Source organism: Elgaria multicarinata, chromosome 3, assembly GCF_023053635.1.
Source record: "Elgaria multicarinata webbii isolate HBS135686 ecotype San Diego chromosome 3, rElgMul1.1.pri, whole genome shotgun sequence".
NCBI classification, from domain to species: Eukaryota; Metazoa; Chordata; class Lepidosauria; order Squamata; family Anguidae; genus Elgaria; species Elgaria multicarinata.
Window position 1 is genome coordinate 424,243 of NC_086173.1, and position 121,896 is coordinate 546,138.

Consider the following 121,896-nt stretch of genomic DNA (forward strand, 5'->3'; position numbering starts at 1 on the left):
ACATGCTCTCTCGACCTTTGCCTGTCTTGTCTTGTTCAAGCTAGCCATGGGGGGCTGACTGACTGGATCACTGAATGCATCTCTGCATGATGGGGCGGTCCTTGCTGCTTTGAAGGAGGCAGTGGTGTGGCCACTCCTGAAAAAACCCTCCCTTGACACAGAGAGTTATGCCAAATACTGTCCGGTCGCAAATACCCCATTTTTGAGCAAGGTGGAGGCGCTCCACCAACTTCTCAACTAGAGGCGCTCTTGGATGAAGCTGATTATCTGGATCCATTCCAGTCTGGATTCAGGCTTGGCTTTGGGACAGAATAGCATTGAGTGACTGTACTTCAGCTGCATGACAGCTGAAATGTGGCATGCCACAGGACACTATCTTGTCCCCAATGTTATTCAATATCTATATGAAGCTGTTGGGAGCAGTCATCAGGAGATTTGGGGCAAGGTATCACCAGTACGCTGATGACACCCACCTCTATTTCTCTGAAACGTCTGAATCGGGAGAGGCCATGCGTGTTCTGAACTGGTGCCTGGATACAGTTATGGTTTGGATGAGGGCCAATAAACGGAAGCTGAATCCTGATAAGACAGAGATCTTGTTCCCAGGTCCAGGAATTGGGGTGTTTGCCTGTTCTGGATGGGGTTGCACTTCCTCTAAAGGAGCAGGTCCATAGTCTTTGTTACTGGAGACCCTGGTGGCCTCCAGCTACACCTATTCCTAGATAGGGATAGCCTAGCCACGGACATTCATGCACTGGTAAGCTCACAATTAGACTACTGTAATGCGCTCTATGTGGGGCTACCCATGTATGTGGTTCAGAAGCTGCAGCTTGTGCAGAACATAGCAGCAAAGATGCTCACTAGCTCTGCCCACATAAAACCATTGTTAAAAGAACTGCATTGGCTGCTTGTTAGCTACCAAGCCATATACAAGGTCATGCTATTATCTTACAAAGCCCTAAACAACTTGGGACCAGAATAGCTAGCAGACCGCCTCCCCTTATATACACCCAGGCAACATTTACAATCTCCAGAGGAGGCTCTTCTCGTCATTCCGAGACAAAGAGAATGTTGTCGTGAAGAACCTCGACAGTGGGCCTTCTCTGTAGTGCAACCACCCTCTGGAAAACCTTCCCTCATGCAGTTTGGGAGGTGGAAAATGTAATATCTTTTAATGCCTCCTAAAAACATATCTCTTTAGTCCAGCCTTTCCTGGACTGTAACTTACTGGTTTTATGTGATTTTAAAGTTTTAAATTGGATTGTCACATCATGGTTTTATTTGTAAACTCCCCAGAGAGCGTAGGCTGTTGGGCAGTATAAATATGTAACAAATAAATACGTAAGTATAAATAAGTAACAAATAAATACAAGTCTTCCCTTGTCTCATATTACTCCTCTCCCTTCTATCCAAAAGACTGCTGCCAAAATAATTTACCTCTCTCAGCATCCCCTTTCACATCTGGCGCAAAGTCCTTCAACTTTCCTTTTAAGCTTTTTCTACAGCATTAAACCCATTAGGTGTCTTGCCTATTCTCTTTGCTCTTCCACCTTTCTACCCCCCAAATTCTCCAGTTCCCTTAATTGGCTCCGCCCATCCTCCCTCTGAATTGAACCCCCAACCTCACCCCAGAACAACGATCAGGTGTCATCTCTTTCTTCTTTCAACTTCCTCCTTCCTTCAAGTCTCAATTCTTCCATGAAGCTTTGGAATTAACCTTTTGAATCAACCCACAACCAAAATAAAGTAAGCCTATATGACTGTATTGGGTATATTCTTCATTACTCTTGCCTTTTCCTTTCATCTCCTCCATTTGTGATCTCTCCTGCTGATGACATTTAGATTGTAAGCTCCTGGCAAGGGGCAGAGATCTGTCTTTTTGTCACGCCCTTTTCTGTGAAGTGCCATGTTCGTTGAGGATATTGGTATAAATAACAATGATAATTCAACAATCCACAATCCAGCTGAGCAGGATAAATTAAATTTAAATTAAATTTAAGTTGATTTCACTTTATTGACCTCAACAGGATTTACACATACCTTGTTTAGAGATTGGATTTTCCATTTATTATATGTTTATTATATTTATTATGGTCCCCTTCCAACTCTGCTATTCTATGATTCTATGATTCTATGTATGCCCTACCTGATACAAATGGCCCATCTCTTTCTTTCCTGCTCTTCTGCTTTATGTGTGTTGAGAGGAAGGAAAGGAATGATATGTTCCTGGGGTCTGATGCATCTCTTTTACATTTAATTTTTAAAAATATGCTTATAGAGAGGTTGTTCTGTCTCTTGCCTGAATAAAAGCAGCCACACAGCATGAAAGGGTTGCATGTGCTGAAATGTAGCCCAAGGATATGTGTTATTATCGCTCCCCTCTTGACCAGCAGGGTCTCAGCTCTCTCTCCCTTTCAGCCTTTTGTTTGAACAGATGGGATTGGGGAACAGAAGGAAAGAATAGCAGTCTCTTCTCATTAACTCTCCCAGTACACAAACAGAGGAATGAGCGCTTGGGACCCAGAAAACAGCCCTGCTTTCACCCCCCCACACACACACACACCAATTGAGGCCATATGTACTAGTGTACAAAAGAAAGGCACATGATGCACAAAACATAGACATTACCTAAGAGGGCTTCTCTATTTTTATATCAAAAAATAACCATTAATTTCTTTCATTTTATTCAGCCATCTAGCTCTAAAAAAACAAAACAAGCCCTGTGCAGAAGGACCACCCAGCTGATTTGCCTGGGCAGGATGACAACAGTTTATCATCTCCAAGGGCTCCAAGGGCTCCAAGGATTTATTTTGGGGCATTTTAAATATTCAGTCATTTTAAATTTTTCTTTTGGGGCATTTTAAATATTCAGAGCTGTATCAGATGGCTGTGCCCATAAAAATAAAGAGTATCAGAAATTATTGGATGGGCCACCCATCTAGACCACAGTTCCTCTCCTTAAGAATGACCAATTCCATCACCTTGGAAAAGAGGAGGCTAAGGGGAGACATCATAGAGGTGTACAAAATTATGCATGGTATGGAGAATGTGGATAGGAAGACATTTTTCTCCCTCTCAAAATACTAGAACCCGGGGTCATCCCGTGAAGCTGATTGGTGGGAGATCCAGGACAAATTAGAGGAAGTACTTCTTCACACAGCACATAGTTAAATTACGGAACTCACTACCACAAGATGTAGTGATGGCCACCAATCTGGATGGCTTTAAAAGTGGGTTGGATAAATCCCTGGAGGCTAGGGCTATCAATGGCTACTAGCCCTGAAGGTTGTGTGCTATCTCCAGTATTCAAGGCAATAAGCCTGTATGCACCAGTTGCTGGGGAACATGGGTGAGAGAGTACTGTTGCACTGTGTCCTGCCTTGTTAGTCCCTGGCCGATGGCTGGTTGGCCACTGTGTGAACAGAGTGCTGGACTAGATGGACCCTTGGTCTGATCCAGCATCAGGGCCCTTCTTATGTTCTTATGTTCCCATATACACGCTAAGCACACAAAATCATTAGGGCTGTGCATCCCCTACCTGAACCTTCAGGTCAATCTGGACCTCCCCTGATCCACTCCGGAACCAGATCTGGAGTGAGATCCGGAGGTCTGGATCGATATTTGGACCCCATATTCGGACCCTGGAGGATGGTGGAGGCAGGTAAGTGGGGAAGGGGGGACAAAATGGGGCTGAATAAGCCCCCTCCCCTTACCTGGTTCCGCCTACTGCCAGCACATGGATTGCGGTGGCCCTTCCCCTCCCCTGGCCCCATCGCCGCCACGGTCCATGCGGCGGCTTCAACTGCCTGGACCGCAGCGGACCCAGGTAAGCCCCCCTCCCCCACTTACCTGGCTCTGGCCTGTTTCTGGCCTTAGTCCTGGGCCACAGTTGAAGCTGCCACCCAGACCGCAGCGGACCCAGGTAAGCCCCCCTCCCCCTCCTCCTTACCTGGCTCCGCTGCCGTCACCGCACAGACTGTGGCGGCGGAGCCAGGTAAGCCCCCCCCCTTACCTGGCTCTGCCGCCGTCACCGCACAGACTGCAGCAGCAGTAGACAGGGGAGCCAGGTAAACTCCCTTCGCTTCGTACCATTCCTAACCTCCCCGATCCGCTCCAGAACTGGGCTTTGGAGGTCCGGATTGGCCTGCTCTGCTTCGGATCTGGGGCTCCATAACGGAGTGAAGCACTCCTCTAGAAATCATGGGAATTTTTCTAACTTCCCACTACCACTATCAGCTGCATAACTGTATTCTGTTACATACTCAAGAAGTATTGCTGCGAGTATTATAGTTTTCAAGAAAATGTACTTTAATGTACTTCAATTTTTTCCTAACAACATCAGAGACTGAAAATGCCTTCCATCAACTGAAAGGATTATGGCATCACCACTCTATTCCCCCAGCTATTGAGGATACACTTGCAGCTATTGGGATGCGCCGGGGTCTCCTACTTACCTGGGGGCCTTTGTTTGTGCCATGGCTTTGGTGCCTTGGAGGAAAAGGAGGTTGGAGCTGGGCATGGCCACAGGTGGCTGGGAGGGGAGTCTTCCCTCCAATCTGCTCCTATGCGATAAGAGCTCATGGCCTGGCTCCCCTCCTGTGCACACACATTGCGGTCGTAGGCTTGCCCTCCCTGTAAACAAGTTTGGTTATTGCTGTGGACTTCAGTCAGCTGCTGGTTGACGAGGCTGGGAAGGAATGTTACCTGTGGGAAGAACTGGTGTGTCTCACAGGGTTTTCACCTTCCTCATAGCAATACAAGTTGGTTGTAAAGTTCCTGCTGTTTGTAAAGTTAGTGTTTGTAAAGTTACTGTGCTAAACAGCACTGTCACAACTTTTCAGTGTAGGGCGGATGGTTTTGGGCTGGATCCAAATCAAGGGGGAAGAGGGTACACATCCTCTCCGCCAGCAGGAAAGGGGGTCCTGGGGGTGGGGCCATGGGGCTGCAGCCCAGGTTGGGAGCTGATGTGCCGGAACCACTCCCAAGGGAGCAGGGAAGGAGACATGTGAACGGCACACACTGTAGCATGGTCAACCCCCACCCCCGCTCCAGCGTAAGCCCCCTGCGGAGCCTCACAGCAGGCTGGTGGTGGTGTGAATCAGCCAGCAGCCGGGCTGACCAATTGAGGGATCCAGCCCTCATACCATGTCAAACTCTAAGCTGCAACCAATAAAGTTGTGTCCAATTTATAACCCAACACTGTTTCTGTGTGAATTATTGCTCGCCTTTCCCGTGAGGGCCGCTCAATGAGCGCTCCAGGTAGCTTTGCTGTCACCTGTCAGGTCCCAAAATTCTATCTTGCCCTTAAGTTTTTCAAATTGAAGTCTTGTAGATGGGAGGAAGATGGGGACTCTTCCTCCAGCTATGGTTAATGGGTTGGACTTCCACTGCCTCTCTCCCCCTGACCTTTTCTGCTCAATCTGCTGCTGCTTCTTGTAGGCTTCAAATACATTGCCTTGACAAAACAGTCATTTTCAGGATGAGGATGTTGAAGCCAGAAGAACTCTTTCTTTCTTTCCGCCCGAGAGGGGGCTTTCTCATCCCCTCAACTCACTGTACGCCAAACCACCCACTACTCTCAGTATCCAGGATGGATGTCTGTTACTAGGATCTCAGATAGTGGTACCATCAGGGAGTTGGTGTGCTGTGCTAAAGTTGCTGCATGAAGGGGCTAGCATGTAATCATGCATAGTGGCCAGAGATAGACCATCAGATTGAGACAGCAGTGCAGCAGTGTAGTGTTTGCCAATCTAATCATGATGCTCCTCCAAAAGACCATATAACACCAGTCTTAAAAGAATTGCACTGACTGCCTATATGCTTCCGGTCGGAATTCAAGGTGTTGGTAATGATGTTTAAAGCCCTAAATGGCTTGGGACCTCGATACTTGTGGAAGCGCCTCTTCCTATATATGCCTGCCCGAGACTTGAGATCTATTGGAGGAGCCCTCCTCTGCATCCCACCAACGAAAGACATATGGTATGGTGGGACATGAGAGAGAGCTTTCTCTGTGGTGGCCCCCCAACTGCAGAATGTCCTCCCCTTGGAGGCCCAACTGGTGCCAACGCTGGCTTTATTCCTGAACCAAGTAAAGTCATGGCTTTTTAACAAAGCCTTTGATGGCTAAATTCACCAAGCTTGCACATTGTTTTAACTGTTTTAATTGGTTTTACTGCTTTTAAATTCTATACTGGTTTTAGCTTGATTAATGGTTTAATTTGTTTTTAGTTGTGTATATTTATTGTTTTATATTGTTTTATAATTTTATCTGTATCCTGCCCTGAGATCCTAGTGATATAGGGTAGGATGCAAATGTTTAAATAAATAAATAAATAAATAAATAAATAAATGCAACCTTACACCCTTGGAAGTGAACACAAGGACCCTGGGCAAATTATCATGTAGATTATGCTTGTCCATTTATGCGGGAAATGTTCTTAATAATAACAGCTGCAAACTCTAAATGGTTTGAAGTTCACGTAATGCCATCCACTACCGCTGAAGCTACTATTCTACTTTTGGATTGCCAGAGTTGGTGGTAAGTGATAATGGGCCTCAGTTTACAGATGCAATTTCCCAAGAATTCTTGGAGAAAAATCACATCAAGCATGTAACAATTGCACCACATCACCCAGCTTCAAATGGTCTAACAGAAAGAACTGTACAGACCTTGAAAGAGGGACTTTTAAAAAATGACACGTGGTAGCTAAGAGACATTGCATTCTTTCATCAAAAGCAGCCATGCCTCCCCCTGATTTGGATCAAGGGGATAATGCTGGGATTTTTTTTAAAAAAATCCTTGCCCTCTCTGTTTCCTGAATTTAAATCAACCCTCACCTTCAAAGTGCTGGTAGTCATGGAAGAAAAAAGGAAAGGTACAATGAATACCTGTACTTGTTTCCTTCTGTGGCTTATAGCTACAGGGTGTGGGGGAGAGATTGTAAATCAACCTCTCCCCCTACAGCTTTGAAAGGGTCGATACCCCTCCTTGCCTTGCTACAGTCCCAATCCAAGTGTCCCTCCCACCCACTGGCTGCTTTTAATAAAAGAAAATGATACTGGGAGACAAAATTACAAATCTTCCACATCCTTATAGGTTAGCCCATGGAGTCAATACAAATTTTCCATTGTAGTGATACCTTTACTGACACCGTCACATCCCTAGCAATACTGGAAAAAAGCTAGCTGGTGATCTGGGGGTGACATATGATATAGACATGTGAAGGCCCAGGAAAAGAATCAGAAAAATTTGGAGCAGGAGTTGTAATTGTTCTCCCCCCACCCCCAAATTGGACAGTTTGAATTATGAAGTATTTTCTTTTAGAATGATGAAGATAGGGTGTTTATATTTTATTATTATTATTATTATTATTATTTATTTATATAGCACCATCAATGTACATGGTGCTGTACAGATAACACAGTACATAGCAAGACCCTGCCGCATAGGCTTACAATCTAATAAGTTGTAGTTAACAATAAAGAGGGAAGGAGAATGCAAACAGGCACAGGGAAGTGTAAACAGGCACCGGGTAGGGTAAAGCTAATAGTATAGAGTCAGAACAAACTCAATATTTGAAGGCTATAGGGAAAAGAAAAGTTTTTAGCTGAGTTTTAAAAGCAGTGATTGAGTTTGTAGTTCTCAAGTGTTCTGGAAGAGCGTTCCAGGCGTAAGGGGCAGCAGAAGAAAAAGGACGAAGCCGAGTAAGGGAAGTGGAGGTCCTTGGGCAGGCGAGAAGCATGGCATCAGAGGAGCGGAGAGCCCGGGCGGGGCGATAGTGTGAGATGAGAGAGGAGAGATAGGGAGGAGCTAGACCGTGAAGAGCCTTGAAGGTCAGCAGGAGAAGTTTATATTGGATTCTGGAGTGAATTGGAAGCCAATGAAGAGATTTCAGAAGTGGAGTGACATGGTCAGAGCGGCGGGCCAGGAAGATGATCTTAGCGGCAGAGTGGTGGACAGAGACCAGCGGACTGATGTGAGACGAAGGAAGGCCAGAGAGAAGAAGGTTGCAGTAGTCCAGCCGAGAGATAACCAGAGCGTGAACGAGAGTCTTGGCAGAAGAGACAGACAAAAATGGTCGAATCCTGGCAATATTATATAGGAAGAAACGACAGGATTTAGCTGCAGCCTCGATGTGAGGAGTAAAGGAGAGCGAGGAGTCAAATATAAAGCCAAGACTACGAGCTTCCTTGACCGGAGTAAGCGTGACATCGTTGACAGTAAGAGAGAATGAGAGGTGAGGAGAAGGTTTAGGAGGAAAAACAAGCAATTCAGTCTTTGCCATGTTAAGTTTCAAACGACGATGAAGCAGCCAGACTTTACTAACCTAAAATGATTTCTATAAACTACGTACTAACAAGACTTTTATAGAAAGACTAGAGATGTAAAATTTCTGGAAATAATGATGCCATAGGAAGACATTTATTTTAAGCCACTGAAGATTCACAGCATAATTATTTATTGTATTCTTCTATTGACCTGATGCATATTTTACTGATAGACATTTAGGGATGCTTCAAGTCATGCTCAGTTTCCCAACATGTGGGTAGAGTCACCAAATTGTAATGTGGAAGAAAATGTGCATTCTTGACAGCTTGAGTTTTGTTCTGTTCTGGCTAGATGCCTTCGCTAATGTAGTTCTAATCTAAAACCTACAAGTGAAAGAAACACCACAGTTTATCCCTGTCTCCAGATGTGAGAGAACAGCATGTGGGCTATCCCATATATATATATATATATATATATATATATATATATATATATATATAATAGCTTTGAGGCTTGGGTCTATATAACTCAATGCCACAGTTCTAATAAAGTTCTCATTTAGACCCCACCACTAGGGAATGCTGATTCAGCTATAAAACCTTTTAACTACTGCCACTAGGATACTACTACTACTACTACTAATAATAATAATAATAATAATAATTTATTTCTTACCCGCCTCTCCTATTGGATCGAGGGGTGGGAACAACAATAATCATAAAATAAACCCTCTCTACCTAAAATTCATCTATGAAAGTTGTTTTGATGTTTTTGTGGTTTGAGTGTTATCACTCTTATTATACTGTTGTTGTTTCTAAACCACAGCCTTCTCGTTTTTCTTCATAGGCATGGGACTGACATCACCACTATAGAGAACCTTTGAAAATGAACAAAAAATAAGATGTTCAATAACAGAAATTATTAACAAAAGTAAATAACATGTCACTCATCAATTAACAGGTAGTGATTGCTTAAATGTTCTTAAATTAACCCTGGCTGCTTATCTAATAGATGAGGAACTGTTTCCAGCTAAATAAAATCTCAGTAGATCAGATTTCCCTAAACTCTATCCCATAAAAAGGAATTGGTTTAGTGATTCCCTTAAACCTCCTTACAGATGCTGTACCCCAGTCTTCCTCTGCCTCCCCAGTTCTTCCTGCTTCTTCAGGCGTCTAGGCTGATTCAGCTGTTTCAGGGACTACTTGCTGAAGTCCCCTCTGATTGGACATAAAATAGGAACCTTAGGGCTTTATGTTTATACAGGAAAAAGTCCTACAACTCCCAGCTAGCAAAGGATTGCATAGGATCATAGAATCATAGAATAGTAGAATTGGAAGGGACCTATAAGGCCATCGAGTCCAACCCCCTGCTTAATGCAGGAATCCACCCTAAAGCATACCTGACAGATAGTTGTCCAGCTGCCTCTTGAACGACTCTAGTGTGGGAGAGCCCACAACCTCCCTAGGGAACTGATTCCATTGTCGTACTGCTCTAACAGTCAGAAAGTTTTTTCCTGATGTCCAGCCGGAATCTCGCTTCCTGTAACTTAAGCCTGTTATTCCGTGTCCTGCACTCTGGGAGGGTCAAGAAGATATCCTGGCCCCCCTCTGTGTGACAACCTTTTAAGTATTTGAAGAGTGCTATCAGTCTCCCTCAATCTTCTGTTCTCCAGGCTAAACATGCCCAGTCTCTCTTCATAGGGCTTTGTTTCCAGACCCCTGATCATCCTGGTTGCCCTCCTCTGAACACGCTCCAGCTTGTCTGCGGCCTTTTTGAATTGTGGAGGCCAGAACTGGACAAAATACTCTAGATGAGGCCTAACCAGGGCCGAATAGAGAGGAACCAGTACCTCATGCGATTTGGAAGCTATACTTCTATTAATGCAGCCCAAAATAGCATTTGCCTTTTGTACAGCCATATCACACTGTTGGCTAATATTCAGCTTGTGATCTACAACAATTGTTCTTTTTGAACAAGTTATATCCTTCAGTTGCTATGTTCCAATCATGGGAGTCATCCCACCGAGTTACAGTTATACCTATGAAGTCGTATTTGCCTTCATGTAATAAAAGTTCAAGTTCGTTCTGTTTGTTTCCCATATTCTGGACATTAGTATATAGACATCGAAGACTATGTGCTTTATAGTCCGGCTTTGTTCCTATATTGTTGTGGACACAATTTTGGGGCAGTATTGGAGCTGTTCCCTGTACTGTGGTGCATGGACCTTCATCCATTGTTGCCTCGAAGTTTATGTCTCCCGCCCCGTAAGGTTCAGTTTAAAGCCACTCCTGATCAAGTTCTTCATGCTGTTGCTGAACACATTCTTTCCAGCCCTTGTGAGGTGCAACCCATCTCTTGCCAGCATTCCATCTTCCAAGTACATAGCCCATGGTCCCAGAATCCAAAACTCTCATGTCAGCACCACCTTTGTAGCCAGTCGTTCACCCGGAGTATTTTTCTTTCTCTTTCTAATCCTCTTCCAAGAACCGGGAGGATGGATGAGAAAACTACCTGGCCCCCAAAGTTCTTCAGTTTTCTCCCCAGAGCTTCAAAATCTGATATGATTTTCTTCATAGCTCCACTTGGCGACATCATTTGTTCTCACATGGATAAGAAGATAAGGGTATGTGTCTGTGAGCTTTATGAGCTTCGGTAATCCTTCAGTCACATTTCTAATCTGTGCCCCAGGGAGACAGCATACCTGGAGAGTCCATGGATCTTCACAACATACTTGGGTTTCAATCCCACACAGCAGAGAGTCTCCCACAATGACTACTCTTCTCTTCTTCTTGGTCGACAAACCTTCTGCCTCTTGGTCTCTGTTGCATGGTGTCTCCTGTAATTCTTCCACTGCAAACTGTCCTCCAGTCTCCTCTTCCATTAGCTAAAAGCAGTTGCTTAACTCTAATGGTTCCACTGGTGCAGAATGCCTTCTGGTTTTTCTGCTCCTAACTGTCACTCTTTTCCAGGGAGTTTACTCTTCATTGGCTTTCCTCACCTCAGCATACTCCACTTCTGCTTCAGCTGGCTGTTGCTCTTCAATCTCTTGTGCTTCTTGGGGGGATCTACACTATTGCTTTTAAAGCACTTTAAAGCACTTTGAAAATGTTTTGAAACCTGTATATGCAGTGTGTCCTGGGCCCCAACAGTTGTCAAAACTGTTATAAAGCGCTTTAAAGCACTTTAAAGCAGTAGTGTAGATCCCCCCCAGGTTGCTGTTGCAGTTCCACCATTCTGTCTACGAACTCATCTTCTCTTATTCCTTGGACTGTGGTCACTTGCCGCTCAAGTCCTCTCACTTTTTCTTCCAAAAGTGCCACCAGCTTGCACTTGTTGCAGGTGTACGTCATGTTGACCTCAGGCAGAACATGTACATTGCACACACTTTGCAGGTCACCACCTCTAGGGACTCCTTTCTGTCCATATTGTCTATTTCTGTTTTGTTTTTTCCTTTCTCATTATAGTGGAGTTGCCTGTGCTTTGTCCTGTCCTCTCTGAAGTGCACAACTATATGAGTATGTCTTAAGAGAAGAAAGAGAATATTTTTTGTTTTTGTTTTGGGGTTGTTGTTTTTTTTTGGTATTTTTTGTGTGTGTTTTGGTTTTCCTTTCTTCTTCTTCTTTTCCTTAGAGACCTCCCCCTGTCAAACTCCTGTTTGCTCTTCCTGTTCGCTCTCTCTCTCTCTCTGGGAGCTGGCTTTCTTTTCTAGCTTCTAGTTCAGCTGGGCCAGCTGCTCTTCCCTGCTTCTGCTCAGCTCTGAGTCAGGAAGCAGAATGCTATGTTATGCATATCTTGATTTCTCATAAAAGTATCATGTTTTGTATATTAATTCAGAAGTATAGTTTACTCAGACAACTGAGTTTATTTTATTAACTGAGTTTATTTTAAAAGTTTTTAATTTTAATTATAATTTTATGAGAAAACCATGTTATGAATAATATAATTTACGTTCCTAAAGCAGCATTCCACCAATCTGGTACCCTTCACAGGTTTTTGACCACCATATCCAGCATTCCTGCCTGTTGACATGCTGTCTGGAGCTAATGGGAGCTGAAGTCCAAAACATTTGGAGGGCCCCAAGTTGGGGAACACTGCCCTAAAGTGACTTTCGATCTGTAAAGGGTGCTTTAAAAAAAATAAAAGTATTGCACCACTTTTTTATCTTCCCCCAAATTTTCTTCTCCCCCCGAAACCCCCTGAGAAAAACTATTTCTTCCATTTCTTCAAAATTTCTAGAAATTTTACATCTCTACATAGGTTTATAAAAATTATGCATGGTGTAGTGGAACTGAATAGAGAGGCCTTTTGTACCTCTCATAAAATTAGGATTAAGGGTCATCCAAATACATTTATTGGCAAAAGAAAGTGAAGTGGAGAAAAGAAAGTGGTTCATTGAACAATACATAATTAATTTACGGAATGGACTGCAACAAGATGGAGTGATGAGTACAAGCTTTACGGCTTTAAAAGGCTATTAGACAGTGAAGGGGGGGGGGCAAACAGAGGCTATTATTACCTTCATGTTCACAGGCACTATGGCCACCAAATAGTAGTAGCTGTGCCACAGTACGGTGATTGCCTTCATGCCTTGATGGTTGAGCTTCCTGGAGGCATCTGGTTGATTACTATGTGAAACAGGATGCAGAGCTACATGGGTTTTACTTTTAAGTCTGAGCCAGTGGTTCTATGTTCTTTACTCATTATACGTCATCTCCTCCTGCTAGATCTATGCCCAACTATTCCACATGAAACTGAACAGCAATGTCCTTCTAGACCATGGTTGGACGAGGGGGTGAAAAGGCGACAATCTCGTGATTTTATGATTGCGAGATCGTCGCCCTCATTTACACGCAGCGTGTGACATTGCGGCCAAAATTTTGGTTTTTTCTTTTAAAGGAGACGGAGTGCACCAGCATTAAAAAAATAATTTCCCCTCTCCCGACCCCCCACCCCCGTGGCAGCTGGCTCCTTGCGGTTACTCGTGAGGAGCCGGGACAAACCATGACGGCGGGCCACACTTTCTGCAGTTTCATCTCGTACCATAATCGTAATTATGAAAATTCAATCTGCATTGCACCTGTCCACGTGGCAAAGCTGAACAGCAACTGTGGTACCTGAAAGACAAGTCAAGAGGCTGCTTTATCACGTAGGCAGCTGCAACATGGAATAAATTCTCCTTAGCTTATGGATTTTAGGTCATGGAAAACTTCCCAACCCTAGTTAACTGAAGAAAATTTCTTTATTAAAAATAACTTGTGCACCTGCTTGAGGGTGGTCCACTCAACATCTTCTGTGCAACATCTCTATCTAGTGACAGACAGAAGCAATTGCAACTTTTCTCACCCCCAACCTTTTTCTGGCGTTTACCTGCTAGTAACTTAAATCATCCTGACCCTACAGCAAAGTAGGAACCTGTGACCTTTTGGCTGTTTGTTGTTGGAATGCAAGTCCCATCAGCTCTGGCCACTATGGCCAATGGTCAGAGTTGATAAGAGTTGCAGTGCAACAACACTGGAGGAGCACAGTCCCACAGCCCTGCCCTGCAGGACGAAGCAGCAAAGTGTGTGAAAGTCAAAAAAATATCCACAACCTTTTGCCCTGAACTGCTATGAGGCTGATAATAAAAAGGGTAAATTGCATTTCTTGGTGAAATGAGAAGCGGCAATGTTAAGCATGTCCACCAGGTGGAGGCATCATTTCTCAAAGCGAAAAATAAATAAAATAAAAATGGAGATCTGTGTCAAGAAAGAAAGCTTGTAAATGAAGAAGAAACATCTTCTATAATAATAAAAGAGGATTCTGTCTGTTTGTCTGTCTGTCTGTCTGTCTGTCCATCAGTCACCACCATGACGCCAAGACCATGAATTCCAGACACCTGAAACCTGGAAACAAATCTGCATGTTTTTAAAATGCATTCGCTAATTTAAATATGTCTGTGTCGTTGAAGCCTACATTTTTAGTCACAATTTATTTATTTATTTATTTATTTATTGCATTTTTATTTATTTATTGCATTTTTAGCTTCAGCTATTGCAATAGCCGAAGCTCCCTGGGCGGTTCGCAAAAATTAAAAACATTCAAAGTATAAAACTAACAGTATAAAAATATGATATAAAATACAATATAAGCACAGCCAGGATAAAATCAGCAGCAGTGCATAGTTAACTGACTCGCAACCTGTTTTCTATCATCCAAGACTACAGGACATGAAATAAAAGGCTTAAGTTGCAAGATGGCAGATTTTGGTTGAATATCAAGAAAAACTTCATAATGGAGCAGTCAGATAATAGTACTACCTGCCTAGGGTATGCTGACCATATGGAAAGGAGGACAGGATTCCTGTATCTTTAACAGTTGTACTGAAAATGGAATTTCGGCAAGTGTTATTCGTATACATGCAGCACCTGGTGAAATTCCCTCTTCATCACAGCAGTTGAAGCTGTAGAAGCCCTGCCTAGCTTGAATAGATCTTACTGTCAGGAGGTTTTTCCATATGTTTAATTGCAATCTAGGTAGCTGTAACTTATACCTATTATTTCCAGTCCTAATTTCTGTTGCAATTCAAAATAGTTCTTGACTATCTTCCCTGTGGCATCCTTTTATGTACCTGAACACTGCTAACATGTCTCCAATCAGTCTTCTTTTCTCCAGACTGATCATCCCAAGTTTATTTTTTCCAAAGCAAGTCAATGGGAATGATTCGGACATCCGAATCTCACTTTGGATTCAGTTCCGAAGTGAATCGGGGAGGTCTGAATTGACCCGAAGCAAATCAGGCCCCATTCAGAAGGTCCAAATCAGGCTCTGAAGTGAATCGGGGGGGGGGTGTCCATGCACAGCCCTAGTTTGGACTCACCTAGTTTGGTCTTGCAGAAGTTGCAGATGCCCCTGTCCACCCATGGAGAAGTCTGGGAAAGGCCACCCTTCTTCTCCTATATGAACTCCACTACAACCTTTGAGAAGTTGAGGTAATCCTCAAAGTAGTGGCCCCTTGCCATTGCAGGAGAATGAGGTGGCATGTGGCATAAGGTCTGGAGAACATACTTGCAACGGTGAGCTGTGCTGCAGGCACAATTCTTTTACTTGATGTGGATGCAGTTTAGACACAACGTTGCTATTGGGGGAGGTGGAGTCTGCCATTTGAAGGACCAAGGATGCTCTTGATTCAAAGCAAGAAATACACAAACTGGCCCTGCCAGGTGGGCACAGTGGAGCAGGTCAGGCAACAACAGCTTGGAGGAGGATGAGAGGATCCTTCCTTATACCCAGGGTCCATCCTTCTGCACTGAAAGCACAGCCAGCTAGCCAATGCTAACAATAGTAGTAATAGGAGAAACAACAACAACAACAACAACAACAACAACAACAACAAAATAAAGAACCTGCCTGACTCTAATGAAATGCACAAAATGACCCTGCCAGGCGGGCTGGTCAACACATGCATGCAGTGTTTTGGACGGTGCCATGCTAATGCATGGCCATGACAAGATTACGGCACTAGGAGGAAGCGAAGCAAGCAGTGACATAAATTACCCAAGGATGGTTTGAAACATAGACAGTGAGAGACGCTTTGGCATCCCCTTAATAGGAGGCTAGGAGGAGGGTCCTTTCAGAGCCCTTCACACGGTTAACTGACTGCAGTGTGTAAGCACAGCTCAGCTTATTATTAATTTTTTTTTAAAGCGCCTGCTCGGCTGACTGTAAAGACAGATTGAAAAGTTGTAGAAGAGGAGTTAATGGGAATTAACAAAAACCATGCTGACATTTCCATCATTTTTAAGATAAAGAGATGAAACGTGGAATCAGATCCATTCAGATTTTTAGGAGTTTTTTTAAAAAAAAGTTTGAGGTTTTAAAAATTCTTTTTTAAACCCACTGGAGCCATACCCTTCAAACTCAGGTTGTCAAACCTCCTCTTTGGAGTCAGTTTCAACAAAGGGATCTCCAATTTTTAGCTAAGAAGTGCTGGGCAGGCATGGCAACTTTCTTGTCGCAATCTTGACGGGGAGGCGCGGGAACCTGGAGCTCAGCAGAGGCAAAGCATCTGCAGATCAAAATGTGGGAAAGGAGAGGTCAGAAAAAGCAACCCACAGGGCAAAACAGAATGGGCCAGAGGCCTTTTTCTCAGAGTTCTACATCATGGGCGATGAAGGTCATCCTTAGAGGAAAACTCTCACGACCAACAGCGGATGTCCTGTGGCTGTGGATGTTGTAACCTGACATGCCATTGCTTTGTTTTGCTACCCCTTCCCTTCCACTTCACTTTGTTCACTTGCAAGCTAGGCCCTGTCTGCACTGCTGGCATGCAATGCAGTACGTTTGAAGTGCGAGTCAGAGAAAAACAGGTAGATTTGCAGCTTTGGCTGGCTGGCATATCTCTTGGAGGTGGAGGTGGCTGGCGGCGGCAGTTTTTGAAAAGAGCAGTCACAGGACGCAACCAAGCTATAGGCTGGCACCCTTCCCCCGGCCACAGAGAACAGATGCCCAGCCCAGCTGGACCATTGGGAGACTGACACAGAAAGAGAGAGATTCTTTGAGGCTGGAGGCATTGGCTGGCTGGCTGGCATGAGGCAGAGAGAGGCTGCAGGCGACCCAGACACCCCTATGGCTTGGCCCCAAGAAGCTGGCATGCCACCCAGAGACTTTTAAGAGGGCGTCAGAAGAGAAGACAGGTGGAGGCAGCTGGCAGCAGAGGTTTTTTAAAAGAGCAGTCACACGACATGACCAAGCTATAGGCTGGCACCCTTCCCCCGGCCACAGGGAACAGATGCCCAGCTCAGCTGGCACACAGAGAGAGGGAGATTCTTTGAGGCTGGAGACATTGGCTGGCTGGCTGGCTGGAGAGAGGCAGAAGGCAACTCAGACACCCTTGTGCCTTGGCTCCAAGAGGCTAGCTTGCCACCCAGAGCCTTTTGAGAGGGCAACAGAGTTGAGGAGAGGAGATGGAGGCTGGCTGTGGAGGTTTTTGAAGTAAGAGTCATCTGGACACAACCAAGCTACAAGCTGGCATCCTTCCCCTGGCCATAGGGAACAGATGTGCAGCCCAGCTGGACCATCAGGAGACTGGCACAGAGAGAGAGAGAGAGAGAGGCTGGCATGTGGCGGAGAGAGTCGGAAGGAGACTCAGGTGCACCTGGCTTGGGCCCGAGATGCTGGCTTGCCACCCGGACCATTTTAAGAGGATGCTGGGCACTCACTCCATCTATGGAGCCAGCCACAGGAAACCCGAGAGGGGGACGTTTACTCTAAGGAACACCAGCTGCTCCACCAATGCAGTTTCCAGCGTGGTGAGGTGAGGTGTGACATTGACAGCCATGCTGAACACACGCTCACTCGGAGTGCTGGTTGGAGGGCATGGCAGGCATTCCCAGGCAACCATCACCAGATTCTCCTACATCTGGCTGCTGTCTACCACGGGGTTGCAGGATGGATCCTCCCAGGGCCCCCAGGGCTCAGGTGCACTGAGGTCTCCATCAAATCTGTACTGCGCAGTCTCGCCTCCTCCCCTGGCAGAGCTGACAGCGATTCCAGCCACAACACCTCTGTCTTCTCCCACTGCCGGCCTGCCCAACTGCCCGTGGCCACCGTCTGGCTGGCAGTGCTGCTTGGTGTCCCCTGTGTGGTGCAGGAGGGGGAGGTCGAAGGTTTGGCTGCTGCCACTCCAGCACCTTCTGGCTCCCCACCCAGCCTGCATCTCTGGGCCTCCCTCACTTGTCCCACCCACTCCTCCTTCCACTGGGCCCAGGCAGGCACCCCTCTTCGTTCTAGGGTCACACCTCCCTGCAAAGATGGAGGGATCCATCTGCTTCTTGAGGACCTCCAAGAGCCGTGTTAGCAGCGCCCGCACTTCTGGTGACAACGATGAAGCCACAGCTGCCAGTGTGGGCCCCGCCCCCATCCTCCCAATTATTTCTTTGAGGGTCTGCATGAGGGGGAGCACCCAGCTGATGAGAGCAATTGAAGAGCTCACAATGTCTGTGGTGCAGAGGAAGGGTTCCAGCGCACGGTCTAGCTGGGAAATGAGCTCCCAGTTGCAGCTGGTGAGGGAGGGGCTGACACCTATTTCCACCGCCTTGAGTATGGAGTGGGTCGCGTCCTGTTGCTCAGCCAGCTGTTTGAGTATCAGGTACGTCGAGTTCCACCACGTGGGGACATTCTGCAGGAGGCTGAGCGCCACCTGCTTCTTCCTAAGCAGCTGCCCTCCCTTGACACTGTAGTGGAAATAACCAGCGATCTTCCTACATTGCTCTATCAGGTGGGCGATAGAGCAAATGTCACTGGGAACAGGTTCCTTCCCAGTAGCCCCCAGCCCCAGGGCATTCTGGATGATCAGATGGAACCTGTGTGCCATGCAGTGGAGGCCCTCAAACCCGGCATCCTTCGCTGCCTTGACCATGTTTGCACCACTGTCAGTTACCATGAAACCACGGATGAGCTGCTTCCTGCCACACAGCAACCCTGCCACCATGTGGTCTATGGCTCACTGAACCTCTACCGATGTGTGTAAACACTCAACGAATTCCAGCGATGCCCTGTCTCCGTGATCCTCTTCCTCTCCCACCAATGGCCAGTGAGGGAGAGGTACACGTGGCCTCCACCACGGCTGGACTAAATGTCCATGGCAAACTGGACTGATGTGCACCCAGCAGCCTGTCGTGTCTTATGTGTAGACAGGGGCGATGGCCTGTGCTACTTTTAGCATGGGCTGGCCCCTCCTCCGAACTGGATTCAAAGGTAGGTCTAGCAAGGCTCCAAGATGAAGAGAAGAGTAGTCATTGTGGGAGACTCCCTGCTGCGTGGGATTGAAACCCAAGTATGTTGTGAAGACCCATGGACTCGCCAGGTATGCTATGTCACTGGAGCACAGATTAGAGATGTGACTGAAGGGTTGCCAAAGCTCACGAAGCCCACGGACACATACCCCTTTCTTCTCAGCCATGCGGGAACAAATGATGTCGCCAAGGAGCTACGAAGAAATCATGTCAGACTTTGAAGCACTGGGAAGGAAACTGAAGAACTTTGGGGCCCAGGTACTTTTCTCATCCATCCTCCCAGTTCTTGGAAGAGGATTAGAAAGGGAAAGAAAAATACTCAAGGTGAATGACTGGCTATGAAGGTGGTGCCGACGTGAGAGTTTTGGATTCTGGGACCACGGGCTACGCTACTTGGAAGATGGAATGCTGGCATGTTGACGTCCTGGATTAGGACTGGTTTTTGTACTTTCCATATTTCTGTACAATTCTGCAAAACCTGGAAGAACTGAAGACTCAGCATCAGTCAATCAGCTTAAAGGTCAAGTTTGCAGGTGGACTTTATTGAATTATTGGGATGATGCAAAGGTGTAATTGTCTCATGATTGCCAATTAGTGGTTTCATCATTTGTTCAGGGAAGTGTATATATAGGGAGATTTTGGAGCATTGTAACCAGATTAAAAATATTCTCTCTGCTGCTGTGAGCCCTGCTGTGACGTGTATATATGACCAAGTGTGTGAGTATGTTAGTGTAAATTTGTATTGCCATAAACTGTGTTATTTCTATCAGTAAAATACTTTATTTTTGTACCAAACAAAACAGACTCTGTCTTGAAGTTAATTTGGTCTTTGCTGACTTTCATAGTTAAGAACCGCTGTTACTCTGCTAATTCACTGGTATAGTGAATAAAGGGTTTAAAAATAATACCCCTCAAGATGGCAAGGGATGGGTTGCACCTCACAAGCGCTGGAAAGAATGTGTTTGGCCACAGCATGAAGAACTTGATCAGGAGGGCTTTAAACTGAATCTTACGGGGGTGGGAGACGAAACTTCAAGGCAACAATGGATTGTTGCCCATGCACCACAATACAGACAACAGCTCCAATAGTGTCCACAACAATGTAGGAACAAAGCCAGTATATAGACACATGGTCTTTGATGTCTACATACTAATGCCCAGAGTATGGGAAACAAACAGAAAGAACTTGAAGTCTTATTACATGAAGGTATTTATTTATTTATTTATTTATTAAATTTCTATACTGTCCCATAGCCAAAGCTCTCTGGGCGGTTTACAAAAGTTAAAAACAGTGAACATTAAAAAAGTATACAAAATTTAAAATCATCAAAAATATAAAAACAACAGTATAAAACAGTATCCATTTTAAACAACAACAGTTCTGGGTTCCATTCAAAAAAACAACTTAGCATATGATGTTAAATGCTGTTAAATGCCTGGGAGAAGAGAAAGGTCTTGACCTAGCACCAAGAAGAAAACAATGTTGGTGCCAGGCGAGCCTCATTGGGGAGATCATTCTATAATTGGGGGGAGGCACCACTGAAAAGGCCCTCTCCCTTGTCGCCATCCTCCAAGCTTCCCTCGGAGTAGGCACTCAGAGGAGGACCTTAGATGTTGAGCGCAGTGTAGGGGTAGGTTCATGTCAGGAGAGGCATTCCATCAGGTATTGCTGTCCCAACCCATGTAAGGCTTTATAGGTTAAAATCAGCACCTTGAATTGGGCTCGGAAACATATAGGCAGCCAATGCAAGCGGGCCAGAATTGGTGTTATATGTTTGAACCTTCTGGTTCCAGTTATCAATCTGGCCGCTGCATTTTGCACAAGTTGCAGCTTCTGGACTGTCTTCAAAGGCTGCCCCACGTAGAGGGCATTGCAGTAATCTAATTTGGAGTTACCAGAGCATGGACGAGAGAAGCTAGGTTATCCCTGTCCAGATAACCTAGCTTCAGGGGCATAGCTTGGCCACCAAATGGAGTTGGTAGAAGACACTCCGTGCCACTGAGGCTACCTGAGCCTCAAGTGACAGTGATGGTTCTAGGAGAACCCCCAAGCTATGAATCTGCTTCTTCAGGGGGAGTGCAACCCCATCCAGATATATAACTATAACTTGGTGGGATGACACTCATGACTGGAATGTAGCAATTGAAGGATATAGAATCATAGAATAATAGAATAGTAGAGTTGGAAGGTGCCTATAAGGCCATGGAGTCCAACCCCCTGCTCAATGCAGGAATCCATCCTAAAGCATACCTGACAGATGGTTGTCCAGCTGCCTCTTGGATGCCTCTAGTGTGGGAGAGCCCACAACCTTGTTCAAAAAGAACAGAAGAAATAGAAAGGGAGGCAGAGTTGCACTATATGTTAAAAATACCTATCCCTGCACAGAAATACAGGCAGATGAGACTGGGAGCCCCATCGAGAGCATCTGGATTAAAATAAATGGGGCAAGGAATAAAAATAATATGATAATCGGAGTCTACTAATGACCACCCAATCAAGGAGAAGACGAGGATGAAACTTTTGAGAAACAAATTGCCAGTGTTTCAAGGAAGTCTGATGTAGTAATGATGGGGGACTTCAATTACTCTGATATCTGTTGGGAGACAAATACTGCCAAAAGCGGCCCTTCCATGAAATTCCTGACATGTGCGGGTGATAACTTCTCCTAGAGGAGAACTAGAGGATCAGCAATCCTTGACTTGTTATTGACCAATAGGGATGACTTAATGGAAAAAGTGGCAGTTATGGGAACTCTGTGGGAAAGTGACCACGTCATAATTGAATTCTTGATTATAAAGGAAGCAAAAGCGGAGTGTAGTCATATACGTACTCTGGATTTTACGAAAGCTGATTTTAAGAAACTCAGAACTATCATAAGTAAGGTCCCCTGGCAAGTGACCCTAATGAGAAAAGGAGTGCAAGATAGGTGACAGTATTTAAAAAAGGAAATTTTAAGGCACAATTACAAACAATTCCAACAAGGAAAAAATATAGAAGACAACAGAAGAAACCAATGTGGCTCCACAAAAAGCTTAGAGATGACCTGAAAACAAAAAAAGGATACATATAGGAAGTGGAAGGAAGGCCAGGCTACAAAAGAAGAGTACAGACAGGTAGCACAGAAGTGGTGAAATGGCGTCAAGAAGGCGAAAGCTGAGAATGAGCCAAGAATAGCGAGGGATGCTAAAAGCAATAAAAAGGCCTTCTTCATATACGTGAGTAGTAAAAGACAGAGGAAAGAAATGGTGGTTCAGCTGCTTAATGAGTATGGCAAATTAATAACAGATGACAAAGAAAAGGTTGAAGTTCTCAATTCCTACATTGGCTCAGTCTTCTCCCAAAAGAGGGTCTATGACACACACACCATTAAAAAAGTGAAGAAGTTGAGGGGACAGGATTGCAGTTTGAGATTGATAAACGAATGGTCAAGGAACACCTAATTTCTTTGAATGAGTTCAAATCTCCAGGGCCCGATGAACTGCATTCTAGAGTAATGAAGGAGCTTTTAACCTGTTGGTTGTTTTATTGTGGTTTTAATTTTTGTGAACCGCCCAGAGAGCTTCGGCTATTGGTTGGTATAAAAATGTAATAAATAAATAAATAAATAGTGGAAGAACTTTCAGAACCGCTCTGTTATCTTTGCAAAATCATGGAAGACAGGTGAGGTGTTGGACGACTGGAGGAAGGCTAACATTGTCCCTATCTTCAAAAAGGAGGAACCTGGGAACTGCAGACCAGTCAGTCTGACATCCATCCCTGGGAAAATTTTGGAGCAGATTATAAAGAATTCAGTCTGTAAGCACTTTGAAAACAATGCAGTGATTACTAGAAGCCAACATGGATTTGTAAGGAACGAATTCTGCCAGACTAATTCAGGCCATAACTAGATCTAAGGTTTATCCCTGGATCGTCCAGGGGTCAAACCTGTTCATCTAGATGACACACAGGGGATCCAGTGCTCAGGCAGGGCGAACCCTGGATGATCCCAGGATAAACCTTAGGTCTAGCTGTGGCCTTTGATAGGTAACCTGCCTTGTGGATTGTGGGAATGCTTTGGACATAATATATCTTGACTTCAGCAAAGCTTTTGACAAAGCACCCCATGACATTCTGATTAACAAACTAGCTAAAAGTGGGCTAGATGGAACAACTATTAGGTGGATTCACAGTTGCCTACAGAATCAGATTCAAAGAGTGCTTATCAACGGAACCTTCTCAAACCGAGGGGAGGTAACGAGTGGGGTACCACAGGGCTCAGACAACATTTTTATTAACGATTTTGACAAGGAGGTGCAGGGAATGCTTATCAAATTTGCAGATGACGCAAAATTGGGTGGGATAGCTAATACCCTGGAAGACAGAAACAAACTTCAAAGCGATCTTGATAGGCTGGAGTGCTGGGCTGAAAATAACAGAATGAAATTTAACAGGGATAAATGTCAAGTTCTACATCTAGGAAATAGAAACCAAATGCACAGTTACAAGATGGGGGATACTTGGCTCAGCAATACTACAAATGAGAAGGATCTTGGAATTGTTGTAGATCATAAGCTGAATATGACCCAACAGTGTGATGTGGCTGCAAAAAAAGCAAATGCTATTTTGGGCTACATTAATAGAAGTATTTCTTTCAAATCGCATGAGGTACTGGTTCCTCTCTATTCGGCCCTGGTTAGGCCTCATCTAGAGTATTGCATCCAGTTCTGGGCTCCACAATTTAAGAAGGACGCAGACAAGCTGGAGCGTGTTCAGGGGAGGTCAACCAGGATGATCAGGGGTCTGGAAACAAAGCCCTATGAAGAGAGACTGAAAGAACTGGGCATGTTTAGCTTGGAGAAGAGAAGATGGAGGGGAGACATGATAGCACTCTTCAAATACTTGAAAGGTTGTCACACAGAGGAGGGCCAGGATCTCTTCTCGATCCTCCCAGAGTGCAGGACACGGAATAACAGGCTCAAGTTACAGGAAGCCAGATTCTGGCTGGACATCAGGAAAAACTTCCTGACTGTTAGAGCCGTACGACAATGGAACCAGTTACCTATGGAGGTCGCGGGTGGATTCCTGCACTGATCGGGGCATTGGACTTGATGGCCTTATAGGCCCCTTCCAACTCTACCATTCTATGATTCTATGACTCCCACTATCATGTTCCTTGTATTTCTTGCCCCGTTTATTTTTATCCATGGTGCTACCAGGCTCATCCTCCTATATTTCTGTGCAGGGATAAATATGTCTAACATATCGTGCTACTCTGCGTCCCTTTCTATTTCTTCTGTTCTTTTTGAACAAGTTATATCCTTCAATTGCTGTATTTCACTCACTGGAGTCATCCCACCAAGTTTCAAGACATTATTGAAAATTATAGAAAATCCCCCCTGACACCATGGAAAGAACAAAAACCAGGACAAATCCGGGGAAATCCTGACAGTTGGTCACCCTAAGCTAGGAGTCAGGAATCAGAGTGAAACTCCCTGCCCACTCAGCTGCTGAGAACAATCAGGCCACTCCCCTTCAGGCCCAGCAACAGCTCTCAGGACATGCCCCTTCAATCACAAATGTCGGCCTATCCATATTCTAGGGATGAGCATATTACCCCAACATTAAAATCACTCCACTGGTTGCTAATTAGTTTCCAGCCCTACATGGTTTGAGGCCAGGTTAAGCATATTTATTTAAGCATTTTTATCCCGCCATTCAGCCAAAAAAGGCTCTCATGGTGTCTTACAAAAATATTTCTAACTATATAACCCTAACCCTGAAGCTAGGTTATCTGGACAGGGATAACCTAGCTTCACTCGTCCATGCTCTGGTAACTCCAAATTAGATTACTGCAATGCCCTCTACGTGGGGCAGCCTTTGAAGACAGTCCAGAAGCTGCAACTTGTGCAAAATGCAGCGGCCAGATTAATAACTGGAACCAGAAGGTTCAAACATATAACACCAATTCTGGCCCGCTTGCATTGGCTGCCTATATGTTTCCGAGCCCAATTCAAGGTGCTGATTTTAACCTATAAAGCCTTACATGGCTTGGGACAGCAATACCTGATGGAATGCCTCTCCTGACATGAACCTACCCCTACACTGCCGGATTACCTTCTCCCGTACAATCTGCCCTGCACACTCAGGTCCTCTGGGGAGAACTTACTTCAGTCAGCCGCAACTAGGCTGACAACTGTTACCCAGAGGACCTTTTCTTCGGTCACCCCCAGACTGTGGAATGGCCTGCTGGAAGAGATTCGTCAACTTAACTCTCTCTCCGAATTTAAGACAGCTATAAAGACTAGCCTCTTCCGGCAGGCCTACCCAGATGAATTTTAAACCAAGAATTTTAAGACGTCTTGACTGTTATTTTGATATTGTATTGGTTTTATACGCTTTTTTCATTTTATGTGTTTGATTTATATTGTATTGTTGTACTAATGTTGTTCCCCACCTTGATCCAAAGGGAGAGGCGGGTAATAAATAAATAAAATTATTATTATTATTATTATTATTATTATTATTATTATCCACACCATGCGTAATTTTGTACACATCTGTCATGTCTCCCTTCAAGTTTAACAATTCCTTCCTTCATACAGGAGAGTTTTTTTAAATAATTTTTTATTTTAATGTAACCAACAAGTGATCACTCCCCTAACAACTGATGTCTAAACAGCAGTTCTATAGAATTAATTAATGCAATTTTAGGGGGGAAATAATACAAAGAAGGAAAGAAAAGAAGAAGAAAAAAGGAGGATAAAATAATAATTAAATAAATAAACAAAATAGTAAGTGTGCTGTATGATCTTCACGTGTGTGTGTGTGTGTGTGTGTGTGTGTGTGTGTGAGGAGATGTGCCAATCACTTGATCATTTCAGTTGCCATTCTCTGCAGTTTTTTTAGCGCAACAGTATCTTTTTTAAAATGTGGTGACCAAAACTGTATGCAGTATTCTAAGGGTGGTTACACCATATATTTATATAAAGGCAGTATGACACTGGCAATTTTATTCTCTATTCCTTTTCTCATAATGCCTAACATAGAGTTTGCTTTCTTCACAGGAGCTGCACACTGGATGGACATTTTCATCGAACTTCTCCACCACAACCCCAAGATCTCTTTCTTGTTCAGTCATCACCAGCTCAGATCCTGTTAAGTTATACTTGAAATATTTTTTTTTGTCCCAACGCACATCACTTTACACTTGCTTACTCTGGACCACGTCTGCCATTTGAATGCCCACTTTTCCAGCTGGGAGAGACCCTTTTGGAGCTCCTCACAATCCCTTTTTGTTTTAACCACCTTAAATAATTTGGTGTCATTGGTGAACTTGGCCACTTCACTGCTTACTCCTAATTCCGGAAATATTGTGGCTTAGAAATAAATACATATTTGTTATGTGTCCCACTGAAACTTAGACAAGTGCCTGACACTTTAATAAACCTTTTACTAATAATATTATTGCAGAAGACTCCTCGGTTCCGCCCTTGCCTTTGGCTTATTTTTTACTCCCCTACAGGGTTTTCCTTCTTTTCGCGCTTGCTATACTGCTCCATAGCCAGAACTCTCTGTGAGGTTTACTTTGAGATTTTACTTTTCCTTTATGGGGAGGGTGAATGAGAATGAAGACAATGAAACTACACTGCAAACTTAGCAAATCCCTAATTGCTGCAGAATCCATAATGAAGTAAACAAATTTAAGGAAAGTTACCTGTGAAGTCCAACTATGTACCCTTCTGAAACCCTAACAGATGCCTGCCAGTTTCCTGTATAATGGAGCTGTTGGCTCTGTGCATGCCGTGTCTCCCTACCCACTGCTGCTTCCGCTCTCTCTCAGGCAGAGCAGAGTGCCAGCAAAGTCCCTCAATCATGTCATATCTGTCCTTTTTATTCAATGCAGGGTCTATTAATAGACCGAAACAACTGCTTCCTAAAAATGGAGTTCTTAATAGCTCTGGGCTGAGCTATGTAAGGTATTCAGGGTTTGGTCTCGCAGCTTCTCCTGTCTATCTCTTTGCCTTTGTCTTCAAACAAGGGCTGCTAGTTTGCTGGGCTGTTTCCCAGTGACCTCAATTTATCTAGATGGATTCATAGGAAAGCTGGCACCCAGAGAGTTCAGTCCCTGCAGGCTCTTCCGTTGGAAGTCCTTTTCCTTTTTTTCCAGAGAAAGAAGGAAAGACATGAGGACAGTTTGCTGGATCCTGGCAGGCTTTTACGTCCTGGCCTGCTGCAGGGCAGAAGAAGGACTCGACTTCCCTACCTACGATGGGAAAGATCGTGTGATTGACCTGAGTGAGAAGAACTACAAGCAGGCCTTGAAGAAGTATGATCTGTTTGGTGTGCTGCTCCATGAGCCTGTGGCTTCCGACAAAACCTCTCAGAGACGTTTTCAAATGTCTGAGATGGTGCTGGAGGTAAGTGCAGCTGGAGGTTGCCTGTGTATGTTCAACCGTCAGCTCTTTACAGATGTAGAACAGCTGGAGGGACTACCTGGACCTAGCTAGGGTGTATGGGGTACAGACCTCGAAATGGGAATTTGAAAGAAGTATTAGCATAGAACTTTTGGAAGCTGGATGTTTCATGCCATTCCGCTTCCTAAAGCCTATGAATGCTTTTTGGAGCAAGCCTAGGGTGACCAACTGTCAGGATTTCCCCGGATTTGTCCTGGTTTTTGTTCTTTCCATGGTGTCAGGGGGGATTTTCTATAGTTTTCAATAATGTCCTGGAATGACACACCTTCCCCTTTAAGGCTGCCATTAGCATGGCAGGAGGGAGTGACATGCTTTCTTGAGGCACATCATTCCCCCACCCCAAGCTCCAATTGAGGTCTTAAAGGGGAAAGTGGGTCATTCATGGACATTATAGAAAAGGCCCCAATTGGAGTGGATGGTGGTGGTGCAGAATGAAATCCTTTCCCCTCCTCCACTCCAATCGGGTTCTTTAAGGTGGCGGGGGAATCACGTACTTTCTGCAGGACTCAGAAAGCTGCTTCCCCACACACACACACGGTGTCCTCTTTTTTGGTTTCCCAAATATGGTCACCCTAAGCAAGCCCTCTCCCTCTGGACAGGACTGCCATATTTACTGTTTAACCATTGGGGGCCATTGGAGAGATTCAGCAGATTAGGAATCCAAGCTTGATCAGCTTTCCTGAGTCTCCGTAGACCATCAGTTTCAAATGGAACCCTGAACTAATTTTCCAATCACTGCCTTTTAAGCAAAGCATTTCCTTCATCCATACTTTGAATTCGAAGTCACTCTTCTGTCCCAGCGGGAACCAAACAAGGAAACATTTACAAAAACAACCTGAATAAACCTTTAATTACTTAAAAGACTCAGTCCACGCCAGAGTCAGATTCCTGGTCCTCTGTTGGAAGAGACCTCCAATGCTTTGTCTTTCATGTTTTGATTGTAAACATTTACTTCTGAGCCAAGAAAGTGTTTAATGCTCCAGTGATGAGAGAGTTCCAATAGCAGAGAGCTAATCACTGGCAGATACTGTAGTTGCCAGAGGAATTCTAGAAGTAAGTGAAAACCTATAAAGGACCATAGCCATAATGGAGGGGGAAGGATTTTTGATGACTCGACTACTTTAAACAACCACAAGGCCAGCTGTCCAGCTCCCAACTTCTCTGTGTCCCAGCTAAAACTCACAGCTTGGCCTCTTTCTAGGGCTCAGCCTTGTGGATCTTGGATGGCACACGGTTAGAGCCTTGTGCAGATGTCTAAAAAAAAACAACAAGTGAAGGTCACTGCTTCCTGTCATTGCCATTCAGATGGACCATACTGTACCTAAACTTAACAATGAAGTTATTATTAGTGCTTTCAGAATATAAGACAGGAGCTAGCCAGAGCTCCAGTTTCTCTGTTTAACCATAACCACGACCTGAGAAATGGTTGTAATGTGTAGGAGAAGTAACATATGAACTAGGGTCTCTATTCCAATGCCTACCTCTCCAGATGCTCCACTTACGCAATTACTGGGTTTGGACATCACAATAACCCATGATAGGTTAAATAAGTCATGTCTTCTGTTGGGAGTTGTTGTTTTTAACCTATGATGGCTTATTTGGCCAAAATGACCCACTCTGATAACCCACGGGCTGCAGAATGGGTTATCGTGTTGTGTGGTGGTCACAGTGGTTTGTTTCGTTGCTTACCAATCTTGCCTCACTTGGCAAGAGCAGTCAAAACTGCTGCCGCTGTTCTCCAGCTGGCAGATCTCTGTTCCCATGCTCTACCTAGCAACTGATTGCGTTCGCAGCCTGACCCCACCCTAGCCTTCCCCCGGCAGTGCACTCTGCAACCTCCCCAAGAGTCAAACACCATCTTGGTCAAGCGGCAGCAGGTGTGCAGGGCTGCCATTTTGCCTTGTGTGCATTCTTGCTAAGGGATGCTGCATGTGGAGTTTTGTCCTGCTCCTGTAAACGTCCATGGAGTTATAGCCATCACCACCATTTTGGTGGAAAAACTGCTTTAACTTGAGTGGCTTTCTCAGTTCACAGGGTTTATTTGCAGAAATCCTTTTTTGGTGCACCCAGGTTTTTTTTGGGGGGGGGGGTTGTTGTTTTGTTTTTTGTTTTGGCATGTTTGAGCTTTCTAAAGCTTCCCTTGGATTAATTCAAGAATAACTGGAGGTCCTCTGTGGGAGGGGGACAGAAGGACTGCATAAAAGTGCAAGCAAATGGAGCCTTGCTGTACTAGATTGAATATGGGCTGGAGGAGAAGCCCTCCAGGGACAAAGTCCGAGGACCAGGGTAGGGGGAGTCCCACTGTAGGTGATTTGAAAGGGTGGGCTTCCCCCCCCACACACACCCCCTCAGGTTTTACTCCAGCAACCTCTTAATTCTGCCCCTGTGCAATTTAATGAAATGCAATCCATTGTGGCCTAATCTACACCAAGCAGGATATTGCACTATAAAAGCAGTATGAAAGCGGTATAGAAAAGGCAGGAGCCACACCAAGCACTATGGAAGTGATATGAAAGTGCCATATGTTATGTGTCAATGGGCCCCAACAGTTGTCAGTGCACTTCAGTACTGCTATAAACAATGCTAAGGCCTGTGGATGATGCAAATAAAGGAATCTCTACCACTATAAAGCAGTAGTGTGGCTCCTGCCTTTTATGTACTGCTTTCATACTGCTTTCATAGTGCAAGGGCTTGTCTATATGGCTTGTTTCCCTGACCTAAATTCACATATTCGCGTTTCAGGACACATGACACAGCCGTCCACCCATAGCGCCAGGTTTTTAACGTGATAATGCACATATTCGTAGTAGCGATTTACCATGACTTTTGGATCACGTCTGAGTTTGCATTGCATTATGGTTATGTGTCTTAAATTGCATTTTGACATGTGGGTGGAGCTTTGAGGGTAGGACAAGTGATTGGCCGATTTCCCACCTATCGGCTGCCTCGTTCCTTCACGCCATTTTTAGTTTGAATTCTCTGATTCTGTGGAGCTCTGCAGAGAGAGCTTATTAAAGCAAAGAGGGGGGAATGGGCATCCTCCTCTGCTCCCTCATTCCTTCCCCCACTCCCAGTTTATCTGTTATATGAATCTGCAGAGCTCCGCATACAAAATTTATAGTTTCCATCGTCTCCGTAGCATCTAATCTGTGAATATGCGCATGTGCACATTTATAACTGCACTATAAAAAATTTCAGGTAATAAATCACTGTTGCTGCAGCAGTGTGATCAAATCAACAAAAACTCAGGTTTATATTTAATGAGGAGCAATCCCGTTGTCGTATTGAGGGGGGCCTGTATGGGCAAAACTATGGGTGAGGGAAAGCCCATCTCTTGCAGAGGACAAGGGGGAGCATGTCCTTCTCCCAACTTTGGTGATTTCCTCCACCACCTCTTAATTTTTATTTATTTATTACATTTCTATACCGCCCAATAGCCGAAGCTCTCTGGGCAGTTCACAAAAAATTAAATCATACTAAGACAATCAACAGGTTAAAAGCACAAATACACAATACAGTATAAAAAGCACAACCAGCATAAAAACCATGCAGCAAAATTGATATATAATTAAAATAGAGTTAGAACAGTAAAATTTAAATTTAAGTTAAAATTAAGTGTTAAAATATTGGGAGAATAAAAAGGTCTTCAGCTGGCGACGAAAGGAGTACAGTGTAGGCGCCAGGCGGACCTCTCTGGGGAGCTCATTCCACAGCCGGGGTGCCACAGCGGAGAAAGAATTTTCCCCCCAGGGTGAGCAACCTGTGGACAATGGGCCATATACAGTCTAAGGTTCAAATGGAGTTATACATGCTGAAATAAAACAACTAATCCATAAGAAGTATTAATATAAATAATGTAAATGTAATGTAATGTAAATATTTAATACTATAACAAATACATAAAATTAAAATCCGAACTAAATGGTCCACAAACATGAAACATACAGCTATCCCAAACGCGTTATGACCCACCGGGTCTTCGTCAGTGGGATTTTTTTTTATAGCATTCTAGCCTCAAATACAAAAGATTTTAATTATTTCAGTGATTCCATTTGGCTCCTGTGACTCTTATCTGTGTCTGTCTGCTTGAGGATGCATCAGGAAAAAAACAGGGGACTTAACATTCCCTCCTGTCTCTAAGATATGTGGGGAATGAAAAACATACCTTATTGATTTTTTCAAGGTAGCATAGTATTATAGGACAAAGCTCCCTTGGGATACTCACAATGGAGAATTGATCTTACCATAACTTCCAAAGTGTAACTGAAGCATCCATAGATTGAATCCTTAGTCAGTGCAAACGTCCAAAGAGGCACAGCCTCCAAAAACGTATGTGTGACAGGCTTGGAAGCCATGTTGCCAATCATGTTCTTTTTTTTTTACATACTAGGTATTAATCATGGCCCAAGTTGGCAATTCTTCACCTCTGATTTCAGTATCAGTTCCTCATCAATGCAGGGTTCCTCATCAAACAGTAGAGTCTTCTTCTTTCTCCTCCTCTATCTCCATCTCTTGCTGCCATTTACCTTGTACAAAAAAATAGATGGTGTGATCTCTCTCCATAGGGTTTATAGTGTCAATTCAGAAAACATCTCACTCTCTGTATTCCAACAGTTGTGGTTGCCAGTGATTGTGCCTATTTGAATAAAGACAAACATTTAGTTGTCAGGCACATTTGTGCGCGCGCGCGCACACACACACACACACACACACACACACACACACACACACACAGAGTCTTCATAAAAGCAGTGCTTCTTCTTTAATTTCAGGTTCTTTCCAGGCTCCAATTGAATGGTGAAGAACTCCAAAGCCCACCAAGCACACCATTAAAGAGTCCACACCTGTCAAGGTTACTGTGCATCAGAAAGGTTGACTTTGGGACTACCATCACCCATGACTTGATTCTTTTTTTTTAAGTAGGATCACTATTCTGTGACATGGTCCTTAAGAAATCCATGCAAAAATGAGGGATTAGTTGACTGAGGGCCTCCAAGTCACTCAGAGACCAGTTCACAATCCAGCATGGCTTAGGCAAACCAACAGGCTGTACCAATTTTTAATAAAACAACCAAAGCAAGACAAAATACATTCGCTATATTAGACCATTACAGTAAAATTCACAACTCAGTAAAATAATACTATTAGTTGGAAGTATTCCATATGTAAGCTTTAAGTGGCCCAGAGTTCTTTCTCAAGCTGGATGTCAAACAATGTTTTTTTTAAAAAAATATATAAAAAAATGTGGTTGAACATATTTTTAAAGGGTGAAGCTTCACAAAAATCTTCACTAGTCTGCACAAACTGTTTAAATCCTTGCTGATTTGATTGGGCTAGAGCTTCACCGAATTTGACATGGCATCAGGAGATCTCTGGTGTTGGGGGAAGGTAGGTTTAACCCTTTCCCCATGTTGTTTTCCCAATGGAAATGGCCTCCTGACCGCTCTTTCCCAGCAGGAGTCCATTCTGGATGAAGAATCTATGATGGAACACCACCCTTTGAAACGTAACAGACAAATCGATGTAAGCCATGTCTGCCTCTAATGCAGCTTCAGGCTCATGAGTCCTTTGTAAGGCAAGGAACAGATGGTGGGGAAGGGGAGTAATATTTATTTTGGCAGAACGGCAGATTAATTTTAGAAAGCACACTAAATAAAAAGTCAATAGAAGCCAAATGAAGTGATATTTCCGCTCAGCAGGAGAGCTGAATCTTGTGTGCCCCCTTAGGAAAATTCCCAGAGTCCCCCAAATACACTGGTGTGGAGATATGCTAGCCAGGAAAAATCTCATTCTGTGGCCTACACTTAAAGCCCTACTGTAAACTGAATCCTGTGGGGGAGGGAGATATAAGCGTTCAACCGGTTCTGGATGGGGTTGCACTCCCCCTGAAGGAGCAGGTTCGTAGCTCGGGGGTTCTCCTAGAACCATCACTGTCACTTGAGGCTCAGGTGGCCTCGGTGGCACGGAGTGCTTTCTACCAACTCCAGTTGGTGGCCCAGCTATGCCCCTATATGGACAGGGATAACCTAGCTTCAGTTGTCCATACTTTGGTAACTTCCAAATTTGATTACTGCAATGCCCTCTACATGGGGCAGCCTTTGAAGATGGTTTGGAAGCTGCAGCTTGTGCAAAATGCGGCGGCCAGATTGATAGCTGGAACAGGGAGGTTTGAGCATATAACACTGATTCTGGCCCGCTTGCATTGGCTGCCTATATGTTTCCGAGCCCAATTCAAGGTGCTGGTTTTAACCTATAAAGCCCTACATGGCTTGGGACCACAATACCTGATGGAACGCCTCTCCCGACATGAACCTACCAGTACACTGCGCTCAACATCTAAGGTCCTCCTCCGAGTGCCTACTCCGAGGGAAGCTCGGAGGATGGCAACAAGGGAGTGGGCCTTTTCAGTGGTTGCCCCCCGACTGTGGAATGATCTCCCCAATGAGGCTCGCCTGGCGCCAACATTGTTATATTTTCGGCACCAGGTCAAGACTTTTCTTTTCTCCCAGGCATTTTAACAGCATTTAACAACGTTAAGTTTGTTTTTAATGGACCCCAGAATTGTTGTTTTTAAATTGATACTGTTGTTTTTATACTGTTCTTTTTATGTTTTTGATGGTTTTTAAATTTTGTATACTTTTAATGTTTACCATTTTTAATTGTTGAAGCCGCCCAGAGAGCTTCGGCTGTGGGGCGGTATATAAATGTAATAAAATAAATAAATAAACTTGGAGGCAACAATGGATGAAGACTTATGCACCATAACACAGAGAACAGCTCTAATGGCTCCCCAAAATTAGTCTTCACAATAATGTAGGAATGAAGCCAGACCATAAAGCACATGGTCATCGATGAGTATATACTAATGCCCAGAAAATGGGAAACAAACAGAATAAACTAAAACTCTTAATACCTGAAGGCAAATATATCATCCCTGCCTGCTCCCGGGATCCCCTGTGCATCAATTGGATGCACAGGGATGATCCCAGGATGATCCTGGGGGTAAAGGCATGTGTAGAAAGGGCCTTAATGACACTATCCACACAGTGATCAAAGAGTGCTGGGTCTTTGTAAGAATGAAGAAAAGAAAATGGTGATTTTCTTCCCTCAAATAGGTTCCATTGTATTTGTTATTATCAAAGCCATGTGGTTTTTTAAGCCACCCAGTTACCATCTAAAGATCTATGCATCTTTCAGGAATGATCACCTTTAAAAGAGATCTCTGACAAATCTAACCACTTGGTCTCCACTTCTGACATTGCAACAGAAGTCTGGACTCTGGCCAGTGAGGGCCTTAGATAGATTCAGTGGTGGACACCCAAGAGAGAAATGAGGTTTGCAGCTGGTATTTGTTATCTCTTTCAACGTCCTGGTGCTTCCCCAGCGTACTTGGGTTCAGGCTATTTTTAGCAAAGATTTAGAACATGCTGTACTTCTACAGGAGCAATGCTATTGTATGACATTTCACTAATCCTGTAAAGAGGGATCTGGTTGAGCGAGGGGCACAATACAAGGTTGGACAGCTCTCATTATCGTTTTAGGATCTTTCTGAGGCATGGCTCCCTCCTTTCCCCATCAAGAGATAGTGAAGGAAGTTGTGTGTCTGCAAATTCCTTTCCCACCCCCAGGGATCTTTGTTCCTCCCCCTTTTCTGGAAGTGGAAAACTGGGCTCAGGTTTTTCTCATGGCATGCTACAACTACACTTTAGTTGAGGAGTTGGGAAAACCCAGTGATGCCTGGACAAACTGCTAGCAGAAGCCATTTTTGCTTGTAACTGATGAAGAGTCAGAGTTATTGTCAGAGTTCTGATGTTGGAGAAAGGGAAAGGGTTGAGGAGGCCGCATTGAATATTGAATATTGAAGCCCAGAAAGGCTGTTAGCCAAGTAATGCCTACTTTTAAAAAAGAAAGAAAGAACTAGAAAAAGAGCCTGCTACAGTTCCTGCAAATGTAAGAAGAAAAGATGTGCTGCTACAACTCCAAAAACAACAAGTTACCATTGCAGTTTTCATACAGCTACTGTGCTTTATGGGGACCGAAAAAAGAGGGTTCCCACTAAAGTGTTTTATATTATACAAGTTTACCTGTAATCTGGTCCATCACCCTGGACACACTTAAAATCTTGTTACCCTTTAAAAAATGCTCTTTTTTTTAGCCTCAATCCCCATTTTGAGATGTAAAAGACAAAGAGATTAAGCAAGGGATTCCACAGAACATCAGGATCCAACCACTAGGTTCCCCTTTGTTAATTCGCATTAGCCTTGTTTAGCAGCTTCATTTTTTTATATATCTTTTTATAAAACTAGTAGCTATGTGAGAACTGCACATCTTCTCTGCCGCTGCAGCATCTTTCCTTCTTACATTTGCAGGAACTGTAGCAGGGTCTCTCTCTCTCTTTCAAGTTTTTTTTTTTTTTAAGTAGGGCATTACTCAGCTTACAACCTTTCTGGGATTCAATATTCAAGGGTGGTTGGTGTCTCCATGGGCTTTGCTAGACCTACCTGCAAATTCGGCGGTGAGGAGGGGCCAACCAGTGCTAGAAGTAGCGCAGGCTGTTGCTCCTTTCCACACATCAGATGCGACGGGGTAAAGGAAAGCCCCATTGCGTTGGCCATTTTATCTTCATCTTAAAGGGGACGGATGTGCACAAGCGCTGGTGCGCTTAGGTGTTTTATTTAAAAAAAATTGTTCTCCCCGCTCCCCCTGCCCAGATCTTCCCCCTGGCTCCGTTTCCCCCCATCCCCCCGGTTCCATTTCCCCCCATCCCCCTGGTTCCATTTTCCCCCATCCCCCCTGGCTCTGTTTCCACCCATCCCCCATTGCTCCATTTCCCCCCTCATCCCCCATGGTTCCAATTCCCCCCATCCCCCATGGCTCCATTTCCCCCCATCCCCTCTGGCTCCATTCCCCCCCATCCCCCATGGCTCCATTTCCCCCCATCCCCCATGGCTCCAATTCCCCCCATCTTCCCACCCTGCCCTGATGGCTGCAGAGCCCCATCCACTGCTTTCCCCGGCTACTCATGAGTAATTGCAGTAACCAGGGAAAGCGGCGGACCGGTCTACATGCTCGTGGTCTCGGGCTCAGCCTGAGGCCGCGGGAAATACTGGGCCAAAAGTGGTGCCGGTTATCCGGGGGTGAGCCTGGGGCTCGCACCGGGCTAACCCATGTTCTAGCAAAGGCCCATGTTCTCTATGTAGAAAACATGTCTGGACAATGCTAATTGCCTCCTTCAATCAAATCTGGCTGCACCTCTACTGATTGGTTAATGGGACAAGATGCTTCTGGGCCTCAAACTCTTCCTATTACACTGTTTGGGATGGGGATGTGACTGTAGATGGTCCAGGGTCCCTGTGGGGGCCAATCCAGATACCTTTTTGTTGTCATAGTTAGGGCCCTAAAACATCTTATTGGTCCATTAGGATGGGGTGAATTCCTAGCGGGGTCACATGTCTCTGTTGGGCCAATCCAGTGACGGGTTGTAAATGCCCCCTCCTTCCCAGTCTTTCTTGGTTAGTGAACTGGTTTTCCTGCAGAGGTATCCTAGGGCTCATCTACACCAAGCAATATATTCCACTATGAAAGCAATATGAAAGCAGTAAATAAAAGGCAGGATCTCCACTACTGCTTTATAGGGGTACTGAAGTGCAGTGACAACTGTTGGGGGCTATGACACATCTACACCCATCAGGATATAACACTATGAAAGTGGTATGAAAGCGCTATGTGGTATGTGTCAATGGGCCCCAACAATTGTCAGTGCACTTCAACACCACTGTAAAGCAGCAGTGTGGCTCCTGCCTTTCATATACCGCTTTCATAGTGCAATGTCCTGCTTGGTGTAGATGGGCCCCTACTGTCTTGTTACAATGCTTTAGGTGCAGAAGTTTCCGTATGGCTTCTCTGTAAGTTTCCCTTCATCTTGCCAGTTTCCCCCGCTCCTTTTTTCTCACACTTTTTCCCCCTTTTTAAATTTTATTTTAGCTATAACAGAGAATAGAACAGTCCCCTAACAATTGGAGTTTAATCAGCTGTTACAGAAAACTTGGTTAATACAATTTGGGGTGGGTGGGTGGGGAAATGGAACCGGAGGGGATGGGGGGGAAACAATTTGGGGTGGGTGGGGAAGGAAAACAAGACAAGACTTTCATCATCTTGCCACAGTTTGGTGTTTTGGTCTGGTTGCAAGTATCCCATTTTCATCGTTGCAGAGCACTGTATGAGCATCTGTCAGCCCTAGGCTTTCCAGCGGACCTTTTGTTTCTAGTTTAGCAGGAAGGATCCATCTTCCTCTCTTCCAATTTAAAGGCTGAGGTAGTATGAGATTTCTCCCAGACATTTCATTTCTAATTCTCTGTCCAAATGGTGCATTAGCTCTTTCTGGTCATTTGGACTCTCATAAGCTGGCAGCGGGTTATCCACATAGGTCAGATTGTAAGTCCATCTGTTGTGATTGAATCTACTGAAGAGGCCTGAGTTTGCTTTGCCTCGTTCAACCTGTTCCTCCTAGGGCATCTGGTTCAGCGTTTTGTTCCAAGCTCTTGCTGCCTGTTTCAGTCCATAAATGCTTTTCTGCAACTTGCATATTAGCATTTACTTTCTGGTTGTCTCAAACCCTGGTGGTTATTGCATTTATTTATTTATTTATTTATTTATTACATTTTTATACCGCCCAATAGCCGAAGCTCTCTGGGCGGTTCACAAAAATTAAAACCACAGTAAAACACCCAACAGGTTAAAACACAATTATGAAATACAATATAAAAAGCGCAACCAGGATAAAATGTAGATATAAAATGTAGATTGCATGTAGATATCTTTCTCTATTTCGCCCATGCAGATGGACTGTTTTTATATCTGGCTGTTCCACCTTGAGCTTTCTGTTGGCGGCAACACTTAGAAGTCTTCTGATTGTAATATGTTTGACTACTGGCGTAAATGTCTTGTTGGGGCCTTGCTAGATGACGCACAGGATATCCCGGGCTCAGGCAGTGGTCAACCCTCCCTGGGCCCGGGGTAACCGGCACCACTTTTAGCCCAGGACCACAAGCGTGTAGCCAGGTCTGCCACTTTTCCCAGCTACCGCATTTACGCCCGAGTAGCCAGGAAAAATGGCGGATGGTCCACAGCACTTCTAGCACGGGCTGGCCCCTCTACACGCCCGGATTTAAAGGTAGATCTAGCAAGGCCCTTGTTGTCTTCTCCATACTTTTAGTAACTAAGCTTGATTTGTATCTTTGGATTTTGCCTTCAGCGTCAAACTTTTTCTGCAAGATCCACTTGCATCCTACTGTTTTTCTTCCAGTGGTAACTTGGCATCAGAGGGCACTTCTACACCAAGCAGGATATTCCACTATAAAAGCGGTATGTAAAAGGCAGGAGCCACACTTCTGCTTTAAAGTGGTATTGAAGTGCACTGACAACTGTTGGGGCCCATTGATACATGCAATATACTGCTTTCATACCGCTATACCCTGCTTGGTGTGGCTCCTGCCTTTTATATACCGCTTTCATAGTGCAATATCCTGCTTCGTGTAGATGAGCCCCAATTTTGTTCTTGCGAGGAGCATCCAGCTCCTCCTTAGCTGCTTTCTTCCATTTCTCAACTTCTTCTTTGGGTAAGTTTTCAATTTCTTCCCATAGTGTTGGTTCAGGAATTTCATCCTCCCTTGTTAGGTAGGACAGTTTTAGTGCTGGTGTGCCTTTATTTGGGTGGGTTGAGCTTCTTGGTGTGGGCTCTCCTGCCCCTTCTGGCTTTGCCATTTCATCTAGATTTTGGGCTCTGATTCCTCACCTTCTAGTTCTGGCATATTGCTGTAATCTTCACTGTGTTCTGTGCTTTGGATTAGCACTTCTGGTTCTTCTTCTTTGATGTAGTCTACTGGGAAGGGCCCCCTTTGGCTGTTGTGAACTGCTTCCTTTGTTGAAGTAGACGACTCTGTGTACCATCATTTTCTCTGCATCTGTTCTTTTTTTTCCTTCTTTTTTTGTGAAATATCCCAACAATAATCCTACTTTTGTTGTGTTGTCCAGTTTGGACCTCTTCTGTGGGTATAGATTTTTGACCTGAACACTCTCAAATGAGCTATATTGGGTATAAAATTACACAGATAATGCCAAAGGCACACAACTACTAATGCATATAAATAGATATCAAACTAGGGTATGCCATTCTTAAATTTTATACATACACACACACACACACACACACACACACACACACACACAATATAATCACTGTGATGGTAAGAATACAGAAATCCAATTTTTATTACCAAGTTTGAAACAGCTGAATAAATGATATTTGAAACAAACAGTTAATCAGACAGTGATAAAGAGCAACAAGCTGTATCTTCAGTTTTATGAAGAAATTATGACAAAGTTAAACAGATTTCTTCAGTGTTATGAACAGGCATCTGGTATATTTTCACACCCTGTTTCACTAATGGCTTCATCAGCAAATATCGTATAACAACTGAAAAGACATGAACACTAGTAAATAAAAGATTGATAACACCCCAGAGAGAAGCTACATATTATTATTTATACAAGAAATATTCAAGTTGGTATAAGTATTTTAACTCAACACCATGGATGTTAAGAAGGAAATATGCTTCCACTCCATATATTTATTTATTATTTATTTATTTAAAACATTTGTATCCCGCCCTACATCACTAGGATCTCAGATATAGAGAATCACTGTGAAAAAGTATATATATTGATGTATGCTGTCCAATATAATAGTATCAATAGAGCATAGAAAAGTCCAAACATTGAAGTCCTGGCCAAACTGGTAATGCCTCAGATACGGTGAACTCTTCCTTACAGCTGATGGCTGTTAGTAACTTCAAGGACATTTTATATCAGGCTGATAGCTTAAATGAAAACAGCCGGTGGTTAACCCCAAAACGTTGAATATTCTATATGGATATTAAGGCCATTGGGCTGCATTGAATTTAATCTAAAAATCCATTCTGCTTAGTTTTTTTAGGAGTAGATTATCACATCTGAAATCATCATGCCGATGAGAAAATCAATGGAGTGCTTGTATTGGGTATTGCCATCATTCGTTCGTATGGTGTCTTGCCTGACACCTTTGTAAGTGATGGTTCTGTAGGTAAGTAGCTTTATTAGGCACTTCTCCCCAATACCTTTTGGGTAGCTGCGCATCTTCTAGCATACACCCCACCATCTCTGCAACACCATTTTGTGGTGGGTTGTGAGGAACAGTGGTCTGGTGCTCTATTGCTTGTTCACATAGATACTTGATGTGTATTCTCCTTCATTGTCTGAATGCAGTATCTGTGGTTTTCTCTGGAATTTGTGAGTTGCAATAGAACTGGATTTTCCCAAGCATTTCTCTTTTTCCTTCAATAGGTCCATCACTGTGTATCTTGAATAGTCATCAATGGAGGTGACAAGATATTTGTTTCCCCCTATCAATCTTCGGCATTGGTCCACAAATGTCACGAAGAATTAGTTCTAGGGGCTCTTTTGTTTTCTTCTGACTGTGCCTCGGGAAGCCCTTTGGCCTTAATGCAGCACATGTGCCTCTGCACTCTGTCTTGCATGGCCCAACCTTCATGCCTTTTGCCAAGTTCTCTTTCTGTAGGGCATATAGTTCTGAAATGTCTCTGTGACCAAGTCTGCTCTGCCACAGATCCACATATTGTTTAGTATTACACCCTTTCACCACATTAGCTTTTTCTTTTCTACTATTTACTCCATACATTCCATCTTTCTTAGTAGCAGTGCGATATACCTTCTCCCTGCTTTGCTACTATCCACGAGTCTCTCTTGAATGAGTCTTCAAGACCCTTATCATTCATCTTGCTGACTGAAAGTCATCCATTTTCTATTTTGGGAATATAAACCACATCTTTTATTGCTCTCTATTCAGTCCCACCTGTAGTTTTGTAGAGTGGCCTCCCATCCCCTCTCCCTGCTATTTCCATTTGCCTATCATCAGCCAATGATACATTTCCTGTACTTTTCTCCAGTGTCTGAGAAATTCTTACTCGGGTTGTATGCATAGATGCCTGTGAATCGATATAAAATTATTCTCACTTGCACATTCTTATGATTTATTTTCCCTCTGTTCTCGGTTTTTCCTTTATTTGGGGGACAGTCTTTCTTCCAGTGATTCTTATGGCCACATAAGAAGCAGCCTTGCCTGGACGACTGTGATTTGCATCTCTTGACACTGACTGTGAGGTCAGCAGAGAAGGGCATTAGCATTTCCAACTGGAAACACTGGTTTTTCCTGCCATGGCTTTAGAAGTTGAGCCTTAACAGCAGAAATGGTTTTATTTAAACTTTTCTTTTGTTGCTCTGAAACAGAGATAAAAAGTTCTAGCAATCTTATTGCTACTTCTTGGGATTCCTTCAGTTCCTCTCCTGCCTCGCTAAGGCTCTGTATCAATTCTAGATAGATATTTAGGTGACTTTGAAAAGAATCCTCTTCTGTCATTCTTAAGTTGAAGAGGCGCTTGTACAAATAAATGATGGAGCCCATCCACTTCTCTCATGGGCATGCCTTAGACAACCCCGCATTTCTTTTGCTGTTATACTGGGGCAAATAAAGGGAATTTGACTGGCACTCACTGCTGAGATGATCAGATTTCTTGCCTTTTCATCCTTTTCTTCCCAGGTGACTCTTCCTTCTTCCAGTGGATCTACCTGACTTTAGGTGGGACACCATCCTGAATTCCCAGAGGGAGTAGTTCTCTGCCAGCCTGGGAATTGGCTCAGTCTAGTCTCTGGTTGTATATGATTGTGCGAAGCCACTCACACTTCATTGGATTCACTTTGCGTCAGCTATGTTTTTGATACTGACCTGATGAGGCTGACTTGTGTGAAATCCTGGCTGAAGGAGCATGCTTTACTCTGAATAAATCACACTGGAGACTCTGGGTCAATGAATAAGAAAGCTTGCATTTTATTGTAGGAAATACATGTTGGATAAAAGGATCCCCAACTCAGGATGGAGGGAAACCCAAAGAGATGTCTCCTTTCTGAGAGGCAAGAGCATGAACAAGGAAGAAGATGGAAGTGAGGTCAGCACTGGAGACCTATGTCATAGCTAAATGGGGCAATATCCCGGGGATCGCCCAAGATCGTCCCTCTGCGTTCACATGATGCACAGGGCATCCCAGGAGCAGGGAGGGATGATCCCTCCATTTCCCCGGGATTTTGCCCTACCCTTCTAGCCCAGTTTTTCTGTGGTTCCTGGCTGAACCCAAGACCGCGGAATGTGTGGCCGAGCATTGCGGGTTGTCCCAGCTCCTCATGAGTAACCACGAGGAGCCGGGCATGGGGAACAGAGCTCCTCAGGGCGGGGGAAGGGCAAGGTTTTTTTAAAAAATACTCAAGATTTTCATTTAAAAAGTAAATTTGAAATGGCGGCTGCGATGCTGCATGCTGCATGTAGACCAGGGCGACGATCTCGCGATCATCAGGATGGAGTATGGAAGAAGTAGGAAGTGAGGTCACCAACCCTAAGAGTACCAGTCTAGCAATAGAAGGAAGGTCAGCACAGATCAGAGGATAGTCTAGGAAGCTTGGAGGCCCTCTGTCTTGAGAGCACACTGGCGATCTCGAAACAGGACACTGGCAATGGTGTCGGGAAAACCAGCAATTCCGCCAAGGAATAGGCGATCACACATGGCAAAGACTTATCTGCCCTTTGCTATTAGGCCCTGTTAAGTCCAACCCTCCCTGGCACTGCATGCTGGGGACTGGGGGCTGTACTGGGGCCTAGGGCTTTACCAGAACATGGCGGATCCTGTCCTAAAATGGTGAGCCCCTTCATAAAATGGCGGATTCCATTCTAAAATGGCAGGTCTGCCACAAAATGGCCCCAAAACCTCGGATTCAAATATCCGAGGTTCAAAGAGTGCACAGCCCTAGAAAACACTACCTTAAAACCCACTTTTCACAGGTCAAACTGCACTTTAATCTACCTTACTTTGTGGTTGGATGGAAGGAGTCCTGCTAGTAGAAGTGAGAATGTGATCAACCCCATAGATGCTGTTCGAGCAATGAAAGAGTCTTAACCCTTGCCCCTCTCCCTGCTCCATATGTTCAGAGACGTTTAATGGAAGAGATAAGTGATGTCAGGTAGTTTACCTTCTCACCTTCTCCCTTTCGCATCCACCAACTGTAAACCCATAATATTGAAGACAGATTGAAGGGTGGGCAGACAGGGTGTGCCTAGGTCCTGCACAGAGGGAAAGGGCTGGAATTGCCTCCCTCTGCTAAGCACTCCAGAGCAGTTACTGCTGCTGCTACCTCCACTTCCCCAACTGGAAGCAAGGAAGGGAGCCTCCTGCTCCTCCTCCCAACAAACACGCAAGAAAATTACACACAAAGGAGACTATTCCAAAGGGGAGACATAAATGAATCCAGAGCTCTAACTGTGAATGGAAAAGCAAACTGCTGCTTTACTCTGAAGGTGCAACCCATCCTAATTCCATGACTGGGGAGGCTTGTTCCCAGCCCTGTTCAAGCTCCCTTGCTGTACTGGCCACCCTTTCTTCTTCCCCTTCGTGTGTTTTAAGTGAATTGCACAACTGTGATGTTGCAGATGCATCGCAACTGTGAAATGTCATAGCTTGCTGCCCTATCTCCTTCCCCTTTGTGTATTCCTTAGTTGTAGGTGTGTCACATGACTGCGAAGTTGTAGGTGTATTGCAGTAATGTGACTGCGAAATACCATAGCTGCAGGTTCTTGCTACTGGCTGCCTTTTGTCCTTCTGTTCTGTGTATTCATAGAATCATAGAATAGCAGAATTGGAAGGGGCCTACAAGGCCATCGAGTCCAACCCCCTGCTCAATGCAGGAATCCACCTTAAAGCATCCCTGACAGATGCTTGTCCAGCTGCCTCTTGAATGCCTCTAGTGTGGGAGAGCCCACAACCTCCCTAGGTAACTGATTCCATTGTCGTACTGCTCTAACAGTCAGGAAGTTTTTCCTGATGTCCAGCTGGAATCTGGTTTCCTTTAACTTGAGCCCATTATTCTGTGTCCTGCACTCTGGGAGGATAGAGAAGAGATCCTGGCCCTCCTCTGTGTGACAACCTTTTAAGTACTTGAAGAGTGCTATCATGTCTCCCCTCAATCTTCTCTTCTCCAGGCTAAACATGCCCAGTTCTTTCAGTCTCTCTTCATAGGGCTTTGTTTCCAGACCCCTGATCATCCTGGTTGCCCTCCTCTGAACACGCTCCAGCTTGTCTGCATCCTTCTTGAATTGTGGAGCCCAGAACTGGACGCAATACTCTAGATGAGGCCTAACCAGGGCTGAATAGAGAGGAACCAGGACTTCCCGTGATTTGGAAGCTATACTTCTATTAATGCAGCCCAAACTAGCACTTCCCTTTCTTGCAGCCATATCGCACTGTTGGCTCATATTCAGCTTGCAATCTACAACAATTCCAAGATCTTTCTCGTTTGTAGTATTGCTGAGTCAAATATCCCTCATCTTGTAACTGTGCATTTGGTTTCTATTTCCTAAATGTAGGAAGGAAAGGAAAGGAACCTCTTGTGCAAGCACTGAGTCATTACTGACTCTTGGAGGGACGCCAGCTTTTGCTGACGTTTTCTTGGCAGGCCTTATAGCCGGGTGGTTTGCCGTTGCCTTCCCCGGCCGTTATTACCTTTCCCCCAGCTAGCTGGGTACTCATTTTACCGACCTCGGGAGGATGGAAGGCTGAGTCAACCCGAGCCGGCTGCCTGAAACCAGCTTCCTCTGGGATCGAACTCAGGCCGTGGGGAGAGTTTCAGCTGCAGAAACTGCTTTACTGCTCTGCGCCACACGAGGCCTAAATGTAGAACTTGGCATTTATCCCTATTAAATTTCATCCTGTTGTTTTCAGCCCAGCACTCCAGCCTATCAAGATCACTTTGAAGTTTGTTTCTGTCTTCCAGAGTATTAGCTATCCCACCCAATTTTGTGTCATCTGCAAATTTGATAAGCATTCCCTGCACCTCCTCATCCAAATCATTAATAAAAATGTTGAAGAGCACTGGGCCCAGGACTGAGCCCTGCGGTACCCCACTCGTTGCCTCTCCCCAGTTTGAGAAGGTTCCATTGATAAGTACTCTTTGAGTCCGATTCTGTAGCCAACTGTGAATCCACCTAATAGTTGTTCCATCTAGCCCACTTTTAGCTAGTTTGTTAATCAGAATGTCATGTGGTACTTTGTCAAAAGCTTTGCTGAAGTCAAGATATAGGATGTCCACAGCATTCCCACAGTCCACATATTCCCACATATTCTTTATGTGCAATAGATATAAACCAGTTACTCTGCTATTAGGAATGAAATAGCGCTACTGCTATTATGAATGGGAAAAGGAGGCTACTTATTGGGAAAGCAGTCCTACTGCAAACAGAAGGCTGACCATATTTTGGAAATCAAAAAGGAGGACAATATGTCCGCTCCCAAGGGCCACCCCCACCAATATGTCCAGCCCCCAAGGGGGCGTGCCACCCCAACATGGCCTTGGTTACATGTCTGATTTTATAGCACACCATTCAGACAAACCTGTTCTACATAACATCTTAATCTTAAAAACACTGAAATAAAGAACAAATGAGACATTCGATGTATCTGAAATTGACTTCACTCACTCCAGCTTTTGTAGCTTTTGTGCACGTTGAAGCTTTTGCTAAACTCTGTGTGATACCGTCACTCCTTCCCTCAAATACCTTTTCTGACTGCAAATCCTTCACTGGATGACCTTTCCTACCACTGAATAAATGAAGCAGTTGACAAGTGCAGAAAAATCTAGTACAACAAACTAGCAAACTAGCATTCAGAAAGAGTATAAAATACTTTACCCTGCAAACATTAGCCATGGAACAAAATGGACTAAAGGCTTGTTGTAGTCACTTCTCATTAGCACCTCCTAGCTCATTTCAACTTCTGGTTTATCAGTGAGAAACTAATCTAAAAATGTGTCATTATATGTCTGGTTCATTAGCCATGTAAATAAGACCATGGCCAGAACAAATGCCCATTTATCACAATGCTATACAACTATCTTTCCCTCCTTTTATCCAACTGTCTCCTGAATTTACACTGCCTCAGTGTGCAAAAAACAGAAATCGCAATCGGGCCCAAACAAAATTGCACAAAGAAATGACAGAAACAAGTCCCATTGATTTCAATGAAGCTCACTCCCAGATAAATGAATATAGGATTGCAGCTGTTCACCTGACTCTAGCAAGTGGAAGCCCCTCTTGTCAAGGACAACTATGCAGTCACAGAACCTGGCCTCCTGGATCATGCAACCAGTAGGTGCTTTCCAGAGAGGTGGCTTCAGAGCTTAAGAGATACAGACACACTCAAACAAATCACTATATTGGGACAGAATGATTCTGGGACACGTCAATACTTTCCAATTGACCAGACCTAACAGAGATAAACAAAAAAGAAAAACACGTCTTCCTCATTGACACAGCAATACCTAATGTCAAAAATGGTGCAGAAAAAGAAGAGAAACATATACACCACTGGCTATGGAAATTAAACAACTCTGGCAGCAGGAAAAAGTTACAATTATTCCATTAGTCACATCAGTCATCAGCATCACATTATTATTTTTTTACAGAAAACCTTCAGAAATTAGGCCTACCAAAATACATTGTCACCAACATCCAGAAAGTAGTCATATTACAAATGATTTAGCACTGGGTGCCCCACGAACATGTGGTGCGCTATGGGTGAGAGGCAGCCCCTTCTGGCAGCACTCCGGCAGCCTGAGACGGGCGGCTCTCCTCACCAGACTGAGTGGACCAGCTGGTCGGGGCCAACCGAGGCTCCTCAGCGCTGCGGTATCATTACGTTTAGGGGGGAAAGTCTACAACAATGGAATTTTCTGGGAGTTGCTAGAACAGATAATTCATATTTAAAAAACAACAACAACAACCATCGTGCTAGTAATATTAACAGCTCATTTGATCATGATGGAAATAAAAAGATGAAAAATGTATGGGTATCTTTTGAGATATTGCGAATTTCAAATTATATGATCCATAGGCACTCTTATCTCACAAAGGAGCCTTCTGTGTTTTATTACATATCAGACAGAGAGACATTGTGAAGTATCAGAAAGTAATAAAAATAATGTTTATATTCTTATAAGTTATAGTGGATGGATCAATTTATACCTGATCTGAGACAGAAAAATAGCTTATGGTGTTAGCTGTCAACCTCCAAGTGAATGCTGAGAATTAATTTTTATGGCTATTCCATAAGCTCCTAGGGGTTGTCATGAAAATATTTATGTACCACTACCTAGCAGGCACTACAGTAATGTCTAAACAAATTACTTTGCATTTAGAGAGACCATAAAACCACAGGGAGTTTGGGGAAAGCAGCAACAAGGAAACATTTGGCATCCCAAGAGCCATAGGGCATTTTGGATGCTACTCTCTGAAAGAAGGAAGAGATGTCTGACCTTTGGAAGGGGAAATACAATCTTGCAGCCCGCTTCACTGCAGCCATGGAAACATCAACAGCCTTGGCTCTTGACCATCAAAGCTCTGATGTTGGAGAGGCAAATGACCATTCCATGGTCATTTGTGTGCCAGATCAGGGGGAAGCTTTGGGTCCAAAGATCCATAGCCCTCTCTTTCTCCCCAAAACCCACTGGTCTTGGGGAAAATGTACATGAGTTGTGAAACTGGCATATGGAATTCCCCACCACCACCATTGCAACTGATAGGAGAGAAATCATAAAAGCAAAGAAGGGACAGTACAAGGGTTGTGGTGGGAGCAGAACACCCTCCCTTCCACCCTGCTGGTATGAGCCCAGCAGAGGTCTGGTTAAGTGGGTCCTTTCACCCACATCTCCCTTCACCCTGGAAGGATTGCTCTATTAACACAACTTACAGCTAGTAAATCCATCTATGAAAATAGTATGATACTTTCCTTTGACAATGAATCAGATCTTTGAAGGATAACATTTGATAACATTAAATTTGTTAATGCAATTTAGTAAACAATCCAGTAGGAAGAGTATGCTATATGTATTAAAATAATGATTAATAATGACCCACAGACATATCCAAATCACACTATTCACTACCTTTTTCCAGAAATACTGTCACCAATCTTCGTCCAGAATTTGATGGACATTTCAAATTGCCAGTTTATAATATGACGACAGTTACCACATAAAAAGTACAGTTCCTCTATCTTCCCATTTTATTAAATGTTTACTCTTCATGGTATAGAAACTTAGATAAAAAAATATGCAGACCACTGATTTCACAAGCATTAAGTTTGGTTATCTAAGCCTGCAAGCTTAATGGCAATGTTCAAATGAGAGAGACAGAGAGAGAGAAATAGAATCCCCAAGTAAGTGCAATATTACAAAAAAGATTAAAGAGGAAAACCTAAAGCACCAAAGGCAAGAGAAACAAGAGATAAAAGGGCAGTAATTCCCAAAGAAATCCGTGGGATTCATTTTATCAGCACTCTACATTTTTTAAAAAAATCCTCGCTGCCTTATCAAGGGGCGGGGTTCTGTTTCCTGCATTCTTTCTGGGATAAAAGGCTCAGATCACTGTGCGGGGAGCGGCTGGGAGGCCATGTTTCACATTTCCAGAAATGCAGCCTCCAGCCCCTTCCATTGCCCATCAGGACCTTCTCTTAGCTGGCATGATAGCACAGGCCAAGAAGAAGCCCTGATGGGTGATGGGAAGGGCTGGAAGTTGTGTTTCTGGAAGCGCATCCTTCATGCCCCTCCTGCACAGCAATCTGGGCGACTTCCTTTCCAGCATAATGGTGTCAGCCAAGAAAAGGCCCGGATGGCCACACGGGAGGGACATGGATGGCACAACTTTCCTGGGCAGTCCAATACATTTTTAAATTGGCCCCCCATTTTCCAGACCTCTCTAGGCAAAACTGGACAGTTGGTCAGCCTAGCAAATAGGGAAGAAGAGGAAATGGGGGAGAGGTGGCAGCACTCCTTGACCATATCACTGGCAGGTCACAGAGGCACGTCCAGGATTTAATGCAGGGGGATGGAGCACACTGCAGCGTAACCACTCTGGAGCCACTTTTAAGAAAAACAACGGAGTAAAAGGGCTTCCTAAAATGGGGCTTTTCAAGAGGGAAGCTGCTGGTTGGGTGCAGATTGGCAACAGCGTCTTGTGTTACAAAGGACCTCAGCCTGCTCTGCTTCTGCACTAAAATGCTCACGTAGATTGTCTCCTTGCCTCCTTGAGGTGCCAGCTCAGGGCTTCGTCTACCCCTTGCCTTCCCTGATCTGTGAAGATGAGGAATGGGAGAAGCCAGACCCCAACTCAGCCTGCACCTTGAGGAACTGCTTGCTGAGATGCTGGTGCTGGCCTAGGCCTCCCCAGCCCCTCCTTTCCCAATTAGGAATGGTGAAGGGGAAAGCCGGCTCCTGACTGTGTCACTAGGTTGAGAAGTAGTCCTTGAGCTAACAGCTCAATCGGGAGCTTGATTGGGCCCTCTCTGCTCCTCAGCTGTGGAGGGTTAGGTTTAAATTGCGTTTGTTTAAAGCTTTTTTTAGCCTGCTCTTCATCTAAAAAGATATCCAGAGCAGCTTACAAATGTTCAATAATAAATTAGACGGACATATTTACAATCTATGGGATGCATCCAATGGTGTCATTCTGTCAGCAGGAGGAACAACAGCCTCCAAATCTGCTCTAGTGTGTTGGGGGATCATCTGGAGCAGATTTATGGCACATGTAGCACTTCAGAGGGAAGGAGGTGACGGGAGAGTTGAATCCAACCCTAAAGTATGGCACAGAAGGAAAAAGTAATCTTAAAGTTAGTTACAAAGGTCTTATAACAGCCAACATGGAGGGGAGAATTTATTCTTCCAGCAGACCCTCTGGAGATGGCCCTTCTTCCCCTCCCTCCCTCTCCTGAAGCATGATGGAGCTGCAGCTACAAGAGTTGAGGGAAGGAAAGAGCCTGTTGTCACACGGAGGAGGGACAGGACAGCTTCTCGATCATGCCAGAGAGCAGGGCAGGATCTACACTACTGGTTTAAAATGGTTTATAGCAGTAATGACAACTGTTGGGGCCCAGGACACACTCCAGATACCATTTTCAAAATGTTTTCAAAGTGTTATATCCTGCTTGTGTAGATCTGGCCCAGGACACAGACTAATGGGCTCAAGTTACAGGAAGCCAGATTCTGGCTGGACATGAGGAAAAACATCCTGCCTGTAAGAGCAGTACGACAATGGAACCAATGACCTAGGGAGGTTGTGGGTTCTCCCACAATTAGAGGCCTTCAAGAGGCATCTGGACAACCATCTGTCAGGGATGCTTTAGGGTGGATTCCTGCATTGAGCAGGGGGTTGGACTGGATGGCCTTATAAGCCCCTTCCAACTCTACCACTCTATGATTCTATGATGGAGCTGGTCAGTATCTCTAAATTTAAAGGTATTATTGCTTATCGTTGCACTCTTCTTTGGTTGGCCCTATGTCCTCTTTTACAGAGGACAGTCTTCTATTTGAAAGGCCTTTCTGTCCAATTCCCGCATAAAGATAAAGAACTGTAAGAACTAAATGGCAGGCACACAGATCACCTGGTCATAGTGTTCTCTGCTATGATGAGATGGGCTGTATTTCCACTTAAATGACAATGATTTCTAAATGTGCACCTGTGTGTGTGTGTGTGTGTGTGTGTTAGCACATACAAATGTGCCATCTTTTGTCCTTTTTTTGATGCTGCATTTCCACTTTTGGGGTGATTTGTAAGTGGCCACCCTAATCTTTCTGATGCATCCATTATTTTCTGTAAGATACTGGACAATTAAAGGGACTAAGTCTGGACTTACAACCCTGTCTGGATTTCTCTTCAGCTTGCTGCACAGGTCCTAGAGGAAAAAGGCATTGGCTTTGGATTAGTGGACTCCAAGAAAGATGCAAAGCTTGCCAAAAAGCTAGGTAAGTGTGATCCCTAAGGTGGGCTCAGCTACACCTACTGGGTCTAGGACAACAGAGGGGTGAGGATCTCGCAATCTTTTTATTGCGAGATCTCCCCCTCTTTTACACGCAGCGTGAGACGACCTCAGAGGGAGAGGACATTGCGGGCGCCATTTTGGGGTTTTTTTTTCTTAAAGGGGCAGAGTGCAAAAGGTAAGTCATTTTTTATTTTTTGCATTTCCCCCGCTCCCCCCACCCCACCCCCAATGGGCACAGAGCTCCTGAGGAGCTCTGCACCATGTGGCAGGTCCCGACTCCTCTCGAGTAACTGTGAGGAGCCAGGACAAACTGCGACGCCCACACACACGTTCCACGGGCTCGGGATTAGCCCAAGAAAAAAGTGGGCTCAAAGGTGAGGGCGAGATCCCGGGGCAAAGGAGGGATCATCCCTCCCTGATCCCGGGATCCCCTGTGAATGCACAGGGAAGATCCCGGGGATCGCCCTGGGATATCGCCCCATCTAGCTATGGCCGGTGTTGAGTGAATTCACAAGAGTGATTCTACTGTCACAATTGTGGTGAGCCAAGCCAAATGACTATTCATAGAACAAGGAATGTTGTGCTGCATTTTTATGTAATATCATCAGCATCCATACTTTACTTACAGTGCCCTAATCAGACAAGATGTCCTAGAGCAGCCATCTGACCTCAAGTGTATCTATTGCACATTTTTTGATACAACATTTTCAATTATATCAGCACTGACAAACCTGGGCTTGACAATAATGATATGGCTGAACTGGTACAAACCGAAACCTCTTGCATTTCTGTGCTAGTTTAAAAGGATTATTCTGGAGTTACATGGAGATGTCTCAGGAGCTGTGGAATTCTGGTTTGGATGAAGGGTGGCAACTCCCTTAACACAACTCTTCATCACAAGTTAAAGCTGCAGGAGCTATACTAGAGTGACGAGATTTAAAAGGGGGCAGGGCACCTGCAGCTTTAAATATTGTGATGAAGAGGAAATTTCACCAGGTTCTCCATATATACAAATGACATCTGCTGAAATTTCCTTTTCTATGAAACTGTTAAAGATACAGGAGCCCTGTCCTCCTTTTCATAGGGTCACCCTATCTAAAAGTGTGATTGGACTCATCTTTCACAGGAAGGTTCAGGTTTCATATCTTTCACAGGAAAGCAACATGTAAAGCTGGTCTCCAAACAATTTTGTGGTATATTTTCCCAGTGTTCTTTGTAAGATAAGGTATATCACTGTATCCTGGATAGCAAGATCGTTCTGTATCACAGTATATTCACCTATTTTTATGCTTTTTCCCTAGGATTGGACGAAGAAGGAAGCCTCTATGTCTTTAAGGAGGACCATATAATTGAGTTTGATGGGGAAATGGCAGCAGATGTTTTGGTTGAATTCCTCCTAGATGTAAGTTCATTTAGAGCCAGAACTGGCCTAATAAATTCATTCAGTTTTCCAACAGAAATAACGTATGAGCAGAATTAGGCACAATTCTGTTTTGATTGCGGCGAGTATCCTAATGCAGGGTGGCTGGAGCACAGAAGGCACCTCTGCTTGTTTGTTTATTTATTTATTTATTGCATTTTAACACCGCCCAATAGCCGAAGCTCTCTGGGTGGTTCATTTATTTATTTATTACATTTTCTGCTGCAACTGCCCTGCATTTTTGCTAGACAGGCAATTTTGCCAACCGAGGCATGGCACTTCAGAGCCGGAGGGAAAGCGGCTGGATGAGCCTTGGAAGCTTGCAAAGGGCAGGCTTCTCCAGTAGTCACTTCCCCTCCCCACCCCTGGGACCACCCATTTTCCTCATCTCTGCACTCCGGTTTCTGAGCCTGGAGAGGTAGCCAGTACAATTCTCTCCATGCTGGCTACAAGGGGGTGGGGGAGGCAGGGAGCATGGTTTGCCCTGCCTCCAACCTCAGGACCAGTTAAACTGAACAATCCTATGGCCCCCAAGACGCTGCCCGGGGCCATACATAGGATTGCTTTCTTAGCGCACATCATAGATTTTATTATATGGCATATTTGCCAGGAAACAAAGAATAGCATGATATCATATCACACACACACACACACACACACACACACACACACACACACACACACAAGGGTTCCTTGAGGGGGGCCCGCCCCTACTCCTGCTTTCAGATCCAATTTTCCTGTTTCGTTTCTTTTTTCCTGACTTTCTGATTTGTTTCTTTCTTTTTTCTTGGTTTTTTTTGGGGGGTGGGGGGGAAGAGCCGTTGGGGGTTCAATATTGCTAAGCTGAAGTGGGTTACTTTTGAGTAAGGGAACCAGCACATCTGTAGTTCATGAACTTGAATATGCAAAACATCACATAATGAAGAGTATGCACACCTGCTCCTCCGTACCTGCGCAGTAGTGGACTATAAGCTCCAAAGGGCTTGAGGGAGGAAATTTGAATTCATTGGTTGGTGGTAGTTAGACACCACACCCTCCCTCCCTACAAATTTAATACATGTTGCCATTCCCCTAACCCTGCCTGGAAGCTCCCTCCCTCCCTCCCTCCCTCTGTGGCTCCTCCTTAGGAAAAAGCCCTCCCTGGACCCCCTGGACCTTAATAATTATAGACCAGTATCCAATCTTCCATTTTGGGGCAAGGTGATTGAGAGGGCCGTTGCCTTCCAACTCCAAGCAGTCTTGGACGATACAGATTTTCTAGACCCATTTCAAACTGGCTTTAGGGCAGGATACGGAGTTGAGACAGCTATGGTCGCCTTAGTTGATGATCTCTGCCTGAGTATTGACAGGGAGGAGCGTGTCCCTGCTGGTACTTTTGGACCTTTCAGTGGCTTGCGATACCATCGACCATGGTATCCTTCTAAAACGCCTGAGGGGTTTGGGAATTGGGGGCACTGTGCTCCAGTGGCTCCAGTCCAACCTCTCAGGCAGGTTCCAGATGGTGATGCTTGGGGATAGCTGCTCCTCAAAAAAGGAGCTGTTGAATTTATTTATTTATTTATTTATTTATTATTAATTACATTTCTATACCGGAGCTCTCTGGGAGGTTCACAAAAATTAAAAATGGTATACCACAAGGTGCCATTCTATCCCAGACACCCAAATATATAGTTCTCCTCTGAATGAATGCTTGGAGGTGGTGATGGGCTGGATGAGGAAAAACAAACGGAAGCTGAATCCAGATAAGACAGAGGGGCTTGCTGTCAAGGGCTCTGACCTAGGTTTGGAGGTGTGTCAACCAGTTCTGGACGAGGCTACGCTCCCCACAAAAGACTGTGGCCATAGCTAGACCTAAGGTTTATCCCTGGATCGTCCAGGCGTCAGACCTGTTCATCTAGGTGACACACAGGGGATCCAGTGCTCAGGCAGGGGCGAACCCTGGATGATCCCAGGATAAACCTTAGGTCTAGCTGTGGCCTGTGTTTGCAGTTTGGGGGTGCTCCTGGATCCTGTGCTCCAAATGACAGCCCAAGAAAGATGCGATTGCCAGGAGTGCCTACTATAGGGTGACCATATTTGGGAAACCAAAAAAGAGGACACCTAGCGTGTGGGGGGGGGGAAGCAGCTTTCTGAGTCCTGCAGAAAATACGTTATTCCCCCGCCACCTTAAAGAACCCGATTGGAGTGGAGGAGGGGAAAGGATTTAATTCTGCACCACCACCATCCACTCCAATTGGGGCCTTTTCTATAATGTCCACGAATGACCCACTTTCCCCTTTAAGACCTCAATTGGAGCTCGGGGTGGGGGAATGATGTGCCTCAAGAAAGCATGTCATTCCCTCCTGCCATGCTAATGGCAGCCTTAAAGGGGAAGGTGTGTCATTCCAGGACATTATTGAAAATTATAGAAAATCCCCCCTGACACCATGGAAAGAACAAAAACCAGGACAAATCCGGGGAAATCCTGACAGTTGGTCACCCTAGCCTACTACCAGCTTCGGCTGATACGCCAGCTGCGCCCCTTCTTAGAGTCAGAAGACCTAAAGACGGCTGTGCACGCGCTGGTAACCTCAGGGCTTGACTTCTGCAATGCGCTGTACATAGGGCTACCATTGTACCTAGTTTGGAAACTTCAACTAGTTCAAAATATGGCAGCCAGGTTGATCACCAGTACATCTAGGGGTGAGCATATTACCCCACCATTAAAACCACTCCACTGGCTGCCAATTACTTTCCGGGCAAAGTACAAAGTGTTGGTCACTACCTTTAAAGCCCTATATGGCTTGGGTCCAGGTTACCTACAGCATCGCCTTCTCCCATACAGTCCAACCCACACACTCAGGTCCTCTGGGGTGAACTTACTTCAGTCAGCCAAAACTCGGCTGACATCTGTTACCCAGAGGACCTTTTCTTCAGTCACCCCCAGATTGTGGAATGGCCTGCCGGAGGAGATTCATAAAATGAACTTAAGACAGCTTTGAAGACTAGCCTTTTCTGGCAGGCCTACCCAGGTGAATGTGAAATCAAGAATTTTTAAGATGTGTTGATTCTTGTACTAATGTTGTTCCCTGCCTCGATCCAAAGGGAGAGGAGGGTAAGAAATAAAATTATTATTATCATCATCATCTACATCAATTACCAAACGTACAGTGGAAGTAAGCTTCATTGAACACATGAAGACTTACATGTGATTAACCATGGATAGCATGGTTGCAAATCTACACTATAAGTAAGCCCCATGGAACTCTTCTGAGCAAACTTGCTTAGGGTGTCCCTGTAATACCTGCTATTTCTGCAATTTCCCCCAAACTTTTAATTGAACTGCAACAATGGCAACCTGGTGACCATAGCAGGGAGCACCATAGGGAGGACAAGAAGAGATGGGTTCTTCTGCAGGAATGTAGGAGGTACGCTTAGGGCTTTGCTAGACCTGCCAGCTTACGCCGGCAGGGAGGCAGGGCCGAGGCGCGCTAACGTTAGCGCGCCTCCCCCAGGCTTCCAGACGCACGACGCGCAGGGACGTCGAGTCCCTGCGGCATCCGCCATTTTTGTTTTTGTTTTTTGTTTTGTTAAAGGGGCCGGGTGCAGCCCGAAGACTCCAAGAAGGTAAGTGGGTTTTTTTTAAAACGGGGGGGGGGGAGGATGGCAGGGTGGGTGGCAAGGGGGCAGGGCGGGTGCGATCGCGCCGCTCGCCGCCCGAGCAAGCAGGCGAGCGGCGCTTGCCCGGGCAATGCCTGGCATGGGGCGGCATTGCCCGGGCAAGCGCCACTCGCCTGCTTGCTCGGGCGGCACGCGGCGCGATCGCACCCACTCTGCCCCCTTGCCACCCACCCTGCCATCCTTCCCCCTCCCCTCTCTCCCCCCCCCCCCAGGCCGATGGGCACAGCGCTTGTATGAGCGCTGTGCCAGGCAGGTCCGCGGCTTTTCGCAGCTACTCGCGAGTAGCCGCGAAAAGCCGCGGAAGTCCCTAGACGTTCCCCCAGACGTTCTCCTGAGGCCGGAGCTGGGGAAAAGGCGCGCCATAAGCGAATTCGCTTATGGCGCGTTAGACCAGGCCTCAGCGCGGCCTGCCGCCGGATTCCCCTGTGCGTCATGTGGACGCACAGCAGGGAAACCAGGTCGGAAGGCGCGCTAAGGCCTGGTCTAGCAAGGCCCCTAATCTACTATGGAAGTGCAGTTGTTATGGATTTTGCCAAATGGTGTGGAAAAATGGATACTGTTGTTTCATACTGTTGTTTTTATATTTTTGATGGTTTTAAATTTTGTATACTTTTTAATGTTCACTGTTTTTAACTTTTGTAAACTGCCCAGAGAGCTTCAGCTATGGGGCAGTATAATAAATAAATAAATAAATAAATAAATAAATAAATTAGCCTAGCTTGTTTGCACATTTTGTTTTACATCAGATAATAGCCACTCTATTTGTGTGGTTAATAAGTTGTTCTTCTTGACCAAATTTCTTCTTAATGGCAGCTGATGGAGGACCCAGTGGAGATCATCAACAACAAACTGGAGCTGCAGGCCTTTGACCACATGGAAGAAGAGATCAAACTCATTGGCTACTTCAAAGGAGATGACTCAGAACGTACGTTTAGTTATTGGATTCCTAGGTCTTGATGAAATTTAAAGCAGGCTGGGAGGGTGGGCATTTCTAATCAAGACCCTGTAGCAAGACAGGTGCAGCTCCCTTAAGCATTTCTGTGTTCTTGTTGGCTGGACTTGTTCAACATGATAGCATACAGCCAAAGAAGAGAACTTTTAGGCCAGGTTCACATATGCATATTCATCACCACAACATTAAAGCCCCGGATAATGATGATTTTCAGTGGAGGTGTATAACAGAGAGGCTGGGAAATGGGTCTGCCATTCTAACTCCCATCCACAATATGTTTATCCAAATATCTGAGCATGTCCATACCCCAAGGTGATATATTCTGTTACTCGTGCTTCCCTTCTCTGGAACACCACTTTAGATCTCTCAGGCTGGGATCCTATGCACAACTCACCTGGGACTTACTTTGAGGGCCAAACTTGATATCTACTGTATGAATGGGGTTTTAAAAGTAAAATACAGATGCAGCCCCCCCAATCTCAATTGCAGCCGCAGTGGAGGCAAAGGGTTAAAGGCATCCTACCTTCCATGCCATGGTCTCCATCTTGATCTTACACACCCTGTCCCATTGCCAAAAAGCCATTCAGCCATTCATGGATCAAGTTTAGCGCTGGGCCCAACCTACACTGCTGATTTAGTGCAGAGCTAAGAGTACATTGAGGTCATTTGTGACAGATGGCGCTGTGGCCAATCTCAGTGACCCTACAGCTTTCCTCTGGAAAAGGCACATTTTCACAAAGTCGCGTTCCTTAAAAGCAGGTCTCACATGGTCCGACTGCATTGTGCCACATCACCCAGCATTAAATCATGGCCGTGCCTTATTTCTGTGACCTAACAATGATCTGGTCAAGGGGTGCTCTTTTAACCTTTCATAATATCCCAATGGTGAATGAGGGACTTCCAATGCACTTAAATTGGCATCAGCCCAAATTTGAATTCCATAAAGTAATTCAGAGAAGAGTTTAGCCTTGAAACCCTGAAGTGCTGAAAATATAAAAGTATGACCATTTGATTGAAAATAACACACATTGTAACTTTAGTGCTCTGCAAAAAACAATTCACCCACCATATTCTCATTGAGCTAACAGTGCTCATAAAGATACGAAACCTGAGCTCATGTTTCGAAACTCTAATTGGTTCAATTACTGGTTGTTCAAATGCTATTTGTGTCCTTCAGAGAACACCATTAACTTAGTTTTACAATAATTCACCATTAGATGCTCTTTTTAACAGTATTTGCAAGGGGTGGGAATGGGGAAAGTTGTTTAGATCTAGCTTTCAGAAAGTGACATCAGTGCTTGCGTTGATCTTTAGTTTAAGCAGATCAAAGGTAAAATAGTCTCTCTTCCCACTTTCTCCTCAGATTACAAAGCATTTGAGGAGGCAGCTGAACACTTCCAGCCCTATGTCAAGTTCTTTGCGACCTTTGACAAAGGGGTAAGCAGCTAGAACACGAAGCGTCATCACACAGGGGGAAATCGTGTTTGCTTACCATCAATTCTCTGCCCCTGTGTTTGTCCCTCATTACCTCCTCTTTTGAAAGAGGAAGTAAACAGCTTGCACATGGCCCATTCAGTGGGCCATTGTGATCCTACTGTTTCTCCTGCACACAGCAGGAGATAGTGGCAACTTCCATCTTTAAAAATAAGTCAGACTTACTGGGGTGTGTTTTTGTCGCGCGAAGAAGGCTAGAAGGGGAAGGAGGCACTGGGGAGGCAGACGATGTTGTGAGAGGGACCCGCGAAAATCCCTAAGTGCCCAACTAGCGTGCAATAAAACACTTGACTGATGTAGCTCTCCAAAGAACACATTGAAAGGGTTCCAACCAATTGGTAATGGGTAGAGTAGCCGTGTATAAGTTAGGTGGCTGCGTGCCTTAAGAGATATTAACATCAGGGCTAATTGGGAGGCTGACCTGGCACCTACATTATGCTCTTTGTGGCAGTAAAAGTAGCTTCTTATTCTCCCGGGCATTTTAGTCTCTCAGTTTCTGTTTTAAATCTGGTATGGTATTTTATAGTTTTCCTTCTGCTGCTAGGTTTTATTTTGGGTTCTGTTTTATACTGTAGTTTTAAACTTTTATATTGTATTTTATTATGTTATATTTTATGGTTCTAATTGTTATGATGCCCAGAGAGGTTGGGCTATTGGGCAGTATAGAAGCATAATAAATAAATACATAAATAAATAACACCATTCAGCTTGGCCTGAATTGAGAGTTACGCCATAATTACATGACAAAGGAGTTTGCCACTCGTTCATTGCATGGCTTGCAGCGACTACTGTTTTGTTATAAGAGGCACCATGTACCTGTAAGCCTATGGAGCCAGGCCGTATAAATATATGCTGGGGGACTGTGGTGAGTCACGACTGCTTTGTGGATGGTCCAGTCAATCGCATGCTCTGAACACAATGTAAGAAGTATAACATTGTTCACCATGGTATGCCAGTGGGCAGGCAGAAAGTTACGCTGGCTGAGATGGGCCCATGGCCTGAGTCAGCTTTTTGGGCTCCTATATGCTTTTCCACGTTGCTTCATTTATATCTTACAAGTATTTGGTTTGAGTTTATTTGTATTACTTTATGAATAATAATAATAATTATTCATAATAATGATAAGAAGAATAATTCATAAGAATAATAATTCTTTCATACATACCTGCCCACCTTTTGATAACATCACCTTGTGCTTAAGCAGTGGATTCCCCATAACTAGCAATTCTGCTTTGGAAGCTATTAAAGCAAAATTTAAGCTAGCCAGACCATGGTATCAGGGTTCTACCTATGACCTGCACCCCTTAAGCAACTCCTTAAGGATCTTTTGTCTTCTTAAGAGTTCCCCCTTCCTTCCTTCCTTCCTTCCTTCCTTCCTTCCTTCCTTCCTTCCTTCCTTCCTTCCCCTTCCCAGTGGCTGGAGTGCCAATAATCCCACGACTGTCAGCCATGTTACTCAGAAGGTGGAGGAGGGGGAAGAGGAAGGTGGGACTCTTAAGGACGCAAGAGATCCTAAAGGAGTTGCCCAGGGGGTCCAAGACATGGTGACAGTGGTGGGATTCTGACAAAGTTGGAATTTGGCATTCCAAAAGGTATTTTTAAGCACTTAACTTTTATTTCAGCAGGCAGAAGGAGTAATGTGGAATCCGCTGCCTCAGCACAAGCATAAGATGAAAAAAATGTATCTGCAATTATGAAAGTATACAATACTATATTGCTCCATTTTGGCATTTTAACTTCCAATATATTAACAATTTGGATGTTTCTTTCAAACTTTAGAAGTATTTAATATGGGCCACCGATATATACATGGTTTTCAGCTAAAGAAATGGCCATAACTAATCTTTGATTGCTCATAGGTGGCAAAGAAATTGAGTCTGAAGCTAAATGAGGTGGATTTCTATGAGCCATTTATGGATGACCCGGTGCATGTCCCTGACAAGCCGTATACAGAAGAAGAACTGGTTGAGTTTGTGAATGAGCATAGAAGGTAATGCAGAGGATCCCACCTGCCTTCGTCCCAAGATGTTGTATTCCTGTTTACTCTTTCCTGAGACTGGTAAAATCCATGTTGTCTGGATGAGCCAGTCCAGTGGCTTGTGTTTTGTAGGCCCTAGTTTTGCAGGCCTTATTCTTACCATAGAATCCCCACAGCCTGCACCAACAAGCACTTCATGAATGAAGAGATTAGCAGAGATTTGGTAACTCAAAATGAGAATCTATGGGTTACCTTGGAAATCCTGCAGAATATCTCCTCATTTGTGAAGAGCACAGGGCTACTGAGAGGCACACAAATCCTCTTCCTTAGACATTATAAACTGCATGACTCTGCCCATACCCCTGAGCCCTGTAGACTGTAATGCTTGCCTGAAAACCTAGCAGCATGAAGCTTCCATCACATTCTGGTTGTCACCATGGAAGTTAACCTTTTCAACATGTGCAAGTAGATAGAAAGCTGATATCATGACCTGGTTTGCACGGCATGCCAGACTTATCAGGGTTATTTAACTGTTGATGAGCTGTGGTGCATACCAGATGACATTTTGAATAAGCATCCCTGAGCTGGGGTTGCTGTGCCATGCGAATCCTGCCATTGAGAGTTAGGCCGTAGCTAGACCTAAGGTTTATCCCAGGATTGTCCTGGGGTCAAACCTGTTCATCTAAGTGCCACACAGGGCATCCAGCGCTCAGGCAGGGGCGAACCCGGGATGATCCTGGGATAAACCTTAGGTCTAGCTATGGCCTTAGTTGAGGGTTAAATAACCCTTGGTTGAGCCTGGTGTGTCATGCAAACAGTGTGAAAATGCCGCTTTTTCTATCTACCTACTAACTGCATATGTTGAAAAGGTTAACTTCTATTGAGACAACCAGTGTGTGAGGGGGAAATAACCCACAGTGAGCTGGCCATGTCATGGATGCCGGACCCATATGACCAGTGCCCCTTCCCCCATCGTTGCTGTAACGATTAATTTTTTTTAATTGCATTTTTAAATCTATACATTCATAAACTGGAAGCACTACTGGTGGTCATTTGTTGCGGGAGTAGATGGACTCTTGGGGCCTTCCTAGACGAGGCCTTAGCGCGCCTTGAGACCCGGTTTCCCTGCTGTGCGTCCAGATGATGCACAGGGGAATCCGGGCCCAGGCCGCAGTGAGGCCTCCTCCAACGCGCCATAAGCAAAGTCGCTTATGGCGCGCCTTTTTCGCAGCCCCGGCCTCAGGCCGGAGCTGCGAAACGGTGATCCAGGGGGGGGGGAGATGGCAGAGGGCGACGAAGGAGATGGTGAGGGAGGCGGAGGGCGACGAAGGAAATGGTGAGGGGATGGCGGAGGGCGACGAAGGAGATGGCGAGGGGGGCGGATGGGGGGGGATTAAATAAAAAAACCCTTACCTTCTCCGGCGGCTTTGGGCCCCACATGGCCCCTTTAAAAAAAAAAAAAATGGCCGATGCTGCAGGGCTTCCGTCGTCCCTGCGGGTCGGCCGTCTAGGAGGCTGGGCGGCGCGCGTTAAACTTAGCGCACCGTAGCCCTGCCTCCCTGCCGGCTTATCCCGGCAGGTCTAGCAAAGCCCTTGGTTGCATTAATGGGAACTGCTGATGCTCCTCACAGTTTGGCACCAGACCAGCGGCATTTGCTGGAAAATGGCTGTAGCATTGCATGAGAAGGATCATTACATGGACCTGGATTCTGGTCGCCAGCGGGTACTCATGCCTTTCTGAGGCTGCTCTTGAAACACACATTCTGATAGTCATAATCCTGCAGAATGAAGATTTCCCTATAAAACTGAAGTCCATTTGTTTTGTTTCCAGAGCCACACTCCGCAAGTTGCGCCCAGAAGATATGTTTGAGACCTGGGTAAGTGCAACAAAGCGGCAGAGTTGTAAATTATTTGTTTATTTTATTTATTTATTTATTGAAACATGTATATCCTGCCCTATATCACAAGGATATAAGGAATGTTCTCATGAGAAAATATCTGGTCTACCTACCTAGCTTAAAAGGCTTTCGTGTGGCCTTCATATGCACGTGGGTCAAGATTCCTCCTCTCTTATTTCACAAAGCTCGCTGTATAACACTCTGTAAATGCTAATACGGAGTTCTTGCAATCATCTGGAGTTTTAGAATGGGTTTGGTAAAAGGTTGTCTACAGGCCGAGAAAAAATGCTTGAGAAGAAGCCATTATGGCTACGAAATCACCGTTTCCAAATTAGAATCAATGTACCGCAGCTAGACTCAGGAGTGTTCTGATGGTGCTGTATTTCACAATGGGGGCCGAGGATTCATCGACGTCTTCGCCATCCTTCTGCAGAACACCTTTGGGCACTCCTGTCGCCCTGTAGCGCTCCAGTTCACATTCTGCACTTTCCTTTGTCCTGAAGACCCATTTGAATCTCCTGGCTTTCTTGCCTCGTGGTACTGTTGGTTTTCTTGAGGAACGGAGGTCGTAGAATTGAGGACCTGGAAAATGATCTTGCTGGTCCTTCTCCAGGTCTTGCTCTCTTGCCTGGCGGTCGTCTTGGCTCTCTTCACCTGGGATGCAATGCAGAACATTTGAAGTGCATACCAGAGAAAAATAGATAGATTTGTGGCTTTGGGTGGCTGGCATATCTCTTAGAGACAGAGTTAGACTGAAGACACAACTCAGAGGTGGCTGTAGCTGAGCCCTGAGAGGCTGCTGTGCCACCCAGAGTCTTTTTAAGAGTGTCTCAGAGTCCAGTGTTGGTGCAGGCGGTGGAGTTTTTTTAAAAAACAAGAGTCACCGGATGCAACCAAGTTATAAGCTGTCGCCCTACCCCCAGCCACAGGGTACAAGTGCACAGCCTGGCTGGACCGTTGGGAGACTTTGGCAGAGAAAGGGGGTGGGGGATATTTCAAGCTGGAGATGTTGGCTGGCTGGCATCAAGCAGAGAGAGGCTGAAGGCAACCCAGATGTGTTTTAACAGTGCATCAGAGTTGAGTGATTGTGCAGGAGGAGAGGAGGTGCAGGTGGCTGGTGGCATAAGTTTTTAAAGTATTGGGCAAAAGGTGGGAATAATAATAATAATAATAATAATAATAATAATAATAATAATAATAATAATAATAATAATTTTTTATAATAAAAGAGTCACCAGACATGACCAAGCAATAACCTGCAATAAGTAATGTCCCAAGCTACAAGTGTGCAGCCTAGCTGGACCATTGGGAGACTTTGGGGGAGAGAGAGAGATTGTTTGAGGCTGGAGGCTTTGGTTTGTCTGCAATGATTCTGTGATTCTGTCAACGCCTATAACTTTTTTAGTTTTCAAGTTGCAGCACTTGGCAATGGGCTTGGGAGAAGTAATCAGAAGTCAATATTAAAGCATCTAATTTACATTTAACACCAAGACTTTTAAGAGGGGAACACTCCAGTTGTTGGATTACAACTTCTTTCATCCATTCCCAATGGCCATGCTGGCAGGGCTGATGGGTGTTGTCACCCAGTAACAGCTGGAGGGCCAGAGATCCCCCACCCACGTAAGTCAGTTCCATAATTTTGAGGATACATTTTTTGAATATTTCCCAACAAATCTTAGATCTATCCCAGCCTTGATAATACCTAAAAGAGTTCAGATGCTATCCTGTATCTTTCTGCTCCTGAACTCATGGACAGAAGCTGTCTAACTCCTCCTATCTAAGTTATTATTTAAGGGATAATTACTTAGCTAAAGGCTAAATATCCTAAGTGTTGTGGTACCGATGAAACGTTGAGGCGGGGGGGGGGGGGACACCTACAATTACTTTTTTTAAATCCTCATACATGGATGCAAACCACACAACCACCATAACATGTAGTTTGACTCTCAGTGACAGGTTATTTCATGCAGAACGTCCCAGGTTTGACCCTTGCCATCTTCATGTAAAAGGTCTTCAGGGCTAGAAAAGACCATTGTCTAAAACCTTCTAGAGCTGTAGTCACTCAGAGAAGATCATATTGGAACTAATGGGTTTGGTTTAGTATAAAGTAGGTTCATATGTGTGCTACAACAAGATCGGAGTGTGTGTCTGTGAGAGAGAATACAGACAAAGAGATCCGTTATTCAGCTCTGGTTTGAATGGCAGCCTATATTTTCTGGTACATTAATACAGGTACCCTGGAAGATCCTGGAAAAATTGAGCCCAGATTTCTTTCACTCTATCAGAGAAAAGAGTCTTTGCCACTTGTTTAATGAGTTATCGACTTTAGTATTGTGTTTGTGCTAAGACAGCTGGAAATTGTCTTGCAGGGGGTCAGAGGAAACGAAACATGCAAGACATCCACGATATTGGACCATTTTTGATCGGATTTCAGTAGTAAATCTGCTCCAGACATCCCTCTCAAAAGCTGATTCCCCTGCAGAAGCCATTAAAAGCCTCATTCTTACAAACCTCCCTCCCCACCAATGATGTTTTCCACTTATTCTTTCAGCTCTTCATTTTATGGGGGTTCTGTCACTTGTGGACTCGGGGGGGGGGGTGGAATTAGCATTTAGATGGGTTTTTCCCCCTTTTGCATTAATACCAATTGAAATTGAAAGCTGGGATTGGTGGAAGGCAAGGGGGCATGAGGGTTTTCTATGGTATAATTCCAAGATGACATTCATAGCAGGTGTACAATAAATAGCCTGGCCGCCAACTGAGATGGCCTTTGCCAATATAATTTCCACTGTGCCCAGCTACCCAAGGCCTTGCTGGGCTTTGAGGGGGAAAGCCATGCCGGACTTTCTTTAATGCTAACCTCACCGAGGTCTCCTTTTAGTTTTTACAGACACTCCTGTGTGAATCCCTTTGTACTACCTTCTTCTATGCCTCTCCTGCACTCCCAGTTCTCACTTTTGAAAACCTCAGACTGAAAGCTGCAATCCTCTGCCACATCATTTAAAAAAAAACCCTAATGTGATGGGATTTGGTTGTCTTGTTTTTCATGAATGAGTCAATACCCTGGAATCTCTCTCTAGTCTTGGAATATTACAGCCCTGAGAATTTTATGGAAGGATCTTGACAGAAAGCCCTCACACATTCTGAGGGGAGTGGGGCCATGCACGTTTCGTTGAATGCCCAAAAGGACCCCCTGCATGCATACAGTATATGTTTGTCCTCAGCTCAATGGCCTTTACAGAAGTATCCACACCTGAGAGTTAAAGAGAAGAGTGATACATGCAGCACTAGCAAAAGTACATTAAAAAAGATTCTTGGTATGCCATAAAACTGTGATAATCGCAATTCATAAAACAAAAGGGTTATAAAATAATTTCCCTATTACAGAATTAGCTAATATGGAAAAGGGCCAGGTGTTGCAGTTTCCCAGGCACTGATGGGAGTTGTAGGCAAAAACATCTGGAGGGCCACAAGTTGCCTTCCTTCGATTTATAGAAACATCTCAAATCTGTCATCTGCGTTACCCTTCAGCAGGCCCGTCTTCCTAGGCCCAGCACCCTCTCCTTCGTATTGCTGGACTCATCAATAACATTTTTCTTTCCCACAGGAGGATGACCTAGATGGAATTCACATTGTGGCATTTGCTGAAGAAGATGACCCTGGTAGGAGCCACATAGCCCTTTCTGGGCCTCATAGTTAAAAGGAAAACAACAACAACAATGGATTCTTTCCTCTATGCAAGTACATACTAGAACAGGTTGAATTGTGGGAGAAGCTGCTGGAATAAAAACCACTTACTTATAGATCTCTCAGCCTAGGAATACTCTGCTATCCTGGAGTGATCAGATTTCGGAGTTATTTGCAATGGTACTTCATCCGTTGGTTTACTGTTGGATGTTCTCAAACTGCTATTCTATTCCTGCTTGGCCAATGAAACTTTTTTTCTCACCCTGGGAACAAAGAAAAGGCACAGAGCCGGCCTGATGTGAAGCGGGAGCAAGCTCCCGCATGAGGTGGCAGGGAGTGGAAAGAGCGTTGAATCCATGCTGACCCCCTTGCACCCCTAACCGCCCCAGGAGGGCTCACCTGATCATCCTGGACAGCACAGCCTCAGCACAGTAAGGCAAGGGTTAACAGCCCTTGCTGATGCTGTTCTTCAGCATGCCCGTGCCAGGATCGGCCTCACCATGAAGTGAAAGGAAGCGGGCGCAGCGCCTCCCACGCCCAACCCTGCTGGCCAGCCAGTTTACTTTCCTGAACAGGGACACGTGCCTCACATCACCAGCGCACTGCCTCTGTAAGGATGTTCTGCCTTCAGGAGTCATGCTGCACAGGTTCACAGGCTCTGCAGGGATCCTGAAGGCAGAAACACCTTACAGAGGCAGCAGGCTTGCAACGCAGGTGTGGGTGTCCACGCTCGGAAAAGTAAGTTGGCTGGTGGCGGGCAGTTCAAAATTAGTCCATGAAAAAGGGCACAACAGCTAGTTAAGTGGCAGTAATGTTCCAGCGTGTAGGTACAAGAAGAACTTAAACACTCTCATTTCATTTCATTTCAGATGGCTTCGAATTCTTGGAGGTGGTCAAGCAGGTTGCCAAAGACAACACCGACAATCCTGATTTGAGCATTGTATGGATTGACCCAGATGACTTTCCTTTGGTGAGTAGCTGGAGGATTATTGTCATTTCTTAATCGAAGCTTCTCTAGCGCCTTTTTTTATGCAAAACTGCACCACAAAAACTGAGGGACGATGGCTGCTCCTTTCCTTCACCTTCCTTCCTTAACTGCCTGTGGCAGCAGCAGCACCTGGAAGAAATATGTGAGAGACTGATTGTGCGAGGAGATGGGACTGGGGAGCACTCCTTAGGTTTTGCAACCCAGTGAACCCAGTCTGGAACCAAGGACCCTGGACTCCTTATTCCAGGAAGGTCGCCCTCTGATCTCACTGACAAGTCCTCTGCACAGGGCTTTATTCCCCCTTTCACACCATGTGAAACTTGGGGTGTTTTTTGTTTTGGTAAAAACAGATCTGACTCTCCTGTGGCTTAGTACTGCCTCTCATCGCTTAAAAAAAACCTTACCCCCCCTCCCGCTTTTAGCCATTCTAAACAAATTAATAGTAAGCAAACCACAGGATGAAAAAGTCTGAACATCTCCACAAATTACCCCCAACCACCACTCTCTAAGCACAGCAATTTTCAGGGATGTGGTTTTCAAAACAAAAAAGTTATACGCTAATCTTTTCCGCAATGCAATCCTGTGGGGAAAAATATCCAAAATGGCGGGCGGAGCACTTTGCGAAAAGCAAATAGATTCACTTGTGGTTGCTTCTCTTCGCTATGCTTTGCTAGCCCCCCAACTCGCTTCTCCTCTGCCTATACCGGAGGTATAGAACCAAAGAGAAGCGGATCACAGCCCTAGTACAAAGGAAAAATGGGGGGAAATGGATGGAATACAGGCAATGGCTGAATAGGGGGAGATGGGGTGATAGATGGGGAAGCGGCTCAATTTCCCTTGAGGAAACAGAAATCCCAATGATCCCAGACAGGGTCTGAAGGCTCCCTATGAGAGCACCCACCCACCCCAGTTTTGCCCCATTTCAGCAAACTGTCAGGGAAGCGAAGTAGCAGAGCAATAAGTAAGCACATAATTATGGTGCTCAATGAAATGGACCAGGAAAAGCAGTGATGGGGTGGGAGGAAGGGGCAGATGTAATGCAGAGGTACAGGGGCACCGAGTGGAAGAAGCATCAGGGAGCTGTTTTAACTGAAAGGATGGCGTAAACAACTCTCAGACACTGTGGATTTCTGAGATGAAAGCGGCTGGTTGGAGCCATGGGGGCCACAATGTCATTTGCCACAGACGACCTCACAGCTCACCCAAGCCGCAGGAAATCCCCCATGAAGACAGCCCCAGAGGGAGGGAGTGGGAGTGGTTATGGCCCCACCCCCTGTCAGCGTGAACCTCTCCCCCAAAAGATGCAGGTCACAACATAAAAAAGGTTGCATAGCCCTATTTTAAAATAATCCTTGCTTGACATTTGGCACATGACATACACATTAATTAATATTCCTTTTTGCTTCAACAATAATCCTCCTAGCATAATGGGGGTGGCGACAGCCAACAGAAAGCTCTGGCATGGGCTGGTCCATGAAGTCACGAAGAGTCGGAAACGACTGAACGAATAAACAACAACAATATGAAATAATAATACTTCCTATATTGCTTCCTGATCTTGGCAGTTGAAATTGAACTGAAGGTTGAATATATATTACCATACCTTTATTTTTTTTAAATTTGCACAAGTCACATACATTCTACCTTCATTGTTATCAAGTATTTTTTGTGTTGTAATTCGTTGGGTTTTCAGACCATTTACACTGAGACTGTTGAAACTAACTTCATCCATCTTTATTTGTAAATCATACCAGAATAAAATAAATAAGTTGTAGTATGACTATCTTAATAACATACAGATAAATAATCCCCCCTCCCGAAGAACCAACCCTTCATTTGTTATTTAGGGTTGAATCCAGCATTTGCTCCTGCCAACAAGGAGCACTCCCTGAGCGGAGCCGAGCTCTGGCTGGTGGGGAGGCATAGAGGCAATTTTTGCTGATTCCCCTGCTGCGTCCCCAATGCCACTTCATACTCTTATCCAGGAGGCCCCCCCCCCATCTCCAAACCAGATTTTCAGAGGCATGGGGAGGGAGGGGAATTGGTAAAAATGGTTCCCTCCCCCAGTCTGCCGATGGAAATGTGACTCACCACTTCTTTGGGATCCCAAAACCTGAACATTCATTGGAAATGATCTTCCAGAAAGTCTTCATATTTCTTTGCCACTTGCTGTTGGTAGAGTCCTGCCCACCTTCTGCTAATCTGAGAGCAATGCTCTGCATTTTGCATTTCACGTGGTAGAGTAAGCACGGAACAAGCAGCCATGTGCTTTTGCCAATGGCCCAGACACCTGCCCTGGTAGGTGAAGGGAATTGGCACCAGTAAGGAGGTGGAAGAAAGAGAGGTGTGTAAATAAACAATGAACGTTTTATTTTTGTAACGATGTAAAAACACTCGACGTTTCGGATTCAGAAGAATTCTTCCTCAGGAGCTAAAACAAATAGATTTACAAAACCATTATTTTAAAAGAACAAGAACAACTCCCATACAAATGTAATTGAACATTTGGATATCTATAATAATATAGTTTTTCGTTCTAGCAGCTACAATACTATGCATATCTATCAGTCTTGGCTCCTACTGAGCAGATTCTTAACTAAAAAAACTTAATGAAAACATGGTTATCTACTGTCATTTATCTAAAAACTACATGTAGTATATTTAAGAAACAAGTAATACACAACAAAATAAAACATCCATTGTTTATTTACACACAGCACCAGGGCTCTTCTCTCTGTCTTCCACCAGACACCACCTGCCCACCGGCACAGAATCCAGGGCTGCTTCCACACAAAGGGCTTGTAGCAGTATCACTTAGAAAACATTGTGCAGCTATTTCGTCTTAATGTATTTTCTATGGTGTGAAAAAGGATGCAAGCAGTAGTGGGAAAAGCATGAGTGAGTGACGATGCCTAGGTGACAACCTGTCTAATTCCGTGCATTAAAAAAGCCTCATCTGGAAGCACCCCTCCCTCTCTGGTCCTTTCCCAGCTCAAAATCACCCCCCCCCCGGCCCAACCTGTTTTTTCACCTGTGTGTGTAGGGGGGGGGGGAGATATTTTCACCATATCTGCCCTCTTACAAATAAAAGATTTTAAAAAGCAGATTGGGGAGGGTGACTCTGGGCTCCATCACACCTATTTCTCCCCCCACCCCCGAGTTTGTCTCCGTGATTTCTAGCTCCATTTCATTAGCGTGCCGAGCTAATGGCCCCTTTCACATGGGTTTGTGGTATCGTGCTATACCGATGAAACCTCCCTTTCGCTTGTTTGCTCTCCCACTCCACCCCGCCCCGACACATCTCCTTCTGCCTCCAGTTCATTGATTGTAACATTGTGATGGGCGTGGGCTGCTTCCCCTTCGCTCTGGCTTTGTTGTCTAGTGATTTACCAATTTATTTCATCGGCTGGGCTCCATTTCTATGGGCAATGAGAGTGGGATTGGAGCAGTAACAGTCCATTCTACCAACTCAGCACAAGTCTGTTCGTTCGACATGGTGCTGGAGGAGAAAAACTGCCCCCCTTTTGTCACCCTTCAAAGCACATGCCCCCCACAAAGGAAATAGCGTGAGGATGTCACTACAAGGGGCCTGAAGGGTGCTTTAATTCCATTTGGGGGAAATAATCCAGACTTTTTCCACCCTAGGAAAACACAAAAAAGGGAAGGGAAGTGGCGGAGTGACTGCAGGACAAGCACAATGTCATCTGAGTGCTGCGCTGCAAAATCACAAACCAGGCATGATGAGAGTGCAATAAAATGCTGGTGTGTGTCATGGGGTTGGCCCATGGTCCCTTTAAGGGACAACTTAGCTTCTCATCCCGGGAGGGAGGAGATGGGTTTCTTTGTGTCCGAAAGGGAGTGGAGAGCTGCAAATGCCAAGGACACGCCTTCATGCGGCGCTTGGCACCTGATAACAGCTAGCCGGACTTAGGTGCCCTAAAAGAGATAAAAGCTTGGGCACCCAAGGGTCTGGTCTCTTTCCTGTGGGTGTTGGAGTCCGGTGCGTGCATGTGTGAGCAAGGGGCATCCAGGCCGGCCCAGCTGGATGGCGGAGCTCCGCGTGGCACCGAGGGAAGGAGTCTAGTTGGAGTGTTGTAGTATTAGGTTTGGGTACTGGGGCAAGGGACCTTTGCCGAGTTACGGCTGGGGAGTGTTTTGAGGTGGGGAGCGAGTGTGTATTCAATTAGGCTGATTGAGAATGGGGGAGGGGGAGGTATTTGTCTGTGCTTTCCTGTACGTGTTTTATTCCTTTGTCTGTGTTTTCCCCCCAAACCTCCTAATTGTTCATCCTTGTGTGTGGACCCTAAAGAAGAGAGTGTTTAAGTGTAATACAATCATTTGGTTCCTACATCCAGTCTTCTGTTGTTCCTTGAGAATTTAGACTCAAAGGGGTTAAATTGGAGAGAGGGGGGGGGGCAAGTGTTTGAGCCGGGCTGGGCAAACCCCCTCTCTCGCCTGGGAGCCACTGAGTTAACCCTCAGGGTTCCACCACAGTGTGATGGAGCCCTCTGAGCTGGAAAAGAAAGGTCATGAACTTTTTCCATGCAGACTCATAGGCTGTAGCTAGACCTAAGGTTTATCCCTGGATCGTCCAGGAGTCAAACCTGTTCATCTAGGTGACACACAGAGGATCCAGTGCTCAGGCAGGGGCGAACCCTGGATGATCCCAGGATAAACCTTAGGTCTAGCTGTGGCCATAGCCTATCCAGGCTGCCTTGGGTCCATTTCATTAGCGTGCCTAATGAAATAGTGCATGTTCAATTTTGAAACAGGTTTAGATGGGGGATTTTTCATAGGAGCTAACAGAAAGGGGCAGGGCAGACCCTGTCCACTCATAGATGGTTTTTCAAATAACAACTCCAGCAGATAGCAGAATGTCCACTTTGGAAGAGGATTTGTTTTTTCAGTCTTTCTCCTCCTCCTTCTAGAGCTGAACACCCGCACTGAAAAAGGGTTCTGGGGCTGAGTTTCGCTCAAATTAAGCCTTCTTTTCAAAGAATGCATGTTGGAGAAAAGGAAGAAAAGGGAATAATAATATATTGAGTAGAAAAAAGGAAGGAATAACTCTTGTCTTCAGCAACCCCATTTCTTACACCCAGTTACTTATTTAGGTGCATCTGGATCTTTGTACTGTTGCTAAAAATACTTTTCACAATATTCAATGTATAAACGTGCTTCAATTTTCTTTTGCTGCTACAGCTCATCACATACTGGGAAAAGACTTTCAAGATCGACCTATTCAAGCCACAGATTGGTGTGGTCAACGTCACAGATGTGAGTATTAGTGAGCTCACTCACCCTCGGAACTCAGGGGCAAATTGGCCTGTGACCCACCCAAACTCCAGAAACTGACTTTGTTTGCCCTTTCTCCAAGTATCCCACTGCATAATAGATGGGGCTTCCAGAAAGTTCCCCAGGGTCAGTTGTGCCTTCAGCGATTATGGCTGTGTATAGATGATTACAATTTTTGTAATGGGACTATCAGCTTAAATAGCCTGATAATCAGTTCAGTAGTAAGTTGGTTGGTTGGTGAATCTGTTACATCACCATTACAGAGTCTCTCCTTTGGCTCATAAAGTCAATGAAGTGGCATCAAATTCAGGTATGACAACTATAATAAATTAGACAAGATATTGGCCTAGCGTTATTGAGTCTAATAACTATATTATTAGACTCTAGGGAGGTTGTGGGCTCTCCCACACTAAAGGCATTCAAGAGGCAGCTGGACAACCATCTGTCAGGGATGCTTTAGGGTGGATTCCTGCATTGAGCAGGGGGTGGGACTCGATGGCCTTGTAGGCCCCTTCCAACTCTGCTATTCTATGATTCTATATTATTGCAAAATATGGATATGCCTATCCAAGTTTTAGTAAATAGACATTTTACTTGATGTACAAGACATTTTAATCTCCCTCAAGAAGAGATTTCAGACCTTTCAACAGACCACTGTGACCAATTTACCCAGCACTTTGCAGACAAAATCACTTGGATCCGCTCTGACTTGGATGCTACTGTTGATACAGACCCAGCGGATGTAACTTTGGCACCTGCTTGTACAGTATTATTGGATATCTTTAAGTTTGTACAGTTCGATGATGTGGACAGGGTCCTTGGATTGGTGAGAGCCACCACATGTATACTAGATCCTTGCCCTTCCTGGCTTATAAAAGCAGCCAGAGGGGGACTGGCTGAGTGGGTAGGTGGAGTGATCAATGCCTCCTTTTGCCAAGGTAGGATGCCAGCCTGCTTGAAGGAGGCAGTGGTAAGACCCACATTGAAAAAGCCCTCCTTGACCCCCACTATATTGGATAACCACCATCCAGTCTCCAACATCCCATTTTTGGGCAAGGTATTGGAGTGTGTGGTGTCCTCCCAACTCCAGGGATTCCTGGATGAGACAGATTATCTGGATCCATTTCAATCTGGCTTCAGGCCTGGTTATGGGACAGAAACAGCTTTGGTCGCCTTGGTGGATGATCTTTGCCGGGAACTGGACAGGGGGAGTGTGTCCCTGACGGTTCTGCTGGACCTCTCAGCAGCATTCGATACTATCAACCATGGTATCCTTCTGGGCCGTCTTGCTGGGATGGGTCTTAGAGGCACTGTTTTACAGTGGCTCCATTCCTTCCTGGATGGGCGGACCCAGAAGGTGGTACTGGGGGACTGCTGTTCGATTCCTTGGCCATTGGCCCCTCAGGGCTCTGTTTTGTTCCCCATGCTATTTAACATATACATGAAACAGTTTGGAGAGGTTATCCGGAGTTGTGGGGTGCGGTTCCACCAGTACTCTGATGACACCAATCTGTACCACTCCTTTCCACCCAATTCCAAGGAAGCGGTTTCTGTGCTAAACCAGTGTCTGTTGGCAGTAAAGGATCGGATGAGGGCAAACAAATTGAAGCTTAATCCAGACAGGACAGAGGTGCTTCTGGTCAGTCGAAAGGCAGATCAGGGAATAGGGATTCAGCTTGTGCTGGATGGGGTTACACTCCCCCCTGAAGACACAGCCCCGCAGCTTGGGTGTACTTCTCGATTCTGCCCTGAGCCTGGATGCCCAGGTTTCGGCGGTGGCCAGGAGTGCATTTGCAGTTAAAGCTAGTGCGCCAGCTGTGCCCGTTCCTAGAGATGTTGGACCTGGCCACGGTGACACATGCCTTAGTTACATCCTGATTGGATTACTGTAATGCACTCTATGTGGGTCTGCCTTTAAAGAGTGTTTGGAAACTCCAGCTGGTTCAAAGAGCTGCAGCCAGATTGTTGACAGGGGCTGGTTACAGGGATCAGACAACTCCCCTGTTAAAACAGCTCCACTGGCTTCCAGTCTGTTTCCAGGCACAATTCAAAGTGCTGGTTCTGACCTATAAAGCCCTATATGCAGGGCTGGGCAGAGGGGGGCCAGTGGGGCCAGTTGGCATGGGCTTACGATTTTGAGGGGGCCTCCTGGTAGAGGCAAAGGTGTCTTATATATATCTTGAATAAAAGTGCTTGCCATTACCTTTTTTATAAATCGTTCTAGTTCATATGCATTTAGAACTGATTAAAAAATACTTAATGAGCAGTTTGAAACGGGGCCTACATTTCCCAGCTGGCCCGGGCCTATTACTAGCTTTGCCCAGTCCTGCCTATATAGCTTGGGTCCAGGTTATCTGAAAGACCGTCTTCTCCCTTATGAGCCTGCCCGTGCTTGAGATCTTCTGGAGGAGCCCTTCTTTCAGTCCCACCATGCTTGGTGGGAACATGGGAGACAGGGCCTTCTTGGTGGCTGCTCTGGTGCTTTGGAACTCTCTTCCTGGGGAAGCTAGGCTGGCTCCCTCCTTGTTGTGCTGGAAGCAGGCAAAAACTTGTTTGTTCTGACAGGGCTTTGGAGAATAATCTGGTCCTCCACCTATGTTAAGGACTTGTAAAATTGTCGTGTGTTTTAAATGTTTATTATTTTAATATTGGTAATATTTTTTAAAATTTTTGTACATTTCTTTTCCTAGGTTTAAAATGTATATGTTTTAAATTTTGTAAGGCCTCCTTGAGGCCCAGTATTGGGCAAAAGGCAGGATACTAATAAATAATAATAATAATAATAATAATAATAATAATAATAATAATAATAATGGTGTACGTTACATACAGGGCAACAGTAATGTTTCCTCTATCTAGAAACATGGAAGCTCTGCAGTTACATGTGGAGGACTTCAGGATATAGTCACGGGGCAGTGAATAAACTATCTTGTCACTCTTGTAAATTTTTCTGAAGTTACAAGAGGCCTCAAACTTCCACAAAAGAGTCAGCAAAGAACGTTCAGCTCAGTGGCTGCCCTTTGAGAGCAGAAATGTCCTGCCTGGGACATAATCGCACCATAATATTTGTCGTGCTTGCCCCACTTCTCTAAAAAGTGGGCAGCACTTACCTGGGTTGCTGGAAGTGTCTTTGGTGTTTCATAATATTTGAATTTGAATTTACAAACATACATCGCACTCCGTCTGCCCCACATTGTATCTCTGGAGAAGCAACCAGTACATACACACACCCATGCATCTACAGCTGACTGTTCCCCTGCGTCTCTCTCCAAATCTCTTAACTGCAGTTCCCTTTCATAGACACACAGGCTGCATTCAGACAACACGATAGTGAGTGGTGGGGTAATAATCAACTCGACTGTCATTTATCTGCACACACAACATGATAATAATCAACCATGGTGTGGATTAAAATCAGTGTTGAGTTGACTATTAGCCCCCTGCTCCTCTCCCCACTTCAGTACTCCCGCTAATATCCCATCAGCCATTGCTGCTGAAAATTTACCCTGCTGGCTAGACTAGAACAGCAGCTGCTCCTTTGACCGCTCTTGCCTTGGGACTCTGTGGCTGACAAAATAACCAACGGTGGCTGAGGAATTAACCAAAGGTGCCCTCCACAAAATATGATAACCGGTGATGGTTCACAGCACAGCACTGGTTTGTGTTGGTTAATTTGGCCAAATAGCCAACTGTTGGTTAAAAAAAATCATGCCACACAACACAATAACCCACGGTAGGTTAAATAGCCAACCATTGGCTATTTCAACCACCGTCAGTTATCATGTTGTCTGAACCCAGTCACAGACAGACCTATGTAAGAACACCTTTAGCTGGCGGGAGAAGTATGCCTCCTACTCCCTTCTCTGATTGCTTTTAAGCCCACAGGCCAGATGTTGCCCTCTTCTGAGCCAGGGGAACGATTTGTGTCATAGGAGTTCCTGCAGAGAACAATGTCAGCTTTCTGCCTCCTTTTCCGATCCAATTCTAGCATAGATCACCCAGTCTACAGGTTTAGCTTCCTTCTATCATTCTCACAAAGCTCTGAATAATTGGCATATTCCTTAGGGAAGTAGGGAGAAAGGCAAGCCCCTTTCCCAAACAACCTACCTATGGCCATGTATGAGGACAATTACTGTTCAGCTAATCTCTCTAAGAGTAGGGGTGACCCTATGGAAAGGAGGACCGGGCTCCTGTATCTTTAACAGTTGTATAGAAAAGGGAATTTCCTCATGTGTCATTTGTAGGCATGCAGCACCTGCTGAAATTCCCTCTTCATCACATCAGTTAAAGATGAAGGAGGCCTGCCCTCTTTTGTATCTGGTCTCTCTAGTATAGCTAGAGTGCTGAAATTCCCTTTCTATACAACTGTTAAAGATACAGGAGCCCAGTCCTCCTTTCTGTATGGCCACCCCTAAATTTTAGTGATCATTCAGACGACACTCAAACCCATAATAGGATTATGGCACTTGCCATAGCAGCCTTCATTGTTTCCTTTAACTTCTTTTTCATTTCCACCTCCCCCACTCTTCGTTCTGTTCTTTTATCTTCATAGGGTGACAGAGGTTGGTTAACTTCTGTCACCCTACGAAGAGAAAAGAATGGTGGTTCTGGCAACATGTCCATGTAATGTAGAATTTGCCAATTGCCATTTTTAAATGGGTTGTCTTGTTTTCAGAAGCTGAGGGAATGACAGATCGGTGGTGGTGGCGGTGGTAAAATCAAAAGGCCATTAATCATTTCTGATCATTGCGAGTTTCCAGGGGTCTAGGTTGACCCAGCAAGTACTTGTTCTAGCACAAACCCTGTAAGAATGAATTGGGCTTATTTCAGCACAGGTTGAGGATGATTTGGGCTATCAACATGTGAACTATGGCCCCTAATATAAAAGATATGTACTTTTGGTTGGCACTGTCTCTCTTTCACCCCCAAAGATGGCTGTGTCCATCCCAGTCACAGGTAAAGTAAAGGACGAGGGTCGGTTTTTATAGCAAAAGGGTGGCATCGGGTAAAGGGACCTTCTTTCCCTACCCCAGTGCTTACCTTCTATAGCAGCCTTCCTCAACCTGGGGCGCTCCAGATGTGTTGGACTGCATCTCCCGGGAGTTGTAGTCCAACACATCTGGAGCGCCCCAGGTTGAGGAAGGCTGTTCTATAGCCGTCTTTCTCAATGTGTTTCTTTCCTAGCCAAGTTCAGTTCTATCTCATATTCAAGGTCAGCTGGTGACCAAAGTACCTGATGGAACTGTGAGGAGGTAAACTGTGCACCTCTTTTCTCTAAAAATCAGAAACCCCCATATCACACTTTATGTATAACTTGGGCAGACCTGGTTTTTAGCATGTTAAGTTTGGCTGAAGCTCTCATGGTTTTCTGTGAAGGAAATGTTCACTTCTCTGTGTGTATTGCATTTTCTTTCAGGCTGATAGTGTCTGGATGGACATCAGTGATGATGATGACCTCCCCACCCCTGAGGAATTGGAAGATTGGATAGAAGATGTACTTTCTGGGAAAATAAATACTGAAGATGATGATGTTGAGGAAGATGATGATGATGACGACGACGATGACGATGACTAGGTTACAGCTCTCTGAAAGCTGGACATTAAATTCTGTATGCCTCAACATGTTATGTCTCACAGTGTCCTTCTCCTATAGGGAAGAGATTTATTTTTAGAACTTCCAAAGGCTATTTTGAAAGGTCCTTGAAAATTGGTTGCTTTTTTCCCTTTCCTCTGTACCCTGTTCCAAAATACCCCTGGCTTCCAAAAGGTGTTTACCAGGCATAAGATATACTAAAATCAATTAAAAAAATGATGGTGAATGATTAGCATGTCTGCAAATGTCTCTCTTTAGGTCCATGTATTGATAGGAATAAGAGTTAAATATGGAATTATAATAGCAGCTTCCATGAGTAAGATCAAGGATGGACAGACTTAAGTACTGCCTGATCTACTTCCTCTCCCTTGAACCTCAAAAGCAACCAGCTTTGGCTATTTGGCAGTATAAAAATGTAATAAATAAATAAATAAATAAATACTAACTTAAGTCTGGGGATATACACTTAAAATTTAAGACTTCTGAGCCCATTAATTTGTTTTGAGTACCAGAACTGAACAGAGCTCATAGTCATTCAAAACATTCTGTTTATTCATCCAACTTCCTCTCCCTTCTTTACTTCACTTTAAGTGTCGTCCTTACTTTCAAAATTATCTGTGATTTTGTTCACAAACTTCTAATGTTCTATCCCAATTCTGACTTTTCTCCATATGTATGTTAACCACATGGAGAAGGGGCTGCCCCGTTGGCCCCACTCCGTGTGTTATGTGTGCTTCTGACCCCACCCCTAGATTTATGCATGTTCGTTCAGCATGTTCCGCACGTTCACCCAATCAAAAACAGCAGTATCTGTGTGAATGCCTTGTACAATCAGACCTGATTATGCAGGTGTCATGATTGCATGGAGCACCCACATGCATATTACTGTTGTCACACCAAGCTTGTGTGCATCAGTGGGACGGGGATAGCAGTGCACACAGTGTTGCGGGTGGAGCTACTGACATGATCCAACTCCGTACAAAAGGAAGCCAGCCCCCAGAGAGAGAGAGCGATCAGAGCAAGCGAACAGGTTGGGCAAACAGCAGTTTGTCATGGGGAGTGTAGTGGAAGAGGAGACCAAGGCAAGGAGGAGAAGAGAGGCCTTGAGTAAATCCAGGAAGCTGCCTATTCAGAGGTCGTGTACTTGCTATATGCTCCTGAGTGCTGAGCCAAGGGGCATGTCCTAAGAGTTGCTGCAGGGCCTGAAGGGGTGTGGTGTGATTGCTTTCAGCAGCTGAGTGGGCAGGGAGTCTCATTCTGATTCCAAGCTGAGCAGAAGCAGAGAAGAGGAGCTGCCCTAGCTGGAGTAGAAGCTACAAAAAGGAAGCCAGCTCCCAGAGAGCGAGCTAACAGGGTGGGCAAACAGGATTTTGTCAAGGGGAGTGCAGCAGGGGAGGTCAAGGGGGGAGGTCCCTAACAAATTGTTCATCTCATAAGTCACACTCATATAGTAGGGGACTTTGTTTGTTCTGCTCAGAGGGAGAGGGTGCTTGGGCACAATTGTGTCAAACACCCGTGTCATCTCTGCATTCCACAGAGCAACCTGGGCTTCGACAGGAGCACCAGCCATACCAGCAGGAAAGCCCCCCAGAGCCCTCTGGAATCCATCGGAGTCCATTAGCCTCCAGGGGTGGACCATTTTAATAGGCCCCCCACCCTTGCAAATAGCCTTGAGCGTTTAAAGAAGAAAAATAAATGTCATTAGCAAATGAAAGAAAACCTTCCTGATTTTCCTTTTCTTCCTCCAAGCTGTACATTGATTTTCTATCCAGGCAAACAAACAGTATATGATTCTGAAAATATTGTGGGAATCCAGAGCCACAGTACGGTTTCCTCCTAAAATGCATTTTTTAAAGTGTTGGCTTGTTTTGTTTTGTTTTCTAAAAGAAAGGATGAGGGTGGTTACATTAATTGTTTCACACAAAGACATTATTTTGCAATGGTCAAATGATAATAAAAAGCAATGTGTAGATCTGTGAACTCACAGACGTGCACCCCTCCACAAAGGCACACGACTTCCACCACATGGTCTTACTATCCCACCCCCACCCCTAATGCTAGTCAGCTATGTGGTCACAGGAGTCATCCATGCAGGTATGCAGACACAGAAAGAAAAGAGTGTCAGCTGGTACAGACCAGAGTTTTGAAAGGTCGAAAGCAGCGCAAACCAATTATTGGCAATACATTCCTTGAACAAGTCTTTTAACACAACAGCTCCAGTCTCCTGTGCTTTGCCTTTTGCAAGGCAAACCGGGCAATGCAGCAGAAAGTGAGAAGTTGGTGGCTTCAAACTGAGCAGATGGTCCAAGATAAGAAGGCACCAAAATTTCCATAGTGGTAGTAAACCAGGGCAGATTCTTGCTTACTGGTTGCAGCATGGGAACTGCTTTCAAATGGTCAGCACTGGCAGTGACTGTCCAGAAACCAGGCCAGACAAGCAGGTGACACAGTTACTTCCCATGCCACCATGACCAGGAGGTGCTGGCAAGGGAGGGAATGATGCCATCCAGCAGTCCCACCTGGCTCTTGGATAAAAATGTTCCTGGCTAGGCATGGAACTTGGTAACACAAGAGCCTACAGCAGGTAACACATTAAATCAACACAACATTTTTCAAAAGGATAGTTCTAGACTTGTAGAATTCTAGTGTATAAAGTTCATGCTCAACCATATAAACAAACTAGGCGATCACTTAAGTCGCCAAGTTCACTGGGGCACCAAGTTCAAGGGAAAAAATAAAAATAAAATAGTGAAGATGTCATACACAGAGAGAAAGAGAGAGAGAGAGAGAGAGAGAGAGAAGCCAAATTAATTGGCAGGACATTTGGCTGAAGACTGGGTGGGGAGAACAAAAAAATCAGTGGTGTTAAGGAGAGACGTCATTGGAACAGCCTCAGACCATATTATTTTTAAATACCTGCGTCAAATTTAAATAACGATAGTGACTTGCTTCAAAGTTTGTGCAAGGGCTTTGCGGAGTAGGAGTCCATTCTTTCTACCTGCAAAGCAGCAGTTTCTGCAGCCGAAACTCTCCCCACGGCCTGAGTTCGATCCCAGCGGAAGCTGGTTTCAGGCAGCCGGCTCGGGTCGACTCAGCCTTCCATCCTCCCGAGGTCGGTAATATGAGTACCCAGTTAGCTGGGGGAAAGGTAATAAAGGCTGGGGAAGGCAACGGCAAACCACCCCGCTATAAGGCCTGCCAAGAAAACATCAGCGAAAGCTGGCGTCCCTCCAAGAGTCAGTAATGACTCAGTGCTTGCAGGAGAGGTTCTTTTCCTTTCCATATGGGCTATTTCATCCTCTCAGCCAGCAGAAAAGACTTCCACTTTGAATTCCTGCTCCCAGTGTAAACTTGGGTTCTGCTCCATTTAATGTGCGCTTTATATTTCAATTTAGACCCAATGTTTAGAGGTTGATTAAAGTAAGACCCTAAAAAAGCTCCACGGGTATCCTCAAGGTTTTTTTAGAGGCTGTATTCCCCACTAGGAATAAGTATTTTTCTTGGGGAAAGCCCTTTTAACTTAGACATGGCATAAGAAATCCTCAAATTCTACAAAATTTTATATGCTGCTAATACGTGTTTTCCAATATATAAAAAGCCAATTATACAGTGCATGACTTAAGATAAAAATCTACAGATGACATTTTAATATATGGAAGAGTTGTATAGGTGGGCAAAAACATTGGCAACATGTTTTAAGAATTAGTTGGCAATTTGTTATTGCTGACTGCAGTATTATTGGCAAATTACTTTAAAAACAGTCTGCTTCTCAGTTTGAAAGAAAAGCTGAAAAAATGTGGCAGGTGGCCTTAATTAATAAATGAAAGGCATTTTTGGAATGGGAAAATACATTCAGTGTGCAAACAAGTAAGTAAACCTTGGCCTCCTTTTGTTAATTATTGGAAAAAGGAAAAACCTATATGGCAAGCAGTGTTAGCTATGACTTAACATGATGGATATGACTGAATTGGGGAGAAAAAAAACAGTGATCGTGTACATTCATGGGAAGATTGTCGATAAAACATTTGAGTTAACTTTTATCTGTTTATATATGTGTTTTTCTTCTTCTTGTGTGTCTTAAAAAAAGAAGCCCCTATCAAACAGGAAGAGCTGCCAGCAGAACTTGGGGACCAGTATATACAGTACCCCACACTGGCCAGGAATCAAATAGCTACAGGCCCACAAATGCAGTTCTTGAAAGACTAACATTGACCACACATTCCCCCAGTAAAAAGTGAGACCCCCATCCTCACCCCCGGACACTTAACCTGCCCTCTTCCACACCCTCTTGGAAACGCAGGAAATTTGGGCAAGAGCTCTAGGCTTTGGAAACAATGTGAGAGATTTGCTGCTTCCGAGTGGCTTCAAAGCCTAGTGTGGACGGCCCCCTCCTTTCCATGCAGGACAGAGGACAAGCAAAGAAGTCAGCTGCAAACACAGTCAACGGAGAGGGAAGTAGTCAACACACAGTGCGTTATTGCGTGGGCACGCCCCGCACAACATGTTGCCACGCCCCCATCAAGCGGCTGCAGTTCCCGTTGAGTCAACATGGCGGTTGAGTGACAGTCCGCCTGCCCCTTTCCCCACCCTCCCTCAGGCCTCACAGTCAGGGCCGGTGCCAGACTCTTTCGCGCCCTAGGCAGGCGCGCCGTACTGAAGCCACCCCCACCCCCGCCCCCGCTCCTGGCTTCTGGGCGCACCTTCTGAAGCTGCCGCCCCAACCCCCAACCCCAGCGCCCTGGCTTCAAAACCAGGAGCGGCTTCCAGCCGGGCGCTGGCTTCAAAGCCAGGACGCTGGGGTTGGGGGTGCCGGCAGCTTTGGAACGGTGTGCCATTCAGCACCCTCCTTTCCTTGGCGTTCTAGGCCGCCGCCTGAGCTGCCTCTACGGCAGCGCCGGCCCTGCTCCCAGTGCTATCCCAGCAGTGACCGTGGCCCGAAATCCATGGCCATTGACATCAACACAACAGGAAAACATGCCTCTCACTCCCCATTGGATGCTCGGCGGCTCTGGGCCGTCCTCTCCACCTCTGATTGGAGCACCAAACTTCAGCCAAGTGCCCAGACATAGGCAATAGGCCCCTTTCCCCGCTCATGCCTCCCCCACCCATTTCGCCCAGTGGCCTCCGGCTCCCCACGCCCTGGATGACCCTTCATCACTGCATGGCCGCTCAGCCAGTCACCCTGGCAATGCCATGCCGCCCTGCCAGCCTGGCCACCCCTTCTCATCTCCACCCGCCCCTTTGCCAGCCTCCACTTCCCCAAGACTCACACAAAGCCCAGCCCAAGGGCGCACACGGGCGCTGCAGCCAGCTTCAGCCTCATTATCTGCTGAGCCTCAGCCACCCCTCCCCGAGTCCCCACTTTTCTAACACGAGCCCAAAGCACATGGGCACTTTTGGAAGCATCTTTATTCATCATCGGCTATAGGAATGGGCACATGGCCATTGGGGCATTGGAAAGCATTGCCATCTTAGTCAGGAAGGCAAAGGCACCTGCTAAGGCACAATGGTTAAGGCTTCTCAGAGCATTACACGTTGCTGCAGGAAAGGAAGTGTTAAGGGGGGGTCTCACTCAGGAAGCGATACCAGTCCAGTCACACTCACTCCACTTCTGCTCCTCACACATGGGGGTAATGCACCCAGATCCACTCCCCGATCCTTTGGGGCACCCACACCACCTCTGCCCTTGCCCCACGCGCTCCAGATAGATTCTGGGGGCACGGCAAAGGCCCCCTCCCCCTCCCATCCACCAGGATGGCATCGCTGTCATCACCCGGCCGAGGCAGGTCAGGGTGGTCCTCCAGTAATGCATCCCCACAAGACCTGCAGATGTTGTGCAGAATGCAGAAGCACACTATGACGTCAGGAATGATGTCAGACTCAAGGTCTAGCAGACTAAACAGAGAACGCCAATGTGCTTTCAGAACCAACCATAGCCCATTTTACCAGCACAGAGGGGCTGGTAGATCCACTGGCCCTACCCATGGCCCTGGGCAAGGGCAGGCATGAGGTGTCATAGTGTCAGGGTGACTGGCTGCAGCGATGAAGGGGCATTGAGAGTGTGGAAAGCCAGAGGCCAGTGGGCGAAGTGGGGGGGGGAGGCATGAACAAGGAAAACGGTGCCCCTCTCTCCCATGACAATGGCATTTGTCTTGGGAGACTGAACTGGGAGTGGGGAAGAGGGGGGTGTCTGTGGTGGCTTGTACCCTACAACAAGGGATTGGGGCAGCCTGCGACGAGTGGAGCCGTGCCAGATACTGCTGCTCCAAACTGCTTGTGAGGGGGATGCTTGTGACCGGGGGGGGGGAGTGCTGGCTGGTGTCCACGGAGCTGCTGGGAGATGCTCCTTTCAGAATCTGGCCATTCGGTTGAGCGCTCTGAGGGCAGGATGGGGAGGTGGGTGTCATGGGTTGCTAGGCAGACTGCGGAATGGAGTTTCGGCATTTGTAGCAGAGCCAGAGGACTCTATGGGCTTCCGAAATAGCTCACTGGACACGTGAAATTAGGCAATGGAGCCCGCCAGACGACACATTAATCAATGGGTGTCCGGATAAGCAACGGAGTAGCGCGTTGTTTTTCTACGTTGGCTAAATCATCAAAATAGCATACCGTGAGTTGTGTGTCTGTTGTGTGTTGCCCACCAGACGATACGGTAAGCAATGCAACAGACGATTGCCTAATTAATCAACTGTTGCTCATTGTGTCATCTGAATCCAGCCACAAATAACAGCTATCTACCAAGGCCAGCTACCATTTATGGAATTGCGGACATGAGGGAGTAAGTGGCTGTTGCTGCATTGTCTCTTAAATAGTATGTACTACCGGCCACCTTAGGGCTTGGCACGGTCAGGGAGGGGCCCCTTTGAGCACCGCAGCAGCTGCCCCACCATTCCGACCCCTGATGTCGGGTCTGCCTATAACAAACACAAGTTCAGCCTAGGGCTTGCTCGCCCCAAAGCCAATAGAGCCATTCGTAAGGACGCTGTGCGCCTCCGGGGGCGGCCCCCCCGTCCCAGCCCCTTTCGGATGGCGGCAGCCCCTACTCGGGGCCACTCGGATGCCCGTGGAGAGGCGCTCAGCCCTGCCGCCAGAACAGCGCGGTGTCTGGAGAAGAGCTCACGGCTCCCAGCTCCTGAGGGGCAGCTGGGTTTCGAGCGTGCAGCGCTGCTCTCTCGGCTCGCGTTCCGTCTCCTGCCCGGGCTTGCCAGCCAAGCCTGCGGAGCACGCAGCAGACAGAGCCACTGGGCCTGCCGGAGCAAAAGCACCGAGCGGATGCTGGGGCTCTTGGGCAAGGGCATCATGTGAACGCACAGGGCCGATCCTGCGTGATCCCCGGGATATGGCAGGTCTAGCCATGGCCTTAGTCTGTTGCTTTTCTGCTGCATGGCTCCAAGTGTGCTGAGAAGCAACAGGTCTTGTCCAAATCCAACACTCAAAAAGCCACCTGTGGAAGGTGCTTTTGCCATGCAAAACTGCTCTAAAAAACAATGCATGATCAAACTTTGGATAAATTTATGACACAACCCATTTCATCCCACTAATATAGAAACACTCAGATCCAGAGGCACAGGTGTATGTGCTTTCCAAAAACAATTCAAGAAAGTCACATGAACGCTAACTGGCTTAACATACAGCAAGAAGGAGCTTTATGCATTGCAAGGAGTTATTTCTGCTCAATTCCTGAAGGTTGCAAAGTTAGCAACAATATTGTGGATTCTTACGAAGAAGATGATACTTTAGTTTTAGGAAAGTAATATCTAAACAGAAAAGTTAAGGAGTTACCAACAAATATGTACAACTACCATCAGCTTTAAATCAGGAGCTAAAATGCAGTGCTCGGAGTCACTTTATATAGGTTTAATTTGGTCTGTGTACATGACCATGAGTGTATACTCACTGAACTCAATGGAACTTCTAAGTAAATATTAAGGAAGGATGACACCACCCCCATTTTTGCTGGGGACTTTCAGGAGGACACAAAAGTCAGGTGACTTTGGGGGTAAGTTGGGGTAGCCATCTTTTTCTCCCCCAAATGACCCTGGAAATGATACATCACCATAGAGGCTTTGAAAGTGTACAGTAGCCATGGTTTGGCTTTTAAAAAATGTAAAAAAAGGGGGGGCAGACTACCCATTCCTTGCTGAATTTCACCCTCCCCAAACGTCCCCACTCCAGGGACATTTTCAACTCCCTAGATTCATCAAAAATGTGTCAGGGTTGGGAATTTCTCTCACAGATTTGTTCTAGTCCTGGATGAGAGTTGGACTTAATATTTTGTCAATGCCAGATGCAGATAACTCATAGAACTGGAAAGGTCAAACCGATAAGGAAGATTTCCTCATCAACCATTAATTGAAGAAAGTATGAGTCATCCAGTTCTGGACGATGTGTGTGTATATATATATATATATATATATATATATATATATATATATATGTGTGTGTGTGTGTGTGTGTGTGTAGATATGTCATTACAAAATGGACTTGCTGTGATACTGTATGTCTCTGGACTGTGCTATTGCTGTAAATAAGGAAGATGTTATGTACCTATGAATATACCTCAGTAAAGTGTTACTGAAGAGAACTCTGTCTGTGGGAATTAATTCTTCAAAGGAAGCTAATCTGAATGCTGGGTGACTAAACTCTGCTACAGTTGGTACCCAACAAAATGTGGTAAAATAAAGCTACCATGACTGCTTTGATGCAGCCCTGCTAAATATACATAAACTGCGTTGCAAGAGCCTTTCCCTCAGAGCCATAAAGTTTTGTCCAGAACAGAACTGCAATGTCACTTTTGGTGGGGGCATTAAGAAGTATGTGAACTAGAGGGTGGGGCAGGGTGGGTAATTTGGATTTTCTGCCTCAGGTAGAAAAATGTTGCTCTCACTCTGAAGTTCTACTATGCCAATATACACCCATGCATGGCTTCTTAAAAGGATGGGGGGTGGGGGGGAGCTTTGATAAGAAAAGGTAAAACCAATTATTCATCATATAGCACTAATCTGGTACTTTAACGTTCAAAAGGTCCTAATTCGCTGTGCAGATAATCTGTAATGACTTTCCAACCTCTGCATTTTGGCTTTTACAGATATGGCACACTGTTCTGAGTACAGAAAAAAGTGAGCTTCACAAGGATACACGAATGTAGGGATTCTTCTTGTTGCCAAGTATTTGCGGATCAGACGCTCTGTTCCATACCAATTAAAGCCTTTGGTTGAATATCCAATGCGTGGCAGGTGGACGCTCGCTGACAGGGGGAGAGGGAGGGAGGAAGGGAGGAAGGAGAGAAACTTTCAGATGAAATGTACAACGTTGGTGAAGGAGCACTGTTCTGTGTAAGAAGTTATTGATTACCGACAGAACTCTGCCTTTCATTGGACCAATAAGGATAGGGATAGATAACTGGAAGCCCAAGGATTCAGGGCATCATCAGACGAGTGTTTTATTGCACGCTCGTCTCTGGGGACTCACGGATTTTCACAGGTCCCTCTCACAATGTTGTCTGTGTCTCTCACACTTCCTGCCCCTTCAGGCCTTCTTCGTGCAACAACAAAAACCACCCAGTAAGTCCGACTTCTTTTAAAGACGGAGAAGCAGTGCGATCACAACAGCCCACTGAATGGGCCACGAGCACTTTGTTTACTTCCTCTTTCGAAAGAGGAAGTATTGAGAGACAAATGCATGGGCAGAGAAGCAACAGTAAGCAAACACAATCCGCCCCCCTTCCAGTGTGATGACTCCCTCAGTCTGGTTCCTGGCATTAGCCACTGATCCCAGGGATGCTTTCTCCCTTGTGCACTTTGGCTGCTTTCTTCACTGGGTAACGTGGAAGATAGACAAATGTTTCTTTAGCTGACCTGTCCCTCCCCCTCCTCCCCCGGCTCTAGTGAATAGCAGCAGAGCCTTTGGCATAGTTCTCCCCTATATGTACTTCAGCTGATGACTCATATGTGAGCAAGATGTAGGCAAATGAGGTCCATCATATAAGGGGAAGGACATAACTACCCACTGTGGAAGAAGAGGCTGGGAGACTTTTGCTTGTATCTTGTGAGATTAATTTAGTAGGCACAGCCAATGCCGTTGGCACCTTCAAACCTCAACCAATTTAAAGATGACCAGAGAATGACCTCAAGGGAAAGTCAGGTTGCTTATCTGTAACTGAAGTTCTTTGCATGGTCATCTGTGCATTCACACATACGGGCTCTGTGCTTGCGCAAAGCTGCACTTCTGGAAAATTCCACAGTTGAGGAGGTTTGGGCAGGAACCCTCCCCCACTGTCTCCCTGTGCATACTCCACTGGATTCCTGCCCAGTTCCTCAGTTCAAGGGAGACCACCATTAAGGCCTCCCCTGTACCGAAGAGTCGCTCCGTATCCATAGTACCATTAATTGACATCAAGTGGGGACAGTGGGTTGGTTGTGTGAATGCATAGATGACCGTTCAAAGAACTTCAGTTACAGGTAGGCAACCTGATTTTCTTCTTCGTGGTCTCTGTGCATCACACAGATGGGAACTAGCAAGCTGACTTGCTGTGGAGTGGGTCAGTATCCTAGTGAAGAACTTCCAACAAGACTGTGCAGCAAAAGGAGCAGTCTTCCTTGGCTCAAATGTTGAGATGGTAATGCCTGATAAATATCAATGGCGAGGCTCATGCCACGGCCCTGCATAGCTCTGGCAATGGTACTCCCCTGCCAAAGGCTACTGAGGTGGCTACCGCTCTTGTAGAGTGTGCCTTCACTTGGTTAGGTATTTCTACTCCAGCCAATTCGTATGCAAGTTTTATGGTGTGGACATTGAGAGTCTTTGGGAGGAAAAGGGCAGCTCCTTGGAAGCGCCTCCTCAACAAATAGTCTTTGGGATTGACAGAAGGGTTCATTGTGCACATCGTGGATTCTAATGGTGTCGACAGAGACACACAAAAAAGGCCAGGAGGGATATGTCTTGTTCGAAATGGAAACCTGAGACCACCTTAGGAAGAAGGAGATACTGGGGTGAAGGATACATTTGTCTTTGTGAAACTGGGGGTACAGTGGATCTACTCTCAGTGCCGTTAGTTCTCCTGCCCATATTGCTGATGAGAACTCTGCTATAACAGGAATTGGCTATAAAAATTCCCCGCTCAAGTAGAAGCAACTGCCAAAACGTCGAGCCAGATTTTGGCCTGAGTGGAAGGTTCAGAGCTGCACAACGCGGCAGAGAGAATGCGCAGGGGCACTGCAGCAGGCAAGGCTTCCGATGGAAGGAGACCTGTTTTAGCCATCTGGGTTATGATTGCTGTCTTCCAATGGGACAATCCTGCAATGGCAGGAATTCTAGAGCAGCCTCCCCCAGTGTTTTGGACTAAAATGGAGAGGAGGAGAACTACCTGGGCTGGCTTAGGCACCACACCTGGGGCTGGGGGAGGGCTGTCCTACAGTATCATAAACTGGAATGTCTACAGTGAGCCTTTCAGCTTGTTTAAACAGGACCACCAGGCTTCTCTCTGCAAACTGAGGAGCATCATGTCTCTTCCATGTCAGCATCGACAGGCACACTTACCATCCTTTTTCTTGGCTGCCAGGTAAATTTTTTTTAATCCTTTTTCCAAAGCAGGGAGCTTAATTCCAGACAAGTTGTTGGAACCGTCTCGGTGTTGTGCTACAACAAGGGCCAACTAGGAAAAAATTATATGTGTTGAGAACCAATCAGATAAATCCAAGACTAAATGCATGGCTTAGTGGCAAGGAACAGTCCTGTCCCCGACTTTGCAAATGCTATAGAGCCTCTGAATCAAGCCTGGAGGAATCTGAATACCCTTGCTTTTATTTTATTCCCCCCACCATGGCTTGAAAACATAAATATATCCTTAAAAACTTAACAGTAGATGACAATCTTGCCAGGACAGCTGGAAGTTTCCAAGGATGTTGCTCAGTAACTGTTTTGTGGCTTATTCTGTGTTCAGGGGCATATTGTATTTGGCTCATATTTACAATGAATAAAATTAGGAATGAAAAGCATATCTTTTTATAATTACCAAGTCTTGTCCTTTGTTTCTGGATTCCTTATCATCAATGGGGAATAAAAGAGTTCCTCCCAACGTTAGGTCTACAAAAATAATTAAGAGTGAAAAAACATTTAATCCCATGCAGAATTGAGGAGAGGAAGGAACAAACTTTATTGGTTCCCTCTTTCATCTTATATTTTTATCATAATAGTGACCTCCCTCAGATGGGGAACAGAGTCAACAAAACAGCAGGCAAAAGAAATAATAACAATTTTATTTATTTATTTATTACATTTTTATGCTGCCCAATAGCTGAAGCTCTCAAATTAAAACCATAATAAAACAACCAACAGGTTAAAACCACAAATACAAAATACAGTATAAAAAGCAGTATAATAATAAATAAATAAATAAATAAATAATATAGCAGCAACAGAGTGTGCGTTCCTTGCCTAGGCTTTCCCGTCCTCAGAAATAGGAAATTAAAATAAAATATGAACAAGGGAGGAATTCCCTAAAACTACACTAGCTAGTTTTTGGCCATGTCAGGCTTACCTTTCATCTTTCCTGCCAACTCATATATTTTTTTGGGTTGGGCAGATCGATTCTCTAAAGCTGTGAACAAGCCTCCTCTTCCCCAGCGGCCAGAGTCATCTGAAACAAAGGGTTACATGTAAGAGGTTTCTATTTAAGAGGGAGGGGGAAAGTCAGGTATTCAAAGAGATCAGCTTCCATGGCTTGATAGGAGATCTATTGTCAGAATCCTGGCACCGCTGGCTCTGTTAACTACAACCCCCCCAAACTAGAATCTCTTCCAAACATATAGCAAAGTTTTGTTCCAGTTTTGTGCCGTTTTGTGCCACAAAACCCAAGTTTTGTGCCACTACCAACAACTTTGTATTGATACATCAAGTTTGGGGGTTTGGTGAAAACACATCAAAAAATGGACTTTGTCGTACCACCTCCAAAGAGGTGCCAAAGTTCTCTGCTGTTTTGTGCCATGAACTCCGGGTTTTGTGCCACAACCTGAAGAGTGAAAATGACATACCCTTAGGCGTGGTCTGCAAAATGAGTGGGGAAATCACATTCTCAGGTCAACACCAATCCGGTGCCAAAGCTTTGTGCTAATCTTGTGCCGTTTTGTGCCACAAACTCCAGATTTTATGCCACCCCCAAAGTGCGAAAACAACATACCCTTAGGCGTGGTCTGCAGAATGAGAAAAAAATCACAGTCCCAGCTCAACCCCAAACCAATGCCAAACTTTTGTGTTAGTTTTGTGCCACCCCCTGAAGCGTGAAAACGATATACCCTTAGGTGTGGTCTGGTGAATGAGAAATCATGCAAATCAATGGTGTTACATAGAATAATTAAATGCAGATATTTGATTTTAAAATTAAATAGGATAACATGGCATTTAGTGATAAACACATTATTTAGGACTAAACACAAATTATGCTGAATCTATGTGTTTTGAGCCCTCAGCTAATTCTGTAAATTAGCTGTGCGCCCAGCTCCCTCAATCTGGATCAAGGGTGTGGTGTGTGTGCGTGCCTTATCCTTTTACCCTCATACTAGAGCTGCAATTAAAATCGTCTTTCTGATGCTACTAGCCACAGAGGGGGGAAAGTGCAGGCTTTAAATGTAATCTTGTTGGTATTTTACAGTATGACAGAAAGGGGAACTTTACAGTGGAAACTTTTCATATTTGAATTTTCACACCTTGAAGTACCTTGGAACCCTTAATTCCCCCAGAATTCCAGGTTCTGCAGCAGCCAAGTCAGGATGCAGATTTATGTAGATTTCTGGTGATAATTGTCTCATCCCATTGGGATACATAACCAATATCCTTGGTTAGCTGTCTTGAACAGATACGCATAACTTTAATTAATGATATTAACTGAACCAGGTAAATCATCTTGTTGTAGATACAAGGACACAGCAGAAATTCCACTTCAAACAGAACTTCTAGCCATTGTGGTTCCCAAACTTCCAGACCCCATTGAGCAGTAGTGGAGATGTAGGGAGTACATGCTTCATCTCAACTCATAAGCAACAGAGGAATTCTACCCCAACTGGACTTTGTGGCCACTACAGCTGCTCAGAAATCCAGTGCATTAGAACTAAGTCTATAATAACAAAATTTATTCCACATACCTACACAGTACACAATAATGGCGTCCTCTTCTCCTGCCATAGGATGGGTAACATCACCCATGACATACTTGATGGAGCTCAGGTCTGGGTCTGTACACTCCAAATCCACATCCAGCCTACCTTCTTTCTCCTCCTCCTCCTCACTGCTGTCTTCTGACTCAAGACAGTAAGACCTGTAGTGATTAGCCTCCCACCAGGCCATCCTGAATTTAAAGAACAAATATCCATCAGGTTATTGAAAGATATTTCTCTTATTATGTATTATTTAAATATCAATTCAACTTAAGCCTTCTGACTGAGGAACTATTACATTGATAGCAGAAAAGCAAAGCTTACTAACATAGCTCCCCCATCCCTCCCCAACAATCCATGTTCTATAGAAATTTCAGAAAGGCATTCAGAGTATGGAGAAGCAAACAATAAATGTTGGTGCTATTCCAGTCTGTAAGAGGTACCACCAGATACAATTCTTTAACCAAGTGTGATATTGCTGCTGCAGCAACAGGCAGAACAAAGAAAGGTCCCTACAGCTTTTGCCCCTATGAGATCAATGCATGCAAAGACTCTTACTTCTTCTGGTGTTCAGCTTCTGCCTTCTTCTGCCTCTTTTCTTCCCTCAGGCTGGCCTTCTTTGCTGCTGCCTCCTGCAGTTTTTTCTGCTGGACCTCCAGTTCTTCTATACTCAATTTGCGCCTTTTCTTACTAGGTTCCATCTGAATGCCCATGAGAAGAACCTGGAGAAAGAAAGGCTTTCATGTGTTACAACAACTGTTTCCATCTCGATTTGGTGTTCTGTACCTCTTCATCCAACATAGGATGAATCTCTCTAGTCAGTTTTCCAGTGAGCTGGTTATAAATGGGCACACCATCCAAAGTGTTGCTATTTCGCATTTTAGCTATTCTTACATTTGCTTTATTTCGAAGAGATCTTCCTTCTTGACTGGTGTCTTCAAGGTGAACTCTCTGAAGACTTAGCAGCTGATCAAAGGCTTTCTTGTCTTCTTGGCTAGGTTCCTTGGAATAGTCTTTGCCTTCATATAGGTATATGTGGCCTTAAAAACAACAAGAACCTCAAAATGAACTACTGACAACACAGGGTATTTCAATTTAAGATTAAATACAGCATTATACTATTTCTTAACGTGCCCCTGTTTGTTTTAAGAAGTTGCCCTTTCATGGCTTTCCCCCTGTTTAGTATGCCATGCAGAACAGACATGGGAGCTCCAACTACACCTTCTGTCCAGCCACCAAACCATTTATTTCATTTTCCACTTCATGATCTTAAGAGAAAGTGGAGATCAGAACCAAGATGAAGAAAGACATGATAAAATGGATGCAATGCAAGCTAAAATTGATTTTTTTTGTTATTCTTTCCTTTTTGAGTACTTGCCACTCACAAAGGAAACCAGCTAAAGCAGCTTTGAGGACCATTTGGTGGAAAGGTGGGGTACAAATTTAACAAATAACCACAAACAAACTGACAGTCCCTAAACAAGAAAGCCCACAGCAGTATGACCTGTGACATTACCATGGGCATGAAAGCTATGTCAGAGCAGAGCACCACCTTGCCTCCATGAAAGAACCAAGGATGGAGAGTCAGCCCATAGAGTGCAGAGTTCTCCTGTCCTTTTCGCTGAGGTAATAGCCACTAGGGAGGCGAGCTTGAGAGCAGTTGGAACCACTTTTGCAAGAATAGGTTGATCACCATGGAGCACAGACAGAGATAAGAAACAAATCTCAGTTCCCAAAGTTGAGGCAAATTCTGTTCCCTATTGCTTTTTATATCTATGTAGAATCATTCACATACTTCGTACATTTTGCTCCTTATTTCCCTCTGCAATCGACAGCACAGGATCCATTGACCATCTTCCTCCTCTTGTCTCCCCAAGGACACTTCCTAGATCCACATCACAGATGGTGCTTCCATCCAATGACATCAGTTTGTCCAACCCAAACTTCAGGATTTCACTCAGCTTTCAAAAAATGAAAAAGAATGGAGGTTACATGGCCTCTCTCAATGCCTCTAGAGATACATTATTTATTTATTTATTTATTTATTTACATTTATATACCGCCCCAAAGCCGAAGCTCTCTGGGCGGTTTACAACAATTAAAAATAGTAAACATTAAAAGTATACAAAAATTTAAAAACATAAAAACAGTATAAAAACAACAGTATCCATTTAAAAACAACAATTCTGGGGTCCATTAAAAACAAACTTAACGTTGGTAAATGCTGTTAAAATGCCTGGGAGAAGAGAAAAGTCTTGACCTGGCGCCGAAAAGATAACAATGTTGGCGCCAGGCGAGCCTCATCGGGAAGATCATTCCACAGTCAGGGGGCAACCACTGAGAAGGCCCTCTCCCTTGTTGCCATCCTCCGAGCTTCCCTTGGAGTAGGCACTCGGAGGAGGACCTTAGATGTTGAGCGCAGTGTACGGGTAGGTTCATGTCGGGAGAGGCGTTCCATCAGGTATTGTGGTCCCAAGCCATGTAGGGCTTTATAGGTTAAGACCAGCATCTTGAATTGGGCTCGGAAACATATAGGCAGCCAATGCAAGCGTTCCAGAATCGGTGTTATATGCTCAAACCTCCCTGTTCCAGCTATCAATCTGGCCGCCACAAAGATGGTTCTAGGAGAACCCCCAAGCTATGAACCTGCTCCTTCAGGGGGAGTGCAACCCCATCCAGAACCGGTTGAACACCCCCCATCCGATCAGATGTAAACAGAGTTTGGACATGGGAAAATGAGACCCCCTCAAACAGGTCCTCATTAGGTTTGCTCTACCTGCTTGTGAAACAACACATTCACCTGACAGAACCTTGCTTGACAGGGGTAAACAATCATAGTAGCCATATTGAAAGCGGGAGCCAATTCAAGCATACAGCTGAGCCCTGATGGCCTTTGCCTCTCTCTTTTCTTCAGAGTCCAAGATCCAATTCTACAGCAGCAAACGTCTATGTCATATTTCCCACACAATGAACTCAATGCAACTCCGAACCAGAAGCAATTAAAGTGTGTTTATTGGAGTGGCTGTACTGTTTCCTGGGAGTTCTCTTCCAAGCATACAAAAGCCACAGATTTCATCTCTAGTATTACATCTCCTTGATGTAATCAGGCACAAATAGTGCTAAGTCTGTTTGCTACTTTCCAGAAGTTTTTAATACACCTGGATTTGGCTTTGCACAGCAGCTTTGATTGCAGGGCAGAGACCCATTTGGCCTCTCTTTTACCTGGACGTCTGCGGCTTCCTCTGATTTCTGGGCTCCAAGGGCGAACTGGCCACCTTCAATGACAGCATTGGTTAGCTGGAGTTTTGATGCTGCTCGTTGGTAGATTATTTCTTCTACAGTGTCTCTCCCAATCAAGCGAATAATTTTTACAGGCCTTTAAGGGCATAACAACAATGGTTGTTAGTTCAATTGTTTACATTAGATCACAAGAGGCTAAAGCCTACATAATCCTTATTGAGAACCATAAAGCAACTACATCAAGGTATTTAGAAAAAGAGATTGTCTACCCCCTACAGAAACAGCTCAGCCACTCACTCCAACAAGTCTTCCCTTCATCCAGAGTAGTTGCCCAGAGTTCTACTTTGCTCACTTCAGGAGGCTACCATGATTGAAGAGAGCATCCTTGTAGCCAGGAAAAACTTCCTGACTGTTAGAGCAGTATGACAATGGAACCAGTTACCTAGGGAGGTTGTGGGCTCTCCCACACTAGAGGCACCTGGACAGCCATCTGAGGGATGCTGTAGGGTGGATTCCTGCATTGAGCAGGGGGTTGGACTCGATGGCCTTATAGGCCCCATCCAACTCTACTATTCTATGGTTCTATATGCACATTAGTACATACCTCTCAGGTCTGACTGCTGTGGAATCTCTGGGCCCGCAAGCCTCTTATCTAAGCTGGAAAATATGGCTTGCAGCAGGGTGGAGAACATGGGGCTCCCCACATGACGTTGTACAGCATCTTCCATCAGCCCTAGCCAGTATGGTCAGGAATGATGGGACATACAGTACAACAGCATTTGCAGGGCCACCCATTGCCCAACCCTGGTCTAGAGGCCCAGCAAGACGCAAATCCGCAGCTATAAGCACCAGCCCAACCGTGTTACCTTGCAGGCTGCCCAGCAGACCAGAGTGTCCTTTCCCCTCTCCAAAGGGCTCGCTTGCACAACTGATGGGGCTGAGAGGAAGCACCTGGAAGCAAGAGCTGCTACTGACTCCCTCCCACAACATTTGCAGGAGAAGCATAGTTCTGCACTGCCAGACAGAAGTCTGACTAACTTTGGTTAATATTTTCCATTTTTCTCATGATCATGCTTCTTGAAAATCTACATGTATCTCACAATGTCAGTTCTTAAGATACAGGCCACAGCTAGACCTAAGGTCTATCCCTGGATCGTCCAGGGGTCAGACCTGTTCATCTAGGTGACACACAGGGGATTCAGTGCTCAGGCAGGGGCGAACCCTGGATGATCCCAGGATAAACCTTAGGTCTAGCTGTGGCCCCAGAGTGCTTTTATCTCCTAGTACTACCCAGGAGTTCAAGGCTGCTGGCCTTTTGCACAGCCAGGGCCTTTTCCTCAGAACTGACCAGAATCTTAACCACCTGGTAGACAATTTTGCTTAGAGAGGGGGCATCCAGGTCAGAAGACGTATCTTCTACATAACTCTGGAGCTATGTAACTCTTCCGAGTTTTAAAAAGGAGACAAATAATTTATTCATAATGATAATTAGCAATGATTATTAATGATTTATTAATAATTTATGATGATCATCTTTAATTCAAGACAGTTGTTTTTGTTTTTACAAAAATACATCTGTTTCTGATGCAGAAAGACACTCCCATGACAGCTTATAAAGTGGCTACCAGGAGGAGCAGGGCCTTCTCTGCTGTGGCACCCCGACTGTGGAATGAGCTCCCTAAAGAGGTTCGCCTGGCACCTACACTAGACTCTTTCAGACACCAGACCTTTTTATTTTCTCAGCATTTTAAGTTTATCAAATTAATTTTAACTTTGCTGTTTTAAATTTGTATTTTAAATTGGTATGAATTTCTGCATTGCTGCTGGATTTTTATCCTGGCTGTGTATTTATTTTGTATTTTATGTTATGCTTGTACACTGTTTGCTTTATATTTTGAATGGTTTCTATGGTTTTAATTTTTGTAAACTGCCCAGAGAGCTTGCTACAAAAAATCTTGCTACAAAACCCAAGGAAAGGAAAGGACAGGAAAGGACAGGACAGGACAGGACAGGACAGGACAGGAAAGGAAAGGAAAGGAACCTCTCATGCAAGCACTTGAGTCATTGCTGACTCCTAGAGGGACGCCTGCTTTCGCTGACGTTTTCTTGGCAGACTTGTAGCAGGGTGGTTCGCCGTTGCCTTCCCCAGTCGCAGTTACCTTTCCCCCAGCTAGCTGGGTACTCATTTTACTGACCTCAGAAAGGTGGAAGGCTGAGTCGACCTGAGCCGGCTGCCTGAGAGCAAGCTTCCGCTGGGATCGAACTCAAGCCGTGGGGAGAGTTTTGGCTGCTGTAGCTGCCACTTACCACTCTGCGCCACACGACAATAATAAATGTAGTAAATATGTGTATGTAGTTATAAGTTGTAATTACTGTTTTTCAGGTGATTATTCCTAGCATGTACCTGAGAAAATACATATGTAATTTGACTACATTTATTTATTAATATATTATTATTTAAATACTTGTTGACTCAGGAATGCTGGGAGTTGTAGGGGAACTCGTTTGGAGGGCACCAGGTTGGGGGAAAGGCTGAATTAGGGTGTCAACAGTTTTTAGTACCTTTGTTGCTTTCTTATATTAATTCATTAATTCTTTACAAGTACTCCATTAAAAATGTCTACATGATACATTAAAATAACACTGTGTGCTTCCATTTTTCTCCTCAAATATTTCAGGTCATTTACTTGTGGTGCCTTGAGACAAAAAAAAAAATAAGTTGTGGTAGGTCTTTTTTTAGCTTTGTTGTTTATTTTACTTGTATTTAGTAAACCTGTTAAATTAGACCACTTTCTAGAGATTTTCTGATGCAAAGTGATTTTTTTTCTGATGCAAATGACCCTGGAAAATTTTCTAATTATTTTTTTTTCTTGAAAACTCACAGCGCAGGCAAAGGCTCACGTGGAAAATGGTTTTTGCAAACCTGCCAGGCCCTCAGTGTCAAGCAGGTCATTTTACATTATCTACAACTGATGCATTTTTATAATGGACCTTTTCAACTTCAGCACAACAACCATTGCTCTAGTTCCTCCACTGAACTGCCTTGCAGAACCTGTGACTGCAGGGACCCCAAATATCAATATGGCTGAGAAGCTGGAAGCAGAGTAGGGGCCTCGTTGCTTTCTATTTTTTGTCCCTCAGCACAACAACATGTAGACCATGACCCGAAAGCCTTGTTATGCTGCACCTAACCAACTCCTTCCAGTGCTAGAACAGGCAGCAAAACCACAGCCAGGGGTACCCAGATACCATGCCACAGCCACGCAGTTTCTGCCAAGGTACCGTCAGTTCTGGCTCCGCACCAGGACAGGCCTGGTTCTGCCACAAGCAGTGGAGTGAAAGGGCCAGAGACAGATGGCACGGTCAAGTCAGGCTGGTGCTCAGGAGGCAAGATGTAGCAGTCCTTGTGGCCAGATGCTCAGATTGACAAACTAGCTTGGCCATAAGAATTTTATAGGCCTGAACCCCATCTATATGACAATGGGATTGCTCCTCATTGAATATAAACCTGAATTTTCGTAGATTTGAATCTACGCAAAGAGCGTCACACTGCAGCAGTTATTATTGCGCACATATGAGGCTGTGGAACGCTAAATAAAGCTTAATCTGCGGAGCTCCGCAGATTTATATAAGAGGAAAACCGGGGGGGGGGGGGAAGGAACAAGGCAGCAAACAAGGATGCAAGCGGGGGACTGAACACATCTCCTCCCTCTCGCTGCCCTCTTTGTTTTAATTTTAAAAGCTCTCTCTGCGGACCTCCACAGATTCATATAATCCAACATGAAAATGGCGGGACGGAATGAGGCAGCCAGAGGATGCGATAGGTGGGAAGGCGGGAAATCGGCCAATCACTTTGTCCTGCCCTCAAAGTTACGCCCACATTTCAAAATGCGATTTAACTACCCCAAGGACACATAACTATAATGTGATGCAAACTCGAAGGTTGATCCAAAAGTTGTGGTAAATCGCAACTATGAATCTGCACATTATCAGGTTAAAAACCCGGTGCTGCAGCAAATGGGCACCTGCGTCATGTGTCCTGAAACGCGAATCTGCACATTTAGGTTAGGGTAAAGAAGCCATATAGACATCCCTCTGGTATTGTGGAATCAACACAGCAGGAAGAATGGGGAGTCAGCTGACTCCTTTCAGACTGGAACAGTGGCCCCTAGAACCACAGAGCTAAAGTGGGCTTCAGAGGCCATCTAGTCTAAAACCTGCTCAATGTAGAAAACTCAAGAGTGACAACATTCCCAGGAGATGATGGTCCAGCCTCTGCTTGAAGGCCACCAGTGAGGGAGAGCCCTCCCACTAACCCAACTGGCAACCAGCTAATTGGTTCCATTTCACCAGGTTTCTCGTAACGTTCAACCAAAATCTATCCTACTGCAGCTTAAGCCCATTTGATCTTGTCCTTCTTTCTGGGGTAGTAGAGAAGAAGTCTTTATTCTCTTCTGATGCCCTTCAGGTATTTGAAGACTGCTGTAATTCCTCAGTCTTCTCTTCTCCTTCCTCCAACCCCTTTTCATATGTATTCTTCATACCCTTGACCATCTTTTTGACCTTCTCTAAACTTGTTCCAAGTAGTTTAGATCAGCCTTTCCCAACCTCATGCCCTTGAGATGGTCACCAATTCTGGGACTTGTCCAATACATCTGAAGAGCATGAGGTTGGGGTAGGCTGGTCTAGATTCTTCTTAAACTGCAGTGTGCAGAACTAGATATAGCACTCCAGTGGAGCTCCGGCCAGGGCAGAATAAAGCAGAACTATTATTATCCATGACTTGAAAACTAGGGTTCTATAAAAGCAGTCTAAAATCATATTAGCCTTTTTTTTTACAGCCACACACACTGCTGAATCAATGCTGAGCTTGTGATTGACTTAATCCCAATCTTAAGCACACCCTTCTTTTCCCTCCCTTTACATTTGTGTTTATTAAATTTCATTTATTAGTTTCATCCGTCTTTGTCAATTAATCAACGGCAATTTGAGTTTTATTCCTGTCCATCGTTCCCAGTTGGGTGCCACTTGCAGATTGGCTAGGTATTCCCCCCTCCACACACACTCCCTTCCTTTAAGTCTTTGATCAAAATATTGACGCCTGAAAGGCCCACGGTAGAGCCCTGCAGCTCCACATTAGAAGCCTAGTCTGCCCTGCATTCCGAGACAACTGACATCAGAGACTGGCTCCCAGAAGCCCTGGGACCACCGCAGCGCCTTCCAGCTGCTGCCACTCCAAGCCTGCTGTATTCTGACCAGTTGCTGCCATCCCACAACAAGAGCCACAGCCATTGGGTCTTGTGAGGCCTTGGATAGGGTGAACATATAAAAAGGAGGACAGGACAGGAAATTCCAGCAGGTGTCATTTGTATATATGGGGAACCTGGTGAAATTTCCTCTTCATTACAACAGTTGGTCACTCTAGTATAGCTCCTGCAGCTTTAACTGTTGTGATGAAGAGGGAATTTCACCAGGTTCTCCATATATACAAATGACACCTGATAAAATTCCCTTTTCTATGCAACTGTTAAAGATATAGGAGCCAGGTCCTCCTTTTCATATGGTCACCCTAGCCTTGGATCCCACCTATGCTTGGGCTGTAGCTGTGCTGGGGAGGTCTGCAGCAGGATTTGTGGGGCAGGGAGAGAAAAGAGCACCCAATGCGTTCCTGTATACTTGTCCTTACTTCGTCTGGCCAATCCTGTGGGCTCTTGCTGCTGCTTGCAAGTCGTTTTGTGGGTTAAAGTCACTATCAACAAAAACAACGGTGTCTGCTGCGGTTAGATTGATGCCAACTCCACCTTGGTAAATAAAGGAGGATTCCGTTAAAAGTTTTCATAACTTAAATATCACCAAAAAATAAAACAAATATTTTATCCCCCCCGCCTAATTTGATAAACAGTGATGCATAGATCCATATTTTGATTTTAAAACAGAGTTTTAAGAGACTTTTTGTTTCATTAAATTAGATGCATAGACCATCCCATTCCAAAGACTCAGGGCAGGTAACAATTTAAAGGCGTAAAAATACTGTTACAAATAACATTAAAATTACTTTTTAAACATTTCACACACACACGCACACACTTTTACTCATAAATGTAACTGACCCAGGTTTGAAATCCTCGGCCTGCCACTTCCATATGTAGCTTAGGCCTCTCCCAGAGTTGACCTGGAAATTGCCAGATCCCTCAGTTTTCCATTTTAGACAACAAATTTTAAAAGATGACTTCACTAGAGCATATTAATTTTATACAGTGAGGTATTGCTGACACCTCTACCACACAGCATGAGGAATCTTTGCCAGACAGTTGTTTTTTTTCAGAACTGAAATGCCATTTTTGTTCTACTTCACAACGACCCTGTGAGGCAGTGCCCAGAAGAGTGTGTCCAGGATCACTGCGTGAGCTTTACAGTTGAGCTAGGATTTAAAACTGGATCTCTCCGGCCCAAGCTAAATATCCTATCCACTTCACTACACTGTTTCTCTTAATATAAAATGGCATTTATCGTGTATTCATCTTGCTGGTTTTCATGAGTGGCATTATCTGCCTTGAACTCTGGAGACTGTTATTTAGAAACTGATATGAATAAATGAGAAAGAAACAAGGTATAATTTGCAGACAGATTTTAGAACCTGAGACTGAGCTGGGGCTGGGTACCTCCTTTCCTGATTGAGAAGGCAATGAGGCAGTGTTTGGTCATTACACTGTAGAAAAGAAATAGAACATGGAGTGGATCTGGAAGGAACCTTTGAACTAGGCTATGGGCACTACATATGGAAGCCCTAAACCAGAGGGAAAGGCCTGGGGGCCTGAGTGGCAGGCAATGGGTCAGCAGAGAAGGCTATGATTGGTCTACTGTTAGTTTTCAAGGTGACAGCACAGACAGAACACCCAATGAAGCAGACTTCAGGGCCAGCATTAGGCAAACCACAGATAATCAGAATTCTTAGTTCTCTTCCCCTACTAGAAATGTCTGTGCATATGTGCTATGTACACACTGTATAAGGATCTCTAATTTCTGTAGATGTAGCTCTATGGCAATGTAAAACTCTGCAAAGAGCCCTCCAGTTTGTCTGAACTTGAGTTTGTGCAGACTTTCTCTATGACCTCCAAACTGCACTCAGTTCAAGCCTTTATTCACCATCTATAAAGGCAGCAGAGGGACATTCATGGACTGCGAAGCAGCTCAGCTCCCTCGGTCCTTTAGTCACCTTTGCCTCACCTGACTTGGTGCTCAGGAGGAAGGCAAAAATGGGCTGCTGACCAAAGTTCTTAATGGCAAGTTGCCTTTCTTCACCTCGGACAGATCCATCCAGGCGCTCATAGCTGTAACCTTTTCAGTTAAGAAAGAAAAAGAATTAAGTAGAATATCACAGATCAAAGAATAGTAGAGTTGGAAGGGGTCTATAAGGCCATCGAGGCCAACCCCCTGCTCGATGCAGGAATCCACCTTAAAGCATCCTTGACAGATGGCTGTCCAGCTGCCTCTTGAATGCCTCTAGTGTGGGAGAGCCCACAACCTCCCTAGGCAATTGGTTCCATTGTCGTACTGCTCTAACAGTCAGGAGGTTTTTCCTGATGTCCAGCCGGAATCTGGCTTCCTGTAACTTGAGCCCGTTATTCCGTGTCCTGCACTCTGGGAGGATCGAGAAGAGATCCTGGCCCTCCTCTGTGTGACAACCTTTCAATTATTTGAAGAGTGCTATCATGTCTCCCCTAAGTCTTCTCTTCTCCAGGCTAAACATGCCCAGTTGTTTCAGCCTCTCTTCATAGGGTTTGTTTCCAGACCCCTGATCATCCTGGTTGCCCTCCTCTGAACATGTTCAAGGAACAGGTTCAGGTGTCACCATAGATACATGGAGTACAACAAGAAAGTAGGATATGTATACTGCAGAAGATGTGTGTTGATGGGAGTAATTGCTGTATAGTGCACCGCAAACTGTAATTTTTAATGTAATAATGTGTGATAATATGTGTTTGACTAAAACCCATTTAGGGTAGCCATGAATAAAATTTGATTTGATTTGATTTGATGCTCCAGCTTGTCTGCGTCCTTCTTGAAGTGTGATGCCCAGAACTGGACACAATATTCAAGATGAGGCCAGGGCTGAATAGAGAGGAACCAGTACCTCATGTGATTTGGAAGCTATACTTCTATTAATGCAGCCATATCGCACTGTTGGCTCATATTCAGCTTGCGATCTACAACAATTCCAAGATCCTTCTCGTTTGTAGTATTGCTGAGCCAAGTATCCCCCATCTTGTAACTGTGTATTTGGTTTCTATTTTCTAGATGTAGAACTTGGCATTTATCCCTGTTAAATTTCATTCTGTTGTTTTCAGCCCAGCACTCCAGCGTATCAAGATCACTTTGAAGTTTGTTTCTATCTTCCAGGGTATTAGCTATCCCACCCAATTTTGTGTCATCTGCAAATATGACAAGCGTTCCCTGCACCTCCTCGTCCAAATCATTAATAAATCATTTAATAGTCAAAAGTCTTTTATTCTTGGAACATTATGCCACCTTCTGGAATCTTTCTCTTGTACCATCCACGGATCTGAAAAGCTTGTAAACCATTCTATGTCTCAAATCCCCTTTTCCCCATTCATCTCCTGCTACAGCTTGCTTACCCCAGGAGCCAAGGTCAAACTTAGGAACATTCACAGAATGAAGGACCGTGACTCAGGTTCATTTGGCAAACTGTCTCAGAAACAAGCCTAGATGTTGGGACTTGAAACACAGCTCTTTTAAGACAGCATACTCCGGTGAAACACTCACAATGAGAGATATCAACAACTGATACAACAACCTCAAAACACTTCTAAACCATAAGGGCTGGTAGGCTGGCACTTGCTGAGCGTGAAGCAGCTTCTGAGGTTCTCAGTAAAGTGTTAAAACCCGTGTGAGAGCCACTATTTAGAGGCTCAAAATAGTTGAATGTTCTTCCATGTAAAAATACCTTTGCAAATAAAAGTATCACCGAAGATGGCTTCTAGCATAGCCATCTCCATAACATGCTAGAATTTTTTCTGTCCAGGGATTTTTTTTGATAATGGAGAAACAGTCAATACCCTCCCTGCAGTCTGAAATGGTGTTGACCAGAGATGGGTGTGTGTGTGTGTGTGTGTGTGTGTGTGTGTGTGTGTGTTTTAATCACATGTATGAGAAATCAGTAGGGCTGTGCTTCGCTCCATTTCGGGTCGTAGAAGTGGGAGTGATCGGCTTCGCCTCTGCCTTTGGCAGAGGGTTAGGGTTAGGGTTAGGGGGCAGCGGAGCGACACAGAGCAGTTCTCTCATTTGTGGAGCGCTCCGCGTCTTTTCGGAGCTCCGTCCGCCATTTTGGGTGTCTTTTTCCATAGGAATGCATTGGGTGAACTTAAATGCATAGGAATGCATTTAAGAACTTTTTTGCACCCAGTAATAGGCTCCTGACAATAAAACCAGCTACGTCAAATACCTCTATAAACCATATAGTCTTGCAGAATATCCAGCATTTGGGTCATCTGGGAAAACAGCAATACACGATGACCACTGGAATGAGAAAGGAAGAGAAGCCCCTGAACTCAGCTGTTTTCTCTGTAGCATAACCAAGGTTAATTTAGAATTAGGCTGCAACCCCCTACAGACACTTATTTGGGACTAACTCCCATTGAACCCAGCAGATATCAGAGAGGGCTGTTATTGTTCAAGGAGATCAAGACTCCAGCCTCATCACATAGCTACTCAATTAGCAAATACAGAGCTATACATAAATGTACCACCAGAAGGCCATGCTCTAGATATGCGAAACCGAAACATTACAAGCTGAATAAATAGTTTGCATGCATAATTCTATTTCTGCTCGGTCATGGACTTAGAGGATGCCTGCACATCTCAAGGGACGCTACGTGAGTGGAGATCAGCCCTGTGTGGGATGCAGCAAGGCAAACTTCTGTGGCCAAAGCAGCTCCTAATAATTATGTAGACAGATTCAATTATTGCTGTTAACAGTTCAATAGCTTTAAGATTCCTAATTCTATTTAAAAACTCAAAGTAATGAAGCTGGATAAAATGGCAGGTGAAAGATCTATGATTGGATTTAGACTTAAAACCAGGCCTGGGGCGTGAATATGATTAACCCTCCGATCTAAATGGCCGCTGCAGCTGCTATTTTCCATGCAGGAGAAAACGTATACATACAATACATATGTATACAATAGGTATTCTCCCACAAGGGCAAGAAGCAGCTGGCGGGGGGCGGGGGGACAAGTAGGTCAAGAACAGTTTGATGAAGATGTTCAGCACTGCAATTCCAAACCAGTTCTTCCATGGCTGTTTCTTTAAAAAGTTTCCTTCTTTCTTTTTAAAGGGGAAATCTGAACTATTTATTTATTATTGTATTTATATCCCACTTTTTTAATCCTCCTCCATTTTATCCTCACAGCAACAACCCTGTGAGGTAGGCTGGGCTGAGAGTCTGTGACTGGCCCAAAGTCACCCAGTGGGCTTCCATGGCCGAGTGGGGACTAGAGCCTGGATCCCCTGACTCCCAGTCCAACACTCCAGCCACTACACCACACTGGCTCAACAATGGCACTGCCAAGGTTGAAGGGGTCTGAGCAAGATACTCTCTGGGCTCCTCAACACTCTTGGGACTCCCACCTACCCACCCACGCAGTTTCACTCCCCACCATGCTCTCATTTTCTCTGTGTGGTATTTCTCTACCCTCTCTCTTTCTTCTGTGTGTGTCTCTGCGCGTGCTGTTTCACTTCGCAACTCTGGTACTCACTCAAGTCTCTCCCCCCACCTCACCAGGCAGGCTGCAGCACCTTCCTATCTCTTTCCTCCACCCCACCTCCCAGCCTTAACTTTTAGAAGTGTGCAGGTGCTCTGCAGAGCAAAGCTCCCATCATGCCCAGCATGTTGATCTCCCCAGCATGCCTTTGGGCCCCTGTGGCCATCTAGGGCCTTAGCTAAACCTAAGGTTTATCCCGGGATTGTCCCTGCCCACTCCCAGGATATGCTGTGTGTCATTTACATGAACAGGGATGACCCCAGGACAATCCCAGGATAAAGCTTAGGTCTAGCTAAGGCCTAGAAGTCCACTAGAGAAATCTTTCTCTGCAGTGCATCTGGACTGTTTTAGAAAGCTAAAAGAGGAAGGAAGGAAGGAAGGAAGGAAGGAAGGAAGGAAGGAAGGAAGGAAGGAGAAGGTGCTGCTGACTGTGGGGAGAGCAAGCAGATAGCTGGGTGTTGGGGAGGCTGCACTGGGGCATCCTCAGCACTGCCGGGCCCGAAATCCAATGAAAGTGATGACCACCTTCCACTGCCTCATCCAGTTTGGAACAAATTCTGTTGCCCTGAAATTTATGAAATCAACTGGAAACACTAGAAGTTCTCACTAGGGTATTGTGGCCATTGGCACAATTCAGCCAACGCTAAAAAAAAATCCAAATAATGATTTCAATGAGCAAGATTTCAAGAAGTGCTTCCCTCTCTCACTGATGAGATCTAGAAGTGCTTAACTTTTTATTGGACTTTATCCAGCTTTTAAAATTATCTTAGGAAGTCTCCCTCTCTCACTATTTCATGCTAAAAGTTGTTTCCATAGGGTTGCTTGTGCTGAATTGCCAAATCTAAATACATTAGCCCAGGGAGAGTATAAAGCTCAGTAATGCAAAACATACCCTACATAAAGGAAAGGAAGAAGTTTATCCAACAAGCTCAGCTTCCCGCTGGCTTCAATGATATGATCCCCAATGACAAAGGGCTCTGGTTCCACACCTAGGAAGGAAAGAGGTTTTAGCAAAACGCATCACTTCTAATATCCTCACTACAAAGGGAGTATACCTAAATATGTATTCTAAGGCAAAACACATCGTTGCTCAGCTGCTCCCAAGCACTGTTCAATAAACTCTGAAAAGGGCCTGGAAGTCTTTGGTTCTCATCAAACATTCTAGTAAATAAAAACAGTCTTATGCAGCTTCTTAAACATCAGGAAAGAACTAGCTAGGAGGATCTCCCTGGGAAAGGAGTTCCAGGAAAGGAGAAGGAACCACCCCGAAGAAGGCTCAAGGTTCTTTCACTTTTAACTGTGCCCCTTGAAAGGAGAGAATGGTAAGAAAAGTCTCCTCTGACAATCTCAAAGTACACAGGGGAGCCTACGAGGCAGAGCACTTTCAGACGATCTGGGCCCAAGCCCATTAAAAGCTTTGAAGGTCAACACCATCCCTTTTGTGTTGAAATCAGAAACAAAACTGTAACTACCGGAGGCCAGCTGCTGTGTTCTGGACCAACCAATGCTTCTAGACACCCTTCCAAGGTACCCTTTCTGCAATCACATTATGGCCAGGACATATATGATGGCGGCTAGCCACAGCTGTCACCCGAGAATCAAGCTACAGCACTGCACCCAGGAGCACCTCCAAGTTGCAAACTTGTTCCTTCGGAGGGAGTGTGACTGTGGCATGCCTAGCTCCTCACCCCTAGCCCCCTCACCCTAAGCTGTTATCTGTACAGCACCATGTACACTGATGGTGCTATATAAATAAATAATAATAATAATAATAATACTAAGCAACACTGTGATGACTGGATGGAGCTTCAGTTGATGATCCTTCAACCATCCCATCACCACCTCAAAGTACCTGTTCTGGTATTCTATTGTCTTACTAGAATTAGATAGAAAGAAAAGGTAATCATCAACGGCCATCAGTATTCTAATTCAGCACAAGCTTTCCCAGAGGCTGCTTGCAGATGTTAAAAAGGATGGGGGGGGATGACGACAGGGGAAGACAAGGTGGAATAACTCAGCAAACCAACATAATGGTTACTCTACAACCTACTCTACTGCCTCACTCTACAACAGCATCAATAATACTCTTCTCATTACTTTTCCCATCCTTACCATTGAACAGATATGGATGAGCTACACATTTCCGGAGTTGAATTAACACATTCTGGAGCTTTGCTTTCTTCCCTGTTTCATTTTCAAATGCATCTGAAATGTAAATTTTTTTAAAAAAACAACACACAATAGAGAGGCCCACTGTTATAGATGGGATGAGCACAACATGACAACCCACCAAGGCTTGCTGCGTTGTCATGTGAGCTGAACCTGGCACGTTTTCTGCAGGGTGCCTTAATTTTTGCAAACAAATCACCCTGAGAACCCATAGCTTGTTGTAGGGTTGTTCACATGCATGGGGGGGTTACTGTGTTGTCTGAACCCAGGAGAGCAATTCTATTGTGGGTTTACAGGATCGCCTCCAGAGCCACTTGATAAGAGCATCAGAAAAGCCTGTGCCACCCTTTGTGATCTTGCCAGTGCCACCTCCAGCCTCCCTCGCCAGGGAGTGCCACCCCCACCCCCCACCCTGATGCCCAAATGTCACTTTGGAGTTATCATCACTTTATTTTATTTTTATGGTGCTTCAGGAGTATGCAAATGTGTTCATTTTTATTGTTTTTCCCATGTTTTGTTAGTGTGCAAGAGTGCACTTTCACCTGTCTGATATGTGTAGGCTTGCCTTGTCAATATCATTGTATGTTGCAGCTATCCACAGGAGCACAGAGTAAGTGGCATACAAAGAAACTGACAATGCGAGACTGCAGATAGGTTTTATTTAATACCCATCCCCAAGCTCAACCATTTTAAATTTATGTTTAAATGAAATGACTGACTCTAAAATCTTCCACTGGTCCATTTACCTAGGTCTTTCATCAAAACAGCCTTATAAAACTTTCTCTGCAGTGCTGACATTCCATGGTAGAGAACAACCTCCTCCTTCTTTGGGAGTTCCACTGCAACTTCCTCCTTCACTCTCCTGAGCAAAAACGGCTGCAATAGACTATGCAGTTCTTTGACTGAATAAGGGAGAGAGAAATGCTGTTACAGCCTTGAGTTTTACATGTAAGCACAGGTGGGCCAACACTCATTCTCTTGGATCTTACAGAAGTGCACCATGTTGCTAAAATAGGACTATTAAAACTGAAGGAGGGTACAAGAGACTGTCTCAGCAAGGGTTTGAGTGGCGTCTCCTGAAAGTTTGCACTCAAAAAGCAAAAGCCGTGGCATAAGCACAACGGAGCTGCGTTTCTATCACCACAATCCTCTCTTTCGAAGCTCTACAAGCATAATCATTGCTATCTTGTCTGTATGTTTGGAAAGACACCATGGGAATAAGAAAATGACACTCACACACCCTGCCCTTCTCCAAATATTATCACAGAATTTTAATATGGCTCACAACCCAGACTGTTTCCAAGCAGAACAAAAGAGTGTTGTTTGCTGAATTTGGAACACTTCTGCCTTTGGGGAGTGCTGCTTCTCCTTCATTTCTGATGCCAGGGTGGGGGGAGTACATATCTTCCCCCCCAAGGAAAATGTGCTAGCTCAACAGAACTCCCATTAAGCAGACCAAATCAAACTGAAACGTTACATTCAAAGAGGGCTTTCTGCAGCAAACTTGTAAAACATGGACATCAGCTGTGAACACATTCCCAGTAGTAGCCATGGCCAAAGAAAGATTCCCAGTACATGGGTGATATACACATTGTGATTGCTGTTATAGAGCTGCCCTGATAACTTTATTAAGCGGCCCAACCAACTTCTCTTCCCACATTATTATTATTATTATTATTATTATTATTAATAATAATCATTTATAAAGCGCCATCAATTTTCATGGCGCTGTACAGAATAAAACAAAACAAGACAATCTGCCATATGGCTTACAGCCTTCCTCAACCTGGGGCGCTCCAGATGTGTTGGACTGCATCTCCCAGAATGCCCCAGCCAGCTGGCTGGGGCATTCTGGGAGTTGTAGTCCAACACATCTGGAGCGCCCCAGGTTAAGGAAGGCTGGCTGACAATCTAAAAACACCATAACAGACAGGGGAGGGAGGGGAAAAACCAATAGGGGTAGGGACATTAAAACTAAATATAGACTAGTATGACCACGCTATGGTTAAAAAGCTTTCAAGAAAAGAAATGTTTTCAAGCGAGATTTAAAAACAGAAATTGATGTCGTGGTCTGCAAATGCACTGGAAGAGAATTCCAGGCATTATACACCAAGCTCAGTCCTATTTTGCACATTTGTTAAATTATGCTTTTTAAAAAACTTAAGAGGCTGTGTGCTTCCCCCCCCCCCCCCCACTGCAGATGACAAAAATACAGATCTTTGCATAAGCAGTTGTGGACTGATGAACTCCTAAGTACAGCTGCTCATACTAAACTCAAACAAATTGGAGAGCAAGCACAATTACACATCGCTTTAAACATTATTGGAAAGGAAAAGGAAATAGCCAAATAGAGTACATGGAGGCAGGATCCATCACTTCCCTACAACATGGGATATTAGAAATCTAAGGGTTTGTTGTTGTTTTGGCACAAAATAGTTACTGTCTGCATTTTATGGGTAGAAAAAGAAAGGCCATCTGAGTCCCAGGCCTTAGCTAGATGGGGCTTTATCCCAGGGCAAACCCCGGGATCATCCCTGTGCATCCACATGACACACAGGGGATCCCGGGATCAGTGAGGGATGATCCCTCCCTTGCCCCGGGATCTCGCCCTACACTTTGAGACGGCGGAATGTGTGGGCCGTTGCCGCAGGTTGACCCAGCTCAGCGCAACTCCTTGCCCATTGGGGGTAGGGTGGGGGGAGCAGGAATTTAAATTATTTTTTAAAAAAACCACTTACCTTATGCGCACGAGCTTTCGTGCACTCCTTCCGCTTCAAGAAAAATTTAAAAATGGCAGGTGCAACGCCTTTCCTCCTGAGGTCATTGCACGTTGCATGTAAACAGAGGAGGGATCTTGCATTGTGTCCTTCCCTCCTCTGTCGCGTGATTAAAGGTAGGTCTAGCTAAGGCCCCAGTTGCCAGTATTTTGCATGGAGTAGCCAACAACCAGTCGCAATGTTTTTACTTGCCTGCTTTGCTTTCCTTTCCAATTTCATGGTAATAGTCAACAAATTCTTCCACTAACTCCCTGGGGAATATAACTGGTTCAATAAAAGCAAGCATGGCGTATAACTCTTGCAGATTGTTCTGAATGGGAGTGCCTGTCAGCAGGAGGCGAAAATCTGTTGAAAACTGAGAGATTGAGAGTATGCAGTGAGGGGACTGCTGAATGGCAAATGTTTAGTGATCACACATTATCATCAGGCCTGGTCCTGCCAACTTAGTGGAAATAAGAGAGAGGGAGGTGAGATTCATTGCCCTCTTGGCACAATCAGTGGTCCAAAGCTACGACATCCTGTCCCTTTTCCCGAAAAGTTGTAAAACGTGATTGTTTCGTGGAAGAACTTAGGACAATTTACTAGTATTAAGCAACGTGCTTTGTTTTAGTTGTGACACATCTTAGTTCAGTTGTGCATATTCTAATTATTTTCTTTCCTCTGCTGTTAGACTATATTGTTATTTGGTTGGAATCCTATATACAAGACAATCATCAAATTGCAAAACAAAACAAAAACTTACACATAAGTAAAAGAATGGAGAAAGATCGTTCACCTAACTGAATTCCATTCAGACATTGTCTTAGACCTCTACCCCTGGGAAAGAGGGGATTGCATTATTTACCTCCAAGAGTGTTTTATGAAGCAATGCATCCTGATTCTTCAGTCTGTGAGCTTCATCCACAATGAGGCAAGCCCAGTTAAAACTGAACACAAAACAGAGAAATTGCAGATGACAATTATAAGGGGCATCCAGACATGAGATTCTTTACCCAGAGAGGCTGGACTATGGCCATAGCTAGACCTAAGGTTTATCCCTGGATCGTCCAGGGGTCAAACCTGTTCATCTAGGTGACACACAGGGGATCCAGTGCTCAGGCCGGGGCGAACCCTGGATGATCCCAGGATAAACCTTAGGTCTAGCTGTGGCCTATCTTTCGTACCAGAGTTCCTGTCTCCTCGCTCCCAGATGAAAACCTGCCACCAGATGCCTCCGCCCTTCTTTGGTGTTGTGCTGCTGTTCTAACCCTGCCTCAAAGTCTCTGCTTCCAACCCAAGGCAAACTCATGCTAGTAGTCTTCCCTTGCTTTCCTCCATGGATTTGAATAGGTAAAGCACAAAAGAGGGATTTTTTTTAAAGACGCCGGCCTGAGGATGCTTAAAACTAAGGCCTTAGCTAGACCTAAGGTTTATCCCGGGATCGTCCCAAGGTCATCCCTGCCTGCTCCCGGGATATCCTGTGTGTCATTTACATGAACAGGGATGACCCTGGGACGATCCCGGGATAAACCTTAGGTCTAGCTAAGGCCTAAAACTACTTTCATATCCCATGCAAGCTTATACAGTTAAATTTGCCCCAAAAATTCCACAATCTGGACTCACCATTTTGAGATAGATTACATTGTGAGTTTGGACAGGAGAGGATTAATGGAGCCAGAATTACTGCAAATGTTTCTTACTGACCACATCCATACTCAATATTCTAAGCACTAGGAGAACACTGAATTTTAGATGGCAAGTGAGAGAACTAACCAAAACACTTAGCCTGGAATAATTCAAATGGGACTACTCTATTGTAAGTAGGTTAACAACAAAAATCAATAGATCAAAAGATCAATAGTTTTTAAATGGATACTGTTGTTTTTATACTGTTTTTGTTTTTTTTTAAAAAATTGTATACTTTTAATGTTTACTATTTTTAATGTTGTAAACCGCCCAGAGAGCTTCGGCTGTGGGGCAGTATATAAATGTAATAAAATAAATAAATAAATAAATAAATAAAATACAGCCTTCCTGTCAAGGAATACAATAAACTATGCGTATGATCATAGTACCGCCTATGAAATTTGATTTAGATTCTCTGGTTAGGAACCAAGAGTAACTGTCCATACTAAAAGCCCTTGTCAAAAAGTTTATTTGCTGAAACTGACAGAGGAAAAATCTGAACAATCAGAGAGAAGGTATAAAGGAAGACTACAGCTTAATATAATAAATGTTAATTCATTAATTGGCAGAGTTTAGGTTGATCTATTGACTGAATTAACGTACAAGTTTACATGTGTATTTAGGTATATTTTATTACTATTCTACTAGAGAGCATCACTAACGATAAAATATTAAAAATCATCATATAAAATCAGGTGGCTTAAATTGGATAACTTCCAGGGTCCTTTGCAACATGGTGATTCTACATTTCTAAGATCTGAGTTTAAACAGAAGATTACCTTAATAGTTTGGTCTGGCAAGTATCTTCTTCTGTCAGGTAAATTCGGAGGAATATATTGCCATGGGAACGAAATATTTATTTATCTGATTTATACCCTGTCTTTCTACCAAAAAATGGCACTCAAGGTGGCTTACAAAACAATTTTAACTAGATTAAAAGAATAAAGGCTCTCTCTGATGTTGTTGCCACCAAATGTGCCTCTGGTGATGGTGGTCTTGAAAGAAGATCTTAAGAACTCTGCAGGCAACCCTGAGAGAAGGTCTTTCAGGTAGCCTGGCCCCTCTCAAAATAGGGCTTTATAGGTCATAAGCAGCACTCTAAATTCTGGCCAGAAACGGTGGAGCTGCTGTAACAAGGAAGTTGCACAGTGCCTGTAACCAGCCCCTGCCAACACTCAGACTGCAGCATGGTGGACTGTCATTTCTGAACAGTTTTCAAAGGCAGACCCATGCTAAGTGCACATCAGTTGTTGGCAAAACCTCTCCCCCATGCCAGCAAAGAATGATGTAATCAAGCTAGTCCACCTATGAGAAAACAACAACAATGGGCAGGCAGCCAGGTGACAATCTGAGTAGAAGAACCGAGCTTTGGACTCTGAAAAGCTAACAGCATCACAGGGTGCTGCCTGTCCTCCTGGTATGGATTTGGGACTATCTGTGTGAGCGTTTAAGCCAAGCTCCCTCACAGAGTTGACCTGAAGATTTGTACATAAATGCAAATCTGCATTTGAAACTTGTATGTTATGGGAGTCCCAATAGCATTTTCACTCTGTAAATCTGGCGTCCTCACCGTTTTAGAAGTGCTGCATCTTTTAAGCATATCTGCAACCAAGTAGAAGAAAAGTGTTACTCACATACGTCTACAGTACCGTAACAGCAGAGGCTAGAGAGGAATGGTTTGCAGCTAGAGAGGAATGGCTGGTTTGCATGTAACACGAAACCATAGTTCAGTGCTACATGGAATGAAGCCTCAGGCTTGCACCCTCTCCCCGCTCTTCCTCCCACATGACCGGGAGAAGGACTTCACTAGTGTTTAGTTTTGATTTAAAAGGAAGTCTGGAGAATTAAATAAACCCTTTTCATAACACATTCTGACCAGATTTTGTTTTAAAGTATGTCCATATGTACGTTTTCTTGGAAAGTTAAACTAAATGCTGGATGAGAAGGGCATGAGAGAGTGTGCAAACCAAAGTTCATTGTTTAACATTATGTGCAAACCTATGAACAAATCAAGGAGTGGAATCTTAAACTGGGGCCACAGCTAGACCTAAGGTTTATCCTGGGATCATCCAGGGTTCGCCCCTGCCTGAGCACTGGATCCCCTGTGTGTCATCTAGATGAACAGGTTTGACCCCTGGACGATCCAGGGATAAACCTTAGATCTAGTTATGGCCTGGGACTCCAGCCTGTAACCTGATTCTTTATTCTTATGGATACAAATTCATCCCATAACATATACTAATTATGTAAATAAATGTTTCCCCCTTCATTTTAAAAGGAAGGGCTTATATTGATTGTACTAAAGCAATACACACACACTTAAAATGCAATTTCCACAGGGTCAGAATCTACACCTTTGGATGCCATTCATGGAATGGAAATTCCCCACCCTAAAAAACAGTGTAATGTGGTCACACAGATAGTCTCAATGCACGTTGTATTTCCACATGTACATTGATGGTGCTATATAAACAAATAAATAATAACAATAATAATAATAATAATAACATCCTTACTATGTCTGTAGTTCTGCAAAAGGGACAGAAAAGCCCCCACCCCTTTCCACTCAGTCTAGTTTCTTGGGCCTTAATTTGGTGAACAGTTAGACAGTTTAGCCAGCAGTAATTTCCTACAAAGAGAAAGTTCAGCTCTCAGATCTGCCCTCTGCAGACATCCCCCCGCTATGCAATTAGGATTGTGTGAAGAGACTAGTCCCTTGGCTCCGCACTTTCTATTGTGTCCTCGCCAACATGAGCCCAGCCCGCCACGCTTCAGAAGGCGAACTTCTGCAACAGGGACCCTTATTTACTGGAGGAGGCTCTCACAGGGTTTAGAAATCTGCATAATTAGGGTTTGAAATCACACAGAAAGTCTACTTGAGTAGCAAAGGTTTTCTGCTGGAGGGCTGTGAGCGTCCCAGAAGAGCATCCCAATGGAATTTGTCCCACTCTCCCCCCCCCCCCACTCCATGAAATCCTAATCATACTGGGCATGGGGAGACAAACACACACGCCTGCATAGAACAGCAGATTAACAGATGTGTTTTTATTTGTAGCTACTGCTAACAGCTATCCCCAAACCGCCACACGCTCATAGGCGTCGCGCTAAACAAAGACTAAGGCTCCCCAGAACTGAAGGCCTCGTAAAGAATGAGATGAACACCACCAAAGTATGAACAGATCAACAACTCTAGGTTCACTATTGTAGAAAATATCAAGTACCTCATAAGTTGTCAGCACAACGTGAAAATCATGATTTGAGTTCAAGTGCTGCTGTAGCCCGGCCCTTTCTTCCTTATCTCCTGAATATGTCACGAATGAAAGGCTTGGAGAAAACCTGTTTTAAATTTTAAAAAAATGCGATTGAGCAGGATATAGAACACACTGTGTTAATCAACATCTGTGAACATAAGAAGTTGCCTTCCATCAAGTCAGATACTGCTGCGTGACGAGGCCAGTACTGTTCACTCCGGCACAGGCTGCTTCCCTTCTGAGATGGGATCTTCTGTATGCAAGGGATGTACTTGAACTGGTACTCCAAGGTATGTGCTCTAAGGTATGATCTAGAAAATGTCTAAAGATAACCTAAGTTACATATCTCATAGAGGTTATTGTGAAGGGGAATGGAGCCTAGGGCCTAAACTGGGCTGCATTCATAGAAGCATAACTTCCAAATCGCATGAGGTACTAGTTCCCCTATATTCAGCACTGGTTAGGCCCCAACTTGAGTATTGCGTCCAGTTCTGGGCCCCACACTTCAAGAAGGAGGCAGATAAGCTGGAATGTGTTCAGAGAAGGGCAACCAGGATGATCAGGAGTCTGAAAACAAAGCCATATGAGGAGAGACTGAAAGAACTGGGCATGTTTAGCCTTGAGAAGAGAAGGCTCAGGGGAGACATGATAGCTCTTCAAAAGCTTAAAAGTTTGTCACATAGAGGAGGGCCAGGATCTCTTCTCAATCATCCCAGAGTACAGGACACGGACTAATAGGCTCAAGTTACAGGAAGCCAGATTCTGGCTGGACATCAGGAAAAACTTACTGACTGATGGTTCCATTGTCATACTGCTCAAATTACCTAGGGAGGTTGTGGGCTCTCCCACCCTAGAGGCCTTCAAGAGGCAGCTGGACAGCCATCTGCCAAGGATGCTTTAAGGTGGATTCCCGCATTGAGCAGGGGGGGTTGGACTCGATGGCCTTAGAGGCCCCTTCCAGGTCTACTATTCTATGATTTGAAGGCAGTTGGATTCTTTTTTTAGTGTCCTGTTCCTGCCTTTCCATCATCTCCCTATATGAATATATGCATTTCACCCTATTCTTTTTTCCCAATTCCTGCATAGTGTTGTCATGTATTTTGACTACAGCAAGTTGCCCCTGACAGTTTTGTCAAACAGCCACAGCAGCACTTTGAACATTGTTCACATCTACTGGTTACAAACTGATGGTCAAAAGGGAGAGAGACCGTGGTTCCTTTGCTACATGGCTGTTGTATAGAATTTTGCAGGTACTCAGTATAGGACAGGGCAGAGCTAAGTAACTTGTGACCATCCAGATGTTACACTGCAACTCCCATCATCCCTCACCATTGGCTATGCTGGCTAGGGTTGATGGCAGTCGAACATCTGGAGGACCACAAGTTGCCCACCCTTGACTTAAGACAATTAAACACACACACACAATTATTTGGATCCAGACAATCATACTTAGAGTACAGCCACTGAAATCAATGGGACTTAAGTTAATTATGTGTGGGTCCACTCTACCTCAGGCCGTTGCTAGACAAGGGCTCACCCCTGTGCATCCAGAGGATCCTGGGGTCAGCCTGGGCTAACCCATCCCTTGGCCCGGGATAACCGGCACCGGTTATGGCCTGGTATTTCTGCAGCCCCGGACATTGCGGGCAGACTAGCGGGCGGGCGATCGGACATCGCGCGCGGGGGGTGGGGAATCGGGGGCAGGGGGGAGCGGGGAACCTTTTTTAAAAAAACCCCCACCTACCTTTGTCGAGGCGTGCTCCTGAGCACATGGCCCCTTTAATCTAAAAAACAAAATGGCGGACGCAACGGGTCCTTCCAGCAGCCCGTTGTGTCTTACGTGTAGATAGGGGCAACGGCCCACGCTACTTTTAGGGCGGGCTGGCCCCTCCACACGCCCGGATTTAGAGGTAGGCCTAGCAAGGCCCTAAGTCAACCCACAATGTTTATCGTAACAATAATGCACCAGAGAGAAAATATACAGTGGATATATAGTACTTCCAGGTTTATTAAAATATTCCTATTGATCAGAAACATCCATAGCTATATAGTTTGGGATTTTTCCTGCCAGTATTCAAAGCCATAAAAAATAATGGATATACTGGATTTTAAAACATGCCCATGAAAACACCTATATTTCTCATTGCTTCAATTAGTTTGTGAACACTTGCAAAACTTTACCTTTTTAGTTCCTCTTCCCAGTTGTTTAACACTGACAGAGGACAAAGGATCAAAAAGGGCCTTCTGTTCAGCTTCCCACTTAAGACAACAAGCAGAGAAATAGTCTGGAATACACAATAAAATATAGATTTAGGGTGTCATTAACTGTAATGCAATACTATATTCATCTTTCTCCTACAATGATGAAATAGTAGAAGGAGAGAGTGATACACCTGGCAGGTCTTCCCAAGACCCATTTCATCGCCCAGGATGCAGCCATGCCAGGTTCCATAGGAGTGTGTCAGCCAGTTTACGCCTTCCATCTGATAGGGGCGTAGATGAATACCTACAAAAAGAGAGAAAGAAAACAATGTAAATGGATGGACTTGCATAGATATTACAGGTTACTCAATCTTTTGAAGTTGTTTGGAGGCCGGAAGTTCTGCATAGCTCAACTATAATTTTTTCTAGACCTACATAAACAAGCAGCATGCAATCAGGTGGACCTCAGAGGTTAGATATGACATGACCTAACCATGATTATGTAGAAACAAGTCTCACTGGGGCTAAAACAATCCGTGGGTTATGTAAGGGTTGTTTAACCCTCGCATAAGCCACCCTTGCCGGGTTTGAACAACAGAATAGGCCACAGAGACTGCTTGCCACGGCTCGAATATTCAAAATGTCAACTTGATCATGCAAATCCACTCACTGACTTCATCAGGATTTACCTCCACATAATGTGTCCAGTATGGCAATGTTATGAAGAGGTAAGTGCAGGAATGGTTTTGAGCAGGAGTGCACAACCTCCAGCCCCCACTCCAGCCTTAAATGCACCCCTGGCACTTCTCTCCCAACCCAATGCTTCTCCTGCCCTTCCCTAGACCCATTTTCTAGACCCATTTCAAACCAGCTTCAGAGCAGGATACGGAGTTGAGACCACTACGGTCGCCTTAGCAGATGATCTACGCCTGAGTATTGACAGGGGGAGGGTGTCCCTGCTGGTACTTTTGGACCTCCCAGTGGCTTTCAATACCATTGACCATGGTATCCTTCTGGACCGCCTAAGGGGTTTGGGAATCGGGGGCACTGTGCTTCAGTGGTTCCGGTCCTACTTCTCCGGCAGGTTCCAGAGGGTGATGCTTGGGAATAGCTGCTCCTCAAAGAAGGAGCTGCTGTGTGGTGTACCACAAGGTGCTATCCTTTCCCCAATGCTATTTAATATTTACATGAAACCGCTGGGAGAGATCATCCGGTGGCATGGGGCGGGGTGCTATCAGTATGCTGGTGACACCCAAATATATTTCTCTATGACTTCGACAACAGCGTCAGCTAAGGATAGTGTGTCTCCTCTGAATGAATGCTTAGAGGTGATAATGGGCTGGATGAGGAAAAACAAACTGAAGCTGAATCCAGACAAGACGGAGGTGCTTGCTGTCAAAGGTCATAACCTAGGTTTGGAGGTGTGTCAGCCAGTTCTGGATGGGGTTACACTCCCCACGAAAGACTGCGTTTGCAGCTTGGGGGTGCTTCTGGATCCGTCGCTCCAAATGACAGCCCAGATAGATGCGACGGCCAGGAGTGCCTATTATCAGCTTCAGCTGATGCGCCAGCTGCGCCCCTTCCTAGAGTCAGAAGACCTAAAGACGGTTGTGCCCGCGCTGGTAACTTAAAGACTAAACTTCTGCAATGCACTCTACATAGGGCTACCTTTGTGCCTAGTCCGGAAACTTCAACTAGTTCAAAATATGGCAGCCAGGTTGGTCACCGGTACACCTAGGGATGACCACATCACACCAGTCTTAAAATCTCTCCACCAGCTGCCAATTAGTTTCCGGGCGAAGTATGAAGTGTTGGTTATCACCTTTAAAGCCCTACATGGTTTGGGTCCAGGCTACCTGCAGGATCGCCTTCCCCCGTACAATCCACCCCGCACACTCAGGTCCTCTGGGAAGAATTTACTCCAGCCAACAAAAACAAGGCTGACAACTATTACCCAGAGGACCTTTTCTTCTGCTGCTCCCAGTTTGTGGAATGGCTTGCCGAGAGAGATTCATCAACTTAACAGTCTTCCAGAATTTAAGAAAGGCATAAAGACAGATCTCTTCCGGCAGGCCTGCCCAGCTGAATTTTAAGATGCCTTTTTTAATGGTGTGCTGCTTTTAACGCTGCACTTATTTTAAATGTTTGAATTAGTTTTATGTACTTTATGTGCTTTTTATACTGTATTTTGTAATTGTGCTTTTAACCTGTTGTTTGTTTTATTGTGGTTTTAATTTTTGTGAACTGCCCAGAGAGCTTCGGCTATTGGGCGGTATAAAAATGTAATAAATAAATAAATAAATAAAATGTTGTTTTTATTTGTGTTGTACCCCGCCTCGATCCAAAGGGAGAAGTGGGTAACAAATAAATTATTATTATTATTATTATTATTATTATTATTATTATTATTATTATTATTATTATTCCCTCCCAACCCCAAGAAATCCTGCTTCCAGGATCACTGTTTTCCCACTGCTGGTAGTAGTGATCTCCGTGGAATGATCTCCTCCCTCTCTCTAACAGCCAGGGAGGCAGGGGCTTGTTAGGTGGCTCCTTCACTTCCAAGGCATCTGGTGCTGGAGAGGGTGGCAGGACTGGTTTTCGCGCGAACGCTTTTGAGCAGCCCAGTTCCAAGGAGAACCCCCCACACCTCCCCAGAGGGGGCTTTCATGGCAGGCATCCTTTGGGCTATGGGTGCACCGGAGCAGACCGCGCTCTTCTCTGTATTTCCCACAAGGGCAGGGACGTGTCCAAGACCGGGGCCGCCCTCCGCAGGCGAGGCTGTCCACCTCTGGGAGGCCTCCCCACGCCTGCGCCTCCGGTGGCCCCTTCCCGGCCCATTGCGCCCGAGCCAGCCCCACGTACCTGTCAGCCCCCATTGGCTTAAATGCGCCTTTTCGATCCTTGCTCCCCCCTGCCTGGACTTGCGCGTGTTAGACAGAGTCTGGAAGAAGCGGGACATGGCGGGCTGCTCCCTGCGCTGCGCTCAGCGAGGCGCTCGGCTCACACGCGCACTCCCCGCGGGCGGCGGGGCTCCCGGAAGAAAAGCCGCACAGGCGGCCACTGACGGCTTCGCAGGCCGGCAGGCCCGTCCGCGATTGGCCCTGGTCGCCACCGGGGCGGGCTTCGTGCGGATGTGCGAGGCTGAGCGCCCCAGCCCCGCTCTCCGGGCCGCCATCCGCGCGCACTTCCTCCAGGGCGCGGGGAGGTGGCCGCCATCCGCTCGTTGAAATGAGCGCAATTT

General features: G+C 45.0%; 2 protein-coding genes across 2 annotated transcripts; one reads left to right on the forward strand and one right to left on the reverse strand.

Annotated features, from left to right (window-relative positions):
* Nucleotides 1-27,010: 27,010 nt before the first annotated feature.
* On the forward strand, nucleotides 27,011-78,647 carry CASQ2 (calsequestrin 2). The gene is made up of 11 exons (XM_063118992.1): nucleotides 27,011-27,438; nucleotides 51,354-51,438; nucleotides 52,757-52,857; nucleotides 57,349-57,460; nucleotides 58,851-58,924; nucleotides 60,841-60,971; nucleotides 62,791-62,836; nucleotides 66,465-66,519; nucleotides 67,414-67,514; nucleotides 72,732-72,806; nucleotides 78,241-78,647. The coding sequence occupies exons 1-11, from the start codon at nucleotides 27,205-27,207 to the stop codon at nucleotides 78,397-78,399; spliced, it is 1,173 nt and encodes a 390-aa protein (XP_062975062.1). The 5' UTR covers nucleotides 27,011-27,204; the 3' UTR covers nucleotides 78,400-78,647.
* Nucleotides 78,648-85,942: 7,295 nt separating this feature from the next.
* Nucleotides 85,943-121,636, reverse strand: CHD1L (chromodomain helicase DNA binding protein 1 like). The gene is made up of 23 exons (XM_063118987.1): nucleotides 121,518-121,636; nucleotides 118,844-118,956; nucleotides 118,632-118,735; nucleotides 116,421-116,535; nucleotides 114,770-114,801; nucleotides 112,379-112,460; nucleotides 111,727-111,889; nucleotides 109,504-109,659; nucleotides 108,701-108,793; nucleotides 107,481-107,577; nucleotides 105,271-105,344; nucleotides 103,035-103,145; nucleotides 101,494-101,608; nucleotides 95,790-95,943; nucleotides 94,363-94,528; nucleotides 93,462-93,607; nucleotides 93,126-93,289; nucleotides 92,556-92,758; nucleotides 90,956-91,054; nucleotides 90,431-90,501; nucleotides 89,956-90,070; nucleotides 87,556-87,664; nucleotides 85,943-86,174 (listed from the first exon to the last, which is right to left on the reverse strand). The coding sequence occupies exons 1-23, from the start codon at nucleotides 121,612-121,614 to the stop codon at nucleotides 86,135-86,137; spliced, it is 2,619 nt and encodes an 872-aa protein (XP_062975057.1). The 5' UTR covers nucleotides 121,615-121,636; the 3' UTR covers nucleotides 85,943-86,134.
* Between the last annotated feature and the right edge of the window lie 260 nt (nucleotides 121,637-121,896).

Excerpts from the sequence above, each read along its gene's own strand:
- CASQ2 (XM_063118992.1), top strand. The coding sequence starts at position 27,205 with ATGAGGACAGTTTGCTGGATCCTGGCAGGCTTTTACGTCCTGGCCTGC. Across the intron at positions 60,972-62,790 it reads TTTGTGAATGAGCATAGAAG|AGCCACACTCCGCAAGTTGC; the intron begins GTAATGCAGAGG and ends TTTTGTTTCCAG. Across the intron at positions 66,520-67,413 it reads TGCTGAAGAAGATGACCCTG|ATGGCTTCGAATTCTTGGAG; the intron begins GTAGGAGCCACA and ends ATTTCATTTCAG.
- CHD1L (XM_063118987.1), bottom strand. The coding sequence starts at position 121,614 with ATGTCCCGCTTCTTCCAGACTCTGTCTAACACGCGCAAGTCCAGGCAG. Across the intron at positions 118,957-121,517 it reads AAGCCAATGGGGGCTGACAG|GTATTCATCTACGCCCCTAT; the intron begins GTACGTGGGGCT and ends CTCTTTTTGTAG. Across the intron at positions 111,890-112,378 it reads TTCATAAAACACTCTTGGAG|TTTTCAACAGATTTTCGCCT; the intron begins GTAAATAATGCA and ends TCAATCTCTCAG.